This window comes from Triturus cristatus, chromosome 5_1, assembly GCF_964204655.1.
Source record: "Triturus cristatus chromosome 5_1, aTriCri1.1, whole genome shotgun sequence".
NCBI lineage: Eukaryota > Metazoa > Chordata > Amphibia > Caudata > Salamandridae > Triturus > Triturus cristatus.
In genome coordinates, this window is record NC_140587.1 from 944,647,146 (window position 1) to 944,791,324 (window position 144,179).

The window sequence follows — 144,179 nt, forward strand, 5'->3', positions numbered from 1 at the left end:
GTGCCGTCTTTGTGTATTTGATCCTGCAAGCAAGCTATTAGTAACAGAGCTGGGGGTCCAGATATTCAAATTAGGACTTGAAGTTGGGCAGCCTCATGCACTACCACGTTCACCATGTTCATCATCTCCTTTAACCACTCTGGACTCAAGAGTTATTCCAATAGTCACCTTTTGTATGATCTGCCCATCTGATGTAATTTGAGATTTTGTTAGTGATGTGCTCAATGATATCATTCGACATGTTATCAGTGATGCAGTATGTGAGGTCATATGCAGTGCACAACCAGGGTGCAAGATATAGTTAGTTCACTAAAATATAACAGGTGAATGTCAGTGTTTTTAGTTTTTTTTGTAGCCATAACTGCACTTTAACATTATGGTGCCGATTCCGATCTAGTAAAAAGGCACTATGAATCGTCGTACGGAGTGTTTTCTCCATACGACTCGTACCCGGTAAACTGTCCGTACAACCTAGGAAGTACGATTCGTAGAGAAAGCCTATTTCTGTACGAATCGTACAAAAGACCGTACGGGTAAAAAAACCCTACGAATCAGATCCGGAACAGCCTGTACGCACCGTCCGTACGGATGTAGGCAGCATTTTACGGCCCAACAAGTACGATCGTCTCTACGGCACTCCGTACGGCTCTTTTTTTACGGGAGCCAAAAACAGCCGTAAAAGCTGATTCCCCAGGGGTACGAGTCGTACAGGCCCCTCCAACCCCCGCATGTACGCACCGTACCCCCACCCCCCTTATGTACACACCATACCCCCACCACCCCCCGTATGTATGCACCGTACCCCCACTCCCCGTATGTATGCACCGTACCACCACCACCCCCGTATGTACGCACCGTACCCCCACCACCCCCGTATGTACGCACTGTACCCCCACCCCCCGTATGTACGCACCGTACACCCAACACCCCCCGTATGTACGCACCGTACCCCCACCCCGTATGTATGCACCGTATCCCCACCACCCCCCATATGTACGCACCGTACCCCCAGTGCTACGCGCTGGGGGTACGGTGCATACATACGGGGGGGTGGTGGGGGTACGGTGCGTACATACAGGGGTGGTGGGGGTACGGTGCGTACATACGGGGAGTGGTGGGGGTACGGTGCGTACATACGGGGGTGGTGGGGGTACGGTGCGTACATATGGGGGGTGGTGGGGGTACGGTGCATGCATACAGGGGGTGGTGGGGGTACGGTGCATACATACGGGAGGGTGGTGGGGGAACGGTGCGTACATACGGGGGGTAGTGGGGGTACGGTGCATACATACGGGGGTGGTGGGGGTACGGTGCATACATACAGGGGGTGGTGGGGGTACGGTGCGTACATGCAGGGGGGTGGGGGGCCTGTAGCGGGTGGAGTCATTCCCCGTGTACAGACCGTTTTCCGTACGATTCTTAAATCGGATAGCCGGTCCGGATCGTACTTGCACGCTCGGACTGTCATTTTACGAATCGTACGGAAAAGTGTCCGGGTACGTCTCGTACAACTTTTCCAGCTACGATTCGTACGGAGCGGGCCGATCCGTACGAACCTTTTCCCATACGAATCGTACTTCACGGGTCGGACGTGACTTGTACGATTCGTACAGAAAAAAATACGGATTCGAGTCGTACGGAAATAATTTTTAACGGATCGGAATCGGCACCTATTTGTTCAGTGAATTTCTGAGGTTTTTAAATGTATGTTATTATGAAATTACCACACCTAACTATAGCGTCAGTATAATCTTTGTGTTTTTTCAGGGAATTTCTATTTTTTAATCTATGTTAAGATGGTATTACCACACCTAATTATAACTTCACTTTAACCTATGCATGTATATATATCTATGTATATATGTATGCGTATAACTTTTGTTTCGATTGACGAATCTTCACGAAATGTAACTTGTGCCCCCACCATATACAAATGATGTTATCAATAATGTCATTTCAGATTTTGCAGTGATGCTAGCAATGATGTCAGAGGACATGTTATGAGTGATATAAAAAGTGAGGCAATAAGCAGTACATTGTGAGAATGCAAGTTACAATTACTTTAGAGCACGAGTTATGGTTATTTGACATAACTGTTAGTGGTGAATTTTAGTGGTTTTCATAGTTTAAAACAGTATGTTTCAAAATACATTTTCAGTTAACTTTAACGTCCCTTTATCTTTTGTTTTTCCCAGTGAATTTGCAAGATTGTTTTAATATAGGGTAAGAAATTAATACAAGGCCTGGGTGGAGTTCTGCTATGTGGAATTCCGCAGAGTGACCCAAAAATGTTGTGAGATTCTGAGGAATTCCACGGATGGGTGGAGCTGCTCAGTGCCCCCGTTTGCTCGTTTTTTTAACATTCAGTATCGCGAAACATATTCTCTCACTGGAAATTGCATGCAAACAGTACCATGCGGTTCGCATGGGCGTGACCATTTTGTTTTCTGTTTTGTGCATGGGGCTAGGGTCTGTTTTTCAATCCACCCTTAATCTTTTCAATTCTCCCCCTATCTGACTTATCCACACCTCATTTTCCTTTATTGTATCAGGGTGTTTTTGTCTGTGTATTTTGCGTTTTTGTCATTTTCTTGTGTTTTTCGTGACTGTTTGTACTTTTTTTGGTTTTCCCTTTAAGTAATTAGATTTTCTTTTCTTCCTTCTCCTATTTCTTCTTTTTTGTAACCACCAAGCACCATGGCAAAACAGGGCGAAAGAGCTGTGCCAGTGCAGCTGCTAGCTGCATAGCTTACGGTCATTGGGCCGCCAGGGGGTGGATCCCGCTCCATTTTCTTAGAGATGGAGGTGGCTGCACTAGATTTTCATATGTGGTGCCACCTCCCTTCCAAGCTGGCAGCAGGGGGCAGGCATGGCAGATGGTATGGCCTGCGGGAGCATTGGCTGCTGTGGGGGAGGATGCACCAGTGTGTATACCGGACCTTTGAAGTCCAGCCCACCCAGCAGCAGCTTATGCACCGCTGAGCTGATATCCTACACAGGGAGCAGGACCTGCTTGAACTGATCGGTATCAAGTTTGTTGGGCTTTGTGCGAACTATTTATATATTGTGTTCTTTCCATGCTCATATTCTTTTCCAAATAGCATGTTGCCTACAGTCAAAGGTAAGTTAAGTTTACGTTCCTAATAATATTTGATCCAGCCAGGTGGTTGACGTTATTTAATCATCTTCGTTGGCACTCACTTGGGCTGATTATTTAAGAATTCAAGCAGATTTCTCTGTCCTGTCACTAAGATAGTGGTAGTAGCAATAATATTATTGAGTTTGCATGCTCTGTGCATTTCTTTAATTAGTTTGTAGAGGCACAAGAAATCTCCCAGTATATATATTATGGATTGGAGCATTGAAAAAAGGGAGACTAAGTTGGCCTATGAAAGGGGGTTGAGATTGAGAATGAGTTGAGAAGCAAAGATCATGTGTTGCAAATGCATTTGTAGTTCCAAAATTTACTTTAGGATTAGGAAATTTTGAAAAGGGCTTAGGTTTAGGAAATTTGGAATAGATCAACTCCATACTAATAGCATAGGTGATCTGATATAGAAAAATACAATGTTATTGTGTTTGCCTTTGCCTGTTAAGATATTTTGGGGAGATAATTAACTGTACCACTAATCTTTTTTATTTTATCTTCCTTATTTCTTACATTAGCATCTAGGAGCAAGAGGAGAGCCAGCAGCAAGAGGCGGGTCAGGGGGTCGGGTGTGCCACCACCAGTGCCACAGTAGGTGGAAGTTGCACCACTACCACCAGCTCCGTGACCGATGCTCACGGATCTGCTTGCCCCAGTAAGTTCTCCTGTTAATATTATTATCATTTCCCTAGCTTCTACCACTCCACATTTAGAATAATTTTTTCTTTTTCTTTTTTTACTCTTCCTGTATCCTAATTTTTTCCAACTCCTCTGCGTTCTATCTAATGTTTGTTACATTTCTGTTATCCTTGCATTATCCTAGTTATTCTCTATGTCTGTAGTTGACTTACTTCTGTTTGTACTAGTCTGTCTGTAGCTTACTTTCTTCTGCTTTGCCAGTAAGCTTTCCCTCTCCTTTTATGTATCTTGAGGACTGGTACAGTAATACTGAAAGAACCGATTTTAGAACAGGTACTCTACAGTGAAGATTGCTTGCCCAAGTAAGCTATTCTTATTCTACGCATGTTTATTGAGAAGGCTTTCTTTTTCTTGCTCATGCTCAAACAGTGAAACTAGAGAGTGGCCATGATCATGGGTGCCCCCCAATGCTGTGCATGTATTATCATTCATGTATACAGTAGTAGTATACCAGCAGTTTCCATGACAGTGCAGCATGGCTGGAAACTAGTATGAGGATGGTCCCATTGCATTTGCCAACCAAGACCATATGTTCTTCAAATATTTCTCCCTTTCATTGCGCTTTAATGACTCCGAGTCAGAGTCATCATGCCCCATCGAAAAGTTTTTGGTTGGCCTGACTTTTCAAACATTGCAAACCAACAAAATGCCCATTGTGATATTTTTTGATAGAAGATACTGCATCCGAGAATATCTGGCATCTGTAATGTGAAATGTTTTTCCTAGTCGCACAGACCACCAGTGTCGGGGATAGCACCAGCAGAACAGACATGATGGCGGTGAAATGGGGACTCCCAGCGGTGGCAGGTATGCTCACTGCAAGGGCATTGTGAACCCCCCGATTTAGCAATAGTGGAGGTTGAGTTAATAGCCTCTTCTATCTGCAACTCAGCAGACAAAAGCTCATAATGACTGCTAAAAAATATGGGTTGATTGAAAAGGGAAAAAAATAATGGTAGGAGAAAGAATGGGTGAAATTTCTTTATGAGTGAAAGGATGCGTGGGTGAGTGAAGGTAAAAGGATTCAATGGTGGGTGATAGGATGCATGGGTGAGTGAAGGATGGATGAAAGGATATACTGGTGAAAGGATGCCTGTCTAGGTGGGTGAAAGGAATTCTTGGGTGGTTTAAAGCAGAGTGGGCGAAAGGGTGAATGGGTGAAAGGATGTGTGGGTGGGTAAATAGATGTAATAATGAAAGAATGGTCGAGAGCCATGGATAGGTGAATGAATAGATGGATACATATATATATTCACTGAAAAAACCATAGGTTTCAGGGGCGTTATAGTTAGCTGGACATTTCCCGTCATACAAAACCCTAGAAATTTCCCCGTTATAGTTAATTCAGCTAACTATAACTCACGCCCCCGCAATGCACTGCTGATGACGTCACATATTACATCACTCATGACATGGTCAGTGACATCACTGATGACATCTGAAATGACATCACTGAAGACATCACTGATGACGTCATCCAGTGAGTGTGTGTTTCTGTAAATTTTAAATATGTTAATATATATATATAGGGAAAAACCTATAGAAGAATGAGTGGGTGTATAAGTGTGTGAATGGATGATTTAGTCGGTGCGTGACTGACTCTATAAGTGAGTCATTAAATGTATCTTACTGCAGACCAGTGACTAACCTGTGTGAATGTCTGTATCTGTCTGTCTGTTGGTTTATAAGCGGCTGCGTGGTTTTGTGAATAGCTATAGGAGTGTCTCTATGGGTTATTGATTGGTTGTCTGAGTATCTGTATGGGTGCCTGAGTGTTTGTGTGGGTGGGGTGTGTGTGACTCTGTGCATACATGTGTAAGTGGGTGAATCTATGGGTGCATGGTTTTAAGAGTGCATCTGTGATGGACTGTATGGTTGGGTGAGTGTATGTATGGGCGTGTTAGGGATTGAATGTATATCTCAGTGGTACATGTGTGAGTAACTACATATGTGAAAGGCAGTATATATGTGTGTAAGAGTATATAAGTGGGTATATGTGAGAGTGTGTGATTGTGAGAGTGGCTGTATGGATGAGTCTGTGCTTGTATCAGTGATTGTATAAGAGCGTAAAAATGTGGTACTATTTTTATGAGTAAGTGAACTTGTGTGTGTATAACTGCATAGGTGAGTAAATGGGAGTGTGATTAATTATTTGCATTTCTGACTAGGTGCGAGAGTACCTGTATGGATGATTGGTAGTGTGTGAGTGTCTATGTAGGTGTATAAATGCATATGATAGTCCTGTACTGAGTGACTGTAAGTATGAGGGACTGTACAGGTGAGTGAGTGGATGTGTGTGTAGATCTAAGAGTCAATGAGTAGGTATGTAGGTATTGGTATTGGAGTATCTATGGTTTTGAGAATGGACATTTGAAATTTTGATTGAGTATATCAAAGGGTGTGAGAAGATGCACTAATGTATCACATGGATGACGTCATCAGTGATGTCATCAGTGATGTCATTTCAGATGTCATCAGTGATGTCATCAGTGATGTCACTGACCATGTCATGAGTGATGTAATATGTGACGTCATCAGCAGTGCATTGCGGGGGCGCGAGTTATAGTTAGCTGAACTAACTATAACGGGGGAATTTCTAGGGTTTTGTACAAGAGAAATGTACAGCTAAGTATAATGCCCCTGAATCTTATGGTTTTTTTCAGTGAATTTCTAATGTTTTTTAAATGCCAATTCCTAACTATAACGTGCATGAAACCTATGGTTTTTTCAGTGAAATTCAAAGGTTTTTTAAATGCTAATTCCTATCTTTAACTTATCTCTGAAGATATCATGTTTAATGATTTTGATTGGATTTCTATATTTTTCAAATTCAGTGTGTCAATTTCATTATTTTATTTTTTTAAATACTTTTTTATCACCATTTTTTAAACGTATTTTTTCAATTAATTCTTTTAAAAATTAAAAAATATTATTTTAATTTAATGGGTTTTTCAAACATATTTTTTTATATTTTTGAAAATATTTTTTTAACTATATGTTCAAAACTTTATTTTATATATATTTTTTCCATGTTTTTGGATCCGCGCACCCTAAGCGCACCGTTCCCGATCCCTACGCGGTAGCATCTGCGCATGGTATGCGTTGGGTACGTGTTTAGTGCGCGATCGCAATGCGACAGGTACGCGACTCCCAGCCTATAAGCGACACGTTCGATGTATGTAACGCGACATTTACGCGCTTCCGTGATGCGTCATCTGTGTCTATGACGCAGTAGGTGCGCGGATCGCACGAAATATTTAACATTTAAAAAAACATATATATATGTATTTCATGTGAATATTAATTGAAGACAAACTCTAAACTAGTCTTAAAACTAATATATTTTTACATCTAATCTTATATTTTATTTTATTCAATTACGCGGATGCGCGCTTGGTGCATGCTGCATAAGCGCAGGGTGCGCGGATCCCATGTGACCTGCAAAAAAAGAGATTTGATTGGTTCATTACACTTCCTATTCTAACTATTGAAAGACTCCACCCATTTCAATCATTCTTTGAGCTTCTTTGGAGGAACATCTCACACCTTAGAACTAGAAGAAACTTTTTGGGGAAGATTTCCACAGCTGCAATTTTTCTGAAGACAATGCCTTGTGCACAGCAGCCACCATCAAAATCAGACCACTTGTCTGATGAGGAATTTGTTGTGGAACCTCCACACCCAGAAAGATACATCTCTGTGGTGTGGAAATTTTTTTCCTTCCCAGAAGGACAAAATCAAACTAATTCAACTAGAGTGACATGTAAAATATGTCAAAGAGTGCTTTCCAGAGGAGTTCCATCAAAAAAATACTCTTGTGGGACTGCAGGTATGTTAAAACACCTGAAGACTCTGCATCCCGTGAACCTGGCCAAGCAGGAATGCAGAAGACTCCGACAGCAGCCTCAGCCAGCAGTGGCAAGCACTTCTGCAGCATCACCATCAAGCACTCACCCGGACATACATCCAGAATTTGGAAAACTAAAAATTAGTTGCATTAAATGCAACAAACTACTATGTTACGGCGAGCAGTCAATTGAACTAATCTGCCGAGCGCAGCAAAACCACAAGTGCTAAACTTGTGTTTATTTTTTTTTTTTGCAGAAGTTGACTGTTTTGTTCCTCCAGTTGTCTTTTTTTTCTTTTGAAAAAAACAAAAAAATAACAAAATTGTTCCAAAAAGTACAAAAAAATAAAAAAAAAATAAAGAAGAAAAAAAAAGTTCTTCTAAGAACTAACTTTCCTGGTTTATAAAATAGAGCTAAATTTATTTGTTAGTGTGTGAAAGTTTAGATGAATGTATGTGTAGTACGTAATTGACTGAATGAATGCATTAGTAGCGTATGGTGAATGTATAAGTGCAGAACTATGAGGAAGTGCTGCAGCATCACACAGTAACCTCTTTAACTGCTGTGTGCTGTAGTACTTCCGAAGCACAGGGATGCAACATATGTACATAAATATATTACAAATCTATGCTTCTCTCTGCACATCTGCTTAAACTGCAGCCATGTGGTGACACAGGCACCCTTGCACCATAGTTCAAGGATATCTGTGTCATGTGCTGTTTGTTTTTCTACAGGAAGACAAACCTTCCTGCACAAAAACAATAAGAGAATGCATTTTTCTCCTTCAATGTATGCTGAACATTTCAGCATACATTAAAGATATAAAAATGTGGAGAAATTAAAACAATTCTCCTTGTTGTGCTTTCCTACACCAATGTTAGAATGGTGCAGCATTCACACACATATCGACATTTATGATTTCTGATAAATCTAGACATGTGTCTTGTTCTATGAGTATTAACTGCAATCATGCACAACAACACTTATAGAACACCCTTTCAACACTAAGTGGTGTGCATGCTGAGGTTGTATTTACATGGAGTATGAAAAGTGCACAGAGTGCCTTTTCCTTTCTTTGTAAATATGAAAGAGTATCTTGCACAATAACAATGTTACAAAAAGTGACATATTTCCGTTTTTAAAATTCCTTGCGAATGATAGAAGGTAAGCACAGAGTTTTGTCTGCAAAGATGTTCAAAGAAGAATGATTGAAATAATTGCGGTCCTTCAATAGCTAAAATGGGAAATATTATGAACCCCTCAAATCTCTTTTTTTGCAGATCACATGATATCTGATTATGGTCAGATTTCAAATCTACATAGGTATAAACAGAGTGTTTTTAGAAACGTGTTTCAACTTTGTAGCTTCTTGCAGACCTCCTCATTCTGCATGTTGAGACTTAGTTAAACTTACCTTCACAGTAATAGGAATAAAAAATGGTATACATTTTTTTCAGAATTTCAATCCAATCTAAATTAATATAAATTGCTTATTTAAAAATTTGGATCTGTGAAAGAAAAAGGAAAAAAAAATTATAACATGTAATAATAAATTTTTTACAACACAGCATAATTTCCGCAAAGTAATTTGTTTGCCTTTTTTGCTGTTCTCAGAATATATTAAATTTCACTAAAAATAGTGATTTCAATCATACTCATCACTTAACAGCGGTCAAAAAAAAAACAATCACAAAGATTGTTAAAAAAAAACAACATGCTATTCTCAACAAAATACCACAAGATACAAATCACAGATATATAAAATGCTTACAGCTAACAAAATTTTATAAGTTTAACTTACAAAAACTGTAAATGTTGTCGCTTTAAAATATTCACCGAATCTAAGGATGAATTTTTGGAGGACGCACAACGCCCACAACGTTTTCCTTCAGTGGTGTGGAAATTTTTTACTGTTCCCGAGGGATCCTAACAAGAAATACTCGTACGTCACGGCAAGTATGATGAAACACCGAAGGACCCTTCATCCAAACAATCTTGCACGAGAAGAGTGCCATCAGATGAGAAACACTCCTGTTCTGTATGTGTAAAAAAGAATCACATATTAATGTATATTAATAACTTTCAAATTTATACTATTCCATTACTGTGCCAACACATTTTATATAAAAACTGACTAAGAAACTATAGCCCTGAACCACAAGTGTGACGATCGCTAAAACACTACATGCATAGTGCGTACTACTTTGCAGCAGTTCATGCCCTAAAGCCTACCTCACTTAGGGCCATATGTAGGTACCTGAATACCGGTCGGTAACGGCCGAAAATCAGTAAATATCCCGTTACCGACCGGTATTTAGGCAATTGAGATGTAGGTGGCTGGATTTCAGGATTCGGTAATTTACCGAATCGGAATTTTAAGAAATCGGTAAAATACCGATTCGGTAAATTACCGAATCCTGAAATCCTATATAGGGGGCACTCAAGTGATTGCATGTTTGGTTTCTGGATTCGTTATTTACCACCAACTACAAGTTGATGGTAAATAACGAATACCTTTTAAAAAGCAATTTTGTGCTTCTTGAAAAGTGCCATGTGGCAGACATACATGCCCTTAGGGCATGTATGTGCGCCACATGTGCACACATGCAGGATTCAGGGGTGCAACAGGGTGTCAATGTGACACCCTGCCACCCATGAATATGCTCCCCCTATTACCGATTCGGTATTTACCGAATCGGTAATAGTGAATGGCTTCCCATTTATTCCTATGGCCTCCAGGACCATAGGAATGAATTGGAAGGGATGCATTATTACCGATTCGGTAAATACCGAATCAGTAATACCGAATATTACCGATTCGGTAATAATTACCGAATGTTTACCTACATTCTATTTACCGATTCATAAATACCGAATCGGTAAAATTCGGTATTTATGAATCGGTAAATAGAAATTATCTACATATGGCCCTAAAAGACTACATGCTAACTGACTAAATGATTAGGGGATTTGACAAAAATGTGACCAAACTATGCAAGAAACCCCCCTCACGGTTAATAAAACACACATACACCGCCGGATGTGTAATACTTTTTATTTTACTCTCTGGAAAGGAGATGAACCTCACTTGAGAGTCACAGCCTGCTCCTGGCTGAGCACAATGCTGTGTTACACCCACCAGTGCCCGCTGAGTGCCACACACCTCTGTGTTGTATTCCACCAGCTAGTGCGTATGCTATGACACTCTCTAACCCATGTGCACTGTAACACCACCCCGTGAATATGTCATGCCACACTTGCCTTCGCACGGGTTATATTGCCCCATCTAACATGCCTTCCTCGATGCCTATGTTCTAATGCACAGCGCTATGCCATACATATTACAATCTGGGATCCATATCTTTGTCACAGTGCATATGCAACGTTACACTCCCCAGCACATATTTTATATTACAACTTTAGAGACTAGTTAGGTTACACAACACTGCCCTGTGCATATTACACTCCAAGGCACATATCGCATAGCACGCACTAGTGCCTGTGCTATCTCGCGCTCTCCAATGAATCTGTCATTGTGCACAATGTATTGCATATTATATTTCACGCCCGGTTCATCTTATATCACACTTTTTGGTGCATAGTTTATACCATACACTATATCTAGTTTTCATTTTCAATCGTGCTCTCAGGACTATGTTCTATATAACACTGCGTCCACCTACCCTTTTCACGAGCATTACATTTTGCGATGGGGGTGGAGGGTCAGGGGGTGTTTCTGCCAATTGAGCCCGGAGTCACAGTCACAAACGTCCTCTTCTTCCTGAATAAAAGTGAGATTATGCTGCATACTTGTTCATATTTTAAGTAGTTCGCACAGACACACATTTTCAAAACAATAAAGTTGCTAATACCCACCTTCTCTGATCAGTTAGCTTGCTGCCCCATCCACCTCCTCCCTATCCTCTGTTGTCTGAATCCATGGACTAGCCTCCTCCCTCCTGCCATGCACGGTCTGATGTGCTGACACTGCCCTCCATTTAGCATGGTGTACCAGTCCACTCCTCCTGCCCTCCATTGCCCAATTCTATGGCCCATCATTGACCCCCTGCTTAGCCTCTGTGCTTAGCTTGCTGCCCCTATTCTCATTCCCCCTGCCCTCCGATGTCTTTGTGCATGCCCCTTCTCCATCCTTTTTGCCCACCATGTTCCATGGACCTGCCACTCCTATCTACTCTGAGTGTTCTGTTGAGCTGCCACTCCCCTCCCACCTGCCTAGCATTGTCAGATGACTGCAACCTGTCCCTGCCACCTCCACCCTGCCTGTCCACATGCCATGCACCTATCCCCTTCCTCCTTTCCTCCATGGTCCATTTTACTGCCACACCCTTCTGCCCTCCCTGGTCTGTTGTGCTGCAACTGCTCCTCCTGCCTGCCCCACGCGGTCTGTTGTGAGGCCCCTTCCCCTGAACTCTCTTGTCTGTGCCCAGGTCCTGACCCTCCCTTCTATCCTCCATGGTCCTTTGTGCATGCCCCTGTACCCTCCTTCTTGCCCATCATAGCCATTGTGCTGCCACTGACCCTCCTGCTTGCCATGTATGGTCTTCTGTGCTGCCATGGCCCCTCCCACCTTCCCTGTGTGGTCAGCTAGGTGCCCCTGACCCCCTCCCTCCTTCCCTCCATGGTCTGTGTGTATGCCATCATAGTCTCACTGTTGCTCTCCATGGTGTGTCTTGTTTCTAGTGCCCATCCTGCATGACCTCCATGGTCATCTTGTTGCTCCTGCCCTGCCCTCTTGCCCCCAGCTCTCTGTTTCTATGGGCAGACCCCTATTCCCTCCCTCCTGGCTTGTCTGTTCCATTGTAATGCCCCTAATCCATCCCTCCTGCCCTTTATGGTCTGTTATGCTGCAGCTTTCTCTCCTGTCTGTCCATTATGGTCAGCTAGCTACCATTGCCTATTTCCCCATTGTTCTCTGTTGTCCATTTGCATGGTCCTGTCCCCTCCCTATTGCTTTCTATGGATTGTTGTGCTGCACTCCAGTCCCGCATGCCCTGTGTGGTGTATTGTGCTGCTGCAAACCCCGATGCCTGCCCTGTAGGGTCAGTTTGGTGCACCTCTCCATGTCCCTCCTGTCCTCTGTTATCCGAGTCCATGTCCCTACCCCAATTCCTTCTGCCTACCATGATCCAATGTACCATACTTGCGCACATTTTGAACTTGGTAAGAGGGAGATTATTAAAAAAAACTGGGGTATTGATTTTCTCCTTTGACTTACATTGAAAAAGAGGAGATTGTAGACAGGAGACAGATCAAATAAAGCCCATTTGAGCTTAAAAACATTGGACGTTTCCTGGCTGAAACGGGTCTGTTGGCATGTATGGTTATACTACCACTGCCTCTTCCTTCTGCCCATAATGGTCTACTATATTGCCACAGCCTCTCTTGCCAGTTCTGAATTGTTGGTTTGTTGCCCCTGCCCCACTTTCCACTGCCCTCCATAGTCTGTTGTGCTGCCACTGACCTTCCTGCCTGCCCAGTGTGGTCAAATTGTTGCCTCTGCACTCTCCTACTTGCCTTCAATTTTCAGAGTCCGTGCCCCTGGCCTCTGCCTCTCAACAGTATTCCAATGAACAACTAGATTGCTAACATTTTATATTTATTACAAAAGTGTGGAACGCCTGATGTCATCTTGATGTAATCAAAACTGTAATACCTAGAGCATTTCCTTTAGAAATTACATATATGAGAGGGTCTTATTTGCATCACAATTATGGTTAGTGCTCTAAAAAACTAAAATGAGGACATATTCTCTAAGTTTTCAAATAGCGACAAAGAACTTTTAAATTATTTGTAATTTTTATGTTTTTTTATCCAGTTGACCACTTGATTAAATATTGCACTTAGGGGTGAGGATGTGGTGTTACTTCCAGAGCTGCAGACTTTGCAACTGGGGAACCAGATTGGAGTTTCTGCTTCAGCTCAACATTTTGTGATTCTGGTCAAATCACTTAATCTCCCCATGTCTACAACCAAAATGAATTTGATCTAGTGTGATGTAACCAATGCTCATGTAAAGCACTCCAATACCTGACAAGTCTGCACTATATAAAACTGCAAATACACAAAAAATAAGTGTTTTGCACTCATTGGGCTACATCTGGTGATATTTGTGCTGCATTTGGGCTCTTTTGTCTCTTGTGGCCATCTTTGGAGATTTCTTTGTCATGAAGTTTCCTAATTTCCTCATTTACTGCAGTCTCCTCAGTAGGAAATACTTTCAGTTTTTTTACTTTGATTCCATCAAGAAGGCATTCAGATGTGTCACACATTTGCCATAAATTCAGAATGTTAGCACTCTAGTTGCTTATTAGATCACTGTAGTAAAGCTACTGCTCACCAGGGAAGTCTGCTGCTGGTATTGAAAGTGCATGTTTCAGTCTGCATGTCAGAATTTTTTTATGAAATAGAAGAGGATTTGAGAAGTCACTCAAAATGTGCCCTAATTTTTCTTTCTGCAGCACTAATCATACTTTCTATGGCAAAATGAACCCCCTCATTTTGTTCCTTTCTAAATTAAATGTTTTAAGAGTAACCACTTTATTCCAATCAAGATGGCTTCAGGTGTGCAATACGTTTGTCATAAGTAGGACTGTTAGCGCTCTAGTTGTTCTTTAGAACACTCTGGGAAGCTGCAGTAGAACACATAGGAATCAACTGACAGTCTCTGCCCTTGTTGGATGTACATGTTTTACTGAGAATGTCAGACTTCATTCTCACATGACTGAGAAAGATAATGTGAATTTACAGAAAATATGCTCTCAGTTTAGCTTATAGATCACCTTCCAAACCTCTGTGGGAAAAGCATGAGAAAATTGTTTTCTCTCAAACATGATTTATGATATCAGAGCAGAAGGCTTTTTCACATGGTAAAATCACCTTAGAACACACCACAATTCCTAAAATGAGTATGGTACCATCAACAAATGATTTATAATGTTACTAAAGTCTTAAAACCTTCTATTAACTACAATGCTTTTTAATGAGGTGCTATCATGTATATTGGTCCCAAGATGGCTGCCAACATTTCTTGGATGAAGTACTGACAGCCAATCAGATCTCACGATGAGATGTGTGGTTAGGTTCCGCCCAGATATATATGTGATTTTGATTTTGATTTTCTCAGGAACTACTGAACAGATTGACACCATTTAAGCAAAAGGCACGAGTCTGAACTGAGGACTACATCTTTGCCAAATTTGGTGTAATTCCATTCAGCAGTTCGGGCTGTAGCTGCGTCAACAGGTCCTATGGGAAAATGCATGGGGAAAATGCGTTTTGGGACCCCCCTTTTTTCTCGGCCCCCGCTTAACGAATCACCGTGAAATTTTCAGGATAGGAGCGGACCGGAGCTGGCCAAAAGTTTTGGAAAATTTCGCGAAGATTCGTCAATCGGCGCCAACGTTATTCTAAATAGAATGTTGCGGAAAATAGGTCCTAACTATAACTACCTACTGGCGACTGCCAGTAGGTAATTTATATATATATATATATATATATATATATATATTACCTACTGGCGGTCGCCAGTAGGTAGTTATAGTTAGGACCACGTTTCCATAGGAAAACCTCAACATTCTATTTTGAATAACTTTGGCGCCGGTCGACGAATCCTCGCGAATTTCTCAAAATAGGTGGGGCGCTACGCTCCGCTCCTACCCTGAAAGTCTCGGGGGGATTCGTCAAGCGGGGGCTGAGATAAAAGGGGGGTCCCAAAACGCGTTTTTCCCATGCATTTTTCCATAGGACCTTTAGAACGAGCTACAGCCCGAACGGCTGAACAGAATTACTAGAAATTTGGCAGAGAGGTAGTCCCTAGGTCAAGGAAGTGCCTTTTGTAAGTTTGGTGTAAATCTGTTCAGTAGATTCTGAGAAAATAGCCTTTAAATCAATATATATATCTGAGCCCGCTTACGGTACGCTTACCGTACGCTTACGGTAAGCGTACGGTGGCGTGCGCGAGCGCAATTCTGATTGGCTCTTAGATCTTAGTAAACATTCGAATCGGCAGAAACCAGGAAGCGGCGTCCGCCATTTTGTCTACCGCACTGAGTGTTATGTATCAAACATGATGGCCAAAAACATGTTACGGGGATGTTTTGACAACTCCCTCTCACATAGTCATGTTGAGGGAGTCCCCAAACATCCCCCAAGAGCAAAAACGGCATTATTTTTTTTTCGGCAATTTCGCGGGGTACGCTTACCGTACGCTTACCGTAAGCGTACGGTAAAAAAATAAAAATAAAATAAACACTATCCACACTTTCTCCACCCCTTGTGCAAATGGTGGCCGAAGGCCACCATTTGTGCATGGTTTATCAGAGCACAGAAATTTCCCAAAAAATTTCAACAGATTACCTATCACAAGGAAGCGCATAATATGTCCTCCATGTGCGCACGGTGCGCGAAGCGCATCGTGCGTACATGGCCCATCTAGCGTAACGTGGGCACGGCACTAACTGCGTAAAGTGGGTGCGCGGTGCGCGAAGCGCACCGCGTGCTCACTGTGCGCGCACGGTGCGCGAAGCGCACCGTGCGCGCACGGAACGAACTGCGTTAAGTGGGCGCGCACGCCACGAATGGCGTAAAGTCACTTAGCATTTAAAAAACCGTACAAATTCACTGAAAAAACCATAGGTTTCACACACGTTATAGTTAGGAATTAGCATTTAAAAAACCTTGCAAATTCACTGAAAAAACCATAGGTTTCACACATGTTATAGTTAGCGGAAATTTTACTGATAAAAAACCAATGAAATTGCCCCGTTATAGTTAGTGCTGGCAACTATAACTCACGCGACCGCAATCTTCTGCTGATGACATGTGTCTTTATGAAAAAAAAATATTTGTAATATATGTATAGCTAAAAATGTATGGAAGAAGACATGGGCAAATAAGTGTCTAAATACAGTATTAGCATCAGCAGAGGATTGCGGTCGCGTGAGTTATAGTTGCCAGCACTAACTATAACGGGGCAATTTCATTGGTTTTTTATCAGTAAAATTTCCGCTAACTATAACATGTGTGAAACCTATGGTTTTTTCAGTGAATATATATATATATATATATATATATATATATATATATGCATACATGGTTTTCAATGGTGAAAATCTAGATGAGAGAATAGAAAGCTTAAATGATGGGTATCAAAGGGTGAAGAATACTAGAACGAGGAAATGATGAATGGATAATTGCTTGGATGAAGTTCTTATGGAGAGGGGTGTGTTCACCTACTTCATTTGCTTGGAATGGTTTTATCAAATCTGTGGGTTAAAGTGGGGGAGTTTTGTCTACTCAGTTGACTCGCTGTATTTGTTAAGCAAGGCAGGTATGTATCCCATGCTTTTCATCTCTGCGGCTCATCCGTAAATTCTCTCGCTTTTTCTCCTCTGACACCCTTAAAATCATCATCATGGCCCTGATCACTTCTAGCCTTGATTGCGGGAACAGCCTGTATGTGGTCATTCCAGCTTATGAAACACGTCGCCTACAAGCTATTCAGAATCAGGCTGCCCGTCTCATTCTTCATCTTCCCAAAACTCATCACATCACCCCAGTACTCAAGTCCCTTTACTGGCTTCCTGTCCATCAGAGATCTCTTTTTAAATTGGGTTGTCTTGTATTTCTGGCTCAAGCCCGCTCTGCCTCGGCTTTATCTGTTCTCTTATCTCCTCTCATATTCCTACCCGCACTCTACGCTCTCCCACTTTGGCCCTTCTCAATGTTCCCCGTTTCTGTAAGTCCAGAACGGGAGGCACCCGTTTCTCTGTTCTGGCCCCCCGCTTCTGGAATAGTCTTCCCCTCTCCATGCGGTCTATCCCTATCTACTCCCATTTCCGCAAAGTGCTGAAAACCCTTCTGTTCTCTCAGGCGTACTCCTGTTAATTCCCTTGGGCTGTCTCCTGTGACCGATGGTCAAAGCTCTCAGCGCCAGGAAGCCGCTTGGCCACAGTGCGCTTTATCAAATACTTTTTTCATTTCATTTCATTCATTCCCCCCCATCACCTCCCTTTCCATGGCATTTCGCCAGTGCCAGCCATGACCTAACTGCTGCATGATTCATTTTGGCACTGAAGTGTTGCTTGTGCAATGTGGGTCTGCTGCAGTTAATGTGGCATTTACAAAATGTTCAATGCATGACAAAGTTAAAACAGAGTGGGGAATATTAGCAAGGGCCTTATCGCTGCTTTAACTGTGCTTTTTCCGATAAAGCGGCGATATTATTATCGCCCTATTAGCAAGCCTGCGCTAACATGCGTTAGCGCCATCTTTCTGGCGTTAGCTGATGTTTTTCCTATCGCCTTGCATGCCAGCGAGAATTATCGCTAATGACATGCAAGGTAGGCGTTCCTTACAAAAATTACATGGTAAAAGTCGCTATCACCACTTCGCTCTATTACCAAAGATGTCTCACGATAACAAAAGTCGCGCTAAACCCTGAGTAACGCATGAATTTAACACCTGATAAAAACCTTACTAAAAATGGTGCTACATAGAGGTACATAAGGGAGACTCGCCCTGATCTCCTTCTGAGGGGCCACAAATACCTAAGAGGTGCAGGTCATGCTTCATTATTAGCCCCTTAGCTTGTATGAAGGTACATTCTAGCCAGCTACAGCCATTGCTTCTACTCATGTCCAGAAGGTGCATCACATCACAGGCCCTCACTATGTTGTCCTGATCCGGCTTTTCACAGCATTACATACATGTTAACATTCACTGTTGTTCCTGCTGCATAATTCATCCATTGATTGGGTCATACAGGGGGTTTTCAGGCACTCCATCACGTTAGCTGAAATATTATTGACACTAACGCACCGCTAACGCGCTGATACCGTGCTATTGTATTGTATGAATGCCTAGCGTGTGTTAGCAGGAGTTATTGCTTCCTTTCCCGGACACCATCGCATCTTACCGATGTGTTCATAATGCGTCAACAAAAATGCGAATAGTGTCCAGGAAAAGAAGCAATAAAATAAATGCTGATTGATACCTTGTGCTGACGATCATTATCACCTTTTGTAGATAAGATGCCCCAGTGTGTTTCCCTTCCCTCTCAGTGCCCAGTCAGTCACTTCTTAGTTCTTAACTCCTTTATTCTTTCCTATGTTCTGTCCCAGCCTTTCCCCCAAAAATTTAAAAATCTATCCTTGGAATGAGGCACATTTTTCTAGCCAAGTGATTTGTATATTTCATGGCTTCCATGACGAATTTACACCTTTTCAAATGTTGACCTTTTTCATCATTTGTCAACCACAGTGACTGATTAAGCCAATGCTCAGGCATATGATGATGATCAGTGACACCCCACTATTCTGTAGGAAAACGTCTGCTTACCAGGCCTAATCCTTCTATCTTACCCTGCAGTTGAGTAAGTTAAGTTTTCTACTGTCAAGCAAATGTATTTGTTGGACGTAAATATGAATTGTGATGAGGGAGAGGCCATGAAGAAAAGTGAGATTACGTGCCTTGAGTTTTACCGATGTGATAGTTTGTGACGAAGGTGCCAAATAGAATCTATATATCTATCCTTAATCCTTTTGCTGTACTACAGTGCATTGTTTTTCCCACCGTCTACTTACAGCAGACAGGATATCCGCATTTTATACTTGATGTATGTGATATTGTATCCTTATTATTAATTTGCCTTGGAGTCAGGGTAAAATTGAAAGGCATTTTTGAGAAGAGTAGAGTCATTGTAATAAGATAATTGTATATTACAGCTGCCCCAGTTGCAGACTGCAGACAGTAGCAACCTACCCACTACCAAAGCACTAGCTACCACACCCCAATTAATTTAGCACAAAAAGAATACTTGTACTCCGTAGTGCCTAATGCCTTACTCATTAATGAGAGGTAATGCATTTTTTTCCACACAAAGTGTCTGTTTATTTGTTTACTAGGAAATCCTTTAAAAGACAAAACATATATTTTTTTAAATCAGTTGTGCTGTTATTCTGCATTTATTCCTTTAAGCCAGTTAGGACATTTGGCTTTTATGTGAAGCATGTGTGTGTAACAAATGTCTGTGACTCTAATCACATCAAATTCAAATGGCTCAAGGGGACCAGAAATGTACTGCTACTATGCTACTATATAATTGTAAACAAGAGCTTTGCACAGAGCATTGTTTACAATTTGTCTTTTCTCTTTCTTGATATAGCTACTCCTGCTGGTCGACCACCTAGGAGGCAGGAGATAGCAGCCTGGATATAGCAGCAGAGGCTGGAGGCCATGCAGGCTCAATTTCAGTAGCTGGTGGTCCTTGAGGAGGAGGGGGAGGCAGCTGCTGCTACCCAAGGCCTCAGCTGCCTGTCACATCACCACTGCTGCCGCGTTTATGTCCAGACTGCATCTTGCAGGCCCACGTCCTGCTGAGGCTGGAGTGTCTTGAAAGCAGAATGGCACACATTGTGGTGCACCTCAAAAAGCTTCTCACCTGTGTGTAGTGTCCTCTTCTTTAGCCCCTTTTTTCATATTTGTTGTTGGGTGAGAGGTTGGGAAAGATGGGAGTTGGGACCGGGACTATTTCTTGAACTTTTCGTTGGACATTTTAGACATTGGTTGGGGACGGGGAGATTCGTTTAGGGAGAGGGGTGGGCCTGTTGTGGTTGGAAAGGGTGGGTTTAATTGTTCAGAAATGATAATAAATAATTATTTTACTTTATTTATGTCTCAAGTTCTTTTGGGGTGTTTTATTTTGCATTGCTGCCGTTTAGCACAGCTTGTTTTAAAAAAAAATCTGTCTCAAAAAGTGTATACCGGTTAGTTATATGGTACCCTTGTCATACTACCATCTGGAACTATGACCAATAGGGGGAACTGTCAGTTCCCATATTGCCTACAACAGTGCTCCAGAGTTCTTATACCTCAATAGATTAAGTGAAAGCTGCTACCTCTTTCAGTATTCTTACTGCAGGGTTTTCCAAGGTGCCATGGTGGTGGAAGTAGTAACAAGCTATCATGCTAAAAGGGAAGGAATCACAAACAAGATCCCATTACCACCTAGGTGAACTCCAACTGTAGGAGTAATCAAAGTATTATCTATCACAGGCAACTATATTTACCGAAGACATAGAGTTAGTGGGTTATATTAATATATCATAACTTTAGAAAGACTGAGACCAGACTACCACCATTACACAACAAAAAAGACTTGATATGATAACAAAAATTAGCAAGAGTAACTTCCAAACAATGGGGAGCTAGTACTTAAAATTAAACTTATGAAATCTTTGAGTAAGGAGGAGTAGAGTCAGAGTCAGGAGTGGACACGGCCTGAATGATGATGTTGGCGAATGATGATCTTCTATATCAAAAATATTCATCACTTTTATGCTTGAATTGGTAAAATGGGGCCAGCACAGGCTATTGAAAAAAAGGATAGGCAAGGGATGGAGGCAGGCATTGTCTCTCCATTATTTTTCAGGGGAATGGGGGGAAGGTTTCTTCACTGCACACTGATCCAAATCCATTCCAGCCATAAATGTTTCTAAAACAGTGGGGCTACATAAGTCAGTCAGACACAAACAAGCAAAATATTTAATGCTCCCTTAGCTATATCAATTTTCTTTTTGGCAAAGCAGTTCAACGATAAAAATTTCTATGGTGGCCTACTCAGTCAGAGAAGTAGAGTTTGTTCTCAAACTTAGGTGGTTTGGCCAGCAGTTTGCCATCTAACACACTATTATCTGAGTCCGACCAATCACCCTCATCCTCCTCCTCTGGTATTCCAGGAACTGTGTAATTCGGTGGTATAAAGTGTTCATTTTTACCATGGTCAATCTGTCCACGTTTTGAGGTGAGAACTAGTCCTTCTCACTGTGAACATTGCACTAGCTGCACTGAACACATGCTTAGCAGACACACTGGCTACCAGACAGGCCAGATACTTTATTGCCAGCCTCCTGAGTTGTGGCCATTGGTGCATCTTTCCATACCATACACCAATGGGTTTTGATCCACATAGACCTCTCTTGGGTCATCCAGATACTCCTAGAACATCCTCTCAATGGTCCTTGGTACTACCACTTGTGCAACCTCTTTTGCCTTTGCCTCTGCACTGGACTTATGCACTGCCCTTTGATACCAGGTAAATGCAAAGGTTGTGAAGGATTCTTGTGGTCCTATTGTTGTTGCCACCAGTATTCTTGTTGCTAGCTTTGGCTGCTGTGAGACAACAGTACTGCCTCCTCTGGAAGTTGTAGGCGGCACCCCAGAACTTCTTTCCATGAGTAGGACTCTACGTTCCAGGCATTCTTCTTCTAGGATTCTGTCTCGCTCAACAATCCATTTCTTTCATTCTGAAATAGCCCCTTTTGAAAAAGGAATGAAAGTGGTCAGTACTTTTTGTAACATGGATCAAATATTGTGGCACAGATGTACTCTTTGGATGACACATTGTCTCTTTCCAACCTGGTATTGTCAGCCAAACGTAGGATTAAGCTCTAAACCAAGATACTTATCTTTATTTTCATCACCCACAGCTCTGAACTTGTCAGACAAGCTTTTTAATTGGTCATTTAGTAGATATAACAACAGGATAGCTTGGCAAATTGTAGTATCCTCCTTCTTGAATTCCTGTGTGAAAACCTTAAACAAAAGTAACATCTCTGTAAGGCATTTGACTAGTTTCCATTTGTCCATCTCAATGCTCATGCTTTTAGTTAGATCCCCTCCTCTTTGCATGCCATACTCATTGATCAGTTTGTACTGCTCACACAGACTTTGCAACATGTAATATGTTGAGTTCCAATGTGTTAGCACACACTGGTAACTGGTACTCTATTAGCAAGCTGAATGATACTCAATTGCTTCCGGGCATTAAAAGAATGGCTGAAATGAGTAGAGATGTTTTTGGCTGATGATCAGTAAGTTGCTGACTAGGTCTTCTTTTTGTTTAGAAAGTCCAGCACAATGATGTTGATGCATTGTGCCAAACACAGGACCCTGAAATAGACACCATCTGCCATGGCCTTGAATATATTACTACCATTGTCCGTGGCAACAAAGCCAATTCTGAGACCTCTGGCAACAGCCATTCAAACATCTTGCTGTTAAAGTCTTCCAAGATGTTTCCAGCTTTATGGGATTTTTCCAGGGTTAACATGGCTACTGTTGCATGCCGCCGAATGCCCTGAAAAGTAACTTCAGCACTGAGATCAGCAGCTATCTGTTGCTTATTCCCCAGGAAAGAGTTCCAGAGTGCAGTGCTACATATGTAATCAGGGGCTTGACAACTGATCCACATGTCTGTTATAAGGTGGATAGTCTGGACAGCAATCAGCTGCAAAGTTTTTCCAATTAATTCCAGCACATTGTGAGGGAGCGCTGGAGCAGCCACTCTGTCAAAGTAAGTACTGCTGGGAACCTTCCATTTTGGGAGATGGTCACCACAAACTCTAAAGAACCCACTCCTTCCACAAAAGAAAAAAGAAGAAGGTCCAGCGTTAACATTTTAGCAAGCTTCCCACTCTACAACCATGCCATTGGGTAGTTGCGTCCCTCCTGCCTAAACATACTCGTAATAGTAGTCTTGATTTTTTTTCTGTTTGTGGTACCATGATGCAGGCGACTTCCCAGTGAGGACCAGAAAGTGATCAAGTCAATGTGTTTCTTGAAACAGTCACTATATGCTGTTGCATCTCCATCAGACTCAAGTGCCATTGCGAGGTTGCTGAGATGGGTGATGCAGGTGCACTGCTAGGGACAGGGCTGCTTTGCATAAAGTTGTCACCCAGTACTTCCTCATCACCTACCCACCCTGATTGGACGTTCTGGAGCAGATTCCCCTCTCACACAACCTTGACCACCACCACATACAGAAAGTTGATTAAGTTGTGCCTCCCAGCAGAGTGTGTGATTTTTTTTTTCAAATGGGTCACTTGGACTCCAGTACCATAGTGTGTACCAAGCTTACATCAACAAACACTAGCTTTGCAAATGCAGCATATATCAATGTTGCCCTCCTGCTTGCTAAATGTAAAGAAGTCAAAAATTGGGGAGCTGTACCTTTTCAGTGGGCCATGGGTGCCAATGCCAGAAGAACTGGAGGTAGGCTGATGTGTCGACAATTGGCTCTCTGTAGTGTTTACTTATACTGAGCTATTGGTTGATGCAGGTCTCAGCGTGGACCTTCTAAATATGGGAGCTGGCGCTGGTGTTGGTGCCACATCCCTTGGAGCACGTTGAACAGGACGTGTAATGTTGGTCTCCTCTGTACCAGCTTCCACAATTACTGGCTCATCATCCTCATCCCCTTCCATAATTGTAAAGTTTTCAGGAACTTTCCTGTTGCTGAGCCTCTCCTGGCATGTCTCGGACTCAGTTGAAGTCCCGTCTGTGTCCAGATCATCAGAAGGGAGGCTTGGAGAAAATGGTGGAGTACCCCTCCTTTTTCTTGCTGGTGATCTGGAAGCCAATGGTTGTAAAAGAGGAGGTTCTTGCTCAGCAGGAAGCTCAACCTCCTGTTCTGCTTGTACTTCAGTAGGAGCCATTGCTTGCTGTAGCTATTGTCCACTTTTCTGCAATGATTGGATACTACTTTGCAAAAGAGACTAATCCAATTCAAAGTCACTGCTCATCAGTGTTGACATGATTGCAGTGGCTGCTTGCTGAGAGACATGGGCTTGGGCTTAGGTTAGGGTGTTGTCATTGTTGTGGACGTGCGCTTCCCAGCTTGCTCCCCAGAGGCTTATTCTGCAGACACTGGTTTGCCGGAAAAGGTTCCTGCTTAGACGCCAGGGGAAATCTGCTTCTTCTTCTCCTCCCCACTGTCCACTTTCTTGGCAGCGGTCTCTTTGGGCCATCTTGAAGCTTTCAGTTGGCAGTGGCACTTAGCTGCACAAGGAGAAGAGATTGGAGGACTCACTTAACTGTCTGACAGTACTGTGAGTGATGTCTTTTGTGCACCTGAGAGCAAACAAGCAAGAAAAACATTTAGGGCCTGATTAAAAGTTTGGTGGCACTGGGTTCACCCCGCCACCCTCCACCAAACCAGTGGTTGAGCCACCCTCCAAATTACGAGTGTAACTTGTGTCTGGCAGGATTTTTATTGACATTCCCACGGCGGTGCCCTGAAAATTTGCACCACAATGGTAACACCGAAAACAGTTTCTGCATGGCATGGACTGAAAAGTGCATGCCGTGTGAGAACTGGGGTGCATACACACAGGTGACACATGTTGTGGCTCCAAGCAGGTACCCCAGGGTGCAGCGGCACAAGGAGGCCCTTGTTCTCTCTCTGCCATAGTTTCCATGGAGGAGAAACCAACATGAAAACCATGGCAGAGAGGAAACTTCTAATGTGTTTGACAGGACTGTGGTGGTTCTGCCAAGCATATTGATGCCTCCAGACCACCTCAACACCATCAGGGAATGGCCGTTCCCTGGTTGCTGCGGGGGTACAATGGCGGTCCAACCACCCTCATCATAATAGGTCGTAGGCGATACCGCAGCGCTGTGCCACCACAGGTGTTTTGGTCTGTGGACTGCCAGACTTGTAATGCAGCCCTTAGTGAAACGTGGTATTATTGCAGTTTTAATTAGTACAGACAATATAATTTAGTGTGGTTACTTAACTTATCATAATTATCCTAAAATATTAACAACAACAGTGCATTTGAAAGTCTAATCACACCCCCAGATCATAATATTTAATTTCCAATTACATACATATGTGAGTGTCTGGTTTGTGGGAACCTGTCGCAGTAAGGGAGGTGCAGGGGGAAAATTTATAAAGCTTAAAAATGAATACTGGTGTGCAGGAACATTGGAATAATCCTTAAAAAATGGATACTGATGTTTGTTGTGCACATATGGCAGGGAGGGGATCCAAGGGGGGTGGAATAATCCATGAAAAATGAATGCTGGTGTGTGTTGTGCATCTATGGCAGGCAGAGGGTCCGGGGGAAATGGAATAATACTTAAAAAATGACTGCTTATATGTGGCTGTGGACATATGGCAGGCAGCCGGTGGATGGGTGGCAGAAAATGTAAAAAATAATGTTTAAAAAAAGTAATTAACTACAATTAAAAATATAATTAAAATGTATAAAAAAATAAAGTAAAAATAGCAACAATAATTATTTGCTGGTGTACTAGTGGATACTAGGGGACTATAAGAACCCCTTCAGGAGGCTAGAGGGTGCAGGTGAAAAATGCAAAAAGCATATCAAACTGTTAAATATACAAATATAAAAATAATCCACAAGCGTAATGAAGTGTCCAAATTAATTATTCCAAGGGCCACACTTACCATTGGCCCGAAATGCTAGGTAGGAAGGAGCAGTTGGCAACGTGGAAGGTTCAAACGTTTATTTGCAATCACAGAACTCTATATAGAGGAGCCTCGTCGATCCTCACCCATCAGGTGCGCCGAGGAAGACTGCTGGCTCCTTGACAGTAACACACTTTTATACATTATCAGTACAGCATACAAAACCATATATGTGGAAAAGTACCAGTTAGTCCTGGCGCCCCTAATGAGCTCATGCCCATTTCTAGTTTCGGTTACACATACAAAGGGTTACTATCTTTACAGAGAAGGTCGAAAGGGTAACTCCCTTTTCGTCCCAGGCCTAGAGGAATTTGCCTGAAACTCCCTTTTAGCAGATGTGACCTTGCTTCTCAGCAACTCAGCCTGTCTCCTAATTAAATACAAGGAAAGGGGGAAGCAGAGGGTGTGCGGAAAAGACCACGTGACTCTTAAGCGGGAGAGAGAGCCGTAATCCAAGATGGAGACAGTTCGGTTTCTCTGCCCTTTTTGTCGTACTAAACATAATCGGGGATCTCGAGCCGTTTAACTCACCATAACGCGGTAAACTATCATTAGGTATACTGCACTAATCATATCGTAATATCTTGAATACCTCAGAACGGCCCTTTTAGCGCAGCATAGCTAATAACGGGGTTAGTCTTCAAAAATACCCTCATCAATCTGCATTAAGTCATGCGTCTCCTTCTGAGCCCGCTGGGTATCTACTCTAGTTTGGACGGGCTCAGGCCTAGGGATGGATCGGCGAACCTGAGCGGCACAGTATGCACAGCAAGCAGGCCCGCACTGTAGACAAAGACAGCATGTGAAAATGAGCCCCACTATTCCTAAAAGAATCATAAATAACTTCCATCCCCAGGTTGTCACCAAATCCCAAAACCACCCAGACAAGGACCAAGTACCAGTTTCGGTGTGAATTTCTGAAGCTAGCCGATGTAATTTCTGAATGGCTAAATGGACAGAAGGGGCGGAGTCAGGTATATATACACAACAGGAGCTGCCGATGACTTTACAAGCTCCTCCGCGATCAGCTAGGATAACATCTAAAACAAGACGATTTTGGAGGGTCACAAGCCGGGTCGCCTGGAGCTCCACTGTAATATTAGTTAATATTCCTGCAGTAGTATTTACCACCCCTTCCACTACTCTAGATAGCCTCCTAACCTCTTTACTGTTGAGGATGGGTCCCCATATGGGCAACGCCCCTTTTATGATATCAACAAAGTGTTGGGCTGGAGTGTCAGTCTGGTCAGTGGCATCATTACTGGCGACATCAGCTTTTAGGCTCCGTCGATTTAAGGAATGAGATTTGTGATAGTCGGAAGGAGCTATGTAGACCGGTGGGTAAAGAAAAGATAAGTAACATCGGCCCGCCCACCCCCTGGGTAGCCAGGTGTATGCATTTTCACCGCACACGAAATAAACATTGGGAGGGGTGAGTGTTGGGGGACTACTGAAAGTCTGTAGTTTATAAGTGTAATTACATCTACTATAACCTACGGATAGATGTCCGGTACCCTGCACACAGAAGGAGGAGGATGTATTCAATACCGGGACCGGAATTATCTTCTCATCTGAGACATTTCGCTCCTAGAAATACTTGAAATACTCAGTAAAATTAAAGGTCATGAAATCCAACACTTCATCCCTCAACCAGGTATCATTCTCATGATCAGTGTATACGTTCATACAGGCGGTAGGATCAAGGGTACCATCCGTCCCCTCAGCATTAGGAGTAAAACCCTGGTGTGTCTCTATATAGGCTAAAATCAAAGCGTAATCCTTCTCTGAGAATCGACGTTCATCGATAGCGTAATGTTCATATAACATGGATAACATTTTAAACCAGGCTTCGCAACTACCTAAATAAGACAGGGGCATTGATATGAACAAATCCTGCTTATGCATCACTGACGGAAGAAGGCCACAGACCCAACAATCAGTAACATTTGTGGAACTATGAGTCTGGTGTAGCATCTCAATAAAAGCATTATGTACATATGTCTGTCGGTGTCTCTCCTTATGGGGGGCAAAAGTCTGGAAATGATGTTCCTTAGGGGCAGGGGTAGACACTATCAAGGTGTGCACAGGATGGCGAAACTCTAGATATATAAACAGACCTGAGCATAGCACAAAGGATACAATCAATATAGAAATGAAAACAATTTGAACACGCAAACTCCATGAGGAGAACAATGGCAAATGTGGGGGAATGGCACGGGGTACTATGGGCCGCCCTTCTTCAGGGACAAAACGAGCAAAAGGGTACATTTTCCTCACTAAAAGTCCAATATAATCTCGGGATAAAAAAGCTACGAGCAGTCCGACCTGCCAGAGGGTGCTTCTTTCCTGTGTCCGTATAGAGCCTCACAGGCAGACTCCTATTGTTCAGAAAAAGAAAAACAGAAAAACTTCTCGCGTTGGGGTCGCACTTAACACAACCCTTGTTGAAAAGAAACTCCACCTGGGCCCCCACCAATCCAATCAATGTCTCTACTTTCGTTCTGAACAGAGCTTTACTGAAAGTTCCACGCTCTCAACGAGTTCAGTCCAGTGTTCTATCAATCCTTAGGTCTTTGCCGAGGCTTCCAACTTCACTTGTCAAGGCTAGACCTAGGATTCCCTATTTCCGGGGCCGCAGGTGATATCGATCCCGACCAGGGGTGCCAGGATTCACAAACAAAGCAGGCACACTGGGATCAGAAGGGGAGCTGGGCTCCTGACCAGGCGCCTCACTCGAGCAATTGGGTGGTCGCAAAAAGGGTCTTGCAGGCTCACTGCACTCTCCTCTCGCCCGTCAACTTCTCTGCGGGTGTCCAGGGAAGGTCGTTTCCTAGTGCTGGGCTCGCCCTGGTTTGGCAGGCCTTCCTCCTGGTCAAGCTGCTCCCTTGGCAATGGGAGAGGAACTCGCTTAAGATGGGAGATATGGATCCAGCGCTGCTTACCCTCAACTTTCACCGCTGTTCGCGTTGCCAGGAGCACCTGGTATGGTCGGGACCAGCGCGGATCCAGGCTCGATTTTCGTTGATAGTTCCGAACCAAGACCCACTGTCCAGGTTCCACGTTGTGTCCGGGTCCCTCCGGCAGGGGCTGCAGTACGGCAGATATCTGTTGATGAATGGAATGGAGATCTTTAGTCAAAGCATACAAATAATCAGTCAGCATAGGATGGTCTATGTCCCTGAAGGATTTGGGCCGAGGTACTCCCCACACGTTGGCAGGTCTGCCAAAGATTACCTCATAAGGGGAGACACCGCTCCGGGAATGTGGAGTGGTTCTTACGGACAACAGGGCCAGGGGTAGAAGATCAGGCCATTTTAATCCTGTCGTGTCCTGAAGTTTAGCCAGTTTCAATTTCAGAATCCCATTATATTTCTCAACTAGGCCTGCTGATTGAGGATGTCGGGCTGCGTGGAACTTCTGCTGAATGGACAGACCCTTGCATACATGCCTAACTAAGTCAGCATTGAAATGCGTCCCGTTGTCACTCCAAATCACCCGTGGCAACCCATATCGAGGGAAAAACTCCTTTTCCAGAGCTTTCGCGGTTGCCAGGGCAGTATTCTCCTTTGTGGGATACGCCTCCACCCATTTACTAAAAGTACAGATTACCACCAGCACGTATTTCAAATTGTTAACTCGTTCTAGCTGTATGTAATCCATTTGGAGTACTTCAAAAGGCAGGGTGGGCGGCGCAAAACTACCCGCCAAGACGGGAATGCTAACCCCAGGATTATGCTGGAGACAGATCATGCAATGCTGAACCAGGTTCCTAGCTGTCTTATGAATATTAACATTGTACCAGACAGGATCCAATGTGGCACAGATGCCCTGGACCCCTACATGTGAAGGTCCGTGTGCCATAGCTACTACTGCATTTACAAATGCGTTTGGCAGTAACCATCTACACCTCTCTGACAAATCAGTCCAACATCCATTCTCATCAAGCCTCCCCACCTGTTCTTGCCAATATGTCAATTCTTCCGGGGTCACCTCCTTTTGTAGCTCTTTCACGCTGTCTATGGTGTTGTTAAAAACCCCTGCCTCTATCATTTTTGTCACTACAAACATGGAAGTGGTGTCAGACTGGGCTGTTTCCTTGGCGATCCTATCCGCAAAGGAATTTCCCCTCCCCACATCATCTACTACAATCTTGTGTGCGCTACATTTCACTATGGCCAGGGTTTTAGGCAACGTTAATGCAGCCAGCAATCGGTCAACTAATGGCCCATTCTTTATCTTTTCGCCATGAGATGTCAAGAATCCGCTTTCCGCCCATAACCTCCCGAAGCTATGTGCTACGCCGAACGCATATTGGCTATCGGTGTAGACATTTAGCTTCAAGCCTTTTCCCAACTCGCAGGCCCTGAATAATGCAACCAATTCGTCCGCCTGGGCCGACCGGTACGGTATCTTGGCTGCCTCGACTACCGTTTGCAGGGTAGTGATCGCATAAGCCGCAGCTGTCGTACCATCCGGTAATCTAAAGCAGGACCCATCAACATACAATTCTCCTTGGGCGTCAGAAAGTGGGGTGTCAATTAAGTCTATCCGGCCCTTTGTCTCTTCTTCAGTTCGAAAAATGCAATCATGTATGTCTTGTCCACCATCCCCTGAAGGGAGGGGCAACAGTGTGGCAGGGTTTAAGTTAACACATCGTTTGATCGTTATATAAGGTGCAAACAGGGTCAATTCGTACCCTGTAAGACGCGCACTCGTTAAGTGCTGCGTCTGTGTCCTGTTTAATAATACGTCCACAGCATGAGGCACCGTCACTGTCAGATCCGTATTCAGGACTAGCCCTTCCGATTGTCTGATTGCTTTGGCCAGTGCCGCTGCAGCCCTCAGACAACTGGGAAGTGCTCTGGCGACATTATCCAAAACCGCCGAGAAATATGCACAAGGCCTTTGCTTACCACCAAAGTCCTGTGTCAACACTGAAAGAGAGCAACCGTCCACCTCATGCACATAGAGCACAAAAGGCTTCCGGTAGTCAGGGGTGCCAAGCACAGGAGCAGAGCAAAGAGCAGTTTTCAGAGCAGAAAAAGCAGTCTGGCATTCATCAGTCCAAGGTAAGGGTTCATGCACATCCTTCGTAGTTAGATACAAGAAAGGTTTAGTCAAGAGAGAATAGTTAGCAATCCATTGGCGACAGTAGGAGGTTATACCAAGCAAAGCGTGGACATCACGTTGCGTGCGAGGAACAGGCATGTTAGTTATGGTTGCGATGCGCTCAGAAGTCAACCGTCTTCCCTCCTTCGACAGGAGATGACCGAGATAGGTCACCTCCGGTCGACAATATTGAAATTTAGAGAGCGATACCTTGTTACCATGAGTGGCCAAGTGCCGTAGCAGGGTAACCGTAGCATCGCGGCAACCCTGTTCTGTATCAGAGGCCACAAGGAGGTTGTCAACATACTGCAATAGGACATTTACCTGGCGGCAATTGTAAAGAATCCAATACTCTTTTTAGGGCTTGGCTGTAGATACTAGGGCTTTCGGTATACCCCTGGGGGGCGCGACAGAATCTAAAACTGCGGCCCCCCAATGAGAAACCGAACAAATGTCTGCTATCTGGATGTATGGGAATGCTAAAGAAAGCATTCTTCAAATCAATCACCGAGAAAAATGCGGCAGTGGGAGGAATCATAGTCAAAATGGAATTAATGTCAGGTACCACCGGATATTGGGGTACCACAATCTTGTTAATTTCTCGTAAATCAATCACAAATCGGTAAGTATCAGCATAATCAGGAGATTGGGGTATGGGGGCACGTTTAAGAATCGGAAGAATGGGACTGTTACAAACATTAGAGGCCGTTTCCTCCACCACCCCTGTTCTAATCAAGTCAGAAATAATGGCCAGTAAAGCGCGTTCCCCTGCGGGGGCTATTTTATACTGTGGGACCCTTGGCAATTTGGCATTCTGTTTCAGGGTGATGGACACCGGGGGAATTTGTAGGAATCCTACGTCAGTGTCCCCCAGGGCCCAAAGATCCTTCGGGAGTTGTGCAAGCTCAGGAGGTAGTGAGTCCGTTTTCGAAAAACATTGAACGGAGGGGATAGAGGTATTCCGAATGGTCAGATAAACTCCATCAGGGGAGCAATAGATGTGGGCATGCAATCGTTTCAATATATCCATACCCAGGAGATTTTCCCCACACTGGGAGGTGAGGAGGAAAGGTGATTCTATCGTAACCGGTCCCACAGTAAGGGAAAGCGGTTTCGAAATGGGGCTCACCACCGGAGTTCCAGAGAACCCTACGGACACATTAGTCTGGCCAGACAGAGCGGCCCCCGGGACCAGGGCACGTGAAACAGAACTGTTCATAGCCCCTGTGTCAACCAAAAATTTACCTGATGCATCCAACAATCGTGCATGGACATAAGGTCCAGCTTGATCTATCGGGATTGACACATGCCCCTTACTCTGCCCTTGGCTGTCCTATGCTGGAGTATACCCGGCGTCTTCGTCCGTTACACGTCCATTATTGTAGTACTGTTTACCCTGGTTTTGGTCGAAATAATTCTGACTGTTCTCACCTCGGGCTGCCTGTTCTTGTCTCGTGTATCCACCACGGTGCCCACTCATCCTTCCCCGTCCGCGACCCCTTGAAGCCGTATTCTGTTCATATAGTAACGGACACTGCGCTCTCCAATGCCCCTCCTCTTTACAGAAAGCACATTGATTTATGCCCAAATCGGTTCGCCCAGCCGTTTGCGTCTGTCCCGCCCCTCTTGGAGCGAAATTCTGCAACCCTCGTCCTCTTCCTCTACCTCTCTCCACTTGCTGTAGTAACACTCGCATTTTCAATTCTTTTGACTTTCTTTCTGTCTTATCCTTGCTCTCATTTTCCCGATGCTCATAATACTGAGCCATGCTCAGTATCGTAGAGGGCGTGGTGGTCGTCCAGGTACTCTCGGCTGCCTGTAACCGAGCCGATACCTCGGGTAGCAAATTTGTTACAAATCTATTAACAAATAAACGTACACCCCCTTCCGTTGCCAAGTCCTGTCCGCTGAAGTCAATGAACACTCCCTCAAACCTCGTGAAAAAGTCAGAGACACTCTCGTCCTTCTTTTGCTTACAGGCCGTCAGCTTGTCCCAATCTACCTTCCTGGGTGGGATCAATGAGTGCATATAAGTTATTATTCTCTCAGGCAAGGCCAGTATCTCAGGTCGGGGCTTGTTCTCTGGTTTACGATCTCTGTCCCAGTTTCTCAATTGATCCCATGTCCCACCAAATTCCGTAACATGGTCCTGGTCATGTACCTGGCGCCAAATGTCCACCGGTACTAATAAAGCAAAGAATAATTCAATATCTGCCAACGTCATTACCGCTGACGAGGCGGCCTCGGTCAGTTCCTTGTAATATGCGGTGGGGTTCTTTCTAGGATCTGGCAACTGGCTCTTTAGGGATAGTACCTCACTCCGCTTCCAGGGGGTATAGACCCATTGTTCCTGGAACCGGGCGTCTACCCCGGGACGGGTAATGACGCCGTGGGCATCTACTACTGCGGCAACTTCTGGATGAAAGATAGGGTGCACTTCCCGCATGGGGAACTGGGAGAGTCCGGCGGGAGTGGTAGACTGCAAACGAGTCCTATAAGAGACCAAGGTCTGTACCTTCCCATACACCTCTTCCGGTGCCAGCTGAGATTTATGGACCTGATCAAGAATATCATATAGTATGGCCGGAGCCTTCCCTTCCTGATGTACCTGTTCCCACACAGAAATAAGACGGTTGGCCATATGCTCCAGAGCATGCTGTTGCATCACCGGTTCATAGTCTCTCATAGTACTCCAAATATCGGCAAGAGTATAAATGGGATGTCGCATCCACTGGGATGCTTGTGTAGCTATAGTTTCCCTTTCTTCCGTTCCCAAGGCCGAACGAGTGAACAACTTCCTACCCTCAGTGAGACTGGCCGGACGTAGCGGAGTAGTTGCAGCTGTTACCGGCGTGGTGCTGGCGGAGGAGGAGGGCAGAACAGAAGGGGAAGGTGTGGAAATGTGGATTTTCCTGATCAGTTATGTCCCCTATCTTGGACCCCAACGGTTCTATAGGCATGTTACAAGTACATGTATGTTCCCTCCAGTTCCAGTTTCTAAGACGCAAACATATGTGTGTCTACCGTCAACATGTTCTCTGTCAGATCCGCCATCAATGGGCTGGATATTCGATTCCTAAGTATGAAAGGCCACCGACTTTATATGGCTAAGTTACTCCATTTTTACAGTTCAGGCGAGTAGGCCCGATTCTGTCCTCAAAGCCTTTCCCTGCTCTCTGTCTCTGACAGCTTCAGCTTGAGCTCGCATCTGTATCCATGAACTTTGTCCTACTCCCTGTGCAGCTAACGGTGCCTGCCTCGGCCAGTTTTCGCCTGTCTGCCAAGAAGTTGTATTTCACCTTCGAATTATCTATTTTGCTCTCCAGCCGATGCATTCCTGTCCAGTGATTTAGGTAAACATTTCCTTTAGCTCACAAGCAGAGGACTCAGCCTTTCCGTCCTCCTGCAAGTGATTCATAGCCCTGTTGCCATGGAAAGTTTTCTGCCCCTCGCATCTCATATAGACACTTAGACGCTTGTACACGCACACACAGTCAGTATAGAATAGATTCTGTCCGAGAGTCTCTTCCTTGTGGATAACATAGTTCTTTAAACATAGGATGTTAGATATGATTTGGGATTAGGTTGACTTGACCCCAGACTTCTCGTCTCCACATGTAGAGCTAAATGTCAAGTCCCCTTCACCCCCTAGTTGCACGTCAATTACACGTCATACTGCTGCGCGCGCATCTATGCCAAGTATTATCTTATAGATCCACCTATGTCTGATAATTCTAACCAATCATGTTTCTTTTATTCCTTATTACGCCTAGTTTCGATTATGTCACTGTTTTGTCACTTTTCTTATCAAATGTTACGCCTTCTACATTCGTTTCATTGTAAAGTACTTATTATAAAAATACATGTCTGTTAATAAATTATTGTACTTCACTTCCTGAACCCTCGTGGTGACGGAACCTGAAGGCCGCGACTCGAGTCGGCCATTTTGAATGGAATAAAGCCCATTAGAAAACCTCTTATACCACGGATTCTGCCTCTTGTTATTTTGAGCTATTTTACTTTATTTTAAGATTCCGTATGAAATTCAGTCCGGTAATATTTATTTTATTTACCACATAATGGCGCCCGAACAGGGACACTTTCTCATCTCACGCGCCGGCGGTGCGTTGCAGGCCCGGTCTCCTGCCACAGCTGGACGGACCATAAACGCGTACCAGCAGGATTTCCTGTAAGCTCCCTCCGGTCAAGCGGGGGCGACTGAGGCTGCGATCAACCCAGACGAGGCGGTGAGAAGTGCGAAGTATCCCGACCAGAGCCTAGCTGAGAGAGCAAGATCCGAGGTATACAGAGGCCCACCAGGTTTTCCGAAATCCCGACGTCCAGAAGGTCCGATGTCCGCAGTTATCGAGTCCTGTCCATTCTCTGAGGCCTTCCGTTTCAAGGAGCTACTCGGTGAGTACCATCGCCGGGGAGGCGTGTTGACGCGCACATAGGTTGTGCCGGTCAAGACGGATTTGGGTACACAAATCCGGTCTGCACTGTTTAGCAGTGTATATGTACTGTTTAGCAGTATATCAAGTATTCCGAAGTATTCAGTTATTGTCAAGAATTCAGCGTGGTGATTAGTTAGGCAGACTGTCATCATTGTCGATCATTGTTATAATGTTTAATGTTTAATGTTTAAAGTATTCAGAAATGTCTTGCATATTGTGGTATGAATGATTGTTCATTGTTCACTGTTCATTATTGTGTTTCTCGTATTAAGTAAGTTCAAGAGTAAGTATCAGATCAGTTGTCAATATGCCGCTCTTCTCGAAGTTAAGACAGATTACTACCAGAAAAGGGGTGCTTGAAGAAGCAGTTCCTATTCCTCCTAGAGACACTCCAGGACATTTCATGTACCATAAGCATGGCTTAGATGCCATATTGTTTCTTGATCTATGGGTAGATTATACCAAAGGATTACCGGAAAGTCAAAGGTGGCCCATAGCGGGAACCTGGGATGCAGAGTGCATCATGAAAGTGGAGGAAGAGTTATGGAAAAGAAAGGTCAGACAGTCACAGAAAGACGCTGTTGAGTTATGGCGTAAAGAATCTCATAGACGAACAGAAAAAGCACGTAGACAAGAAGAGAGGAGTAAAGAAAGTTCAAATAAAGTTCAAGAAAATCTATTAATTGAGGAAGGTATCCGAGTGAAATCAGAACAAGTGAATAGACAAAGAAATGCTCTTATGAATGGTATGTATCCCCTTCTAGCCGAAGGATTACCTAAGGCTGCTCCAGAGATACCAAAGGACTTGCCACCCCCATTATTTCCAATTAAGGTACATCCAAAGGGGCTTCCCAGAACCGCAGAAGATGTTTTTCTTTCCTCATATCTAGACGATGCAGCTCCCGAGTATGCTAACGCCACACCACATAGACCGTCTGGCGGAGGGGTTCAACGTCAGGATCAGGTATCTGTCCCCGTGCAACAGCAAGTTCCGACACAAGCGTCGGCAAGCACATCTGTTTCCGCATCTGTCTCCGCAGTCGACTCTACAGGGGTATCGACACCCATAGTTGCTGTGTCACGTTCGACGAACCCATTCACACCCGACGCCCCAGATAGGGCCACGGGAGGTGCTAGCAGTACCTTCACACCACCTAGAATAAATAAACTTGTTTTTCAAGAGTCAGCACATTCACGTACACCTAAGTTCGTAAATGAACGTACGCTTAAGGAACTCCTTGTAAATTGTAGATATGACCCCGTGGTTGGTAAAGAGGACGAAATGGTCCTGGCATCATTACGTATCAGACGAGCCGCAGAGTATTTAGCAAGGTTACCAGGGATGACTACGCATCTAGATAACATATATCATTTTGTTCAAACAGGACGAGATCCAGGATGTATTAACAGAGCTATGGAATTCCAGAAAGTAGAAATACAAGGGGAACTGTTACGTTTCCTCATAAACTGTGTGATCAGAAATCAAGATCGTCCGGGGGTAGACCCGAATGCAATGCTTATTCTTACAAGATGGAGTCAGAATATATCAGAAGGGAGACACGATAAGCAAAATTGTATAATAGCCATGTGCCGAAAAATCCGTAAAGAAATAGAGCGTATTCATGAAGAGAGATTGGGAACAGACGAGTTTGAGCAAGATGAAGTGTCCGAATCAGGGAATTCCGCAAGACAGTCAGAGACCATAGCCTATGTAGGCAGAGGAAGATCTTGTGAAAATACTAGATGTTTTTCTGATCCAATACACTCTGTATGTCCAAATAATAGCAGAACGTATCCGACGCCTGTAATAAATCTGAAGTCTCCTGAACATTTGTTTCAAGCCGCAGATAAAATACTACGAGAACGAAGGGGTTATCACCTCCTCGATTCCATAGATGAGCAAGAATTAGCCAGATCAGCCGTTCACTGGATTGTTAGTCCTGAAAAATACGGTGATGAGACCGTAGCACACACGTTTCTCAACCTCAGTACAGATGAACAACGTTTAGCTGGAATCTATATGATTCAGCAACTCCTCATATTATATAAGAGCCAACATGCTGACCCTGGTCCTTTACCTGATATATTAACGGAACTACTTACGTACAGATGGAGAGGTTCTAGTAACAAGCTAATTAAAGAGATATTAGTGTCACGTAAGCAGTACGTCCTTTTTGTAAGTCCGGATTCTCTCTCGTTGCCCCCCAGAGAAAGAGCACCGTACTACATGGATAGACAAAATCCTTTACGGGAAGTGCACCCAATAAAAGGCGAAGACAATGAGTTTCACCGTGTATTTGTTTACACACCCATATCAAAAATGGAATTATTAGAAATGAAGAAAGTAGTACCTAGTCATGACAAAGACCCAGCGGGTTTCCACCGAGAAATTAAAGACATGTTACTGATGGGAGAGTACACCTTTCCTGATATTATGACGATATTAAAGGTGCTTTTGCCTGCTGGCATTTATGAAAAACTGAAAGAAAAAGAGTGGGAAGTGGGAGACCAAAAGATAGACTGGACAGCATTAGCAGAGGAAGAAAGGGGCCGAGCTGCAGGTTCAGGGCTCGGGGATAAAGTTAAATTATTACCAGGTTTACTAGTACAGGTACTGCCACGTTTATTAACTACAAAAAAGGAAGATTGGGGTGCAATCACAGCCTGTAAACAAAAGCAAGATGAAGACACAAGCGATTATTATGCTCGATTTGAAAAATGTTTTGGTATAAATAGTGGTATAAAAGCAAGTAGTGACTCATATCCACATTTATTTGTGACAAAATTAGTGGAAAATGCATTGCCCCCAGTGAAGAATAGAATATTGAAATTCGAGAGTACCTGGCAAAGTAACACTCCGTCGCAAATGCTACAAATGTTACAGTATCATCACAATAGAATTAGGGATGAACAAGAACACGAGCATAAACGCATGAAGGATACAAAAATGAAAATGCTAGTTTCTCAGACAGTACCAGCAGATGGTCACAAAAAGGGTGTGACACATTCTGGTGATTCTGCAGTTCCTGTAAAAGGAACCTGCAATTACTGTAAACAACTAGGCCATTATGTACATGATTGTCAAGTCCTGAAACGAAATATAGCTACAGGTATTGCAAAAGAGAGACCACGATTAGTTAGACAAGATCAGAATGAACAAGGAGCTATGCAGCATGGACAGTCCGTGCCAGTTCAGCAACAGTCTATGCCAGCCTCACAGCAACCCATACAGTTTGTGCCAGCTGCACCACCGTTGCCTGCTACTGCCACACAAACCACAACACAACAAATGTATCAGACTGCACAGTATGAATACCCTGAGTATCAGCGTTACGCATGAACCAGCCTAGAGAGGGAAGTTGACTTACCGCTTATCGAGATTCCGGTAGATCAAGAAGGACCTTATGTACATAGTGAATTATTAGGTCAAGATAGAAAATTCTTACTCGATACAGGGGCAAGTCGAACAACCATAAAACGTAGTGAAGTTCCAGGGGCACCCCTCTCAGGCTCTCAAAATGTTTCCCTTGGTTTTTCAGGAAAACCTATTGTTAATGAAGTATCACAGCCTCTACCACTTACGATAGGACCTTTGACACGAACTACAGATTTATTGCTTACTAAATCATGCCCAGAAAATTTGTTAGGAATTAAAACTCTGAAAGCACTAGGAGCCATAATATGTTGTTCTCCGGAAGGAGTAAGGTTGTTTTTGCGTGATTTTAAAGGTCACTATGTGTCTAGAGACATGGATCCCCGACTACAGATTTTACCAGTACATCTATGGGCACAAGGCCCTACGGATGTTGGCTGCATGAACATTACACCCTATCGAGTTACATTGAAAGCAGGAGTGGTACTACCACGAATGCGACAATACAAGTTACCGCATGATGCTGTAGTGGCTTTGCTGAAAATCATTGATGAGCTAATTGCCCAGGGAGTAGTTGTAGAAACAGACTCCAATGTATGTAATTCACCGATAATTCCGATTCTTAAACGAACTGATCCTACTGCTCCACCAGTGTACCGATTGGTTATTGATTTGCGTGAACTAAACAAGTGTATTGTACCACAATTCCCTGTGGTCCCTGATATATCATCATTGTTGACAGCAATTGATTCCGAAGCAACATTTTTTACTGTAATTGATCTCAAGAATGCCTTTTTCAGCGTCCCAATAGATCCGGAAAGCCAATACTTGTTCGGATTCAGTTTAAATGGGCGCAGCTTTAAATTCTCACGCGCTCCTCAAGGATTTACAGAAAGCCCCAGCATCTACAGCCAAGCACTGAAACGAGAACTTGACAGTATCCACATGCCAGTCAACACTGCACTGCTTCAATATGTCGATGATCTGCTGATCACCGCGAGAAGCGAGCCAGAATGTGAAAAAGCTTCTCTGACAGTTTTACATTTCCTAGCCGACAAGGGGCACAAGGTGTCCCCTTCTAAGCTGCAATTCTGTGTTCAGCGAGTTATTTATCTTGGTCACTCGCTGTCCAAGGAGGGAAGGCAGCTTACACCAGATCGCATCCAGTTAATTGCTAACATGTCAATACCCCAGACACAAAAGGAGGTGCGGGCTTTCATAGGCCTTACTTCATATTGTAGGCAGTGGATCCCTCAGTACGCATTTCTAGCAAAACCACTCATTCAGTTAACCACACAGGAGGCAGCCACATCGACTGTTCTCCCTTGGACTCAGGAACATACACAAGCTTTTGAAAGCCTAAAGGAAGCTTTATGTCAAGCACCTGTTTTAGCAACACCATGTTATAGCAAACCTTTTACACTCTTTGTTACAGAACGCGAAGGTACTGCCTTGTCAGTACTCACTCAGGATCAAGCAGGATCACGCAAGCCATGTGCTTATTTTTCCAGTACATTAGATCCCGTAGCTCAGGCTTTGCCTGCATGCCTGAAATCAGTGGCAGCGACAGCTTTAGCAATCAGACAAAGCGATGCCATAGTATTAGGACACCCATTGACAGTACAAGTACCACATGCAGTAGAGGTTCTTGTGAACCGAACACAAACACAACACTTGACCATAGCAAGACTTACCGGTTATGAACTGACATTGTTTCAACCACACATAGAGATCCGACGGTGTAATACATTGAATCCTGCTACACTATTACCTGTAATTGGAACAGACCCACTAGCTCATGATTGTGTTGAAATCATTGAAATAAAGACGAAACCTAGACAAGACTTGACAGACGTTCCATTGTTAGATCCAGACCTGACGTTGTATGTAGACGGATCGTGCATGAGAACAAGTACAGGAGATTTAGTGGCCGCGTATGCAGTCACAACAGACACTGAAGTTATTGAGACACATTGTATAGATACTCTGTCAGCCCAAGCAGCAGAACTTATTGCTCTAACGCAAGCCTGTATTCAAGCCACAAATAAGAAAGTTAATGTATACACTGACTCACGTTATGCATTCGGAGTTGTACACGACTTCGGCGTGCTGTGGCGAGAGAGAGGTTATCTAACGTCCCATGGTGCCCACATTCAGCACGGACCCCTCATTCATGCCTTGTTAGACGCAATACATCTACCCACTGCTATATCGATTATGAAATGTAAAGCACACACGAAGGTTACTGATACCATTTCTCAAGGCAATGATTTAGCTGACAGAACAGCTAAACAGACTGCTCAGAATCGCACATTAGACATGACAAAGCCAATAGTTCAGACACCAACACAGTGTATGACAATTAAGGATCCCGCACTTGACGTAATTGACATACAGACACATGCCACAGCAGAAGAAATAAAGAAGTGGACTGAACTAGGAGGGATCCAGACAGATCAAGGATGGATGACGAAGGAGAAATCTGTATGGTTTCTCCCTGATTCCATGGTTCAAGCCATTATAGCTACAGTTCACAGTCCAGCACATTTAGGAGAGAAGGCTATGCTAGACAGTATTCAGCACATTTGGTTCAACAAACATTTACGAGCAGCAGCTAAACAAAAAGTTCGTACCTGTATGATATGTTGTCAGTTTAATCCAGGAAAGAGTGTTCCCGTAGAGCAGGGTGGATTTCAGCCTCCTGACCATCCTTTTGAAGTCCTCCAGATGGATTATATTCAGATGGAACGTTGTCGAGGATTCAAATATGTCCTCGTAGTTGTCTGCGCTCTCTCCCGTTGGACAGAGGCGTATCCCGTATCAGATTACACTGCCCCGACTACTGCCAAGCAGCTAGTTCGAGAATTCTTCCCACGGTACGGTTTACCACGTGTTGTATATTCAGATAACGGTCAGCCTTTCTCATCCGAATTAATGAAACATGTCTCACTCTTGTTGGGATATCAGTGGAAATTCCACTGTGTCCGACATCCCGAGGCAGCAGGTCTCGTAGAAAGACATAACCAGACACTGAAAATCAGACTGTCCAAAATATGTAGAGAGAAAGGTGTCGACTGGATAGTAGCATTACCAGTTGCACTCTTTTACATGAGAATGGTAGCACACTCTAGAACAGGGCTATCCCCGTATGAGGTGATCTTTGGTAGACCACCGAATATGTGGGGGACGCCTATACCACGTAAAATAACTGATGTTGACTGTAATATGCTGACAGATTACCTGGCTTCCTTGATGTCTGCACTACAATCTTCTCGTTCACAGGTAGCTGCAGCCTTTCCCGACAACACTGAGGCGAAACCCCATGACGTTGTTCCGGGTAATCTTGTCTTTGTGAGAAATTTCGACAGGAAAAGTCAATTGGAGCCCAGGTGGAAAGCACCCAAGTTGGTCCTGTTGACCACAAGAACAGCCGTGAAGATCGAGGGACGCAAAGGGTGGATTCATTCAAGTCACGTCAAAAAATTTCATGGACTTCCTCCTGACACAGACAGTACTGCCCGTGTGTCTTCCCCCATTGACTCAAAGCTACCTTTGGCTGAGGCCAGTAGCACCGAACTCTATAAACAGAAACTCAGGTCCAGATCTAAACTGTCGGACGATTTGATTGTTTAAGTCCTCTCCAAGGTGAAGCGGTTGAATCTGTCCCGACATGTACCCCTTAGGTCTGAATCACGTAGAGTCCAGAATCATAATGAAACGACATGCTTATTGTAAATTACTGCGTAACCACTGTATTGTGACTTTATTAATTTTGTCTTCCTTGAGTTTTTTAATAGTTACTGCAAGTATATTGTTGCATATGTATTATCCTGTTTCTAAACGTGTTTTCAATATAACTGATGAACATTCTTTTAGTGACCTACCGCCACATGAATTATCTTATAGACTTGCGCTGCGCAATAACACATTCATTAGTATGTTACATCATTCCCATCAGACTAGTAATGCGACCAATTGTTGGGTGTGTGGCCGACTTCCTCCCTATCAGAATAACAAAGGAGTTCTGCCTTTCTTTCCACATCCATTCACACACAATGGCTCCTGTGGAGCATGGTTTAGTTTATTAAATTCCATAGACCCAGACACAGCAGTTTATCAACAACATTGGATATGGGGAAATCTGAATCTAGTTTTATTCAAAGTCTGTCACCCTAATAAGGAGGGTCACCCCAGTAGAACAGGAACTGATTTAGAAAATGAAGTGTATAAATTAGGTAATTTTACGCCTAATCTTATGATTTTGAATGTCAAATCCGAAGTTGAACTAATTCTGCCCACTATGTCAGTATTTCCAGTTAAGGGTGAATTATGTGTAAGAAAAGTTGGTTCCATACACATGGGCCATAGCCAATGCGTTACTACAGTAGAATATAGTGATCAAGGTAAATCTTCATTTAGAGCTTCTCGCCATTCTTACTTCATATGTGGTCAGACGGCATATATGCGTCTGCCTCTAGATTGGGATGGTACCTGTTACATCGCATTCCTTTTGCCACCTGTTTTCCTAGCTCCCCCTGATTATTATCGAAATGTTCATATAGTACACAATAGAGAGCAAAGAGATCTCCCAGTTGTCGATTATACTGAGACAGCATGGGACAAGTATGTAGATTTCAATAAAGGTATCTTTCCCTATATAGGTACAATATCAAATAGTAAGCTGATACGCAGACTCACCAAGACTCTTGAAGCTGTAGTAAACGAGACTATAGCCGCCCTAGGCAATCTGACAGAGGAACAATCAGTGATGAGAATTGTTGTCCTCCAGAATCGTCTTGTCCTTGACGTCATCCTGGCCGATAGGGGCGGAGCTTGCAGGGTCATCGGATCCAGCTGCTGCATATTCATACCAGAAAATTCGCCATCTGTATATAAAGCTATAACACACCTTCATAAGATTGTAAGCCAGATACACGAGAATCCAGGCACTTGGACGTGGTCCGGGTGGTTTTGGAGTGTGATATCAGCCTGGGGATGGAGAGTTCTATCCTTCCTAGGTATTGGCCTTCTTATGCTCTTCAGTTGTTGTTTATGCCTGCAAGGTGGACCAGCGATTTGTGGTCTGTGTGCCACATCATGCATTCCACATCACAGGTCCCGTTCAGAATGCCGGAAGGAAGAAGAAATGATGCTCCATGAGCAAATCAATGGAATGATGAAGATTGATGTCTCGTGAAGGGCAAGAAGGGGACAAGGAGGGAATGTGGAAATGTGGATTTTCCTGATCAGTTATGTCCCCTATCTTGGACCCCAACGGTTCTATAGGCATGTTACAAGTACATGTATGTTCCCTCCAGTTCCAGTTTCTAAGACGCAAACATATGTGTGTCTACCGTCAACATGTTCTCTGTCAGATCCGCCATCAATGGGCTGGATATTCGATTCCTAAGTATGAAAGGCCACCGACTTTATATGGCTAAGTTACTCCATTTTTACAGTTCAGGCGAGTAGGCCCGATTCTGTCCTCAAAGCCTTTCCCTGCTCTCTGTCTCTGACAGCTTCAGCTTGAGCTCGCATCTGTATCCATGAACTTTGTCCTACTCCCTGTGCAGCTAACGGTGCCTGCCTCGGCCAGTTTTCGCCTGTCTGCCAAGAAGTTGTATTTCACCTTCGAATTATCTATTTTGCTCTCCAGCCGATGCATTCCTGTCCAGTGATTTAGGTAAACATTTCCTTTAGCTCACAAGCAGAGGACTCAGCCTTTCCGTCCTCCTGCAAGTGATTCATAGCCCTGTTGCCATGGAAAGTTTTCTGCCCCTCGCATCTCATATAGACACTTAGACGCTTGTACACGCACACACAGTCAGTATAGAATAGATTCTGTCCGAGAGTCTCTTCCTTGTGGATAACATAGTTCTTTAAACATAGGATGTTAGATATGATTTGGGATTAGGTTGACTTGACCCCAGACTTCTCGTCTCCACATGTAGAGCTAAATGTCAAGTCCCCTTCACCCCCTAGTTGCACGTCAATTACACGTCATACTGCTGCGCGCGCATCTATGCCAAGTATTATCTTATAGATCCACCTATGTCTGATAATTCTAACCAATCATGTTTCTTTTATTCCTTATTACGCCTAGTTTCGATTATGTCACTGTTTTGTCACTTTTCTTATCAAATGTTACGCCTTCTACATTCGTTTCATTGTAAAGTACTTATTATAAAAATACATGTCTGTTAATAAATTATTGTACTTCACTTCCTGAACCCTCGTGGTGACGGAACCTGAAGGCCGCGACTCGAGTCGGCCATTTTGAATGGAATAAAGCCCATTAGAAAACCTCTTATACCACGGATTCTGCCTCTTGTTATTTTGAGCTATTTTACTTTATTTTAAGATTCCGTATGAAATTCAGTCCGGTAATATTTATTTTATTTACCACAAAGGCATTGACCCCAGCGACAGCTGAGGGGTCCCGGCTGCAGCTGCCGTCAATAAATTAGGCAGTATGGCCATAACTTCAGACACAGATGTCGGCAACCGAGAGAGGTTCGGCTGGGAGGGAGGGGTAGTGGTGGCCGGGGGGGCCGAAGCTGAGGCCCCCTGGGACATATCCGGAGCCGGGGCCGAGGCCCCTGATACCTCCGGATATATCCTCTGTGGCACATAAGGGGGTGGTGGTCTGGTGTCCAGTAAATCCTCTATCTCATCTTCTGCATTCGGGCGGGTCACATAGCTCTTATCCACCTTCAGTCGGAACTCACGATTCATGCAATCCAATCCCTTTTCTACTCTGTCTCGGTCATAGGCCATAGCTTTCTGAGTAACATTCTGTCCTGCCTTACCTCTGGCTACTTTCTCTTCCCTTATTCGCCGTTGTTTGGCCTCCTTCTGCCATGCAACGAGGGCGTCAAACATGGCCTGCCTACTTCGCCTAGAAAACAGCTGTTCCTGTAGGAACGCAATTTTCTTTTCATCAAATGAGCCTGTTTTGGGCCAGCGTAACTCCTCATTGCCCTTGGTATACTTATGCCACAGAGTGCAAAACAACAACGGAGAGATCCCATGTTTGACATACATAAAATGGCTAGGACTGCCCTCCGGCGGGGCGGGTTGGCTCTCCGCTAGTCTAGAGTCACTTGTTCGACAGCAGCAGCCAAAACAATTCAATTTACTAAAACAGGACATTTTGGTTAGTTTTCAGACATGTATACACGAACAACAATCAACATGAATCATGCACAACGTACAATCAGTATCAGAGAACCAAGCCCGTCGACTCTGGTTCACAGTCCAAAACACCAAACTACACGCGGGATTCCGGACACCCTCCTGGCTCACCACTAAGACCAGCCCCCAACGAGGACTTGCCCCGTCAGGAGTATGCCCTGTGGCTACCCAGTCTAGGTCACGGGTCTGTCCACGTGCAATCCGTTTGTAATCCTTCGGCGCGCCGTTTTTACTCAAATCAAATGCAACCTGTACGTACTTCAAGTCAAACCACGGTAATGCTAACCTTAATCAAACAAGACACCACCCTCCGGTGCGTGTCCTCAAATCAATGCACCGCTGTCCAGCGCGAGCTTCAAACAAATGCAATCCGTGTTCAAAATCAAAAACGCATCGTTCTCAACGAATGCTCTCAAATCAATCAAATTGCACACCGTCTTCAACGCGTGCCTTAACCAATAATGCACCGTTTACAACGCGTGCGTCAAAATCAAATCAATACTCACCGGGTGCACCCAGATACGAATGTTCGTTCTCCGCTGCCAACTCCTCTAGACCAAAATCGATCCAGTTCCTGGGTTAAGCCCGTAGGACCCCGGTGAAGGGTAACTAGCAGCAGGGGACGTACCGAAAAGTCGTGCAGGGTGGGAGAAATCCTCAGGCTCCTCTCCCGCCAACCGGTCAGGACGCCCCCAACCCCACCACCCGAATACGGGGGGGGGGGGAAAGACCCTTTCACGGGGTCCCTTCGTGGTCGCCAACTGAAGTGTCCAAATTAATTATTCCAAGGGCCACACTTACCATTGGCCCGAAATGCTAGGTAGGAAGGAGCAGTTGGCAACGTGGAAGGTTCAAACGTTTATTTGCAATCACAGAACTCTATATAGAGGAGCCTCGTCGATCCTCACCCATCAGGTGCGCCGAGGAAGACTGCTGGCTCCTTGACAGTAACACACTTTTATACATTATCAGTACAGCATACAAAACCATATATGTGGAAAAGTACCAGTTAGTCCTGGCGCCCCTAATGAGCTCATGCCCATTTCTAGTTTCGGTTACACATACAAAGGGTTACTATCTTTACAGAGAAGGTCGAAAGGGTAACTCCCTTTTCGTCCCAGGCCTAGAGGAATTTGCCTGATACTCCCTTTTAGCAGATGTGACCTTGCTTCTCAGCAACTCAGCCTGTCTCCTAATTAAATACAAGGAAAGGGGGAAGCAGAGGGTGTGCGGAAAAGACCACGTGACTCTTAAGCGGGAGAGAGAGCCGTAATTCAAGATGGAGACAGTTTGGTTTCTCGGCCCTTTTTGTCGTACTAAACATAATCGGGGATCTCGAGCCGTTTAACTCACCATAACGCGGTAAACTATCATTAGGTATACTGCGCTAATCATATCGTAATATCTTGAATACCTCAGTAATATTAACTTGATATCATGGAAAAGTACAAAAATTAACAAATACATAAAGGCATAGTCCTCTCCTATCAATCTCCCTTTGAAAGCTGGAAAAAAGTGCGGCTACATAAAATGGCCTCCGGCCACATGGTCAACAAACAACAGCAAGCAAAGAGGCATGGCCATAAAAACGAATACATGCAGGCCTATGGCTTGAGCACACTGGCTTGCTACACAAAATGGTCACTGACTACATGGTCAAGCAGCAAGCAGGGAGGCATGGCAACAACAAAGAACTCATTTAGACTATGGCAAAAGCACACTGGCTGGCTACACAAAATGGTCACTGACTACATGGTCAAGCAGCAAGCAGGGAGGCATGGCAACAACAAAGAACTCATTTAGACTATGGCAAAAGCACACTGGCTGGCTACACAAAACGGCCACTTACCACATGGTGAAACAACAACAGCAAACGAGGAAGCATTGCCACCACAAAGAACACATGCAGGCCTATGCAAAAGCACACTGGCTGGCTACATCAAATGGCCACCGACCGCATGGTCAAAAAGCAACAGCAAACAAGTAAGCATGGCTGAAATGAAGAACACATGCAGGCCTATGGCAAAAGCACACTGGCTGGCTACACCAAATGGCCACAACCACATCGTCAAACAACAACAACAAGCAAGGAAGCATGGCCACAACAAAGAACACATGCAGGCCTATGGCAAAAGCACACTAGCTAGCTACACAAAATGTCCACTTACCACATGGTGAAACAGCAAACGAGGAAGCATGGCCACTACTAAGAACACATGCTGGCCTATACAGAAAAAAAAACATTGGCTGGCTACACCAAATGGCCACCGACCACATGGTCAAAAAGCAACAGCAAACTAGAAAGCATGGCCACAGCAAAGAACACATGCAGGCCTATGGAAAAAGCACACTGTCGGGCTACACAACATGGCCACCGACCACATGGTCAAGCAGCAAGCAAGGAGGCATGGCAACAACCAAGAACACATTTAGGCTTATAGCAAAAGCCACAACTAAGAACACTTGCAGGTCTATGGTGGACACTGACTACACAAAATGGCCTCAGGTCACGACCAATGGAGAACAAAGTCAAATGGTGGCCTAGGGAAGCACATACAGACTGGCCAGACAAAGGAAGCATTGGTAACACTGAAGAAAACACTGCCATTAATTCAGCAATGCCAAAAATCAAAATTGAGATATAAAAATGTACAAGTAACCACATACCCTCCTAAGACATCATATATTACCCCACATGTATACTTTTTGTACATACAAAAAGCGCAAAATACAAAAAAAACATTTTTTATTTAATCCAATGCCATTTCAGCACTAAATGATGTTTTAAAACAACATTTACAACAGATACAGTTGTTTCGGGCACCTGTGACTAGTACTGGTCTGGGGCTAAAGACTTGATGGCCCGTCGACAGACTAGGCCACATAGTAAAATAACTAAGTATTGCAAACGTAATAAACATGGAGAAAATGTACTGAACTGTGCAACATTGTTTATTTACAAAAGATGAAAAAAAATCCAAAAATATAACCAGGCCTCTACTGAAACTGCAGGCCACCCATCGCAATAAATTTTAAAAATCCAATAAAAGTAAAATAAATACTGGGGCATGCCTTCTATCAAACAAGCAATACCCTTATACAGGAGTTTTTTTAACTTACTTGTGAAAGCTCAATAACAAAGTCCTTACATCCAATGGTATATATGCAGCAGACAAAGTGAGTGATCGTTCCAGCTTCAGATCCAAATGTAAAGTGATCAGAAATGGACAAAGCATTTGGTAAGCCTGCTGGACAGGAACAGGAAGTTGGAGTCTAAGGGGCACTTCTTGTTGGAAAAAAAATACAATAATCTTGTACTAAAAAACAACCTGAATGGTCAGTTGGAGGAGAATAATAACTTAAAAATGCCTTTTTTAGTAGATTTAGCTGCTTCTCGAGTAGAGAGTCTGTTCAAGGTGCAGTACCCACACTCGCCAACATCATGATAAAGAGCTAAAAGTCACGCTAGCAGCTGCTAAGTCTCGCACTTACTTGCTAGCAGCCAGCAAAACTAATCATGCTTACCAGTGCGCGCCAGAACACGTCTCAGGCGTGCCAACAGAAAAAAATCTCCACTACATGCCGGAAAGCAGAATTTATCAGGAACTCCATGTTCCAAGTGGAATGCAGAGTTCTTGAATTCCACAAAATCCACGAGCGGCGTGAATTTCTCCACTTATGCCTGATTACTACGATTCCTGTCTATAACATCTCTTTAACGTTTATTCTTTTCAGTGAAATTCTCTGTTTTTTAATGTAATGTAAGATGTCCATAGCAGTGTGTGGTGTGGGGCTGGGTGCCAGGCCCAACCTCACACCACACACAGCTGACTGTGTCATATAACAATGTAAAGGGTGTCATTTTAGGTAAGATAGACCCACTGCACTTGTCCAAGGGTTAACATTCTGAAAAATAAAAAGCGGCGGACCTATCAGCTTTATCAAGTGGTCAGCACATCAAAAATATTATAAGCTTTTCTGGGTCATTGATTAAATGACCAACAAGATATACTGTGTTTTTCTTTTAATGTTGTAGGGGCCTACCACACTTCCTGCAGCCCTCCACAACACTAAACAAATAGTTGGTGGTGCCCCTTCCAGAGGCGCCACCAGGAAGAAAAAATGTAATTGATAAAAGCCCCCAAAAGGCATTAATTTGGATCTCTTGCCACAGAGCGGTGAAAACTAAAGGATTGGCTCCTGCTGCTCATTTCTTCTTTTTTTCACAATTTATTTTGGGTTGCCCTGGTTCCCACCAGGTAATCTACATAATTTATTTTAAGCTGAGGGCTGGTCAGGATTCCTGAGGCCCCCGTGGCCACTTATGGCTTCCTAGCCAGCACCCAGAGTGGGTGCCAGCTGGAGATGGCCATTATGTGTAAGTGACTGCCCCGATGCCTACTAAGGGCACCCTCAAAAGCTCTATCACTGGGGGCCACAAGGGAAGGCCCAATGTCCCCATGGTCTACTGCTTTGCTCCCACCCACTTGGGAGGGAGGAATTTCTATCACTGCTCAAACCATCTGGTTACAAAGTTGTGTTTCCTGCCCAGGAAAGTACAGGCAGGGAATAAAGTTTACATTCCCTTCTTGCACTCTCCCTGGCAGGGACCACAGCAATGTCCCAGAGGATGGAGTCCCCGGGACACTGCAGCGATTGGGCCCAGAAGATGGGATCCCCGGAGATAATCTACAGCTCGAGAAGAGGATCTTGATGCTCCATCCCCACATAAAAACACTGGTCCCATAGGATCAGGACCGTGGGGCTTCTCTAACGCTCGATGAGGGGGCCCCATTCCCCCTCCCAAAAAAACCTGGCCTCAGGGGATGATGTCCCAGAGCCCTAATGAGGCTCTGGGAGGGGAGATGCATGTCCTTTCGCAGAGAATGGGGTCCCTGGTACCTCTAGAGGCTCAGGGAAGGGGTCCTCACCCACCCTCCCAATTAATAAGTATTCCAGCCCCAGTAGGATTGGGTCTCTGAGGTTTCTTGATGCTGGGAAAAGAGGGTGGCACAACCCTCCACAATAAAAAAAATGTAATCAAACCCCCTGAGCCCTGTACCACCCAGGGGTCTTACTCTTGGAAAGGGCAGGAGACCATCAAATTCTTTTAACGACACCTCAGGTCTTCTGTGAATCTGCATTACTGGGGGGAAAAAACATACTTTTGGCCCTAGACAGGGTTCCTCTAGGACGCCTCTCAACAGGTCTAAGGGGGGGTGGGCTTGGTATTCCTACCCTGCCCCTGTAAATTGTTTTTAATTCTCTTTCTAGGATAGAGGACTGTGTCCAAAAATGGCTGCTGCCACATCTTTGTTGGTGCGATAGCAACCAATCAGATCCTACTTTTATATCCGTCAGCTCCAAAGAGCCTCCTTGGTGTAATATATACATACAATTGGAACCTTAATCTCTCAAAATCTCAAAAACTACTGAAGAAATTGACATCAAATCACAACAAGCATACTTTCTGGACCAATATCCAGCTTTCTGCCAAATCTGGTATGATTCTGTTGAGCCATTTTTGTGGGATTACTATTCAATTTTACAATGGAAACTTGCATGAGGGACCTTGCATTTTGAGAACTGCCTTTTTGTACATCCGTTCAATAGTTTTTGAGAAGTTGAGGTTCACAAACCTTGTATAGCCAAATGGTTGGGTTCACGGGAGGCTCTCATGTGTCCTGCGATCATGCAACTTCATATAATTGAGCAATATATTTAGCTGAGGGGACTTTTTTCCCCATCAGCCACCTCACTCCCATGGGAGTGAAAGGCTCCCACAAACTCCTGCAGAAGCTTGCGCTCTGATTGGCTGGCCACTTCTTCAGGACAACAGGTCTCAGTCCTTGCGTCCAGAAAATGTATATAATGGGGTATAAGGAGCAGGGTAGGGATGCCATGACCACCTGAACCTTGTGTGGAAGTCCCAAAGGGATCCCACAGGCCAAACATAAAAAATATATATCTGTTTTGGGGTTTTTGCAATCCCACAGGAGCTCCATGATCCCACAGAAGTTCCACAGATGAGCGGTGGCCCACAATGGCTCCCATGTGAGTCTCATGTGGTGGAAATTATTATTAGAAAAAGGACAGGACCTAGGTGTCTGCAGTGGGTTGCCACAAAAAGGGGAAGGCTGTGTGTGGTGGGGGTGTTGGATGCCCGCTGGTGGTTAGATGCAGGGACTGGTTGCAGGTTAGTCTCTACAACAAACCCCAAGCCGGGCACACCCGGCCTTGCGTATGGAAATAAAATATTGCTTTCTATGTAAAAAAAAACTAGAAATTCGCTAAAAAAAATAAATGTGAAAACGTTTTCTGAAACTTCAGTGAAGATGTGAAAAACTGAATTCAATGTACTGCACAAACAGGTTGACGATCTCCACAAGAGGGTCAGGCTTTCGAAGAGAGAGCGTTTCTGAAAAGGGCAGAAGGATCAAGCAGTGAACCTCCTTCAGAATGTGTTTGTTGTGCATTTGGCTCTGATGGGCCTCCATCCCAGCCACTGGCAAAACCCCAAATAACCACTGACTGACTGCATCACATCCTTCAATGGACCTGACACATCAGATCCATCTTAGATTTTCCAATTGAACTTTGGTAGTGCTTAATAAACTAAACAACTTTTAGGAAGGAAATTACCAATATACACGTCTAAAGCTCCGACAAAGGCTGCTTTTCCTATTGTGTTATTGAGTTGGTTATATACTAGATTGAGGGATAAGAGAGCCTAGTGGAAAGCATGGCTGACCTTCAAACACAAACACTCAGTGTAAGCAATGACTAGGCCAGAGATCCAGGAAGCATTTGGCCACTCCGGTTTTGTGGAACAAGGCCAAAGCAATTGCTCACGTTGGAAATCTCTGAAAATGTTCCCCTGAAGCCTAAAGTGGGATACAGATACTTCAACGATTGGTGCAGAGTGATGACATCAGAGACATTGCTATTGAGAGAGACACTGCAACATTAATCATGGCAATGACAGCAGATGTTGTCATTGTCCTTGTCCTTCCCCTTGTTTTGTTGTGCTGTACTGTCAGTACGTTCCATTAGTGCCCCCCCCCCCCACCATGGAATTCAATGGGACCCACACCATCTGGCTGTCACTGAAATGAGCCACTTTATACTGTTGGAATCAAGGCCCTGGTGTATAGCTAGTCCCATGTCCCCAGTATACTTGTACAGCACCCAGCATTGGTTAAATCTGACCAGCCCCTTCTAGTGACTCAATAGTGCAAGCAAAAGTGATTGTTTGAGTGACGTGTTGTATATCTATTGGTCAATATTTGTTATGTAAGAAGAAACAAAGAGATCTTTGCAGACACTGATACACAATGACTGTTTACATTTGTGCTTGGACCCTTCAAGGGTGGTTTGCTAAATTAGTGACTGAAGAGTTGACCCTAGTTTGCTTCTACATCAGTCCTGCTGAGGTAAACAGGGTCTTACCAACAGTTGAAACACTGCACTATGTCAAACACCTCGGTTAATGCCATTGTGACACCACTGCGTTGAGCAATGAAAGACTTTCCTTTCATCTGTAAACCACAGAATCCTGCCATGGAAGATAATTTTGAATGTATACTCCTGGCCATTCAGAACTCTCAAACTGCAATGGAAAATAAGATCAACTCAATGGCCAGTGCCATTGCTCCCTTGAGGGCAGGTCACCACAAGTTGACTTACAGAGTACAGTTGTCTGAAAATACCCTGAAGTCCTTAGAACCTGAAGCTCAGGTACTGCAAAAAGAGGTAGACGATCGGAAAGAGTGCCACTGTTTTGAAATACTAGGCAGTATTCTGAGAAGGCAGACTGTCCAAGCATGGAACTGTTTCTTGACAACTGTCTTGTTGAACATGTGGCTCCCAAAGGCCTTTTGATTTTTTTCTGTGGAGCAGACATATAGGGCTCTTATGCCTCCCCCTCATCTAATTATTAATAGAATGCTGAATTATAGAGACCAGCATTATATTCTCCATATCCTTCAACATCAGACCCAGTCCATTTGATCTTGAATTTTCTGTAATATATCTTGGCAATGCACAGAAGCAAAACTCCTTTTAGGAAGTAAAGAAACAAAGGAGAGGGCTGGTGCTCCTATATACGCTGCTTTTCATGTGAAACAGTTGTTCTGACAGATGGCAAAGCCTATTGTCTCAGGGGCGCTGAGGTGGTCATAGACTAAATTGAGGGGCTTGGAGTTCCTAAAAGTGAAGGAGCCGGGCCTCAACATACAAACACAAAACTTGAATTGAAAGGTGGCACCAGAGATCCAGGAAGTTGCTGGCCACTCAAGTTACCTGGAGCAAAGATGAAGAAATTGCAAAGGTGGCAAACTCTGAAAATATTCCCCTCCAGGACTCCAGAAAGATATGGATACTTCAGCGCCTAGTGCAGTGTAGGCATCAAATTGATTTATCTTAAATGAGATGCTACACCATCAATTATGTCAATGACATCAGGCTACCTTTGCTTTGTGGAGCTATAATGTCGGTGGGATGGTCTGATACCCCACATAGAATGGACATTAGCCCAAATTAGCTGGCTGCTGATGGAATGGACCATTTCAACAGTTAGTATCTTGATCCCGGTTGTTAGTCAGTTCAATGACCACAATACATAATCTGATCTGACAGAGGGAATTGAGTGGTTATTTTAGTGATGTGTTGTATGCTTACTAGTCAATATTTGGTATGTAGGCTGAATGCCAACTTGTTGGAAAGGACCAGCTGAAGTGTGTTAATGTTTCATTTGACTTTGTTTTATGCGTCCAATTTCCCAAAGGGATAAAAGTGTTCTATTCTTTTTTGTTTTGGAAGGGATCTGTTCTTTTCTTGCTATTAGAGTTAGGGGGTTAGATGTCGGAGTCTTGTGTGTAGTGTGTATCTATGCTATATTTGGAGACATGACTATATTCTGAATTGGCTTGGTTACCTGCACAAGGGTTCATTGAAGTGACTCCTTGCTTGAAAATAATTTGTAATATGCATACTATAGGGATTACACTGCTGGGACAACTTCGGTGAGGAGCCTTGCAACTTTGCAGGGCTCTGTGGTGCTCTATGTCCGATCCGGTGAAACATTTTAGTTAGGTAAGAAGCTAATACAATTAAAATATAATGAAAAAAGGTTTTGTAGAATACACAGTTTTTGCAATTTTTCCCCCCACATATTCTTGGGGAGAAGGCTCCCCCAAACTCCATGCTCGCTATGCAGGATATGGGGGCTGGTCTGCCAAAATTTGACAGGGCTGCTTTGTGTTCCCAGTCAAGCCCTCTACTGCACAATACATAATCAGAGTTGTAAACTGTCACCAGTTAAGCTTTTAAATAGCAAACATTTTCAAACACAAACATTAGTTGCAACAACAATAACACATCTTGTGGGTTTTCATGAAAATATACATGCATCCTCTAGCTTGACTATGCTTGAGAGAAATAAATCCCCCACAGCTCTATTCATGGTAGTGGCATTGTCTGGCCTCTATCTTGGCTTGCTTGGATGGCACCCTTAGTGCTTTGTATGAGTGCAGTGTGTATAGGTAGATGGAAACAGGAGGTAGGCTTGTTATTTAGACAGTTCTAGGAAGTTCTTCCAGTGCACAGGGTCTTTGTCACTGATCTGTGGGATACCAGAGATAGTCAGACCCTGGTGGTGGTATCCCCACAGCAGTGGCTTCAGGGAGAGATCTGTAGGGTAAGGAATATCCATGGGGGGCTGTGATGGTTCTATGCCTATTGTTTCCCTAGAGAAGAGGGTGATTGCTCAGAGAAATGAATCTGTATTTCCTTGCTTACCTACAGATTGCATTCTTAGCAGGATGGGAACCTGTGGGTAAAAAAATCCATGAACCAGTGGTTGAGAAAATCTAGTTTGTCTCCTCAAGGAAGGTCTCTGGGAGTATTGACCCTAAGGTGCGGTTATATTTCAAGCATCCAATAGAAAAGTAAGGAGTAGGAAGCATGTGCCACCCACAGTTGTAGTACCAGTGGGCAAGGGTTGCCTGCTCTGACATGAGCAGACTGTATGATTGCACTGCTAAGGCTGCTTCTATCCTGGGAGTGCACCTGCATATTCCAAAAGATAGAGACAGGAAACCTGGATCTGGCAGATCCCTGCATTGCATATACAGAATATGCCACACTTCATGTCAGCTATGTGTCAGCGCTTGAAGTCCTGCACTGTCAGGCAAAAATTCAGCCGCAGGGTACATACTCTGAGGGGCCAGTCTCACAGTAATGCTCCAGGGATAGTAAGAGTGTGAGTGAAAGGAGTGAGTCCTAGTTTGAGGCTGTAGCCCTAACAATATGAAGGCTGTAGACTAAGGGGCAACAGGAAAGTTACTTAGCCAATGCCATGAGAACAAAAGAGTTTACCCAAGCAAAGGGATGCCAGGAGTCCCCTGCCTTGTCCTCACAGGGAACTGTCAGAAACTCTTATTGGGACCTGGCCTGGAATGCTTGGCAACAATATGTATGATTTCCTCAGACCTAAGTGTACTAAAAGGGCTTGGGCCATTTCAAGATAGGCCCCAGGAAACCATAGATGACTCCATGTCAGCCCATAGGCTGGAAATAAGGCCTAAACAAGGCAAGAACTGGATTTAAGCCTGTGAGTAGGTGGCCATTAGCCAGGTGCAGTAAACTGACAGCTGTTAGATGACTTTGCCTGTTGGCTGCATCGTGGAAAGAAGAGATTCTTGGTTGGGGACAGAGATCTAGCGGAGTCGAGGCAAAGTGGGTCACATAATCTGGTTCACTATTGTGGTACTGTTCTCATACTGGGAACCATATGTGAGTAGGCTAGAGTATTCCTCACACAGGTAGGCTCTAGAGATGAGGGCTGAGGTTTCCTATCAGCGTGATTAGTGGCTAGGTCAGATGGAGGAGTACTGTTGGAATCATTAAGGTAACATGGCACTGATCTACCATCTGAGCAGGGAAGCCAATCATGGGATTTATTAATCTTCCGTAGCTCTCAACTGTGAGGGAATTATGTTGCAAGTCAGCTATTTTGTGTGGTTATTTCAGATTTTTTAACCTTTTTAGTACCCTAATTATGCTGTTATTACGTTTTTGTGTGCTGCAACATTGCCATTCAGTGCCACAGATCATGTACTCTGCCAAATAGTGTATTTAATTTCCCAGTATGTTTATTGTAACAGAATTTGCACCAGTGAGTGGAAGTTAAATGTCATATGTGGTCTGCAGTGAAAATTTACATAATCCATGCATTGTTTGTGACACACAGAAAAACTAAATTAAATGATGGTTTCAAGGCTAAAGATCTTGCATAACCTTTCATGAATCCTAAACATATGTATGGGAAGTAGAGAGTTGTGGGCAACGCCATAGGGGCACAGTATCGAATCGGCTCTCACGCACCTTATGGATGACATTTTAAAAATGCTTGACCAAAATGATTCCTGCCTCCTAATCCTCCTTGACCTTTCATCCGCATTCGACACGGTTAATCACGACAACCTCCTATCCGTTTTGAAGAACAGAATGGGTTTCTCGGGTCGGGTGCAACAATGGTTCTCGTCCTTCCTTCACCACAGATCACAAAGAATAAAGGCAAACCACTCCCTCTCCCAGCCCTCTCCAGTGTCCCCCAAGTGTCCGCCCTATCTCCTATCCTCTTCAACCTTTTCTTGAAACCACTAGCAGATTCTCTAAATTCCACGAACATTCTCTTCCATATGTACCCGGACAACATCATCTCACTCAACACTACCCTAAATGCTACGCACAATTGGTTAAAGGAGAACCATCTCCTGCTCAACACCACCAAAACTGAATTCCTTTTCATCTCTCCCCCAAACCACATCCCCAAGCTAGACCTTTGGCTGAATTACCTCACTGCCTTCAACTGCACCCCTCTCATCATAGACTCAGCCAAATCTCTCGGAATCACCCTGGACAAGCACCTGAATATGAATAATCATATCAGCAATGTGTGTAAGGGAGCTAACCACTTGATGAGGACACTTTAAATATCAAGCCATTCCTTCCACAAAAGGACTTCAAGCAGGTGGTACAAGCACTGGTCCTGCCGAGGCTAGACTACAGCAGCGCTACGCTCTGTGGACTTCCCAAATACATCCTGGCTCCTCTAAGGGCTTCACTGAAAGCTGCAGCCAGACTGGTCACAGGTACCAAACGAAATAAGCACAGATCTCCAATCCTTAAATCTCTTAAATGGTTGCCCTACGAAGCTCGAATTCAGTTGAAGATTGCCGTTCTGACGCACAAAGCCCTACATTTCAAAACTGCCAGGTACTTAGCGCAAAAGCTTGAATTATCTTGTGGGTCAGAGCCTCCAGAAGCGCTATCACTCCCCTCTTGAAACCACCCATCCATAGGAAAAAGAGAACCTGTTTTCGAGCCTTCTCTGGTACTGCCCCAAGGATATGGAACTCTCTCCCACCGGAAGTACGTAGAATCTCTTCAACGACTGCTTTCAAACTGGAAGCCAAAAGATTCCTAATGAACACAATTTTACCTAAATTTGGACCAGTATCAACTGCTCTAAATCATTGATCCTACATCCATTTTACCTTCTTGTGATGCTGCTGTTCTGTACAGCATTGTGTGCCCCCCTCGTAGCCTGCTATTTTCCTGCTTATTGTATCTCTCTCATTGATTCATTTGTCTAGGAATCAAGCGATCATTCATGTTGTGTATTCCTACTTGATGTCAATATTGAATCTATGCTCTTCTTTCCCGCATGGTTTGCCCCCCTTCAGAGCAGGCTACATACCTGTTTATTGCACTACTCTCCCTGATTCATTTGTCTGGGAATTATGCGATTATCCCTGCTTTGCATTCTTACTTGATGTTCGATATTGGATTTATGTCCTTCCTTCCATTCTTTGTAAAGATCTCTGATATTCTTCGGGATCTTGTTCGCCCTATATAAAACTTTATAACGAAAATAAATAAACAATACAGCAGAGAAAGATCCATGTACAGTCATTGTTCAAGTGCAATGTGTAGAGGTGGCCAGCCACACACTTGATAATATTGGTGGCCAACGTGGAAGTGACTGAGTGTAAAGTTGGAGAAAAATGAACAGGTTACCTTAACACTGAAGGGCAGATCTGCACTGCAGATGCTACTTTATATAAAGAACTTGCAATTGTCAATACACAGTTTAAATCATGTTTCCACATATGCTTACATACGTTTCATGAAAGACCTGGCACAGGAGAGTTAGAATACTGGATGACAACCCAGATTTGAGATGGAGAAAAATCTTACACCAACTAGCTCAGTATCTACTCTTTCTCAGTGTGTGTGTGTGTGTGTGTGTGTGTGTGTGTGTTTGTGTGTGTTACTATCCTTGTGGGGACTTGGGTGTGATAACACACTCACGCTGTGGGGACTCAATTGCACTGTAGGGACCTGAACCCAGGTGCCCACAAGGCAATGTCTTCTAAATGATAAAAAAAATGACTCCAGGAACATCTATGTCGATTTTTGCAACTTTTAAAATAATTGCCTTGTGGGGACCTGTGTTTCATGAAGTGTGTTTATATTTTTGCTCAGCTCTGCCCCTGTGGATAGGAGGCGGGACTGCAGTCTTAAACACACTTTGCATTTAAACACACTTTCCTCACCAGAAACAGAAACTAGCAGCAGAAAGGACAGACATACCAAAGTAAAAGCTGCATAACCCTGTGTTTTTCCAAATATTTTCCATTCAAAATACCCTTTTCTCTATTGATTTTAAACTTTTTGGGTCTATAAATTATTAGTGGCCTTCTATGGATTGCTAAAAGCAATTTGGGTCACTAATGCCATTTGATACCTATCTGCAAATAAACAATGATGGTGCAATAATATGCAATACAATTTAAAATGAATAGATCGTTTTTGGCAAGTAGCCTTAAGGCATCAATGCCTATTGTGGTACACCCCCTTTTGTAACGCTTTGTTCGCCAAAAAGTTGGCAGGGTATGCTCAGACGTGAGTCCCTTGCTCACTTTGCCACTGGATTCAAGCAAGCCTGGCTGAAGACGGCTGAAATGCCAGAAACCGGTCCTAGGAAGCTTGTTTCCGGTCCAGGGAAGTCATGGCTTGGCAGTTCGGGCTGGACTGTTCCCATGAGGCACAGGGTCAGACTGATTTGCATATGGCCATGTCTGAACTGGGGTGGCAGAGTGGGCTAAAGAACGGTGATGGATCAAACCCAGATCTGTTGACTGGGTGTGAGTGTTTGATTGGTTCTGATGCTCTGTCCATCACCACCCCCTTTTGTAACGCTTTGTTCACCAAAAAGTTGGCAGGGTATGCTCAGATGTGAGTCCCTTGCTCACTTTGCCACTGATTCAAGCAAGCCTGGCTGAAGACGGCTGGAATGCCAGAAACCGGTCCTAGGAAGCTTGTTTCCGGTCCAGGGAAGTCATGGCTTGGCAGTTCGGGCTGGACTGTTCCCATGAGGCACAGGGTCAGACTGATTTGCATATGGCCATGTCTGAACTGGGGTGGCAGAGTGGGCTAAAGAATGGTGATGGATCAAACCCAGATCTGTTGACTGGGTGTGAGTGTTTGATTGGTTCTGATGCTCCGTCCATCACCACCCCCTTTTGTAACGCTTTGTTCGCCAAAAAGTTGGCAGGGTATGCTCAGACGTGAGTCCCTTGCTCACTTTGCCACTGGATTCAAGCAAGCCTGGCTGAAGACGGCTGAAATGCCAGAAACCGGTCCTAGGAAGCTTGTTTCCGGTCCAGGGAAGTCATGGCTTGGCAGTTCGGGCTGGACTGTTCCCATGAGGCACAGGGTCAGACTGATTTGCATATGGCCATTTCTGAACTGGGGTGGCAGAGTGGGCTAAAGAACGGTGATGGATCAAACCCAGATCTGTTGACTGGGTGTGAGTGTTTGATTGGTTCTGATGCTCCGTCCATCACCACCCCCTTTTGTAACGCTTTGTTCGCCAAAAAGTTGGCAGGGTATGCTCAGACGTGAGTCCCTTGCTCACTTTGCCACTGGATTCAATCAAGCCTGGCTGAAGACGGCTGAAATGCCAGAATCCGGTCCTAGGAAGCTTGTTTCCGGTCCAGGGAAGTCATGGCTTGGCAGTTCGGGCTGGACTGTTCCCATGAGGCACAGGGTCAGACTGATTTGCATATGGCCATGTCTGAACTGGGGTGGCAGAGTGGGCTAAAGAACGGTGATGGATCAAACCCAGATCTGTTGACTGGGTGTGAGTGTTTGATTGGTTCTGATGCTCCGTCCATCACCACCCCCTTTTGTAACGCTTTGTTCGCCAAAATGTTGGCAGGGTATGCTCAGACGTAAGTCCCTTGCTCACTTTGCCACTGGATTCAAGCAAGCCTGGCTGAAGACGGCTGAAATGCCAGAAACCGGTCCTAGGAAGCTTGTTTCCCGTCCAGGGAAGTCATGGCTTGGCAGTTCGGGCTGGACTGTTGCCATGAGGCACAGGGTCAGACTGATTTGCATATGGCCATGTCTGAACTGGGGTGGCAGAGTGGGCTAAAGAACGGTGATGGATCAAACCAAGATCTGTTGACTGGGTGTGAGTGTTTGATTGGTTCTGATGCTCCGTCCATCACCACCCCCTTTTGTAACGCTTTGTTTGCCAAAATGTTGGCAGGGTATGCTCAGACGTGAGTCCCTTGCTCACTTTGCCACTGGATTCAAGCAAGCCTGGCTGAAGACGGCTGAAATGCCAGAAACCGGTCCTAGGAAGCATGTTTCCGGTCCAGGGAAGTCATGGCTTGGCAGTTCGGGCTGGACTGTTCCCATGAGGCACAGGGTCAGACTGATTTGCATATGGCCATGTCTGAACTGGGGTGGCAGAGTGGGCTAAAGAACGGTGATGGATCAAACCCAGATCTGTTGACTGGGTGTGAGTGTTTGATTGGTTCTGATGCTCCGTCCATCACCACCCCCTTTTGTAACGCTTTGTTCGCCAAAAAGTTGGCAGGGTATGCTCAGACGTGAGTCCCTTGCTCACTTTGCCACTGGATTCAAGCAAGCCTGGCTGAAGACGGCTGAAAAGCCAGAAACCGGTCCTAGGAAGCTTGTTTCCGGTCCAGGGAAGTCATGGCTTTGCAGTTCGGGCTGGACTGTTCCCATGAGGCACAGGGTCAGACTGATTTGCATATGGCCATGTCTGAACTGGGGTGGCAGAGTGGGCTAAAGAACAGTGATGGATCAAACCCAGATCTGTTGACTGGGTGTGAGTGTTTGATTGGTTCTGACGCTCCGTCCATCACCACCCCCTTTTGTAATGCTTTGTTCGCCAAAAAGTTGGCAGGGTATGCACAGACGTGAGTCCCTTGCTCACTTTGCCACTGGATTCAAGCAAGCCTGGCTGAAGACGGCTGAAATGCCAGAAACCGGTCCTAGGAAGCTTGTTTCCAGTCCAGGGAAGTCTTGGATTGGCAGTTCGGGCTGGACTGTTCCCATGAGGCACAGGGTCAGACTGATTTGCATATGGCCATGTCTGAACTGGGGTGGAAGAGTGGGCTAAAGAACGGTGATGGATCAAACCCAGATCTGTTGACTGGGTGTGAGTGTTTGATTGGTTCTGATGCTCCGTCCATCACCACCCCCTTTTGTAACGCTTTGTTCGCCAAAAAGTTGGCAGGGTATGCTCAGACGTGAGTCCCTTGCTCACTTTGCCACTGGATTCAAGCAAGCCTGGCTGAAGACGGCTGAAATGCCAGAAACCAGTCCTAGGAAGCTTGTTTCCGGTCCAGGGAAGTCATGGCTTGGCAGTTCGGGCTGGACTGTTCCCATGAGGCACAGGGTCAGACTGATTTGCATATGGCCATGTCTGAACTGGGGTGGCAGAGTGGGCTGAAGAACGGTGATGGATCAAATGCAGATCTGTTGACTGGGTGTGAGTGTTTGATTGGTTCTGATGCTCCGTCCATCACCACCCCCTTTTGTAACGCTTTGTTCGCCAAAAAGTTGGCAGGGTATGCTCAGACGTGAGTCCCTTACTCACTTTGCCACTGGATTCAAGCAAGCCTGGCTGAAGACGGCTGAAATGCCAGAAACCGGTCCTAGGAAGTTGTTTCCGGTCCAGGGAAGTCATGGCTTGGCAGTTCGGGCTGGACTGTTCCCATGAGGCACAGGGTCAGACTGATTTGCATATGGCCATGTCTAAACTGGGGTGGCAGAGTGGGCTAAAGAACGGTGATGGATCAAACCCAGATCTGTTGACTGGGTGTGAGTGTTTGATTGGTTCTGATGCTCCGTCCATCACCAGCCCCTTTTGTAACGTTTTGTTCGCCAAAAAGTTGGCAGGGTATGCTCAGACGTGAGTCCCTTGCTCACTTTGCCACTGGATTCAAGCAAGCCTGGCTGAAGACGGCTGAAATGCCAGAATCCGGTCCTAGGAAGCTTGTTTCCGGTCCAGGGAAGTCATGGCTTGGCAGTTCGGGCTGGACTGTTCCCATGAGGCACAGGGTCAGACTGATTTGCATATGGCCATGTCTGAACTGGGGTGGCAGAGTGGGCTAAAGAACGGTGATGGATCAAACCCAGATCTGTTGACTGGCTGTGAGTGTTTGATTGGTTCTGATGCTCCGTCCATCACCACCCCCTTTTGTAATGCTTTGTTCGCCAAAAAGTTGGCAGGGTATGCTCAGACGTGAGTCCCTTGCTCACTTTGCCACTGGATTCCAGCAAGCCTGGCTGAAGACGGCTGAAATGCCAGAAACCGGTCCTAGGAAGCTTGTTTCCGGTCCAGGGAAGTCATGGCTTGGCAGTTCGGGCTGGACTGTTCCCATGAGGCACAGGGTCAGACTGATTTGCATATGGCCATGTCTGAACTGGGGTGGCAGAGTGGGCTAAAGAACGGTGATGGATCAAACCCAGATCTGTTGACTGGGTGTGAGTGTTTGATTGGTTCTGATGCTCCGTCCATCACCACCCCCTTTTGTAACGCTTTGTTCGCCAAAAAGTTGGCAGGGTATGCTCAGACGTGAGTCCCTTGCTCACTTTGCCACTGGATTCAAGCAAGCCTGGCTGAAGACGGCTGAAATGCCAGAAACCGGTCCTAGGAAGCTTGTTTCCGGTCCAGGGAAGTCATGGCTTGGCAGTTCGGGCTGGACTGTTCCCATGAGGCACAGGGTCAGACTGATTTGCATATGGCCATGTCTGAACTGGGGTGGCAGAGTGGGCTAAAGAACGGTGATGGATCAAACCCAGATCTGTTGACTGGGTGTGAGTGTTTGATTGGTTCTGATGCTCCGTCCATCACCACCCCCTTTTGTAACGCTTTGTTCGCCTAAAAGTTGGCAGGGTATGCTCAGACGTGAGTCCCTTGCTCACTTTGCCACTGGATTCAAGCAAGCCTGGCCGAAGATGGCTGAAATGCCAGAAACCGGTCCTAGGAAGCTTGTTTCCGGTCCAGGGAAGTCATGGCTTGGCAGTTCGGGCTGGACTGTTCCCATGAGGCACAGGGTCAGACTGATTTACATATGGCCATGTCTGAACTGGGGTGGAAGAGTGGGCTAAAGAACGGTGATGGATCAAACCCAGATCTGTTGACTGGGTGTGAGTGTTTGATTGGTTCTGATCCTCTGTCCATCACCACCCCCTTTTGTAACGCTTTGTTCGCCAAAAAGTTGGCAGGGTATGCTCAGACGTGAGTCCCTTGCTCACTTTGCCACTGGATTCAAGCAAGCCTGGCTGAAGACGGCTGAAATGCCAGAAACCGGTCCTAGGAAGCTTGTTTCCGGTCCAGGGAAGTCATGGCTTGGCAGTTCGGGCCGGACTGTTCCCATGAGGCACAGGGTCAGACTGATTTGCATATGGCCATGTCTGAACTGGGGTGGCAGAGTGGGCTAAAGAATGGTGATGGATCAAACCCAGATCTGTTGACTGGGTGTGAGTGTTTGATTGGTTCTGATGCTCCGTCCATCACCACCCCCTTTTGTAACACTTTGGTCGCCAAAAAGTTGGCAGGGTATGCTCAGACGTGAGTCCCTTGCTCACTTTGCCACTGGATTCAAGCAAGCCTGGCTGAAGACGGCTGAAATGCCAGAATCCGGTCCTAGGAAGCTTGTTTCCGGTCCAGGGAAGTCATGGCTTGGCAGTTCGGGCTGGACTGTTCCCATGAGGCACAGGGTCAGACTGATTTGCATATGGCCATGTCTGAACTGGGGTGGCAGAGTGGGCTAAAGAACGGTGATGGATCAAACCCAGATCTGTTGACTGGGTGTGAGTGTTTGATTGGTTCTGATGCTCCGTCCATCACCACCCCCTTTTGTAACGCTTTGTTCGCCAAAAAGTTGGCAGGGTATGCTCAGACGTAAGTCCCTTGCTCACTTTGCCACTGGATTCAAGCAAGCCTGGCTGAAGACGGCTGAAATGCCAGAAACCGGTCCTAGGAAGCTTGTTTCCGGACCAGGGAAGTCATGGCTTGGCAGTTCGGGCTGGACTGTTCCCATGAGGCACAGGGTCATACTGATTTGCATATGGCCATGTCTGAACTGGGGTGGCAGAGTGGGCTAAAGAAAGGTGATGGATCAAACCCAGATCTGTTGACTGGGTGTGAGTGTTTGATTGGTTCTGATGCTCCGTCCATCACCACCCCCTTTTGTAACGCTTTGTTCACCAAAAAGTTGGCAGGGTATGCTCAGACGTGAATCCCTTGCTCACTTTGCCACTGGATTCAAGCAAGCCTGGCTGAAGACGGCTGAAAGGCCAGAAACCGGTCCTAGGAAGCTTGTTTCCGGTCCAGGGAAGTCATGGCTTGGCAGTTCGGGCTGGACTGTTCCCATGAGGCACAGGGTCAGACTGATTTGCATATGGCCATGTCTGAACTGGGGTGGCAGAGTGGGCTAAAGAACGGTGATGGATCAAACCCAGATCTGTTGACTGGGTGTGAGTGTTTGATTGGTTCTGATGCTCTGTCCATCCCCACCCCCTTTTGTAACGCATTGTTCGCCAAAAAGTTGGCAGGGTATGCTCAGATGTGAGTCCCTTGCTCACTTTGCCACTGATTCAAGCAAGCCTGGCTGAAGACGGCTGAAATGCCAGAAACCGGTCCTAGGAAGCTTGTTTCCGGTCCAGGGAAGTCATGGCTTGGCAGTTCGGGCTGGACTGTTCCCATGAGGCACAGGGTCAGACTGATTTGCATATGGCCATGTCTGAACTGGGGTGGCAGAGTGGGCTAAAGAATGGTGATGGATCAAACCCAGATCTGTTGACTGGGTGTGAGTGTTTGATTGGTTCTGATGCTCCGTCCATCACCACCCCCTTTTGTAACGCTTTGTTCGCCAAAAAGTTGGCAGGGTATGCTCAGACGTGAGTCCCTTGCTCACTTTGCCACTGGATTCAAGCAAGCCTGGCTGAAGACGGCTGAAATGCCAGAAACCGGTCCTAGGAAGCTTGTTTCCGGTCCAGGGAAGTCATGGCTTGGCAGTTCGGGCTGGACTGTTCTCATGAGGCACAGGGTCAGACTGATTTGCATATGGCCATGTCTGAACTGGGGTGGCAGAGAGGGCTAAAGAACGGTGATGGATCAAACCCAGATCTGTTGACTGGGTGTGAGTGTTTGATTGGTTCTGATGCTCCGTCCATCACCACCCCCTTTTGTAACGCTTTGTTCACCAAAAAGTTGGCAGGGTATGCTCAGACGTGAGTCCCTTGCTCACTTTGCCACTGGATTCAAGCAAGCCTGGCTGAAGACGGCTGAAATGCCAGAATCCGGTCCTAGGAAGCTTGTTTCCGGTCCAGGGAAGTCATGGCTTGGCAGTTCGGGCTGGACTGTTCCCATGAGGCACAGGGTCAGACTGATTTGCATATGGCCATGTCTGAACTGGGGTGGCAGAGTGGGCTAAAGAACGGTGATGGATCAAACCCAGATCTGTTGACTGGGTGTGAGTGTTTGATTGGTTCTGATGCTCCGTCCATCACCACCCCCTTTTGTAACACTTTGTTCGCCAAAAAGTTGGCAGGGTATGCTCAGACGTGAGTCCCTTGCTCACTTTGCCACTGGATTCAAGCAAGCCTGGCTGAAGACGGCTGAAATGCCAGAAACCGGTCCTAGGAAGCTTGTTTCCGGTCCAGGGAAGTCATGGCTTGGCAGTTCGGGCTGGACTGTTCCCATGAGGCACAGGGTCAGACTGATTTGCATATGGCCATGTCTGAACTGGGGTGGCAGAGTGGGCTAAAGAACGGTGATGGATCAAACCCAGATCTGTTGACTGGGTGTGAGTGTTTGATTGGTTCTGATGCTCCGTCCATCACCACCCCCTTTTGTAACGCTTTGTTCGCCAAAAAGTTGGCAGGGTATGCTCAGACGTGAGTCCCTTGCTCACTTTGCCACTGGATTCAAGCAAGCCTGGCTGAAGACGGCTGAAATGCCAGAATCCGGTCCTAGGAAGCTTGTTTCCGGTCCAGGGAAGTCATGGCTTGGCAGTTCGGGCTGGACTGTTCCCATGAGGCACAGGGTCAGACTGATTTGCATATGGCCATGTCTGAACTGGGGTGGCAGAGTGGGCTAAAGAACGGTGATGGATCAAACCCAGATCTGTTGACTGGGTGTGAGTGTTTGATTGGTTCTGATGCTCCGTCCATCACCACCCCCTTTTGTAACGCTTTGTTCGCAAAAAAGTTGGCAGGGTATGCTCAGACGTAAGTCCCTTGCTCACTTTGCCACTGGATTCAAGCAAGCCTGGCTGAAGACGGCTGAAATGCCAGAAACCGGTCCTAGGAAGCTTGTTTCCGGACCAGGGAAGTCATGGCTTGGCAGTTCGGGCTGGACTGTTCCCATGAGGCACAGGGTCAGACTGATTTGCATATGGCCATGTCTGAACTGGGGTGGCAGAGTGGGCTAAAGAACGGTGATGGATCAAACCCAGATCTGTTGACTGGGTGTGAGTGTTTGATTGGTTCTGATGCTCAGTCCATCACCACCCCCTTTTGTAACGCTTTGTTCGCCAAAAAGTTGGCAGGGTATGCTCAGACGTGAGTCCCTTGCTCACTTTGCCACTGGATTCAAGCAAGCCTGGCTGAAGACGGCTGAAATGCCAGAAACCGGTCCTAGGAAGCTTGTTTCCGGTCCAGGGAAGTCATGGCTTGGCAGTTCGGGCTGGACTGTTCCCATGAGGCACAGGGTCAGACTGATTTGCATATGGCCATGTCTGAACTGGGGTGGCAGAGTGGGCTAAAGAACGGTGATGGATCAAACCCAGATCTGTTGACTGGGTGTGAGTGTTTGATTGGTTCTGATGCTCTGTCCATCACCACCCCCTTTTGTAACGCTTTGTTCACCAAAAAGTTGGCAGGGTATGCTCAGATGTGAGTCCCTTGCTCACTTTGCCACTGATTCAAGCAAGCCTGGCTGAAGACGGCTGGAATGCCTGAAACCGGTCCTAGGAAGCTTGTTTCCGGTCCAGGGAAGTCATGGCTTGGCAGTTCGGGCTGGACTGTTCCCATGAGGCACAGGGTCAGACTGATTTGCATATGGCCATGTCTGAACTGGGGTGGCAGAGTGGGCTAAAGAATGGTGATAGATCAAACCCAGATCTGTTGACTGGGTGTGAGTGTTTGATTGGTTCTGATGCTCCGTCCATCACCACCCCCTTTTGTAACGCTTTGTTCGCCAAAAAGTTGGCAGGGTATGCTCAGACGTGAGTCCCTTGCTCACTTTGCCACTGGATTCAAGCAAGCCTGGCTGAAGACGGCTGAAATGCCAGAAACCGGTCCTAGGAAGCTTGTTTCCGGTCCAGGGAAGTCATGGCTTGGCAGTTCGGGCTGGACTGTTCCCATGAGGCACAGGGTCAGACTGATTTGCATATGGCCATGTCTGAACTGGGGTGGCAGAGTGGGCTAAAGAACGGTGATGGATCAAACCCAGATCTGTTGACTGGGTGTGAGTGTTTGATTGGTTCTGATGCTCCGTCCATCACCACCCCCTTTTGTAACGCTTTGTTCGCCAAAAAGTTGGCAGGGTATGCTCAGACGTGAGTCCCTTGCTCACTTTGCCACTGGATTCAATCAAGCCTGGCTGAAGACGGCTGAAATGCCAGAATCCGGTCCTAGGAAGCTTGTTTCCGGTCCAGGGAAGTCATGGCTTGGCAGTTCGGGCTGGACTGTTCCCATGAGGCACAGGGTCAGACTGATTTGCATATGGCCATGTCTGAACTGGGGTGGCAGAGTGGGCTAAAGAACGGTGATGGATCAAACCCAGATCTGTTGACTGGGTGTGAGTGTTTGATTGGTTCTGATGCTCCGTCCATCACCACCCCCTTTTGTAACGCTTTGTTCGCCAAAATGTTGGCAGGGTATGCTCAGACGTAAGTCCCTTGCTCACTTTGCCACTGGATTCAAGCAAGCCTGGCTGAAGACGGCTGAAATGCCAGAAACCGGTCCTAGGAAGCTTGTTTCCCGTCCAGGGAAGTCATGGCTTGGCAGTTCGGGCTGGACTGTTGCCATGAGGCACAGGGTCAGACTGATTTGCATATGGCCATGTCTGAACTGGGGTGGCAGAGTGGGCTAAAGAACGGTGATGGATCAAACCCAGATCTGTTGACTGGGTGTGAGTGTTTGATTGGTTCTGATGCTCCGTCCATCACCACCCCCTTTTGTAACGCTTTGTTCGCCAAAAAGTTGGCAGGGTATGCTCAGACGTGAGTCCCTTGCTCACTTTGCCACTGGATTCAATCAAGCCTGGCTGAAGACGGCTGAAATGCCAGAATCCGGTCCTAGGAAGCTTGTTTCCGGTCCAGGGAAGTCATGGCTTGGCAGTTCGGGCTGGACTGTTCCCATGAGGCACAGGGTCAGACTGATTTGCATATGGCCATGTCTGAACTGGGGTGGCAGAGTGGGCTAAAGAACGGTGATGGATCAAACCCAGATCTGTTGACTGGGTGTGAGTGTTTGATTGGTTCTGATGCTCCGTCCATCACCACCCCCTTTTGTAACGCTTTGTTCGCCAAAATGTTGGCAGGGTATGCTCAGACGTAAGTCCCTTGCTCACTTTGCCACTGGATTCAAGCAAGCCTGGCTGAAGACGGCTGAAATGCCAGAAACCGGTCCTAGGAAGCTTGTTTCCCGTCCAGGGAAGTCATGGCTTGGCAGTTCGGGCTGGACTGTTGCCATGAGGCACAGGGTCAGACTGATTTGCATATGGCCATGTCTGAACTGGGGTGGCAGAGTGGGCTAAAGAACGGTGATGGATCAAACCAAGATCTGTTGACTGGGTGTGAGTGTTTGATTGGTTCTGATGCTCCGTCCATCACCACCCCCTTTTGTAACGCTTTGTTCGCCAAAAAGTTGGCAGGGTATGCTCAGACGTGAGTCCCTTGCTCACTTTGCCACTGGATTCAAGCAAGCCTGGCTGAAGACGGCTGAAATGCCAGAAACCGGTCCTAGGAAGCGTGTTTCCGGTCCAGGGAAGTCATGGCTTGGCAGTTCGGGCTGGACTGTTCCCATGAGGCACAGGGTCAGACTGATTTGCATATGGCCATGTCTGAACTGGGGTGGCAGAGTGGGCTAAAGAACGGTGATGGATCAAACCCAGATCTGTTGACTGGGTGTGAGTGTTTGATTGGTTCTGATGCTCCGTCCATCACCACCCCCTTTTGTAACGCTTTGTTCGCCAAAAAGTTGGCAGGGTATGCTCAGACGTGAGTCCCTTGCTCACTTTGCCACTGGATTCAAGCAAGCCTGGCTGAAGACGGCTGAAAAGCCAGAAACCGGTCCTAGGAAGCTTGTTTCCGGTCCAGGGAAGTCATGGCTTTGCAGTTCGGGCTGGACTGTTCCCATGAGGCACAGGGTCAGACTGATTTGCATATGGCCATGTCTGAACTGGGGTGGCAGAGTGGGCTAAAGAACAGTGATGGATCAAACCCAGATCTGTTGACTGGGTGTGAGTGTTTGATTGGTTCTGACGCTCCGTCCATCACCACCCCCTTTTGTAATGCTTTGTTCGCCAAACAGTTGGCAGGGTATGCACAGACGTGAGTCCCTTGCTCACTTTGCCACTGGATTCAAGCAAGCCTGGCTGAAGACGGCTGAAATGCCAGAAACCGGTCCTAGGAAGCTTGTTTCCAGTCCAGGGAAGTCTTGGCTTGGCAGTTCGGGCTGGACTGTTCCCATGAGGCACAGGGTCAGACTGATTTGCATATGGCCATGTCTGAACTGGGGTGGAAGAGTGGGCTAAAGAACGGTGATGGATCAAACCCAGATCTGTTGACTGGGTGTGAGTGTTTGATTGGTTCTGATGCTCCGTCCATCACCACCCCCTTTTGTAACGCTTTGTTCGCCAAAAAGTTGGCAGGGTATGCTCAGACGTGAGTCCCTTGCTCACTTTGCCACTGGATTCAAGCAAGCCTGGCTGAAGACGGCTGAAATGCCAGAAACCAGTCCTAGGAAGCTTGTTTCCGGTCCAGGGAAGTCATGGCTTGGCAGTTCGGGCTGGACTGTTCCCATGAGGCACAGGGTCAGACTGATTTGCATATGGCCATGTCTGAACTGGGGTGGCAGAGTGGGCTGAAGAACGGTGATGGATCAAATGCAGATCTGTTGACTGGGTGTGAGTGTTTGATTGGTTCTGATGCTCCGTCCATCACCACCCCCTTTTGTAACGCTTTGTTCGCCAAAAAGTTGGCAGGGTATGCTCAGACGTGAGTCCCTTACTCACTTTGCCACTGGATTCAAGCAAGCCTGGCTGAAGACGGCTGAAATGCCAGAATCCGGTCCTAGGAAGTTGTTTCCGGTCCAGGGAAGTCATGGCTTGGCAGTTCGGGCTGGACTGTTCCCATGAGGCACAGGGTCAGACTGATTTGCATATGGCCATGTCTAAACTGGGGTGGCAGAGTGGGCTAAAGAACGGTGATGGATCAAACCCAGATCTGTTGACTGGGTGTGAGTGTTTGATTGGTTCTGATGCTCCGTCCATCACCACCCCCTTTTGTAACGTTTTGTTCGCCAAAAAGTTGGCAGGGTATGCTCAGACGTGAGTCCCTTGCTCACTTTGCCACTGGATTCAAGCAAGCCTGGCTGAAGACGGCTGAAATGCCAGAATCCGGTCCTAGGAAGCTTGTTTCTGGTCCAGGGAAGTCATGGCTTGGCAGTTCGGGCTGGACTGTTCCCATGAGGCACAGGGTCAGACTGATTTGCATATGGCCATGTCTGAACTGGGGTGGCAGAGTGGGCTAAAGAACGGTGATGGATCAAACCCAGATCTGTTGACTGGGTGTGAGTGTTTGATTGGTTCGGATGCTCCGTCCATCACCACCCCCTTTTGTAACGCTTTGTTTGCCAAAAAGTTGGCAGGGTATGCTCAGACATAAGTCCCTTGCTCACTTTGCCACTGGATTCACGCAAGCCTGGCTGAAGACGGCTGAAATGCCAGAAACCGGACCTAGGAAGCTTGTTTCCGGTCCAGGGAAGTCATGGCTTGGCAGTTCGGGCTGGACTGTTCCCATGAGGCACAGGGTCAGACTGATTTGCATATGGCCATGTCTGAACTGGGGTGGCAGAGTGGGCTAAAGAACGGTGATGGATCAAACCCAGATCTGTTGACTGGCTGTGAGTGTTTGATTGGTTCTGATGCTCCGTCCATCACCACCCCCTTTTGTAATGCTTTGTTCGCCAAAAAGTTGGCAGGGTATGCTCAGACGTGAGTCCCTTGCTCACTTTGCCACTGGATTCAAGCAAGCCTGGCTGAAGACGGCTGAAATGCCAGAAACCGGTCCTAGGAAGCTTGTTTCCGGTCCAGGGAAGTCATGGCTTGGCAGTTCGGGCTGGACTGTTCCCATGAGGCACAGGGTCAGACTGATTTGCATATGGCCATGTGTGAACTGGGGTGGCAGAGTGGGCTAAAGAACGGTGATGGATCAAACCCAGATCTGTTGACTGGGTGTGAGTGTTTGATTGGTTCTGATGCTCCGTCCATCACCACCCCCTTTTGTAACGCTTTGTTCGCCAAAAAGTTGGCAGGGTATGCTCAGACGTGAGTCCCTTGCTCACTTTGCCACTGGATTCAAGCAAGCCTGGCTGAAGACGGCTGAAATGCCAGAAACGGTCCTAGGAAGCTTGTTTCCGGTCCAGGGAAGTCATGGCTTGGCAGTTCGGGCTGGACTGTTCCCATGAGGCACAGGGTCAGACTGATTTGCATATGGCCATGTCTGAACTGGGGTGGCAGAGTGGGCTAAAGAACGGTGATGGATCAAACCCAGATCTGTTGACTGGGCGTGAGTGTTTGATTGGTTCTGATGCTCCGTCCATCACCACCCCCTTTTGTAACGCTTTGTTCGCCTAAAAGTTGGCAGGGTATGCTCAGACGTGAGTCCCTTGCTCACTTTGCCACTGGATTCAAGCAAGCCTGGCCGAAGATGGCTGAAATGCCAGAAACCGGTCCTAGGAAGCTTGTTTCCGGTCCAGGGAAGTCATGGCTTGGCAGTTCGGGCTGGACTGTTCCCATGAGGCACAGGGTCAGACTGATTTACATATGGCCATGTCTGAACTGGGGTGGAAGAGTGGGCTAAAGAACGGTGATGGATCAAACCCAGATCTGTTGACTGGGTGTGAGTGTTTGATTGGTTCTGATCCTCTGTCCATCACCACCCCCTTTTGTAACGCTTTGTTCGCCAAAAAGTTGGCAGGGTATGCTCAGACGTGAGTCCCTTGCTCACTTTGCCACTGGATTCAAGCAAGCCTGGCTGAAGACGGCTGAAATGCCAGAAACCGGTCCTAGGAAGCTTGTTTCCGGTCCAGGGAAATCATGGCTTGGCAGTTCGGGCCGGACTGTTCCCATGAGGCACAGGGTCAGACTGATTTGCATATGGCCATGTCTGAACTGGGGTGGCAGAGTGGGCTAAAGAATGGTGATGGATCAAACCCAGATCTGTTGACTGGGTGTGAGTGTTTGATTGGTTCTGATGCTCCGTCCATCACCACCCCCTTTTGTAACACTTTGTTCGCCAAAAAGTTGGCAGGGTATGCTCAGACGTGAGTCCCTTGCTCACTTTGCCACTGGATTCAAGCAAGCCTGGCTGAAGACGGCTGAAATGCCAGAATCCGGTCCTAGGAAGCTTGTTTCCGGTCCAGGGAAGTCATGGCTTGGCAGTTCGGGCTGGACTGTTCCCATGAGGCACAGGGTCAGACTGATTTGCATATGGCCATGTCTGAACTGGGGTGGCAGAGTGGGCTAAAGAACGGTGATGGATCAAACCCAGATCTGTTGACTGGGTGTGAGTGTTTGATTGGTTCTGATGCTCCGTCCATCACCACCCCCTTTTGTAACGCTTTGTTCGCCAAAAAGTTGGCAGGGTATGCTCAGACGTAAGTCCCTTGCTCACTTTGCCACTGGATTCAAGCAAGCCTGGCTGAAGACGGCTGAAATGCCAGAAACCGGTCCTAGGAAGCTTGTTTCCGGACCAGGGAAGTCATGGCTTGGCAGTTCGGGCTGGACTGTTCCCATGAGGCACAGGGTCATACTGATTTGCATATGGCCATGTCTGAACTGGGGTGGCAGAGTGGGCTAAAGAAAGGTGATGGATCAAACCCAGATCTGTTGACTGGGTGTGAGTGTTTGATTGGTTCTGATGCTCCGTCCATCACCACCCCCTTTTGTAACGCTTTGTTCGCCAAAAAGTTGGCAGGGTATGCTCAGACGTGAATCCCTTGCTCACTTTGCCACTGGATTCAAGCAAGCCTGGCTGAAGACGGCTGAAAGGCCAGAAACCGGTCCTAGGAAGCTTGTTTCCGGTCCAGGGAAGTCATGGCTTGGCAGTTCGGGCTGGACTGTTCCCATGAGGCACAGGGTCAGACTGATTTGCATATGGCCATGTCTGAACTGGGGTGGCAGAGTGGGCTAAAGAACGGTGATGGATCAAACCCAGATCTGTTGACTGGGTGTGAGTGTTTGATTGGTTCTGATGCTCTGTCCATCCCCACCCCCTTTTGTAACGCATTGTTCGCCAAAAAGTTGGCAGGGTATGCTCAGATGTGAGTCCCTTGCTCACTTTGCCACTGATTCAAGCAAGCCTGGCTGAAGACGGCTGAAATGCCAGAAACCGGTCCTAGGAAGCTTGTTTCCGGTCCAGGGAAGTCATGGCTTGGCAGTTCGGGCTGGACTGTTCCCATGAGGCACAGGGTCAGACTGATTTGCATATGGCCATGTCTGAACTGGGGTGGCAGAGTGGGCTAAAGAATGGTGATGGATCAAACCCAGATCTGTTGACTGGGTGTGAGTGTTTGATTGGTTCTGATGCTCCGTCCATCACCACCCCCTTTTGTAACGCTTTGTTCACCAAAAAGTTGGCAGGGTATGCTCAGACGTGAGTCCCTTGCTCACTTTGCCACTGGATTCAAGCAAGCCTGGCTGAAGACGGCTGAAATGCCAGAAACCGGTCCTAGGAAGCTTGTTTCCGGTCCAGGGAAGTCATGGCTTGGCAGTTCGGGCTGGACTGTTCCCATGAGGCACAGGGTCAGACTGATTTGCATATGGCCATGTCTGAACTGGGGTGGCAGAGTGGGCTAAAGAACGGTGATGGATCAAACCCAGATCTGTTGACTGGGTGTGAGTGTTTGATTGGTTCTGATGCTCCGTCCATCACCACCCCCTTTTGTAACGCTTTGTTCGCCAAAAAGTTGGCAGGGTATGCTCAGACGTGAGTCCCTTGCTCACTTTGCCACTGGATTCAATCAAGCCTGGCTGAAGACGGCTGAAATGCCAGAATCCGGTCCTAGGAAGCTTGTTTCCGGTCCAGGGAAGTCATGGCTTGGCAGTTCGGGCTGGACTGTTCCCATGAGGCACAGGGTCAGACTGATTTGCATATGGCCATGTCTGAACTGGGGTGGCAGAGTGGGCTAAAGAACGGTGATGGATCAAACCCAGATCTGTTGACTGGGTGTGAGTGTTTGATTGGTTCTGATGCTCCGTCCATCACCACCCCCTTTTGTAACGCTTTGTTCGCCAAAATGTTGGCAGGGTATGCTCAGACGTAAGTCCCTTGCTCACTTTGCCACTGGATTCAAGCAAGCCTGGCTGAAGACGGCTGAAATGCCAGAAACCGGTCCTAGGAAGCGTGTTTCCGGTCCAGGGAAGTCATGGCTTGGCAGTTCGGGCTGGACTGTTCCCATGAGGCACAGGGTCAGACTGATTTGCATATGGCCATGTCTGAACTGGGGTGGCAGAGTGGGCTAAAGAACGGTGATGGATCAAACCCAGATCTGTTGACTGGGTGTGAGTGTTTGATTGGTTCTGATGCTCCGTCCATCACCACCCCCTTTTGTAACGCTTTGTTCGCCAAAAAGTTGGCAGGGTATGCTCAGACGTGAGTCCCTTGCTCACTTTGCCACTGGATTCAAGCAAGCCTGGCTGAAGACGGCTGAAAAGCCAGAAACCGGTCCTAGGAAGCTTGTTTCCGGTCCAGGGAAGTCATGGCTTTGCAGTTCGGGCTGGACTGTTCCCATGAGGCACAGGGTCAGACTGATTTGCATATGGCCATGTCTGAACTGGGGTGGCAGAGTGGGCTAAAGAACAGTGATGGATCAAACCCAGATCTGTTGACTGGGTGTGAGTGTTTGATTGGTTCTGACGCTCCGTCCATCACCACCCCCTTTTGTAATGCTTTGTTCGCCAAAAAGTTGGCAGGGTATGCACAGACGTGAGTCCCTTGCTCACTTTGCCACTGGATTCAAGCAAGCCTGGCTGAAGACGGCTGAAATGCCAGAAACCGGTCCTAGGAAGCTTGTTTCCAGTCCAGGGAAGTCTTGGCTTGGCAGTTCGGGCTGGACTGTTCCCATGAGGCACAGGGTCAGACTGATTTGCATATGGCCATGTCTGAACTGGGGTGGAAGAGTGGGCTAAAGAACGGTGATGGATCAAACCCAGATCTGTTGACTGGGTGTGAGTGTTTGATTGGTTCTGATGCTCCGTCCATCACCACCCCCTTTTGTAACGCTTTGTTCGCCAAAAAGTTGGCAGGGTATGCTCAGACGTGAGTCCCTTGCTCACTTTGCCACTGGATTCAAGCAAGCCTGGCTGAAGACGGCTGAAATGCCAGAAACCAGTCCTAGGAAGCTTGTTTCCGGTCCAGGGAAGTCATGGCTTGGCAGTTCGGGCTGGACTGTTCCCATGAGGCACAGGGTCAGACTGATTTGCATATGGCCATGTCTGAACTGGGGTGGCAGAGTGGGCTGAAGAACGGTGATCGATCAAATGCAGATCTGTTGACTGGGTGTGAGTGTTTGATTGGTTCTGATGCTCCGTCCATCACCACCCCCTTTTGTAACGCTTTGTTCGCCAAAAAGTTGGCAGGGTATGCTCAGACGTGAGTCCCTTACTCACTTTGCCACTGGATTCAAGCAAGCCTGGCTGAAGACGGCTGAAATGCCAGAAACCGGTCCTAGGAAGTTGTTTCCGGTCCAGGGAAGTCATGGCTTGGCAGTTCGGGCTGGACTGTTCCCATGAGGCACAGGGTCAGACTGATTTGCATATGGCCATGTCTAAACTGGGGTGGCAGAGTGGGCTAAAGAACGGTGATGGATCAAACCCAGATCTGTTGACTGGGTGTGAGTGTTTGATTGGTTCTGATGCTCCGTCCATCACCACCCCCTTTTGTAACGTTTTGTTCGCCAAAAAGTTGGCAGGGTATGCTCAGACGTGAGTCCCTTGCTCACTTTGCCACTGGATTCAAGCAAGCCTGGCTGAAGACGGCTGAAATGCCAGAATCCGGTCCTAGGAAGCTTGTTTCCGGTCCAGGGAAGTCATGGCTTGGCAGTTCGGGCTGGACTGTTCCCATGAGGCACAGGGTCAGACTGATTTGCATATGGCCATGTCTGAACTGGGGTGGCAGAGTGGGCTAAAGAACGGTGATGGATCAAACCCAGATCTGTTGACTGGGTGTGAGTGTTTGATTGGTTCGGATGCTCCGTCCATCACCACCCCCTTTTGTAACGCTTTGTTTGCCAAAAAGTTGGCAGGGTATGCTCAGACATAAGTCCCTTGCTCACTTTGCCACTGGATTCACGCAAGCCTGGCTGAAGACGGCTGAAATGCCAGAAACCGGACCTAGGAAGCTTGTTTCCGGTCCAGGGAAGTCATGGCTTGGCAGTTCGGGCTGGACTGTTCCCATGAGGCACAGGGTCAGACTGATTTGCATATGGCCATGTCTGAACTGGGGTGGCAGAGTGGGCTAAAGAACGGTGATGGATCAAACCCAGATCTGTTGACTGGCTGTGAGTGTTTGATTGGTTCTGATGCTCCGTCCATCACCACCCCCTTTTGTAATGCTTTGTTCGCCAAAAAGTTGGCAGGGTATGCTCAGACGTGAGTCCCTTGCTCACTTTGCCACTGGATTCAAGCAAGCCTGGCTGAAGACGGCTGAAATGCCAGAAACCGGTCCTAGGAAGCTTGTTTCCGGTCCAGGGAAGTCATGGCTTGGCAGTTCGGGCTGGACTGTTCCCATGAGGCACAGGGTCAGACTGATTTGCATATGGCCATGTGTGAACTGGGGTGGCAGAGTGGGCTAAAGAACGGTGATGGATCAAACCCAGATCTGTTGACTGGGTGTGAGTGTTTGATTGGTTCTGATGCTCCGTCCATCACCACCCCCTTTTGTAACGCTTTGTTCGCCAAAAAGTTGGCAGGGTATGCTCAGACGTGAGTCCCTTGCTCACTTTGCCACTGGATTCAAGCAAGCCTGGCTGAAGACGGCTGAAATGCCAGAAACCGGTCCTAGGAAGCTTGTTTCCGGTCCAGGGAAGTCATGGCTTGGCAGTTCGGGCTGGACTGTTCCCATTAGGCACAGGGTCAGACTGATTTGCATATGGCCATGTCTGAACTGGGGTGGCAGAGTGGGCTAAAGAACGGTGATGGATCAAACCCAGATCTGTTGACTGGGCGTGAGTGTTTGATTGGTTCTGATGCTCCGTCCATCACCACCCCCTTTTGTAACGCTTTGTTCGCCTAAAAGTTGGCAGGGTATGCTCAGACGTGAGTCCCTTGCTCACTTTGCCACTGGATTCAAGCAAGCCTGGCCGAAGATGGCTGAAATGCCAGAAACCGGTCCTAGGAAGCTTGTTTCCGGTCCAGGGAAGTCATGGCTTGGCAGTTCGGGCTGGACTGTTCCCATGAGGCACAGGGTCAGACTGATTTACATATGGCCATGTCTGAACTGGGGTGGAAGAGTGGGCTAAAGAACGGTGATGGATCAAACCCAGATCTGTTGACTGGGTGTGAGTGTTTGATTGGTTCTGATCCTCTGTCCATCACCACCCCCTTTTGTAACGCTTTGTTCGCCAAAAAGTTGGCAGGGTATGCTCAGACGTGAGTCCCTTGCTCACTTTGCCACTGGATTCAAGCAAGCCTGGCTGAAGACGGCTGAAATGCCAGAAACCGGTCCTAGGAAGCTTGTTTCCGGTCCAGGGAAGTCATGGCTTGGCAGTTCGGGCCGGACTGTTCCCATGAGGCACAGGGTCAGACTGATTTGCATATGGCCATGTCTGAACTGGGGTGGCAGAGTGGGCTAAAGAATGGTGATGGATCAAACCCAGATCTGTTGACTGGGTGTGAGTGTTTGATTGGTTCTGATGCTCCGTCCATCACCACCCCCTTTTGTAACACTTTGTTCGCCAAAAAGTTGGCAGGGTATGCTCAGACGTGAGTCCCTTGCTCACTTTGCCACTGGATTCAAGCAAGCCTGGCTGAAGACGGCTGAAATGCCAGAATCCGGTCCTAGGAAGCTTGTTTCCGGTCCAGGGAAGTCATGGCTTGGCAGTTCGGGTTGGACTGTTCCCATGAGGCACAGGGTCAGACTGATTTGCATATGGCCATGTCTGAACTGGGGTGGCAGAGTGGGCTAAAGAACGGTGATGGATCAAACCCAGATCTGTTGACTGGGTGTGAGTGTTTGATTGGTTCTGATGCTCCGTCCATCACCACCCCCTTTTGTAACGCTTTGTTCGCCAAAAAGTTGGCAGGGTATGCTCAGACGTAAGTCCCTTGCTCACTTTGCCACTGGATTCAAGCAAGCCTGCCTGAAGACGGCTGAAATGCCAGAAACCGGTCCTAGGAAGCTTGTTTCCGGACCAGGGAAGTCATGGCTTGGCAGTTCGGGCTGGACTGTTCCCATGAGGCACAGGGTCATACTGATTTGCATATGGCCATGTCTGAACTGGGGTGGCAGAGTGGGCTAAAGAAAGGTGATGGATCAAACCCAGATCTGTTGACTGGGTGTGAGTGTTTGATTGGTTCTGATGCTCCGTCCATCACCACCCCCTTTTGTAACGCTTTGTTCGCCAAAAAGTTTGCAGGGTATGCTCAGACGTGAATCCCTTGCTCACTTTGCCACTGGATTCAAGCAAGCCTGGCTGAAGACGGCTGAAAGGCCAGAAACCGGTCCTAGGAAGCTTGTTTCCGGTCCAGGGAAGTCATGGCTTGGCAGTTCGGGCTGGACTGTTCCCATGAGGCACAGGGTCAGACTGATTTGCATATGGCCATGTCTGAACTGGGGTGGCAGAGTGGGCTAAAGAACGGTGATGGATCAAACCCAGATCTGTTGACTGGGTGTGAGTGTTTGATTGGTTCTGATGCTCTGTCCATCCCCACCCCCTTTTGTAACGCATTGTTCGCCAAAAAGTTGGCAGGGTATGCTCAGATGTGAGTCCCTTGCTCACTTTGCCACTGATTCAAGCAAGCCTGGCTGAAGACGGCTGAAATGCCAGAAACCGGTCCTAGGAAGCTTGTTTCCGGTCCAGGGAAGTCATGGCTTGGCAGTTCGGGCTGGACTGTTCCCATGAGGCACAGGGTCAGACTGATTTGCATATGGCCATGTCTGAACTGGGGTGGCAGAGTGGGCTAAAGAATGGTGATGGATCAAACCCAGATCTGTTGACTGGGTGTGAGTGTTTGATTGGTTCTGATGCTCCGTCCATCACCACCCCCTCTTGTAACGCTTTGTTCGCCAAAAAGTTGGCAGGGTATGCTCAGACGTGAGTCCCTTGCTCACTTTGCCACTGGATTCAAGCAAGCCTGGCTGAAGACGGCTGAAATGCCAGAAACCGGTCCTAGGAAGCTTGTTTCCGGTCCAGGGAAGTCATGGCTTGGCAGTTCGGGCTGGACTGTTCTCATGAGGCACAGGGTCAGACTGATTTGCATATGGCCATGTCTGAACTGGGGTGGCAGAGAGGGCTAAAGAACGGTGATGCATCAAACCCAGATCTGTTGACTGGGTGTGAGTGTTTGATTGGTTCTGATGCTCCGTCCATCACCACCCCCTTTTGTAACGCTTTGTTCACCAAAAAGTTGGCAGGGTATGCTCAGACGTGAGTCCCTTGCTCACTTTGCCACTGGATTCAAGCAAGCCTGGCTGAAGACGGCTGAAATGCCAGAATCCGGTCCTAGGAAGCTTGTTTCCGGTCCTGGGAAGTCATGGCTTGGCAGTTCGGGCTGGACTGTTCCCATGAGGCACAGGGTCAGACTGATTTGCATATGGCCATGTCTGAACTGGGGTGGCAGAGTGGGCTAAAGAACGGTGATGGATCAAACCCAGATCTGTTGACTGGGTGTGAGTGTTTGATTGGTTCTGATGCTCCGTCCATCACCACCCCCTTTTGTAACACTTTGTTCGCCAAAAAGTTGGCAGGGTATACTCAGACGTGAGTCCCTTGCTCACTTTGCCACTGGATTCAAGCAAGCCTGGCTGAAGACGGCTGAAATGCCAGAAACCGGTCCTAGGAAGCTTGTTTCCGGTCCAGGGAAGTCATGGCTTGGCAGTTCGGGCTGGACTGTTCCCATGAGGCACAGGGTCAGACTGATTTGCATATGTCCATGTCTGAACTGGGGTGGCAGAGTGGGCTAAAGAACGGTGATGGATCAAACCCAGATCTGTTGACTGGGTGTGAGTGTTTGATTGGTTCTGATGCTCCGTCCATCACCACCCCCTTTTGTAACGCTTTGTTCGCCAAAAAGTTGGCAGGGTATGCTCAGACGTGAGTCCCTTGCTCACTTTGCCACTGGATTCAAGCAAGCCTGGCTGAAGACGGCTAAAATGCCAGAATCCGGTCCTAGGAAGCTTGTTTCCGGTCCAGGGAAGTCATGGCTTGGCAGTTCGGGCTGGACTGTTCCCATGAGGCACAGGGTCAGACTGATTTGCATATGGCCATGTCTGAACTGGGGTGGCAGAGTGGGCTAAAGAACGGTGATGGATCAAACCCAGATCTGTTGACTGGGTGTGAGTGTTTGATTGGTTCTGATGCTCCGTCCATCACCACCCCCTTTTGTAACGCTTTGTTCGCAAAAAAGTTGGCAGGGTATGCTCAGACGTAAGTCCCTTGCTCACTTTGCCACTGGATTCAAGCAAGCCTGGCTGAAGACGGCTGAAATGCCAGAAACCGGTCCTAGGAAGCTTGTTTCCGGACCAGGGAAGTCATGGCTTGGCAGTTCGGGCTGGACTGTTCCCATGAGGCACAGGGTCAGACTGATTTGCATATGGCCATGTCTGAACTGGGGTGGCAGAGTGGGCTAAAGAACGGTGATGGATCAAACCCAGATCTGTTGACTGGGTGTGAGTGTTTGATTGGTTCTGATGCTCAGTCCATCACCACCCCCTTTTGTAACGCTTTGTTCGCCAAAAAGTTGGCAGGGTATGCTCAGACGTGAGTCCCTTGCTCACTTTGCCACTGGATTCAAGCAAGCGTGGCTGAAGACGGCTGAAATGCCAGAAACCGGTCCTAGGAAGCTTGTTTCCGGTCCAGGGAAGTCATGGCTTGGCAGTTCGGGCTGGACTGTTCCCATGAGGCACAGGGTCAGACTGATTTGCATATGGCCATGTCTGAACTGGGGTGGCAGAGTGGGCTAAAGAACGGTGATGGATCAAACCCAGATCTGTTGACTGGGTGTGAGTGTTTGATTGGTTCTGATGCTCTGTCCATCACCACCCCCTTTTGTAACGCTTTGTTCGCCAAAAAGTTGGCAGGGTATGCTCAGACGTGAGTCCCTTGCTCACTTTGCCACTGGATTCAAGCAAGCGTGGCTGAAGACGGCTGAAATGCCAGAAACCGGTCCTAGGAAGCTTGTTTCCGGTCCAGGGAAGTCATGGCTTGGCAGTTCGGGCTGGACTGTTCCCATGAGGCACAGGGTCAGACTGATTTGCATATGGCCATGTCTGAACTGGGGTGGCAGAGTGGGCTAAAGAACGGTGATGGATCAAACCCAGATCTGTTGACTGGGTGTGAGTGTTTGATTGGTTCTGATGCTCTGTCCATCACCACCCCCTTTTGTAACGCTTTGTTCACCAAAAAGTTGGCAGGGTATGCTCAGATGTGAGTCCCTTGCTCACTTTGCCACTGATTCAAGCAAGCCTGGCTGAAGACGGCTGGAATGCCAGAAACCGGTCCTAGGAAGCTTGTTTCCGGTCCAGGGAAGTCATGGCTTGGCAGTTCGGGCTGGACTGTTCCCATGAGGCACAGGGTCAGACTGATTTGCATATGGCCCTGTCTGAACTGGGGTGGCAGAGTGGGCTAAAGAATGGTGATGGATCAAACCCAGATCTGTTGACTGGGTGTGAGTGTTTGATTGGTTCTGATGCTCCGTCCATCACCACCCCCTTTTGTAACGCTTTGTTCGCCAAAAAGTTGGCAGGGTATGCTCAGACGTGAGTCCCTTGCTCACTTTGCCACTGGATTCAAGCAAGCCTGGCTGAAGACGGCTGAAATGCCAGAAACCGGTCCTAGGAAGCTTGTTTCCGGTCCAGGGAAGTCATGGCTTGGCAGTTCGGGCTGGACTGTTCCCATGAGGCACAGGGTCAGACTGATTTGCATATGGCCATGTCTGAACTGGGGTGGCAGAGTGGGCTAAAGAACGGTGATGGATCAAACCGAGATCTGTTGACTGGGTGTGAGTGTTTGATTGGTTCTGATGCTCCGTCCATCACCACCCCCTTTTGTAACGCTTTGTTCGCCAAAAAGTTGGCAGGGTATGCTCAGACGTGAGTCCCTTGCTCACTTTGCCACTGGATTCAATCAAGCCTGGCTGAAGACGGCTGAAATGCCAGAATCTGGTCCTAGGAAGCTTGTTTCCGGTCCAGGGAAGTCATGGCTTGGCAGTTCGGGCTGGACTGTTCCCATGAGGCACAGGGTCAGACTGATTTGCATATGGCCATGTCTGAACTGGGGTGGCAGAGTGGGCTAAAGAACGGTGATGGATCAAACCCAGATCTGTTGACTGGGTGTGAGTGTTTGATTGGTTCTGATGCTCCGTCCATCACCACCCCCTTTTGTAACGCTTTGTTCGCCAAAATGTTGGCAGGGTATGCTCAGACGTAAGTCCCTTGCTCACTTTGCCACTGGATTCAAGCAAGCCTGGCTGAAGACGGCTGAAATGCCAGAAACCGGTCCTAGGAAGCTTGTTTCCGGTCCAGGGAAGTCATGGCTTGGCAGTTCGGGCTGGACTGTTCCCATGAGGCACAGGGTCAGACTGATTTGCATATGGCCATGTCTGAACTGGGGTGGCAGAGTGGGCTAAAGAACGGTGATGGATCAAACCCAGATCTGTTGACTGGGTGTGAGTGTTTGATTGGTTCTGATGCTCCGTCCATCACCACCCCCTTTTGTAACGCTTTGTTCGCCAAAAAGTTGGCAGGGTATGCTCAGACGTGAGTCCCTTGCTCACTTTGCCACTGGATTCAAGCAAGCCTGGCTGAAGACGGCTGAAATGCCAGAAACCGGTCCTAGGAAGCGTGTTTCCGGTCCAGGGAAGTCATGGCTTGGCAGTTCGGGCTGGACTGTTCCCATGAGGCACAGGGTCAGACTGATTTGCATATGGCCATGTCTGAACTGGGGTGGCAGAGTGGGCTAAAGAACGGTGATGGATCAAACCCAGATCTGTTGACTGGGTGTGAGTGTTTGATTGGTTCTGATGCTCCGTCCATCACCACCCCCTTTTGTAACGCTTTGTTCGCCAAAAAGTTGGCAGGGTATGCTCAGACGTGAGTCCCTTGCTCACTTTGCCACTGGATTCAAGCAAGCCTGGCTGAAGACGGCTGAAAAGCCAGAAACCGGTCCTAGGAAGCTTGTTTCCGGTCCAGGGAAGTCATGGCTTTGCAGTTCGGGCTGGACTGTTCCCATGAGGCACAGGGTCAGACTGATTTGCATATGGCCATGTCTGAACTGGGGTGGCAGAGTGGGCTAAAGAACAGTGATGGATCAAACCCAGATCTGTTGACTGGGTGTGAGTGTTTGATTGGTTCTGACGCTCCGTCCATCACCACCCCCTTTTGTAATGCTTTGTTCGCCAAAAAGTTGGCAGGGTATGCACAGACGTGAGTCCCTTGCTCACTTTGCCACTGGATTCAAGCAAGCCTGGCTGAAGACGGCTGAAATGCCAGAAACCGGTCCTAGGAAGCTTGTTTCCGGTCCAGGGAAGTCTTGGCTTGGCAGTTCGGGCTGGACTGTTCCCATGAGGCACAGGGTCAGACTGATTTGCAGATGGCCATGTCTGAACTGGGGTGGAAGAGTGGGCTAAAGAACGGTGATGGATCAAACCCAGATCTGTTGACTGGGTGTGAGTGTTTGATTGGTTCTGATGCTCCGTCCATCACCACCCCCTTTTGTAACGCTTTGTTCGCCAAAAAGTTGGCAGGGTATGCTCAGACGTGAGTCCCTTGCTCACTTTGCCACTGGATTCAAGCAAGCCTGGCTGAAGACGGCTGAAATGCCAGAAACCAGTCCAAGGAAGCTTGTTTCCGGTCCAGGGAAGTCATGGCTTGGCAGTTCGGGCTGGACTGTTCCCATGAGGCACAGGGTCAGACTGATTTGCATATGGCCATGTCTGAACTGGGGTGGCAGAGTGGGCTAAAGAACGGTGATGGATCAAATGCAGATCTGTTGACTGGGTGTGAGTGTTTGATTGGTTCTGATGCTCCGTCCATCACCACCCCCTTTTGTAACGCTTTGTTCGCCAAAAAGTTGGCAGGGTATGCTCAGACGTGAGTCCCTTGCTCACTTTGCCACTGGATTCAAGCAAGCCTGGCTGAAGACGGCTGAAATGCCAGAAACCGGTCCTAGGAAGTTGTTTCCGGTCCAGGGAAGTCATGGCTTGGCAGTTCGGGCTGGACTGTTCCCATGAGGCACAGGGTCAGACTGATTTGCATATGGCCATGTCTGAACTGGGGTGGCAGAGTGGGCTAAAGAACGGTGATGGATCAAACCCAGATCTGTTGACTGGGTGTGAGTGTTTGATTGGTTCTGATGCTCCGTCCATCACCACCCCCTTTTGTAACGCATCAATGCCTATTGTTGCATTTTAATGCTTATATCAGAAATTCAGGATCTGTATATTACTTTGCCTTTGTTTAAATATCAATTTGCACCATGAATATGTTCTTTTAGATGATGTCTAGATGAATGAGTTACTAGCATTGTATTGCAATAAGGGTAACATTCTCACAAGCAGTGAACTGAAGCAATGGGGATGTTTATTTTTAACAGAAAAGGCATGTTCTTATAATTACAGTAAACTTCTTAAAATATATATGCAAATATTCCCATAATATGTTAGTGCATTTAAAACATTTGAACTGCTTAATTTAAAATTGGTTCCTAAAGCTTACCAAATTAAAACAGTATCAGTAACCATGTAGGAATTTTTAAAAATGCATTATTCAAAGTGCCATGCTGCGCACAAATGCCCTTAGAGCATGTGTGTGCTTTACATATGCACAATTTGAATTTTGAGGGTGTTTCAGGGGGGGCTCATGCCCCTGGGCACCCTTGGATTTGCATTCACTAATTTGCGATTACGAATTAAGTAATCGCAAATTAGCAAATGCAAAGCCACCCGCAACTATGGACCTTTTGGCCCATAGCAATAAATGGAGTCATATTACCAAATAGCGATTCAGTATTTACCTGATCACTATTCGATAATATTAAGGAATCGCTAAATATTTAGCGATTCCTACCTACATAGCATTTTGCAATTACCAAATCGCGATTCGGTACAAATCTGGCGTAGGGTGAAGTAAAGTGGTGTGGTAAAAAGTGAAGTGGAGTGAAGTGTCTTAGAGTGTCGTTTCTTGGAGTGTCGTGGAGTATCGTGGAGTGGAATGGAATGGAATGGAGTATCGTGGAATGGTATGGAGTGTCGTGTCGTGGAATGGAATGGAGTGTTGTGTCGTGGAATGGAATGGAATGGAATGGAATAGAATGTCGTGGAATGGAATGTCGTGTCATGGAATGGAATGGAGTGTTGTGTCATGGAATGGAATGGAGTGTTGTGTCGTGGAATGGAATGTAATGGAATGTCATGTCATGAATGTAATAGAATGTCATGTCATGAATGTCATGGATGTCATGGATGTCATGGAATGGAATGTCATGGAATGAAATGTCATGTCATGAATGTCATGGATGTCATGGACAGGAATGTCATGTCATGACTGACATAGAATGTCATATCATGGAATGTCATGTCATGGATGTCAGGAATGTCATGTCATTAATGTCAAGAATGTCAGGAATGTCAGGAATGTCATGTCATGGAATGGAATGCCAGGAATGTCATGTCAAGGAATGGAATGTCAGGAATGTCATGTCTTAGAATGCAATGTCAGGAATGCCATGTCATGGAATAGAATGTCATGACTGGAATGTCATGTCATGAATGTCAGGAATGTCATAATGAATGTCAGGAATGTGATCAGGAATGTCATGTCATGGAATGTAATGTCATGAATGTCATGGAATGGAATGTCAGGAATGTCATGTCATGGAATCAGGAGTGTCATGTCATGGAATGTCATGAATGTCATGGAATGTTATGGAATGTCATGAATGTCATAAATGTCATGTCATGAATGTCAGGAATGTCATCAGGAATCTCATGTCATGGAATGGAATGTCAGGAATATCATGGAATGTCATGAATGTCATGTCATGAATGTCATGAATGTCATGTCATGGAATTGAATGTCATGAATGTCATGGAATTTCAGGAATGTGAGGAATGTCATGTCATGGAATGTGAGGAATGTCATGTCATGGAATATCAAGAATGTCATGTCATGAATGTCATGGAATATCAGGAATGTCAGGAATGTCATGAAATGTCATATCATGAATGTCAGGAATAACAAAAACAGGAGTAGACCCATTATCCCAATTGAGTCCGGGCAAGTATAGTAACAAAAAGACAATGTCTCAACTGGTTAATCATGTGGAGGGACCGCTAGGATTTTGGAATTAATCATAATGAGAATAATGATTGTAATGCTCTACTTTCTGTAAATACTTTGTTTGACCCTTATTCTTTATTTATCTTGTGCCGCCTCACGTTGCTACCTCACCCTGTGCCACTGCGCCGTTTCACTCATCACTACACCCCCAGTGCTACATGGTTGTTATGGTTACTGTAATTTAGTTGTGCTATGTACTTCTATCTATAAATAACAACCCTTACCATTTCCTTGGTCTTGTTGTTTTTTCCTGTTCGCTATGATTAATTCCAAAATCCTAACGGTTGAGACATTGTCTTTTTGTTACTATGAATGTCAGGAATTTCATGGAATGGAATGTCAGGAATGTCATGAATGTCATGAAATGGAATGTCAGGAATGTCATGGAATGTCAGGAATATCGTGTCAAGAAGTGGAATGTCAGGAATGTCATGTCTTGGAATGCAATGTCAGGAATGTCATGTCATGGAATGGAATGTCATGAATGGAATGTCATGTCATGAATGTCAGGAATGTCATCAGGAATATCAGGAATGTCATGGAAAGGCATGTCATTAATGGAATGTCATGTCATGAATGTCAGGAATGTCATCAGGAATGTCAAGAATGTCATGGAGTGGAATGTCATGAATGTTATGGAAGGGAATGTCATGGAATGGAATGTCAGGAATTTCAGGAATGTCATGTCATGGAATGGAATGTCATGAATGTCATGGAATAGAATGTCATGAATGTCATGGAATGGAATGTCAGAAATGTCATATCAAGGAATGGAATGTCTGGAATGTCATGTCTTGGAATGCAATGTCAGGAACGTCATGTCATGGAATGGATTGTCATGAATGGAATGTCATATCATGAATGTTAGGAAAAGGCATTAGGAATGTCTGGAATGTCATATCATGGAATTTAATGTCAGGAATGTCATGTCATGAATATCATGGAATGGAATGTCATGGAATGGAATGTCAGGAATGTCATGTCATGGAAAGTCAGGAATGTCATGGAATAGAATGTCATGAATGTCATGGAATGTCATGGAATGGAATATCAGGAATGTCATGTCATGGAAAGTCAGGAATGGAATGTAAGGAGTGTCATGTCATGGAATGGAATGTCATTATTGGAATGTCATGTCATGAATATCAGGAATGTCATCAGGAATGTCAGGAATGTCATGCCATGGAATGGAATGTCATGAATGTCATGTTATGGTATGGAATGTCATGAATGGAATGGAATGTTAGGAATGTCAGGAATATCATATCATAGAATGGAATGTCATGTCAAGGAATGGAATGTCAGGAATGTCATTTCTTGGAATGCAATGTCAGAAATGTCATGGAATGGAATGGTATGTCATGAATTGAATGCCATGTCATGAATGTCAGGAATGTCGTCAGGAATGTCATGTCATGAATGTCATCGAATGCAATGTCATGAATGTCATGGAATGGAATGTCAGGAATGTCATGTCATGGAAAGTCAGGAATGTCATGGAATGGAATGTCAGGAATGTCATGGAATGGAATGTCATGAATGTCATTGAATGTAATGTCAGGAATGGCATGGAATGTAATGTCATGAATGTCATAGAATGGAATGTCGGGAATGTCATGTCAAGGAATGGAATGTCAGGAATGTCATGTCTTGGAATGCAATGTCAGGAAGGTCGTCATGGAATGTCAAGAATGGAATGTCATGAATGTCAGGAATGGCATGGAATGGAATGGATTGTCATGAATGGAATGACATGTCATGAATGTCAGGAATTGTGCAAGATCTTCAAACACAACATTGAATTTCTGGATGTCACAATCAAATCTGAAGGGCAGAAGTTGTCTGTGGATTTGTTCACGAAACCCACAGCCCGTAACACATTGTTACACTTTTCTAGTTACAAGCCCCACTAGTCCAACATTTTATTGAGTGCAGGCACACTACTGAAGATATTCGATGGTTGATCCTAGAGAAAATCAATGTCAGTGGATCACAAGGAACTGAAATCCGTAAAAGGAGAGAAGTCTATTGGATATTCTCTCTGGATACTTATAAGAGAGGATTAAATAATGAAATTCCGTGGAGTCAAGCTATTCGTTATAATAGTTAGTGTCCCATTTCAAAGGGAGCAGTCAGGGAAATGAGCCATAAATATAGCTAGGTGTAAAGTAAGGGACAATATATGTTAACATCTGTATGGTCGGATTTTGCAGTATTAATGTCCCGCAAGGAAATTGGTTGTATGAGTCTACCGGTAGCCTGCCACATTTTTCTATGATAATGGATCCCCCTCATCATTTTTTGGGACCTTTTTTGGAATTTTTTTATCGCGCTAATGGAATAACTAGCACCTCTTGAGGCTGAGCATCCATGCTCACAGGATTTGACCAATCATTGAAGAGTCCCGGATATAAATAGAGCGTCCTGAGGTCTAGTCCCGTTTCTACCTCGGTGACTTGTGGCGAAAGGGAGAGAGGACTTATACTACTAGGTGAGTTCAATGGAGTCGCACCGGTAAAATAGCTCCATGATTCTATAACGAATCGTAGTACTGACCCTGTTTAGACACGCTTGATTTCCAAGCAGCATTATCTAATGAGCTATATGCGCTTGTGTTTAGATTATACGGCTGTATATCTAAAATATACCAAAACACGCCTTAAAAGCGGTTGGAAAAAATCGAGACGACGGATACTCGGAACACACAAACGTGACCGGGTGAGTGTGACGAAATCAGGTTGCTTTAAAGAGCCCCTTAATTATAAAATGAAATGTATTATCATTATTTTTAGGCTCGCCCTAGTACTATAGCAGGACCGATTAACTTCAGACATTTCTATTTAGAGTACGTGGTGGAACATTAAAGGAATAAGCACGGCCCCTTCAAAATACGGTCCTTTCCAGACACTTGAGAAGAGCGAGAAGACAAGCACTGGAATACCGCTCTTTTAGTAAGTGCAATTAGCACTATAAGAGTTAGGAGTAACGTAAGGAGTTCGCATCATGATTGAAATTTTAATGCATTGTTCTGCTTCATTTGGTGTTATTTTAGTATATCCATGGCCGCTAACATGGTGACGGCCTGACAGATACGCTGGTGCTCGTTTCATCAACAGAAATACCACTATCAGACATGATAACGGGATAAAATATCTATCGAATAGAGGGAAACGTGCACTTCCTCTCTCTGAAGTCGGGGACGTGAAAATAGACAAGGTAACATTAGTCGTTTTTTACTGCAACTGCGAATGTAGCAAGGAGAACCAAATAAGTTCAACCTACATTGCTGACTAAGTTACTTTGTTTCCAAAAGATGGTGGGTTGGTCGTCTTTGTTCTATAGAGATATTGGGACACTCCCTGACCCATTAGTAAGCATAAGATGTTAGTCTTACCGACTTTACCGATTAAGTTACTTTGTTAGTAAATGACGATGGGTTGGTCGTCCTATTATACAGAGATATCGGTACATTATTTGACCCATTAATGAGCATAAGCGATCGACATTGTAATTTTCTATTTCCAATTTTACACTGTATGCTCCACGAACCCACAGCATTAACATAGGATTAATAGAGTAACTAGTCTCTATATCCCCTTTTGAGACACATATAGGAAACCAGGTGAAACAAAATGAGAAACAGCATAGTGATGTGAAGTATCAAATGTGTTAGTTATTACAATGGAAAATGTCTTTTGAGTCCTGTGATTGTAATTACAGATGGCTTTTGTTTATTTATAATTTATGTTGTGTAAATAAATTGTATATAAATGTATATATGTATAGGGTCAATATAGGGCCTTTTTAATGAAATGTGCACTTGAACTAGTAGGTATGTACAAATTGTTATAGATTATTCTTTTTCTTTATTATGTTCTAGGAGTTTTGAATATCATGGCCGCCTGAGGAAGGCTGAACGCCGAAATGCGCGTAGACTGAATTAAGCCATGTTTAATATTCATTTTTTTGATATAAATTGTATTGTAATTGTTTGATCGAATATGCAACAATATAGTGTTCTGCAAACCATATGTTGATAGAGGAAGGTTTAGAAAAAATATGTTAGGACATTATAAGAGTCTTTTTGTATAAATAATGTTTTGAAAGGAAAAGAAAGAAAAAAAGTTTAAAAAAACGATATAATTTTCCAATACAAAAACTCACAATAATAAATATTAAAGAAAGAATTCTCAATTAGTTCATTCTTTAGTAGTCATGTTTGATCAAGGATGTTGAATGATTTGTACATTACCACATGTTTTTAATAATTGTTTCCTATATATCCTTTCACGAATGTCAGGAATGTCATGTCATGGAATGGAATATCAAGAATGTCATGTCATGGAATGGAATATCAGGAATGACATGGAATGGAATGTCAGGAATGGAATGTCATGAATGTCATGGAATTTCTGGAATGTGAGAAATGTCATGTCATGGAATGTCAGGAACATCATGGAAAGGAATGTCAGGAATGTCATGGAATGGAATATCAGGAATTTCATGAATGTCATGGAATGGAATATCAGGAATGTCTTGGAATGGAATGTTAGGAATGTCATGAATGTCATGGAATGGGATGTCATGAATGTCATGGAATGGAATGTCAGGAATGTCATGTCATGGAATGGAATGTCAGGAATGTCATGTCAAGGAATGGAATGTCAGGAATGTCATGTCTTGGAATGCAATGTCAGGAATGTCATGTCATGGAATAGAAAGTCATGAATGGAATGTCATGTCATGAATGTCATGAATGTCATCAGGAATGGGATGTCATGAATGTCATGGAATGGAATGTCAGGAATGTCATGTCATGGTATGGAATCTCAAGAATGTCATGTCAAGGGATGGAATGTCAGGAATGTCATGTCATGGGATAGAATGTCAGGAATGTCATGAATGGAATGTCAGGCATGGAATGTCATGAATGTCATGGAATTTCAAGAATGTGAGGAATGTCATGTCATGGAATGGAATGTCAGGAATGTCATGTCATGAATGTCAGGAATGTCATGGAATGGAATGGAATGCCATGAATGGAATGTCATGTCATGAATGTCAGGAATGTCATCAGGAATGTCATGTCATGAATGTCAGGAATGTCATCAGGAATGTCATGTCATGAAATGGAATGTCATGGAATGGAATGTCATGAATGGAATGTCATGTCATGAATGTCAGGAATGTCGTTAGGAATGTCATGTCATGGAACGGAATGTCAGGAATGTCATGTCAGGAATGTCAGGAATGTCATGGAATAGAATGGAATGTCATGAATGTCATGGAATGGAATATCATGAATGTCATGGAATGGAATCCCAGGAAGGTCATGTCATGGAATGGAATGTCATGTCAAGGAATGGAATGTCAGGAATGTCATGTCTTGGAATGCAATGTTAGGAATGTCATTTCATGGAATGGAATGTCATGAATGGAATGTCATGAATGTCATGGAATGGAATGTCATGGATGTCATGGATGGAATGTCTGGAATGCCATGTCATGTAATGGAATATCAGGAATGTCATGTCAAGGAATGGAATGTCAAGAATATCATGTCTTGGAATGCAATCTCAGGAATGTCATGTCATGGAATAGAATGTCATGAATGGAATGTCATGTTATGAATATCAGGAATGTCATGTCATGGAATGGAATGTCATGTCATGAATGTCAGGGAATGGAATGGAATGTCATAAATGTCATGGAGTGGAATATCCTGAATGTCATGGAATGGAATATCAGGAATGTCATGTCATGGAATGGAATGTCAGGAATGTCATGTCAAGGAATGGAATGTCAGGAATGTCATGTCTTGGAATGCAATGTCAGGAATGTCATGTCATGGAATGGAATGTCAGGAATATCATGTCATGAATGGCAGAAATGCCATGGAATGGAATGTCATGAATGTCATAGAATGGAATGTCAGGAATGTCATGGAAGGGAATGTCAGGAATGTCATGAATATCATGGAATGTAATGTCATGAATGTCATAGAATGGAATATCAGGAATGTCCTGTCATGGAATGGAATGACATGAATGGCATATCAGGCATGGAATGTCATGAATGTCATAGAATTTCAAGAATGTGAAGAATGTCATATCATGGAATGGAATGTCAGGAATGTCGTGTCTTGGAATGCAATGGAATTTCATGAATGGAATGTCATGTCATGAATGTCAGGAATGTCATCAGGAATGTCAAGAATGTCATGTCATGGAATGGAATGTCAGGAATGTCATGTCAGGACTGTCAGGAATATCATGGAATGTAATGTCAGGAATGTCATGGAATGTCAGGAATGTCAGGAATGTCATGTCATGGAATGGAATATCAGGAATGTAATGTCAAGGAATGGAATGTCAAGAATGTCATGTCTTGGAATTCAATGTCAGGAATGGCATGTCATGGAATGGAATGTCATGAATGGAATGTCATGTCATGAATGTCAGGAATGTCATTAAGAATGTCAGGAATGTCATGTCATGGAATAGATTGGCAGAAATGTCATGTCATTAATGTCAGGAATGTCATAGAATGGAATGGAATGTCATGAATGTCATGAAATGGAATGTCGTGAATGGCATGAATGTCATGGAATGGAATGTCAAGAATGTCATGGGATGGAATGTCAGGAATATCAGGAATGTTATGTCATGGAATGGAATGTCAGGAATGTCATGTCAAGGAATGGAATATCAGTAATGTCCTGGAATGGAATGTCAGGAATGTCATGCCATGGAATGGAATGTCAGTAATGTTATGGAATGGAATGTCAGGAATGTCATGCCATGGAATGGAATGTCAGGAATGCCATGTCAAGGATTAGAATGTCAGGAATGTCATGTCTTGGAATACAATGGAAGGAATGTCATGTCAAGGGATGGAATGTCAGGAATGTCATGTCATGGAATAGAATGTCAGGAATGTCATGAATGGAATGTCAGGCATGGAATGTCATGACTGTCATGGAATTTAAAGAATGTGAGGAATGTCATGACATGGAATGGAATATCAGGAATGTCATGTGTTGATATGCAATGTCAGGAATATCTTGTCATAGAATGGAATGTCATGAATGGAATAACATGTCATGAATATCAGGAATGTCATCAGGAATGTCATGTCATAAATTGGAATGTCAGGAATGTCATGTCATGAATGTCAGGAATGTCATGGAATGGAATGGAATGTCATGAATGGAATGTCATGTTATGAATGTCAGGAATGTCATCTGGAATGTCATGTCATGGAATGGAATGTCAGGAATGTCATGTCGGGAATTTCAGGAATGTCATAGAATGGAATGGAATGTCATGAATAGAATATCATGTCATGAATGTCAGGAATATCATCAGGAATGTCATGTCATGGAACGGAATGTCAGGAATGTCATGTCAGGAATGTCAGCAATGTCATGGAATGGAATGGAATGTCATGAATGTCATGGAATGGAATGTCATGAATGTCGTGAAATGAAATGCCAGGAAGGTCATGTCATGGAATGGAATGTCATGTCAAGGAATGGAATGTCAGGAATGTCATATCTTGGAATGCAATGTTAGGAATGTCATTTCATGGAATGAAATCTCATGAATGGAATGTCATGAATGTCATGGAATGGAATGTCATGGATGTCATGGATGGAATGTCTGGAATGCCATGTCATGTAATGGAATATCAGGAATGTCATGTCAAGGAATTGAATGTCAAGAATATCATGTCTTGGAATGCAATCTCAGGAATGTCATGTCTTGGAATAGAATGTCATGAATGGAATGTCATGTTATGAATATCAGGAATGTCATCAGGAATGTCAGGAATGTCATGTCATGGAATGGAATGTCATGTCATGAATGTCAGGAATGTCAGGGAATGGAATAGAATGTCATGAATGTCATGGAATGGAATGTCCTGAATGTCATGGAATGGAATATCAGGAATGTCATGTCATGGAATGGAATGTCAGGAATGTCATGTCAAGGAATGGAATGTCAGGAATGTCATGTCTTGGAAAGCAATGTCAGGAATGTCATATCATGGAATGGAATGTCAGGAATATCATGTCATGAATGGCAGAAATGCCATGGAATGGAATGTCAGGAATGTCATGAATGTCATGGAATGGAATATCAGGAATGTCATGGAATGGAATGTCAGGAATGTCATGAATATCATGGAATGTGATGTCATGAATGTCATAGAATGGAATCTCAGGAATATCAGGAATGTCCTGGCATGGAATGGAATGTCATGAATGACATGTCAGGCATGGAATGTCATGAATGTCATAGAATTTCAAGAATGTGAAGAATGTCATATCATGGAATGGAATGTCAGGAATGTCATGTCTTGGAATGCAATGGAATTTCATGAATGGAATGTCATGTCATGAATGTCAGGAATGTCATCAGGAATGTCAAGAATGTCATGTCATGGAATGGAATGTCAGGAATGTCATGTCAGGAATGTCAGGAATATCATGGAATGGAATGTCAGGAATGTCATGGAATGTCAGGAATTTCAGGAATGTCATGTCATGGAATGGAATGTCAGGAATGTCATGTCAAGGAATGGAATGTCATGAATGGAATAACATGTCATGAATATCAGGAATGTCATCAGGAATGTCATGTCATAAATTGGAATGTCAGGAATGTCATGTCATGAATGTCAGGAATGTCATGGAATGGAATGGAATGTCATGTTATGAATGTCAGGAATGTCATCTGGAATGTCATGTCATGGAATGGAATGTCAGGAATGTCATGTCGGGAATTTCAGGAATGTCATAGAATGGAATGGAATGTCATGAATAGAATATCATGTCATGAATGTCAGGAATATCATCAGGAATGTCATGTCATGGAACGGAATGTCAGGAATGTCATGTCAGGAATGTCAGCAATGTCATGGAATGGAATGGAATGTCATGAATGTCATGGAATGGAATGTCATGAATGTCGTGAAATGAAATGCCAGGAAGGTCATGTCATGGAATGGAATGTCATGTCAAGGAATGGAATGTCAGGAATGTCATATCTTGGAATGCAATGTTAGGAATGTCATTTCATGGAATGAAATCTCATGAATGGAATGTCATGAATGTCATGGAATGGAATGTCATGGATGTCATGGATGGAATGTCTGGAATGCCATGTCATGTAATGGAATATCAGGAATGTCATGTCAAGGAATTGAATGTCAAGAATATCATGTCTTGGAATGCAATCTCAGGAATGTCATGTCTTGGAATAGAATGTCATGAATGGAATGTCATGTTATGAATATCAGGAATGTCATCAGGAATGTCAGGAATGTCATGTCATGGAATGGAATGTCATGTCATGAATGTCAGGAATGTCAGGGAATGGAATAGAATGTCATGAATGTCATGGAATGGAATGTCCTGAATGTCATGGAATGGAATATCAGGAATGTCATGTCATGGAATGGAATGTCAGGAATGTCATGTCAAGGAATGGAATGTCAGGAATGTCATGTCTTGGAAAGCAATGTCAGGAATGTCATATCATGGAATGGAATGTCAGGAATATCATGTCATGAATGGCAGAAATGCCATGGAATGGAATGTCAGGAATGTCATGAATGTCATGGAATGGAATATCAGGAATGTCATGGAATGGAATGTCAGGAATGTCATGAATATCATGGAATGTAATGTCATGAATGTCATAGAATGGAATCTCAGGAATATCAGGAATGTCCTGGCATGGAATGGAATGTCATGAATGACATGTCAGGCATGGAATGTCATGAATGTCATAGAATTTCAAGAATGTGAAGAATGTCATATCATGGAATGGAATGTCAGGAATGTCATGTCTTGGAATGCAATGGAATTTCATGAATGGAATGTCATGTCATGAATGTCAGGAATGTCATCAGGAATGTCAAGAATGTCATGTCATGGAATGGAATGTCAGGAATGTCATGTCAGGAATGTCAGGAATATCATGGAATGGAATGTCAGGAATGTCATGGAATGTCAGGAATTTCAGGAATGTCATGTCATGGAATGGAATGTCAGGAATGTCATGTCAAGGAATGGAATGTCAAGAATGTCATGTCTTGGAATTCAATGTCAGGAAGGCCATGTCATGGAATGGAATGTCATGAATGGAATGTCATGTCATGAATGTCAGGAATGTCATCAAGAATGTCAGGAATGTCATGTCATGGAATAGATTGGCAGGAATGTCATGTCATTAATGTCAGGAATGTCATGGAATGGAATGTCATGAATGTCATGGAATGGAATGTCAAGAATGTCATGGGATGGAATATCAGGAATATCAGGAATGTTATGTCATGGAAAAGAATGTCAGGAATGTCATGTCAAGGAATGGAATATCAGTAATGTCATGGAATGGAATGTCAGGAATGTCATGCCATGGAATGGAATGTCTGTAATGTCATGGAATGGAATGTCAGGAATGTCATGCCATGGAATGGAATGTCAGGAATGCCATGTCAAGGACTAGAATGTCAGGAATGTCATGTCTTGGAATACAATGGAAGGAATGTCATGTCAAGGAATGCAATGTCACGAAACGAAAGGTATTGTCATGAATATCAGGAATGTCATCAGGAATGTCATGTCATGGAATGGAATGTCAGGAATGTCATGTCATGAATGTCAGGAATGTCATGGAATGGAATGTCATGAACGTCATGGAATGGAATGTCATGAATGTCATGGAATGGAATGTCAGGAATGTCATGAATGTCATGTCATGGAATGTCAGGAATTTCATGGAATGGAATGTCAGGAATGTCATGAATATCATGGAATGTAATGTCATGAATGTCATAGAATGGAATATCATTAATGTCCTGTCATGGAATGGAATGACATGAATGGCATATCAGGCATGGAATGTCATGAATGTCATAACATTTCAAGAATGTGAAGAATGTCATATCATGGAATGGAATGTCAGGAATGTCATGTTTTGGAATGCAATGGAATTTCATGAATGGAATGTCATGTCATGAATGTCATGAATGTCATCAGGAATGTCAAGAATGTCATGTCATGGAATGGAATGTCAGGAATGTCATGTTTTGGACTGCAATGGAATTTCATGAATGGAATGTCATGTCATGAATGTCATGAATGTCATCAGGAATGTCAGGAATGTCAAGAATGTCATGTCATGGAATGGAATGTCAGGAATGTCATGTCAGGAATGTCAGGAATATCATGGAATGTAATGTCAGGAATGTCATGGAATGTCAGGAATGTCAGGAATGTCATGTCATGGAATGGAATGTCAGGAATGTCATGTCAAGGAATGGAATGTCAAGAATGTCATGTCTTGGAATTCAATGTCAGGAATGGCATGTCATGGAATGGAATGTCATGAATGGAATGTCATGTCATGAATGTCAGGAATGTCATTAAGAATGTCAGGAATGTCATGTCATGGAATAGATTGGCAGGAATGTCATTAATGTCAGGAATGTCATAGAATGGAATGGAATGTCATGAATGTCATGGAACGAAATGTCATGAATGTCATGAATGTCATGGAATGGAATGTCAAGAATGTCATGGGATGGAATGTCAGGAATATCAGGAATGTTATGTCATGGAATGGAATGTCAGGAATGTCATGTCAAGGAATGGAATATCAGTAATGTCCTGGAATGGAATGTCAGGAATGTCATGCCATGGAATGGAATGTCAGTAATGTTATGGAATGAAATGTCAGGAATGTCATGCCATAGAATGGAATGTCAAGAATGCCATGTCAAGGATTAGAATGTCAGGAATGTCATGTCTTGGAATACAATGGAAGGAATGTCATGTCAAGGGATGGAATGTCAGGAATGTCATGTCATGGAATAGAATGTCAGGAATGTCATGAATGGAATGTCAGGCATGGAATGTCATGACTGTCATGGAATTTAAAGAATGTGAGGAATGTCATGTCATGGAATGGATTGTCAGGAATGTCATGTCTTGATATGCAATGTCAGGAATATCATGTCATAGAATGGAATGTCATGAATGGAATGTCATGTCATGAATGTCAGGAATGTCGTCAGGAATGTCATGTCATAAATTGGAATGTCAGCAATGTCATGTCATGAATGTCAGGAATGTCATGGAATGGAATGGAATGTCATGAATGGAATGTCATGTCATGAATGTCAGGAATGTCATCTGGAATGTCATGTCATGGAATGGAATGTCAGGAATGTCATGTTAGGAATTTCAGGAATGTCATGGAATGGAATGGAATGTCATGAATGGAATATCATGTCATGAATGTCAGGAATGTCATCAGGAATGTCATGTCATGGAACGGAATGTCAGGAATGTCATGTCAGGAATGTCAGGAATGGAATGGAATGTCATGAATGTCATGGAATAGAATGTCATGAATGTGGTGGAATGGAATGCCAGGAAGGTCATGTCATGGAATGGAATGTCATGTCAAGGAATGGAATATCAGGAATGTCATGTCTTGGAATGCAATGTTAGGAATGTCATTTCATGGAATGGAATGTCATGAATGGAATGTCATGAATGTCATGGAATGGAATGTCATGGATGTCATGGATGGAATGTCTGGAATGCCATGTCATGTAATGGAATATCAGGAATGTCATGTCAAGGAATGGAATGTCAAGAATATCATGTCTTGGAATGCAATCTCAGGAATGTCATGTCTTGGAATAGAATGTCATGAATGGAATGTCATGTTATGAATATCAGGAATGTCATCAGGAATGTCAGGAATGTCATGTCATGGAATGAAATGTCATGTCATGAATGTCAGGAATGTCAGGGAATGGAATGGAATGTCATGAATGTCATGGAATGAAATATCAGGAATGTCATGTCATGGAATGGAATGTCAGGAATGTCATGTCAAGGAATGGAATGTCAGGAATGTCATGTCTTGGAAAGCAATGTCAGGAATGTCATATCATGGAATGGAATGTCAGGAATATCATGTCATGAATGGCAGAAATGCCATGGAATGGAATGTCGGGAATGTCATGAATGTCATGTTATGGAATGTCAGGAATGTCATGGAATGGAATGTCATGGAATGGAATGTCAGGAATGTCATGGAACGGAATGTCATGAAAGTCATGGAATGGAATGTCAGGAATGTCATATCATGGAATGGAATGTCAGGAATGTCATGTCTTGGAATGGAATGTCATGAATGTCATGGAATGGAATGTTAGGAATGTCATATCAAGGAATGGAATGTCAGGAATGTCATGTCTTAGAATGCAGTTTCAGGAATGTCATGTCATGGAATGGAATGTCATGAATGGAATGTCTTGTCATGAATGTCAGGAACGTCATCAGGAATGTCATGAACGTCATGTCATGGAATGGAATATCACGAATGTCATGTCAGGAATGTCAGGAATATCATAGAATGGAATGTCATGAATGTCATGGAATAGAATGTCATGAATGTCATGGAAAAGAATATCAGGAATGTCATGTCATGGAATGGAATGTCAGGAATGTCATGTCTTGGAATGCAATGTCAGGAATGTTATGTCATGGAATGGAATGTCATGAATGGAATGTCATGTCATGAATGTCAGGAATGTCATCAGGAATGTCAGGAATGTAATGTAATAGAATGGAATGTCAGGAATGCCATGTCATGATTGTCAGGAATGTCATGGAATGGAATGAAATGTCATGAATGTCATGAAATGGAATGTCATGAAATGGAATGTCATGAATGTCATGGAATGGAATGTCAGGAATGTCAGGAATGTCATGTCATGGAATGTCAGGAATGTCATATCATGATATGGAATGTCAGGAATGTCATATCATGATATGGAATGTCAGGAATGTCATGTCATGGAATGGAATGTCAAGAATGTCATGTCTTGGAATTCAATGTCAGGAATGCCATGTCATGGAATGGAATGTCATGAATGGAATGTCATGTCATGAATGTCAGGAATGTCATCAAGAATGTCAGGAATGTCATGTCATGGAATAGATTGGCAGGAATGTCATGTCATTAATGTCAGGAATGTTATAGAATGGAATGGAATGTCATGAATGTCATGGAATGGAATGTCATGAATGTCATGAATGTCATGGAATGGAATGTCAAGAATGTCATGGGATGGAATGTCAGGAATATCAGGAATGTTATATCATGGAAAAGAATGTCAGGAATGTCATGTCAAGGAATGGAATGTCAGTAATGTCATGGAATGGAATGTCAGGAATGTCATGCCATGGAATGGAATGTCAATAATGTCATGGAATGGAATGTCAGGAATGTCATGCCATGGAATGGAATGTCAGGAATGCCATGTCAAGGACTAGAATGTCAGGAATGTCATGTCTTGGAATATAATGGAAGGAATGTCATGTCAAGGAATGCAATGTCACGAAAGGAAAGGTATTGTCATGAATATCAGGAATGTCATCAGGAATGTCATGTCATGGAATGGAATGTCAGGAATGTCATGTCATGAATGTCAGGAATGTCATGAAATGGAATGTCATGAACGTCATGGAATGGAATGTCATGAATGTCATGGAATGGAATGTCAGGAATGTCATGAATGTCATGTCATGGAATGTCAGGAATGTCATGGAATGGAATGTCATGGAATGGAATGTCAGGAATGTCATGGAACGGAATGTCATGAAAGTCATGGAATGGAATGTCAGGAATGTCATATCATGTAATGGAATGTCAGGAATGTCATGTCTTGGAATGGAATGTCATGAATGTCATGGAATGGAATGTTAGGAATGTCATATCAAGGAATGGAATGTCAGGAATGTCATGTCTTAGAATGCAGTTTCAGGAATGTCATGTCATGGAATGGAATGTCATGAATGGAATGTCTTGTCATGAATGTCAGGAACGTCATCAGGAATGTCATGAATGTCATGTCATGGAATGGAATATCACGAATGTCATGTCAGGAATGTCAGGAATATCATAGAATGGAATGTCATGAATGTCATGGAATAGAATGTCATGAATGTCATGGAAAAGAATATCAGGAATGTCATGTCATGGAATGGAATGTCAGGAATGTCATGTCTTGGAATGCAATGTCAGGAATGTTATGTCATGGAATGGAATGTCATGAATGGAATGTCATGTCATGAATGTCAGGAATGTCATCAGGAATGTCAGGAATGTAATGTAATAGAATGGAATGTCAGGAATGCCATGTCATGATTGTCAGGAATGTCATGGAATGGAATGAAATGTCATGAATGTCATGAAATGGAATGTCATGAAATGGAATGTCATGAATGTCATGGAATGGAATGTCAGGAATGTCAGGAATGTCATGTCATGGAATGTCAGGAATGTCATATCATGATATGGAATGTCAGGAATGTCATATCATGATATGGAATGTCAGGAATGTCATGTCATGGAATGGAATGTCAAGAATGTCATGTCTTGGAATTCAATGTCAGGAATGCCATGTCATGGAATGGAATGTCATGAATGGAATGTCATGTCATGAATGTCAGGAATGTCATCAAGAATGTCAGGAATGTCATGTCATGGAATAGATTGGCAGGAATGTCATGTCATTAATGTCAGGAATGTTATAGAATGGAATGGAATGTCATGAATGTCATGGAATGGAATGTCATGAATGTCATGAATGTCATGGAATGGAATGTCAAGAATGTCATGGGATGGAATGTCAGGAATATCAGGAATGTTATATCATGGAAAAGAATGTCAGGAATGTCATGTCAAGGAATGGAATGTCAGTAATGTCATGGAATGGAATGTCAGGAATGTCATGCCATGGAATGGAATGTCAATAATGTCATGGAATGGAATGTCAGGAATGTCATGCCATGGAATGGAATGTCAGGAATGCCATGTCAAGGACTAGAATGTCAGGAATGTCATGTCTTGGAATATAATGGAAGGAATGTCATGTCAAGGAATGCAATGTCACGAAAGGAAAGGTATTGTCATGAATATCAGGAATGTCATCAGGAATGTCATGTCATGGAATGGAATGTCAGGAATGTCATGTCATGAATGTCAGGAATGTCATGAAATGGAATGTCATGAACGTCATGGAATGGAATGTCATGAATGTCATGGAATGGAATGTCAGGAATGTCATGAATGTCATGTCATGGAATGTCAGGAATGTCATGGAATGGAATGTCATGGAATGGAATGTCAGGAATGTCATGGAACGGAATGTCATGAAAGTCATGGAATGGAATGTCAGGAATGTCATATCATGTAATGGAATGTCAGGAATGTCATGTCTTGGAATGGAATGTCATGAATGTCATGGAATGGAATGTTAGGAATGTCATATCAAGGAATGGAATGTCAGGAATGTCATGTCTTAGAATGCAGTTTCAGGAATGTCATGTCATGGAATGGAATGTCATGAATGGAATGTCTTGTCATGAATGTCAGGAACGTCATCAGGAATGTCATGAATGTCATGTCATGGAATGGAATATCACGAATGTCATGTCAGGAATGTCAGGAATATCATAGAATGGAATGTCAGGAATGTCATGGAATAGAATGTCATGAATGTCATGGAAAAGAATATCAGGAATGTCATGTCATGGAATGGAATGTCAGGAATGTCATGTCTTGGAATGCAATGTCAGGAATGTTATGTCATGGAATGGAATGTCATGAATGGAATGTCATGTCATGAATGTCAGGAATGTCATCAGGAATGTCAGGAATGTAATGTAATAGAATGGAATGTCAGGAATGCCATGTCATGATTGTCAGGAATGTCATGGAATGGAATGAAATGTCATGAATGTCATGAAATGGAATGTCATGAAAAGGAATGTCATGAATGTCATGGAATGGAATGTCAGGAATGTCAGGAATGTCATGGAATGTCAGGAATGTCAGGAATGTCATATCATGATATGGAATGTCAGGAATGTCATATCATGATATGGAATGTCAGGAATGTCATGTCATGGAATGGAATATCATGTCATGAATGTCAGGAATGTCATCAGGAATGTCTGGAATGTCAAGGAATGTAATGTCATGAATGTCATGGAATGAAATGTCATGAATGTCAGGAATGTCATGTCATGAATATCAGTAGTGTCATGTGTTGGAATGGCAGGAATGTCACGTCATGGAATGGAATGTCATGAATGTCATAAATGTCATGTCATGAATGTCAGGAATGTCATGTCATGGAATGGAATGTCAGGAATGTCATGTCATGAATGTCAGGAATGTCATGGAATGGAATGTCAGGAATGTTATGGAATATAATGTCAGGAATGTCAGGAATGTAATGGAATGGAATGTCATGAATTTCATGGAATGGAATGTCATGAATGTCATGAAATTTCTAGAATTTCATAAATGTCATGTCATGAATGTCAGGAATGTCATATCATGGAATGTCAGGAATGTCATGTCATGGAATGGAATGTCAGGAATGTCATGTCATGAATGTCAGGAATGTCATGGAATGGAATGTCAGGAATGTCACGGAATGGAATGTCAGGAATGTCATGAATGTCATGAAATGGAATGTCAGGAATGTCATGGAATGGAGTGGAGTGGAGTGGAATGTTGTGGAATGTCGGGGAATGGAATGGAATATCATAGAATAGAGTGGAGTGGAGTGGAATATCAGAGTAGAGGGGAGTGGAATGTCATGGAATGTTATGGAGTGGAATGTCGTGGAGTGGAATATCTTGGAGTAGAATGTGATAGAATGGAATGTCATGGAATTGAATGGAATGTAGTGGAGTGGAATGGAATAGAGTGGAATGAAATGTCATGGAGTGGAATGGAGTGGAGTAGAATGGAGTGGAATATGAAATGGAATCTCATTGATTGGAATGTCATGGAGTGGAATGTTGTGGAGTGAAATGGAATGGAATGACATGGCGTGTCATGGAGTGGAATGTGGAGTGAAATATTATGGAATGGAATGTCGTGGAGTGCCGTGGAATGTCATGGCGTGGAATGTTGTGGAGTGGAATCTCATGTTATAGAGTGGGATGGAATGGAGTGGAGTGTCATGGAGTGGAGTAGAATGTCATAGAGTGGAATGTGGAGTGGAATGTCGTGGAGTGGAGTGGAATATCGTTGTTTGGAATGTCATGGAGTGGAATGTCATGGAATGGAGTGGAGTGGAATGTTGTGGAGTTGAATAGAATGGAATATCGTGGAGTGGAATGGAATGTCGTGGGAATGGAATGGAGTGGAGTGGAATGTCATGGAGTAGAATGGAATAGAATGTCATGGAGTGGAGTGGAATGTTGTGGAGCAGAATGTCGTGGAATAGAATAGAATGGAGTGGAATATCGTGGAATGGAGTGGAATGGAGTGGAGTGGAGCAGAATGTTGTGGAGTGGATTGTCGAGTGGAATGGAATGGAGTGGAATGGAGTGGAGTAGAGTGTCATGGAGTGGAATGTCGTGGCATGGCGTGTCGTGGAGTGGAATGTCGTGTCGTGGAGTGGAGTGGAGTGGAATGAATGTCGTGGAGTGGAGTGGAGCAGAGTGGAGTGGCATGTCATGGAATGTCATGGAATGTCGTGGAGTGGAATGTCGTAGAGTAGAATGTGGAGTGGAGTAGAGTGGAACGTCTTGAAATGGAATGGAATGTCATGGAGTAGAATGGATTGGAATGTCGTGGAGTGGAATGTGGAGTGGAGTGGAATAGAGTAGAATATCGTGGAGTGGAGTGGAATGTCGTGGAGTGGAATGTTGTGGCATGGAATGGAGTGGAGTGGTGTGTCGTGGAGTGGAATGTCGTGGAGTGGAGTGGAGTGTCGTGGAATGGCATGGCGTGGAATGTCATGGCATGAAATGTCATGGCGTGGAGTGGAATGTCATGGAGTGGAATGTCCTGGAGTGGAGTGGAATGTCGTGGAGTGGAGTGCAATGGCATGGAGTGGAATGGAATGGAGTGGAATGGAGTGGAATGGCGTGGAATGGGGTAAAATGGAATGGCGTGGAATGGAATGGCATGGAATAGCGTGGAATGGAATGTCATGTTGTGGCATGGAATGGCGTGGAATGGAATGTCATGTTGTGGAATGGAATGTTGTGGCATGGAATGTCGTGGTGTGGAATGGAATGGCGTGGTGTGGAATGGAATGTCATGGCATGGAGTGAAATGGAATGGAGTAGAATGGAATGGAATGTTGTAGCGTGGAATGGAATGGCGTGGAGTGGAGTGGCATGGAATGGAATGGAATGTCGTGGCGTGGAATGGAATGGAATGTCATGGTGTGGAATGGAATGGCGTGGAGTGACGGGCATGGAATGGCATGGAATGGTGTGGAGTGGCGTGGAATGGAATGGCGTGGAATGGAATGGAATGTCATGGCGTGGAATGGCATGGAATAGAATGGAGTGGCGTGGAGTGGCTTGGAATGAAATGGCGTGGAGTGGAATGGAATGGCATGGAATGGAATGGCGTGGAGTGGCGTGGAATGGAATGTCGTGGAGTGGCATGGAATGGCTTGGAGTGGCATGGAATGGAATGTCGTGGCGTGGCATGGAATGGAATGTCGTGGCGTGGAATGCAGTGGAGTGACGTGGAATGCAGTGGAGTGGCATGGAATGCAATGGCATTGAATGGCGTGGCACGGGGTGGAGTGGCATGGAATGTAGTGGCATTGAATGGCATGGCCTGGCGTGGCGTGGGGTGGAGTGGCGTGGCATGGCGCAGAGTGGTGCGGCATAGAGTAGGGTGGAGTAGAGTGGAGTGGAGTGGCATTGTGTGGTGGTATAGCGTTAAGTGGATTACATTTTCGGAGAGTGTAGTAAAGCTTTTTCCATGCTTGAATTTTGCCAGGTAGTGCCTGCCAAGATTTTAATTTTGGAAACTGGTCATGAAGAGGAAAAATGTGTGGAAATCTAATGTTATAACCCAGATTCCACACATTCTTTCTTATTCTTATTCTGAGAAGAAAAATTCATATTTGCCCCCTGGATAAAAATCACTAAGAACCTCATTTAGGGCCTCATGTAGGTACCTAAATACCGGTCGGTAACGGCCGAAATTCGGTAAATATCCCGTTACCGACCGGTATTTAGGCATTTGCGATGTAGGAGGCATGATTTCAGGATTCTGTAATTTACCGAATCGGTAATGGATCGGTAAAATACCGATTCGGTAAAATACAGATTCGGTAAATTACCAAATCCTGAAATCATATGTAGGGAGCAATCAAAAGAGTGAATATTAGTATTAAGAATTCGGTATTTACCACCAAATACAGGTTGGTGATAAATAACGAATACCTTGCAAACAGCTATAGCATGCTGATTTAAAAGTGCCATGTGGCAGACATACATGCCCTTAGGGCATGTATGTGCGCCACATGTGCACACATGCACGAATCAGGGGTGCAACAGGGTGTCAATGTGACACCCTGCCACCCATGATAATGCCTCCCCTATTACCGATTCGGTATTTACCGAATCGGTAATAGTAACTGGCTTCCCATTCATTCCTATGGGCCTCCAGGCCCATAGGAATGAATGGGAAGGGATGCATTATTACCGATTCGTTAAATACCGATTCATGAATACCGATATTTACAGAATCGGTAATAATTACCTATTATTTACCTACATACTATTTACCGATTCATAAATACCGAATCGGTAAAATTCGGTATTTATGAATCGGTAAATAGTATGTTACCTACATGAGGCCCTTAGAGCTATCTGAAGTGGTATACATGGCGGAATATTGCTCTGGGCAACAACAGGTTTTTTTGAGTTTCTGGGCCCCGAGATATCGGGTCCTCAAACTTCTGAACTGATTTTTCTAAGCCAAGAGACACAGGATGTGAAGACTTCCTAGGAGCATCGGGGCTGCGGGAGCCTGCTGTGCTCAGACACTGCCCACACTCATACTTCAGCATAGAAAGGAAAATGCTTTTCCCAGATGAAGTTAAGGAAACTGTGCCTTCCAGCCACTCCTGACCCCTTCTACCGAATATGACAATATGACAATATGGTGTAATGATATGCGTTGTAACGCAGTCATTGTAAAGGATGCTTACCCTTCTACCCCCGGCGACCAAGAAAATAAAAACCCTCATAAAATCTACCACCTGTTGTGTGGTAAATGTATGTGAATTTAGGCCCATTTATACCCCAGAAAGAAGAAAACATACAGAACTGGCGCTGCAAATATATGATCTGCATGTTATTTACCATTCTGGAGGGGGGTGTGGATTTGTAATCATTATTAGATCAAGGGAGACACCCGTTAGTATACCCTCACAGACATAACAGGGAAGTGAGAATGAGGCCAGATGTGTGATTTTGAATGGTTCCTAAAGGGAAATTAGCGCACAGTAATTCTTCTAGGATCAGAATGTGGACCTAAAAAAAAGGAAGAGGACTGATAAATTACTGATAACTAATCCAGACATTAGTATGACCTGAGAAGCTTTCACATCCAGAGCTAAATCACAATTGCACTACGCATGTTGACAGTGAGAGAATTTGGAACGTTTTATCTAGCACTAACATCTCATTCTAAGCAGCGGGTGCAAAAACACTCTGGCACAAAAACATATAAATTGGGTGCGTGGTGTGCTTTTACACCAGATTTACAAGTTAGTGTGCGCGCAATCAGTTTTTGTACTTTACCAGCCATGTTCCAATCTGCAAAAACAGGTCGTATAATTATGCACAAAATGCCAGTGGGCCCAGTTTACACCTGAAAGGTAATCGGTGGAGGGCAATGGCGAGTATAAATTCTTTTTATACCAGTTTTGTAATTCAGGTAAAATTAATGCTGCATAGCTAATTCGTGCCTTTTGCCCAAAAATGACAGTGAAAGAAGCACCATAATAGTAACTACTCTTTCTGCAAAATAACGGCTGTTACTATTACCCACCTTAATCGTGGTAGGTTTAAAAACTGTAGAAGAGCGGAAGGTTGAGTAGGTTTTATTGGGATTCCAACACATGACCTACAGATTGGCACACTTTTCAGCATCTAGCGCTTAACTCACTGAGCCATTTTGACAAAGGGAATAGAGGTATTTTGGCAAAAGGAGCGGTTTAATAATTGTTTTCCTAACATTTCTAACAATGCAATCTGTAATGTAATCAATTACGCTCACTTCAGAAATACTTAATGCCAAGGCCTTCGTTATTATTTGTGTGGGAAAAACATGTTGGTAGTTAGTTACCAGTAGCATATGCTAAAGTAATTTTAGGTGCATAGCTCCTCAGTGTTATGCACTATAACATGAGGAAGAGAGAACCGAATACAGCTTACTGCTTTAAAAACAAATCAAAAACACTGCACTATTTCAGTTAGATTATCAGCTTCTACATTCGACAGAATTAGATGTCGATATTCAGTTTCAGAATACAAGTCAAATTAAATCAAATGTTCTCGTGAGCAGTTCAGTGGGTTTCCATAAACCTATAAGCCTGCAACAGGGTCCAGTCCACACTATTTTTAACTGGTAGAAATGGGCTGACTGTTTTAATGATAAGTCATTTTTTTAATGAAATGCTATAGAATTATGCTACCTCACTTCCTCGGGGTATTCCCCACTTTACAATGCAGTATTTGTTGCATGTGGGAAACTAGAATATAAAGTCCTACAAGTATAATGGAATTCCTTCTTGAGGAGCCGTTAATTATTCTGTAAATCAATTCTACACATTTTTTGTAAATAAACCGGAATTATTTTTCAAGTTCAAAAAAGCTTTATTTCGACAGTTAGTCATAAAAGCACAACAATACAACACATAACGCACAATAAATAAGACATAGTACAATACAGTTGCAAGATAAAATAATTATTAAATTCCATATACTGTCGGATATCTAAAAATTATTAAAAAAAGATATTACTGTAACAGCTGTTTCCTAGCAGTTCTTATCCTCCAAGCCCAACCCAAAAATTTAGCTAAACAGCAGGCAAAGAAGGGACAAGCGTCAGAGTGCAATATGCGTAAAGCTTCCAAGTGTGATCTTGTACCTAGGCTCCTACATAAAGGCTTCAGCCATCTCGACCTAGGCACAGAATAAGCATGGCACTCGAACAACAGATGAGCTATGGACTCGACCCTTAAATTACAAAAGGGACAGTAAGGGACAGTTTGGTATGGAGGTTTCCAGGTAGACGTAAAAAATCCTAGGGGAAGAACACCCACCCTGAATTTAAAGTATAATGCTCTATCGCCTGGGTTGGAGATTGCATCCAAATAAGGTTCTCTAAAAGGGATCTCCTTAACTAACAAAAACTGGGCGACAGATTTACAATGATTGGGGTTACACAACCTCTCATTATCCACCCAGAGCCAATAGATCTTCTTGAGCATTTGTTTTGAAGGTGCTGTTCTATTGACCCAAGCATCTCCTAAACCCAGGTCATAGAGAAGTCGCTTAACCTCCCTGAGCCAGATTACCTTATGCCAGCCGAATGAGGATAAGGTTTCGCTGAGGGCATCTGCATAACTACTCAATTCAGGGACGTTCCATATCCTGGCCCATAATAAAAGGGGACGTAGCCTAGCTTGCTGATTGAGCGTGTGCCTGCATCTAACAGGAGAGGAATTGAAGGGGTACTGTGGGGTAACTTCATAAGGTCTTTATGAAAATTATTTTCGAGGTGTGTCAAAATGTCAACTCTTTGTATACCCCATAATTCCGCACCATACAGAGCTGCACTCACCACCCTTGCCCTATAAATATCAAGAAGTGCCCCAATAGGTTTTAAAGCTGAGGCACGTTGTTCCTTGAGCAGGGCCCCTGTGACCCTCTTGTGGGTCAATAACACCTTTTGGTGGTGCGCCTTCCAGCTCATATTGGCACACAGACGGATACCTAGATAGTCAAATTCGTTGACTCTATCAAGGGGAACAGAGTCCAGGGAAGGAGGAACAGCCACTTTCCTGGGAGGGTTAAGAACAAGGAATTTGGTCTTGCTTATGTTTATGGACAGGCCCTTGGTATCACAAAAGGCCTTAAAACTAGAAAGCAACTTTTGGATACCTGCTGGTGACTTTGAAATTAGGAGGGTATCATCCGCGAAAAGGAGCGTAGGTACTTTTCTGCCAGCCAAGGATGGTGCGTCTGACGGCTGTTGGAGCAGATGCTCCACCACTCCGTTAACATAAAGAGAAAACAGAGTGGGGGCAAGCACACATCCCTGGCGGACGCCCCTATCTACGGAGATACGAGGTGTTTTCTCCCCCTGGGCACCCCACCTAATCTGGGCAAAGTTGCTTTCGTGAAACTTTATAAGCAAGGCCAACAAATAGGGAGGTAAACCCAACCTACCTAAGACATTCCACAATTGGACTCGTGGGACCAGGTCGAAGGAAGTTCGCAAGTCTATAAAGACTAAATACAAGCTGCCCCCACCCAGCACAACCACTTTCCAATATATCATTAGAAGGCGAAACGTCTGCTCGATGGTACCCATCCCTGATCTAAAACCTGCCTGGAAGTCTGACAGGACCTGGTTTTCTTCAACCCACTGCAGGATCCTACCTAGTACCACTTTGCCCGCAACCTTTTGTGTAGAATCAAGCAAGCTAATAGGACGATAATTAGCTGGGTCGTCCCGACAACCTTTTTTAAAAATAGGGACGACCTCAGCACCCCTCCATGAGTCGGGGAGAGAACCTCCCGACACAACCTCATTCAAAAGTGATGCAATTAACCTACTCCAGGGTAATGGATATTTCTTCAGCAAGTCACCCGGGATTCCGTCCGGTCCGGCAGCCTTGTTAGAAACAATACAGCTAATTGCCCTTGCAACTTCCTCGGTGCTGAAGGGGCAGGCGTTAGTGGAGATCTCAGCTGTTAAACTGGCGAGGAGGCCCATGTTAGGATGGGGTACCCCACTTTGGACAGAGTAGAGTTTGGAGAAGTGGGCAAACCAAAGATCGCCAGGAATATTGCAGGTAAGCAGGGAATCAAAAGGTTTGTCCCTAGCTCTCAGCAGCTCCCAGAACCCCTTGGAGTCTTTCCTGGAGCTTGCCTCCACTAAATCCCACCAAAAACTATAATCATGGGCCTCTTTTGCCTCTGCCACAACTTTTTTATAGAGTTTCCTCGCCCATCTAATGTTGCCTGCATCCTTACTTTTCACTGCAGAAATAAGTTCCCCCTTTGCAACCCGACATTTAGAGGAATACCACTTGTTTCTTGCCCTAGGAGCACTTTTCGCAGAAACATTCACGCTGGGTTGGGGTATAATAAACAAATCACTTAACAGCGCAATGGTTTCTGTGAATAATGATGAAACAGATTGGCTAGTGGTACCCAGGGCTTCAAGGCGCGTGCCCGATGCTGCCATAGTGGTCCCTGCCTGTGCCATCCTTTCCTCATCCGCTGCTACTTTAGCCCACTTTAGGCGCCTGCCACAGCGCGAAGGAGCAAGCTCATGGGAGGTTTTCCACTTGTAGGGGATCTCAGCTGCGTTCCCAGCCTGCCAGGGGGAAAACAATGTTAAAGAGAGAGGGTTGTGGTCGCTATCGCAAGACGCAATAACCTCCATATCATAATGGAGTGACCACAAATTATAGTTCAACACAACATAATCTATTCTAGAAGTGTGTCCCATCCTGTTATAGGTGTGCGCACCCAAAGGATCCGATTTAGATCGACCATTGGTTGGTCTTAGATCATATTCCATACAGAGTGCATTGATGTCTACCGCACTCTGGGACCATTTAGGGATCGGGTCTAGGGTCAGGGTGGGAATGCCTCTCCTTATATCCTCATCCCAGGTATCCAAAATATCCTCCCTGGCCAATGGCTCGAAACAGCAATTAAAGTCGCCTGCAAGAAGAATATAGGAATCAATACAGCAGGCGGATAAATCATTGCTTAATCCTGTAGAGGATAGAGTAGAATACCCGCCCCTAACCCCCCTTAAGTAGAGGTTAAAGACCTCCAGCTTCCTGCCCCCTGGGCATAGGATGGATATCCTCTGGAGATCAGGAGAATGTGTAGGCTTTTGGGTTACACTTAAACCTAAAGCAATATTAACCCATATAAGAAGGCCACCCGACGGGCGGCCTTTATGGCCATATTGATGGGAAGCTGGAACAAAGTAGGTTGTAAAACCCACTCGGTGCTTAGGTTCAAGGCACCACGTTTCCTGCAAAAGGCAGATGTTATAAGGGTCCATAAAGGCATTCCATTCAGGGATTTCAAAATTACGGGCGAGCCCTGCTACATTCCAACTTATAATCTTTAGCAAAGGGACGTCAGGGGTAATCTTCCTTGGAGGGTTATCTACTGTGGCCAGAATAGACGCAGGTCCTACCCCCTCCGCAATAGATCTATTTAGCTTAGGCAGTGGCTCAAACTGATGGTGATAGGGAGCTATTGCTACATCAGTCAACCTCCTGATTGATGAAACATTTTGGATTGGCGAAACATTCTGAATTGGAGGCAAGGGGATCGTACAAGATGGATTCAATTGATCCCTTACTACTTGGGAGTCGGAAATACATGGCGAATACAAACACTCCTCTAAAGGTAAAACAGAAAACGTTCCCTCTAGACTTGGGGGGCTAACAACCGAAGGAACAGAAACTACAAGAAAAGAGTCGTTATGCCCCAAAACCTGTGATAAGGGGACCTGGGGAACCGGTTGGCATACGAGTCAATCAACCTCCTCAAGCCCAGCAAACCGATTCGAGGTGGAGAAACCATACCAATTTATACATGGATCTTGAAATTTTTTGGGATGGCTCCTCCAGTTATGGTGGTGTACTACAGACCAGTCCTCTTCCCGTGTGTATCTAGGACACGGTGGGTAAAAAAAGGGCAATGGCCTTGGTATAACAAGAGGACCTTCACCGGTAGGCCAGGAGCAGATGTGATGTGCCGTGTGGGGGTCCTCAAAGGTCACCACTATACAGTCCCCGGGACTAGATGTCTTTGAGGGGCCCACCCAGGGGGTTCTGCGTACCATCAAGATTCTACTTCTCTGTCCAATTGGGATTGGTCTGTTCACGTTAAGCCAATGGATTGTCTTGTTCTTCAGAGACTCATAGTTCTCATGAAGGCCAATTCCTAACTCGGGGACACCCGTCAGCACAACCACATGATCATTGGCCTCTGGGGGGAGATCAATGTAACCCCCTCTAAAGTTGTTCTTAGCGGGAGGGCTCTTAGATGAATGTAATGCCACTTCGCTAGAAGGGGGACTACGCGGTGCACCAACATTGGATTTAGCTAATGGTTGAGGGATAGGACGCTTTAGAGCCTTAGGTATGGAGGCAGTGTTACTAGGATCCACACCCACAGTCCCTGATGTAGGAATCAAACGTGCAGTGGCAGGGACAGGAAGGGAGGTTTGCGGGACTTGAGGGGTTAAACCGTGAGGAGGTGGCTCAACAGCAGGGAAACCCTGGTTTTCTAGACTTCTCAGGCCGAGAGTGGCCAGAGCAATAATGCTCTTTTCCATCTCGAGCAGATTATTCTCAATGCGTGAGAGTCTAAGATCGAGAGGGGTAAGAAGTTTTTTGAGGGTTTCCCAAACTAGACCTATGAATTCTCCTTCATTACTTTCCCCCTTCTCTACATGTAGGCCCTTAACCTCTAACTCCGTGACCGTAGGGGCAGTCAAAGGAGCAGAGACTGGACCCTCTTTAGCTCCCACATGATGTGGTTGTTCCCTGGGCACACATCCTTCTATAGAATTTAGAACCGGAGCACTAGTCAAATTCGGGTATTGTGCAACCACAATTTTGGCCTTCTTGCGACCGTAAGCAGACCGAGAGGTGCATCTTTTTTTGGGATGATAATTTTTACTAATAGGGCGCCTGGGAGGAAACATAGCAGGGGTAGCATTGTTAGAACTAACATCCTGATTAAAAGGCGTATTAAGAGAATTCATTGCACTATCCTGAGTCAATGGCTCCAAAGTGGGGGGTAGTGTGGGGAGAACCGGGGAGTGATGAACGTCAACCTGTGTAACTACACAATGGGGGATAGCTGGGCGCACCGGGGTAACCGCAGTGGCTATATGGCCCAGGGAAGATTTTTTTGACAAATCAATTACGTGGGACAGTCTCCTAGCAGATGCCAGTTCCAGGGAAACTCGAGTCTGGAGTTTAGAAATCTCGTAGTCTATAGCTGTGTTAGTACGGGTAATAAAATCGTCCATAGGACCAATGATTGAGGGACCGCTATTTGCGGCCTTGCTCCGTGTTTGCCTTGTAGACATAGCTTAGCAACCTCAACAACGGCAACCCCCTGACTAAACTGTGGGTATAAGAAAATAACTAATTAACAAATAAGGAACGACAGAACTGTTAAAATGATATTAAAGAGAGGGTAGCCCCGACCTGACCTCGCTGACCTCGAACGGCCTCAAACGGCCCGCTCTTTGCCCGGTCTTCGCCCCGGGCTGCGTCCCGCGCGCGTCCCGCTAACGCGTATGAGCGGGAAGCTTATAACAGATGGGAGGTCTGAAAGGGGGCGGGGCCGGGGCCGGGAAGAGGAGGCAGGTGTGCTGGGTGAAGCGAGTGACAAGCACCCTGGTCCTCGCAGTCCCGGCTGTTAGAACCCCTCTGGCAGCCTCAGCAAGATCAGCACAGCGTCCCAGGCAAACAGGTAGGTCGGGTGGGGAGAGAGAGCAAACTCCAAGGCGTCCCACAGTCAAAGGCAGCGAGTTGCTCCCGCGAAGCGGGGGCCGCGAGCAGTAATAAAGGAGATGGAGGCGGGGCCGGGAAGAGGAGGCAGGTGTGCTGGGTGAAGCGAGTGACAAGCACCCTGGTCCTCGCAGTCCCGGCTGTTAGAACCCCTCTGGCGGCCTCAGCAAGATCAGTACAGCGTCCCAGGCAAACAGGTAGGTCGGGTGGGGAGAGAGAGCAAACTCCAAGGCGTCCCACAGTCAAAGGCAGCGAGTGGCTCCCGCGAAGCGGGGGCCGCGAGCAGTAATAAAGGAGATGGAGGCGGGGCCGGGAAGAGGAGGCAGGTGTGCTGGTTGAAGCGAGTGACAAGCACCCTGGTCCTCGCAGTCCCGGCTGTTAGAACCCCTCTGGCGGCCTCAGCAAGATCAGCACAGCGTCCCAGGCAAACAGGTAGGTCGGGTGGGGAGAGAGAGCAAACTCCAAGGCGTCCCACAGTCAAAGGCAGCGAGTTGCTCCCGCGAAGCGGGGGCCGCGAGCAGTAATAAAGGAGATGGAGGCGGGGCCGGGAAGAGGAGGCAGGTGTGCTGGGTGAAGCGAGTGACAAGCACCCTGGTCCTCGCAGTCCCGGCTGTTAGAACCCCTCTGGCGGCCTCAGCAAGATCAGTACAGCGTCCCAGGCAAACAGGTAGGTCGGGTGGGGAGAGAGAGCAAACTCCAAGGCGTCCCACAGTCAAAGGCAGCGAGTGGCTCCCGCGAAGCGGGGGCCGCGAGCAGTAATAAAGGAGATGGAGGCGGGGCCGGGAAGAGGAGGCAGGTGTGCTGGTTGAAGCGAGTGACAAGCACCCTGGTCCTCGCAGTCCCGGCTGTTAGAACCCCTCTGGCGGCCTCAGCAAGATCAGCACAGCGTCCCAGGCAAACAGGTAGGTCGGGTGGGGAGAGAGAGCAAACTCCAAGGCGTCCCACAGTCAAAGGCAGCGAGTGGCAGAATTATTTTTATCATTTGCTGTTCAGATGTTCTAATCCCTTAAGGGAAATATACTGCAGAAATTAATATGGTTGATTTAATTTACACATCCCAGATATGTTTCTGCAAGGGACAGAGCTTTCTTGGAGTTTGGGACTTTTAAAATGCTTGGTCTTCTTGAAAGTGCAGTTGGTTTGAAAGTGACTCCAGGATGACAGCTCGCCCCAGTCACAGCATGAGGCAGCTACACTTAACAATGCGGTAATTAGCACATCTCTTCACCTGGGCTAGGCTGCGCGGCACACCCTTCCTTCAACAGTAGCACAAAACACGAGTTGAAGGATTTCATTAACATATCTATAGTTGCCGAGCAACTGCTCCCATCCCCCATGCCCACCGGAATCTCCACGCATTAGCAGGACTTTAAGATGCAATGTGCCTTTGGCCTCTCCAGAGCAGCAGCGTAAAGTGAATTTCAGAGTGAAGACTGGCAAGGTATACATCCTGTAGGAAATGCTGGCTGTAGTTAAATCATTTACAGGTATACGGCCTTACAATTTGATTTATTATTAAATATACATTTTGCTACTGTGTGTAATAAAAATATAGTTTTAAAACATAGTGACTTCTTCAGTTTGTAATAACTACAGATAAGATGCTTTAACTCATATTACTGCTCCAAAAAAAGTCGCAATTAATTTGTATTGTAGAGAAATATTTGTTTAATCGATGGTATCATTAAAATGTCTGTCAAGCAGTTGTATTGCAGTCCACAGCATTTGAAATTATTGTAATGCACAGAAGCCACTCTAGTTAAAATCTATCTGTGGTTCCATAAACTGTTTAAATAACGAAAATATTTTTTTTTTTTATAATCATGCACATTTTCTTTCAATGAAAATGCCAGCTACATTGAGAGGAAAAAGAAAGAAAATGCGCACAACCTTTAAAAGCATAGGTCATAAGCAATCCCCAGTTTTACTTTCTCAGCTTTGGTTTAGCATTCAACCTATTGCAACCTAACATACAGAGATAATGTGGAATGGCCTACACAAACTAGCCATTAGTACAATTCAACATTACACTAGCGCTAATATAATTTGCGCACACAAGCAGTCTGGCAATGCTGCGTACTAGAAATACATAGCACCAAAAATGATTTTCCTATAGCGGAGCGCAAGAAGTGAGTCATTTGAACATGCAAACCTTTTGCACATGTTTACTATATAGAGCACCAGAAATTTAAAATGCAAAATGTTCCATGATAAGATAGGTAATGCAAAGGGGTACGTTGGTCCTGGTATTTAGGTTTTGCGATAGATCGAAGGTTGGTAAGAACAGAAAATATGGTATGGTATGGTATGGTATGGATAGTGTGTAGGGCTAATACCCAAAGTGCTGAAGTGACTTGTAGACAGATAGTATGCTAATCTATGTGAAGAGTTGCAGGTTATCATGCACAACATTTACAGACTATCATGCTTTTATTACATGGTTGATATGCATTTGTTTTTGTGTTACTGATTAAATGTATGAATATTACAGACTGTTGTTCAAACTTCACAAAAGGCATGTTTTCTATATTGGAAATGTTGTGTTTAGTAAATTACAATTGTTGCACTGTGTATCACACAGTTGTCAAGAAGTCTCCAAAACCTTAAATTAGAAACTAGTTTCCAGATGTACAAATCTCTATTGCTGTCAAACACACCTTCCGATTGGCAAAGCGCCAGACTAACTGACCTATTTTGTGATGTCAAAATCGCAAATTAGCTGGATTTGCAAAGGCAAACTAGGTTTTCCCTATCTATTAATCAGGTTTTAGGAGTCTGTAAACTTATACCAACTCCTAAATTTGGATTTAGAAGTGCTACCAACTGGGCTGAGTCACAATTTGTAACCTATGTCATTAATACTAATGAGGTAGGTTGGATTTTGAGCCACTTTATACAGGAATCTTGCAAAATCGCCGATTAATGCATAGATCAGTTTGCAAAATCTAACTGGATTCACAGTGCGACTAGTTCTGGTGAATTCAATCTTAGTACATTTGGCCCATAATCAGAGGATCTGCAAACTCAAAAGGGCATTTGCTATTCTTTCTGCAATGCAGATAGGTAGGATCATGAAAGAGGTGTGATGAATTACCAAACCCTGAGTTGGGGTAGTATCTGATTCGCAAAGGGTACACTCTCCCCTTTTTAAATCGTGCCAGAGCCATCGGAGCAGTAGAAATTGGTCCAGAGGAAATCTATTTTTTTTTTTAAAACACAGGACTTGTGCTTTAAATGGATATCAACTTGCTGCTTCTTAAAAAAAATGTTGAAGGATGAAGGTCTGATATGATTTAAGCAAGTCATTTCGCCAAGTGGATTCTCCTTCAGCACATCCCTTGTTAGTGAACGGAAATGATACATATGACTAAAGGAAATGTAAATTGTCATGATGTTCCTGCAAAGGGGTTACTGACTGTCAAGCTCTTTATCCCGTGATTGTAATGCTGGGTGTGACAATCGGCATGCAGTTTTTTGTCTCATTTGTTTTATATATATGTACACAGATTGCTCTGCACATTTATATAAAATCATCCTCACAATATTACTAACTTTGCCATGCATAAGGAAATTGGTTTGCAATGCTGTTGTCACAAACAATGCCATTTAGTTCGGTATTTATGGTTTTTGTAAGCAGCTATGCATTATGTACTGCCTTACAGAAGAAGGTAAAAAACGGTCATTCATACAGCACCTACAGTAGTAGAAATACTATCCAGTTACTGAACACTAGCTACTATCCTAGCAATATTTGTAGACACCTACAGAGCCTACAGTAGTAGGTTTGAGAGGCCCACTTGGTAAGGAGTAGCTACCCTAGTGATAGCTATAAAAGCCCATAGAGAATGAAGTCTTAGGTTGATAAGACCCATTCAGGACTGGAAAATTTGCTATCTTATGACGACCATGATGTAACCCAAGCCCACAGGTGTAACACAGAAACCTTTTGAACCAAGGATGTCATGGAACTGTGAATTGGGTTTCCTTCCAATTGAACAAAGATTTGTTAGGAAGCAGCAGTAGCGGCTGCTACTGAGCGGGGGTGGTGGATGGGAAGGAAGAGGAGAGGAATAAAAAATAAAATAAAATGACTTACCTGGGTGCCACTGGCTGCCGCCTCTCCTCCGTCGTCTTCTCCGAGCCGCAGCAGGAAGCACACAGCCTCCCAGAGTCCCCTGGCCAAACGCAACGCTGCAGTGCAGCGTTGGTATTGGTCTGAGCATCGTGGTCCAGCACTCAGACGGAAACAATTAGGCTATGCATGTTCCCTACCAGGCTGTGTAATGCATCCTGGTGGGGAACATGCAAAGTGCGCAGGACTGATTGGTCGGCCCAAGAGGGCCGGCCTAACCATCCTGCACACTTTAGAGTGTGCTTAACTCTCCTCCCCCTGGCCCCTGCTCTAGCCAGCCCAGCCCAGCCCAGCCCCACCCGCCACCCTCCCCTGCACCTAAGCAGGAAGGAAAACGAAAATAATAATATTAGTTATTATCATTTTCGTTTTTCTTTTTAAACTGCTCCCAGAGCAGATGGGAGACGATCCTCCACCTTAGTGGAGGAGCCGCGGCTGGGAAGCAGGGACTCCAAAATTGATTACTCAGAAGTGGTGTGCCTGTATCAGAAAGAGATAACCATTGAAGGTTTGTGGCCTGCGGCTCTATCGCGTCCTAAAGAGCTCAAGAATAGATGATGTCACAGGAAGAAGCAATTCATTCAGGGATTGCACTGGGATGTTACATAGCCCCTAAAACCCACCTGTTCCAGGAAACATACATCAGTCTTTCCAGGTTGTTTTCCCACAGGTTAATCTAAAACCTATCATTGTTATAATTTATGATTTTTCAGAATTGCCAGTCAACCTGGGGCCGCAATACGAATATGGTGCATTTTCTTTGTTTGCGCCAGGGTGCACCTTTCAAAAGGGGTGCCCTGCGCAAACAAGGAAAGTGTGCCATATTAGGATGAAGGCTCTGCCTCCAGGGCAGCTGCCCCTAGAGCAGCGCATTCAAGTGAAATTCAGAGCACCTTTAAAGCAGCTGCTCCATGTTTCACTGTGCAGGTGGCAAGCCACCTGCACTTTTACGAGGGGATAGAGAGCTGTATGCAGGTGGGTATAGTGAGTGACTGCACCCGCCTGTAAGGTGATGTTTGGGAGGTCTGTAGAGCCCCCTTTACCCCCTCCAGAGGTCTGCCATTAAGGAGTGTTCTGACTGTGTGCTACCTTTTTGTGGAGCACTCTCAGTGCACCTCCTGAGTGCTTCTTTTTCTTTGCGCCCTCATCTGTAGTATGGCATAGAGGCAAAGAGACTCCCTCCTTTGGATGGGGCCATGCCCCATGCAAATGAGGGAACAACCTCTGATGATCGTGCTATAAATGCACCAATGCTATCTGTAGTACAGAAGGGGCGGCACAAGCATTTGCAGCCTCTTCTGTAATACCAAAGTGACTCGGACGTGCAAAGCGGGTGCAAACGCCTGTTCTGCCCCCGGGGCACTTTGTGTAATAAGGCCCCAGGTGTGCTCTTGCCACCTTGTATGTTTTTGTCCTACTATTACCTGTAACACACCATGCGATGTTGCACGCATGCAAGACATGATAACCCCTATTGCAGTGTAGTGTGCAGTACTAATCCCTTGTACTAACTAGCTCTTAGGGTATGACTTATATGAGTAATGATGTATATTTCGGTTGAGTGTATTTTGCTACATATTATAGTGTATCTAACAGAAATTATTTAATCAGCCTGTGTTGTGCCTATAATCACATAATCTATACAATCTCTATCTGTCATACTGGCTGCCATGCCATTCTGCCCACAAATGGCTTATTAAATGATTTACTCAGCAATAGGTGCTACCAATCCTTACGCAGGAAATGCTAACCAAGACCTTCATCTTGTAGTAGGTTGCCATCGAGACTAGGCGCCATGGCATCTTGGAAAAAATCTATATTACCATGTTTTTAGCTAGTGAGAGGGGAGGAGGACTCTTTCTACACACCTGCAAGCTGTGCCGGTCCAAATATATTTTGCACTAATATACCAGAACCCTAATTAGACAACAGAAGGGGTCTGAGATACCTGGCTTTTTCTCTTTTTCCGTAGAAAAAATGGCTATTCCCACCTCTCTGGGAGCTGTGGATGTTTAACTGGGTGCACTTCCATACAAAGAGTGGACATGCTGAACAGCTAGCTGGAAAAAACACCATTGGTACCTCTGGAAGGTCCACTTCAGACTCAATTGTATTTGACAAAGGATGGTAAAGAAAGGGATGCTTACTTTTTGTGAGATGTGCTTCTTCTCACAACATTTGCCATGATGTCTGGTCAGCAAAGGATACAGGCTCCACTTTACTTCAAAAAGTGGATTTGTGCACGGCTGGTGTTTCTTTAATTTACACTACCTTCAGATCCCAACTCATTGGCTTTATAGTTGACTATCCCCCTACTGCCTTGTGATTACATAGTTGTATTCTACCTCATGGGTGTCATAATATTTGTGAAACCTGATATGTTGCAAGCAGCGTTATACACTTAATTAAAATATGGTTTTTAATGTGTCTTCCAGTCTGCTACTGACATGAGTATTTGGCTCAGATACTTGTAATTATTAGGGATGTGGTGAATTTGCACAACTTATTTTTCCCCAAAGTTACGCAAAATTTCAGAAAAATAGCTGCTCAATTACACAATGTGCACCTCACATGACTTTTCTAGGTGATAGGTGATGGCTGTGGGCATACACAGAACAGAAAAGTTACAAAATGTGTACACAGACAAAGATTGGCTTAAGCAGAAATTGACTAGTTCATGGATAAAAGGCCTCCCTGCTAGACAACTTCTATTCAAACCAGCATCTAACAGGCGAATATAAGTATAAACTTGACATCATGTGAAATGGTGAGCACATTTTACATAATGTAACATTTATAAATTACTTAGGATTTCACCCAACTAATGAAGATTATGCACAGGCCTAAATGTTACCTGACACTTCGATAGCTCACAGTTTACTAGGCAAAGTAGCACTTGATCTGAACCATTGTACTGACCTATGATGAGTCATACCTTTTGGAATGGGAAATAGCTATGTAGATGCCAAATTACAGTGTGGAATTCTGCACATTATTTTCAGCTAGTTTTAGCAGATTGTAAGTAGAAGCGGTGGCTTCCGAGTGGGCGGAGGAGTTCGGAAGGTTGGGGAGACAAAGGGAAGAACAGTTCTGGCGGGGGGTCAAGTGAATGCTTCCCTGTAACCAGACAAAATGCTTGTCCAGGATTGGGGATGAGGATTGGATGCTGTTGCAGCCAAAGCTTCATTCAATTTTTCCAGCTGGAAATTTCAACCAGGAAAATAAGATCTGGTGTTCTTGTACCCAGGAAAACTACGTGTGCGAAACCTGTCCCAGTCGTGATAGGGTAGATCTGATTTCCAAATGAGAAGTCTGCTCTGTCAGACACATAATCAGTACCTTACAGGTTATCTTCATTACCCACTGTCATACTCTTTCTCATCACAGGCCGTACTAATGTGGTGGATTACACCTCAGAGAAAATACCTTGCATTTATAAACACTACAAATCTGTAGAAGATAGTTTTCTTGCCCACCAAATAAATTTGCTAAAAGAGAAACTGGCCAATTATAGAAGCATTCCAGGCAAAGCAAAGCTCTAGGTGGAAAGATGTTTGGTAGGATGTAAAGACTATGACAAAGAAGCTTGAACTAGAAGAATTGGAGATTACCATTAAGCAATCTAGGCTTTACATAAATACTGCTATTCCCTGTCACATTCTTACTAATCAGGTATGTTAAATTAGAGTTGTTCTGGCCTCAGACTATCCTGTACATGAGCTAAGAGGTTTGAACCTGCTTTGGAACTGGGCCAAAGTAAGCAGCTATGCTGCAACGCCACATCCTCTCTCCTGTAGCACTCTGAAAACCCATTGTGGTTCAAGTTTTCTGACTTGACTTCAGTCTAAGTAGTCAGTCAGCATTGTATTTGTGGAACAACATGGCCAGTGAATGTTACATTTTAAGACCGCAATTGATAAAGTATGCAGCAATCTGAAGATTAGATCTCCCTCTTTCTTCAAATGCCAAAATTTTCATATACCATCCATAGTAAAGTAAGTGTTGCTGCTAACAAACAAATACCATAAATGAATTATAGTGGCCTGACAAAGCAAGAAGTAAGTCAATATAACGAGGACACTGAGTTAGGGGTGACACTTAGACTTTTCCTTGCTTCCAAAATTATGTGAATTTGAAGGGCAGTGGCAGATCGCCTCCAACTCCTTACTTACCAGCTGCTTCGTGGGTCAGGCTGAAGTATTCATCCACGTAGGTGTATGGAGTTATCCTCCAAGTAGCAGGAAGGCTACTACCTCAAACTGGAACTCCATGTAAACCTGTAGGACCACATACTACTAATGACAACCAAGAGTAGCAAACAACATGGATCCCTTATGCTGAAATATTTTTAACACAGCCAAGAATCAACTGAGCAGTTATACTGTCAGATTTCTCTTTTATCGTTCTGGGGATCATGATGGATCATATCAGAGTGTCTAGTTCAGCCACCAATCTTCAACATACTGAGACTTTGTATCTAGCAGGTCAGTAGAAATGTTTTACTTTTATGGTGTATTGGTATCGGAAGTCAAGACAAGTTCTACACTGAGCCTAGGAAGCTCTTCAAGAAGCTTACTTTGATTTAAGGTTACGGAGATTCAGTCACTCCTAATTCCATGGTTTGGTAGAAAAAAAGTGAACATAATTAATCTCCAAGACTCACACATCTGCAGGAGGTTTATGCTTTATGTGCTTGGCCAGATCATCAAGGAATTACTAACAACTCTAACATCAGTCTCAAACTATTGTTGCTATCCTTAATTAGTTCCCAGGTTGTACCTTCTGTACAGTTTCACAGTGCCTGCTTGCTGTTGCTGGAAAGGATGAAAAACATACATACCAGATTACAAAGATGAATTCAGTTAAAGTCTCAAACTAGAGGAGTATTCCATGTGAGGATTCATCTCCTCTAACTTCTGAGCAAATCATTTTGATTGCAGGAGAGCCCTTTTCAGACCTGCAAAGGTCTATCCAGATACCAGATTCCAATAAGGAGGTGTTGCTATTACGATTTCTGTGAACAATGTAATACGTTCTGAGTGGGTTAAGGGCAAACTTGTACAGATTAATGATCTGCTATCTGTTTAACTCTAAACATGTACCCCTGGGTAGTGTGCTACTGGACTCAAAATGCATCAACGCCTCATCAAGGGTAGTAAGCGTTATATCAAAACAATTTACAATTACATGACAAAATATGCGCCATATTTCGAAATATACAGATGTACAAAGTAAATTATGCTATTTTATGTCATACCTAAGGGAGGGGCGTCCTGACACATGAGAACCCAAAGACAACGTTGACAGGTTTGTACCCTGTCCAAGTAGGGAACTTTCCTTCTAGTCAGGGTAAGGGAGCTTACACTTGTAAAATAACCTTTGCTCACCCCCTTGGTACCTTGACATGAGCAGACAGGCTTATATCAGAAGCAATGTGTAAAGCATTTGTACATAAAACACATAGTAACACAGTGAAAACACTACAAATGGACACCACACCAATTTAGAAAATTAAAATGCCTTTATCCAAACCAAACAATGACAAGAATCCAGCACACATATATCAAGATATCACTTTTAGAATGAGTATTGCAAAAATAACGCTTGTAACAACATATAGGTCCAACTGGGGCTATTACGACATCGTGATAGGCACAAATCCCAAGTACATCCGCTGACTGCAAGGTGTACAGGCCGGCCACCTATTCACATTGATCCCTAAGTAACAGTACCTTGGAAATCAGAGTCAGTGGATGGTGCACAGCATCACGGAGATGAAGCATCAATGGGCCAAGGCGAGGGCTGGCTCCTTACTGCCACAGGGAGGCGAGACATTGAGTCCATGAGGCATCGATTCCATTCAGCAGTCAGTGTGGATGAGTTTGGGAAGTCACCCACATCGGTTATTGGCTTCGCGATGATGAGATGCAGTCGCTGGCGACGTCAGGTGTCAGTGCGAGCGCTGGTGTCAGGAAGAACGATAACTTGCAGGTATCGGCGGTTGTCAGAGCTGCGGTGCAGTCAGGGCAGTGTGCCGTATACTTCACGAACAGGTGCCCGCGGCCTCGGTGTATGTTGCAGCATTGCTGGCAGCATCGCTCCCCCAGGATCTGGAATTGGCACCCTTTGGCAACCAGGAGTCCAGTAGAGTAAGCCAGGTGTTGTTTAGCAAGTTGCAGGTAAAGTCTTTGTGTCCTTGAATCAAGCTCTACTTCAAGCCCTTAGAAAATCTTCTTAAATAGGATACCACAGCAAGGCAAAAGTCCCTCCTTTCCACTGCCCACAGACAGAAGCAGCAACTGCAGGCCAACCCATCAAAGCAACACTTGTTTCCATCGCTCTGTGTGCTGCACAGAGTCCACACATTCGATCAGCATGTAATATGCACACATTTATGACCCAATTCCATGCGATGTGAGAAACTCTCACTGCCCTCATCTTCAACTACAAAGCCCTCAACTGAGCCCCAATAGGGATTGCTATTCCCAACCCAAATTCACCCAGACACCTATGGGCGACTCAGTTCACAGTATGCACTAGACAAGGATTCTATGTTGCATGAAAAAGCCTACAGAAAAATAACATCCGGCAAAACTAAATTACACTTGGGGAATGCAGCATGAAAAAAATTTGAAATGTAAACAGGGACTGCATTGCTAACATGGATTACTGTTGGTCTAGTGCCAAGGCTTAAAACTGGTTACCCAGTTGCACAGTCTACAGCGCTGGCCATAACACCACATCATGGGAAGAGGGAGTAAAGCAGGCAAAAGCCACATGAAAGATCAACTTGTTTTTGGATCAAGGTTCTAACAGAACTTCAAGCTGATTCAGAGCCAGGATTCAGGCTCAAGCCTGACTCCAAAATTTCAGTATCCTGAGCCATCTCTAGTTTGTTTGATTGGAGAATCAGGTCTTCAGCTTCTTGCACAATTCAAGAAGGGAAGAAAGAAGGAGGCTCCGACGTGGAGTGGGAGGTCGTTCCGCGCTTTAGGAGTAATGTAATAGAACGCACATCATCCTAGTTCTGCGTATGCGTGAAATGTATGCAGATTGGAGTCATGTGGAACAGTGGTGTCTAGTCTGTCTGGTGGAAGGAGATGCAACTATTCAGATATGTGGTGTCTAAGTTGGTTAGTGCCTTTGGTGAGTGTGTGATGTGTTTAAAATGCGTGTGTTTGTGTATCAGGAGTCAGTGGAGCTCCTTGAGGTATGGTGTGATGTGAGCACTATGTGGGATGCTGTGGATGAGTAAGACTGCTGAGTTCTGAATGGATTGTAGTCCTCTAGTGGGTTGCTTGGTGATCTCAGAGTAGAGGCTGTTCCGGTAGTCTAACTTGCTAGTGACCATTTTTCTAGTGTTGCTTAGAAGCCATTTTGAAAATACCTCTCAGCATTTCCAGAGTGTGGTGATGGTGCTGACTTGTGCATTTATGTCCAGTATGCATGCTGATGATTTTGAGGTTCCTGGTATAGGTGCTGGATGTGGTTGTGGGTCCGCACTTGGCTGGTTACCAGTTGGAGTCCTATGGCGAGGTGTTCTTTACGGAAATCACTAGTTCTATCTTATCAGTGTTAAGCTTGAGGCAGTTGACTCTCATCCATTTAGCAACTTTGGTCATGCATGCAGTGAACTTGACTCTTCTTTTGGGTCTCTTGTCGGAGAGGGAGAGAATGAGTTGTGTGTATTCGGCCAGTGGCAGTTGGTGACATTTAAAAGTAATATTTTGTAAACTTTGGTTATGGTTTTTATGTAGGGAGCAAAGAGAGCAAGCTTAATGGACAAACATGAAGTTTGGGTGAACCACCTCCCAAGAATAAAAAAAAACAATTTGCAAATGGTGCAAACGAATTTAGTGAGAATGCAAGGTTTCTAAAGCAGTGGAAACATATAGTCTTAAAATATTAAACAAATTGAAAATGTCCCCGTATCTTACTGCATTAACATGCTCAACAGTGCCTGTAATGTGAAAATTGTACAGTGCTACAACTTCAGGCCAAGCGACTTGCACTACATGCAGCATCGACTTGGAAGAAAATGATGCTCTAACCAGGTTTCAGGAAGCACCCACACCTGCTGGCTGCAATCAGTCATATGGAAATATGTGCAGACAGGTTTGAAAGTGGGATGAAAAAAGTGGGGGCTCGCTAAAAAGGGAAAAGTAAAATACATTTTTGTTTCCCATAGTTTGTCACTCGACCAGCATTTTGGTTTCTTTCTGAGATGTTTCTGTATCTTTGTATATGCTAATCCCTAAAACAATCCCTTGTCATCCAAAAACCCATACAAATGCAAAACCCTAATAAAATCATTATCACCCAAAAACCATACCCAACCTAAACCCTAATAATTCCTTATCACACAAAAACCCCTACCCACCCTAAACCATATAATTTCCCTTGCCCCACAAAAACCCACACCCACCCAAAACCTTAAAAATTCCATTGCCACCCAAAAACCCATACCCACCGTTAATCATACAAAATCCCTTGCCACCAAAAATCCCACACCCACCTTAAATGATAGAAATCCCTTGCTACCCATAAAAACCCATATCCACCCTAAACCCTAAAAAAAAGCTTACCACCCAAAAACCTACTCCCACCCTAAACCCTAAAAATTCGCTTGCCACCCAAAAATCATACCCACCCTAAACCCTAAAAAAGCTCTTACAGCCCAAAAACCTATACCCACCCTAAACCTTAAAAAATCCCTTTCCACCCAAATACATATACCCACCCTAAATCTAAAAAAATGCAGTTGTCACCCAAAAACCCATAAACACCCTAAACCCTAAAAAATACCTTGCCACTCAAAAATCCATACCCACCCTGAACCCTAAAAATTCCCTTGCCACCCATAAACCCATACCCACCGAAACCCTAAAAATTTCCTTGCCACCCAAAAACCCATAGCCACCCTAAACCCTATAAAATACCCTTCCACCCAAAAACCTATACCCACCCTAAACCCTAGAAATTCCCTTGCCACCCAAAAACCCGTACACACCCTAAACCAAAAAAAAGCCCATATCGCTTAAAAAAACATACCCACACTAAAACCTAAAAAATCCCTTACCAACCAATAACCCATACCCACCATGAATCCTGAAAATTCCCTTGCCACCCAAAAATCCATACCCACCGTAAACCCTAAAAAACTCCTATCACCTGCAAACCTATATTCACACTAAACCTGAAAAAATACCTTAGCACCAAACACCCATACCCACCCTAAACTCTAGAAATTCCCTTGCCACCCTAAAATTTCCCTTGCCACACAAAAACCATACCCACCTTAAACCCTAGAATTTCCCTTGCCACCCAAAAACCCATACACACCCTAAACCCTAAAAAGCCCATATCACCTAAAACCCATACCCATCCTAAAACCTACAAAATCCCTTACTGCCCAAAAAGCCATATCCACCCTAAACCATATAAAAGCCCATATCGCTTAAAAAAAAACATACCCACCCTAATACTTAAATAATCCTTAACCAACCAATATCCCGTAGCCACCTTAAATCCTGAAAATTCCCTTGCCACCCAAAAATCCATACCCACCGTAAACCCTAAAAATTCCTGTGCCACCCAAAAACCCATACCCACCCTAAACCCTAAAAAACTTCTATCACCTACAAACCTATATTCACACTAAACCCAAAAAACTACCTCAACACCAAACACCCATACCCACCGTAAACTCTAGAAATTCCCTTGCCACCCAAAAAGCCTTGCCCACCCAAAACCCTAACACAAACCTCACAACCCAAAAACTCATAACCACCTTAAATCCTATAAATTCCTTATCACCGGAAAACCCATACCCAACCTACACCATAAACTGTACCTTGCCCCCAAAAACCCACACCCACTCTAAACCTTAAAAATTCTCTTGCCACCCAAAAACCCATGCCCGCCCTAAACCCTAAAATTTCCTTTGCCACCCAAAAACCCATACACACCCTAAACCCTAAAAAGCCTATATCACCTAAAAATCCATACCCACCCTAAAACCTAAAAAATCCCTTACTGCCCAAAAACTCATATCCACCCTAAACCATAAAAATCCAATTGCCGCCCCAAAAAATCATACCCACCCTAAAATATCACTTACCATTCAAAAATCCGTATTCACCTTAAGCCCTAAAAAATCCCTTGCCGCTCAAAAACCCATACCGACCCCAAAAAAATCCTTGCCACCCAAAAACCCACACAAACACTAAACCCTAAAGATTCATCGCCACCCAAAAACCCATACCCACTCTAAACCCTGAAAGTTCCCCTGCCACCCAAAACCATTGCCCACCCTAAACCTTAAAAAATCCCTTACCAGGCAAATACCCATGCACAACTTCTTTTTCTTATAACATGCCGTACTCTTTATAAGATCATCGCATGAGCAGTACTTCTTTTAGTTAAAAATCGTTTAGAGCATCAGTCTTTTCACATCATGGTGTCCTTCCCCAAATCAACGACATATAATCGTACAGTACTAGGCAGTGTCCCTTCCTTTTAAAAAAGGTGTAGTGCTACTTCTCATATCACCAACTCACATTATTACGGTATACCATTATTTTTAGACCACAAGAAAATTAAACAAAGCAGCGAGAGTCACAGAATTTTTTGATCATTGCTCTACACTTGCTGAGCAAAATTTCTAAAATTGCACCACTTCACATACTATTGTGTCATTTGCAGCAACATTTTACTGCAAGTACATGAGTATAATGCGAATGGTAGCAGGGTTTTGGGTGGTGAAGCTGTAATAGATCTGCCTGATCTGGTGGTGGAAGAAGGCGCCAAGTTTGTTGCAGAGGTCTTGGGAGGGTGGGATGTATGTTGACTTCTCATTCTCAAGTCGTCCAGAGTCATGGAGGGCGCAAGTGAACCAACTGGCTTTCTTCGAGTGTAGCTTGCCTGGTGTCTTCTGGAGGGGGCCAGAGTGTTGGCGCAGTTGGAGATCCATTGGTGAGGGTTTTGCGCTGCGGTGTTGGCGTCAGTTGGTGTTGGCGGAGTGGTTGTGCTGAGGAAGTTGACGGAAAGATCTTCTGTGTCCTTGTTCCAGCTACGACGGGGGATGATGAGGGTGATAGTGTACGGTGGCATGGCAAAGGCGAGATGCACGCAGTGGTGGTCAGTCCAGCCAAATTCGGTGGTGTGGCTGTAGGAGATGTTTCTACTGGCAGAGAAAATGGGTTCGAGCATGTATCAAGCTGAGTAAGTCGGTGTGGTAACTATCTGCTTGAGTCCGATTTTGGCAAGGTTCACCAGTAGGGAGGCAGTGTTCTGGTCACTGGGGTTGTCCAGGTGGAAGTTGAAGTTTATGAGTAGGATATAATCGGTGGATGCTAGAGCCTGGGGTACGATGAGGTCTATGTTGGTGTCAGTGAAGCGCTGGCGGGGGCCTTGGGGGCCTGTAGATGAGGGTGCTGCAAAGGGTGCTGTTGGTCTGGATCTGGAAGTGGAGGTGTTCCATGATTGTCATTTGGTCGTTTGAGTGCATGGTCAGTCGGAGCGTGTTCTTGTGGATTATGGCGATGCCTCCTCCTGGTCGGTCGGTGCAGTCCTTGCAGGTGATTTTGTAGCCGTCGGGGATAGTGATGGCGATGTCCAGTCCGGATCAGGGGTTGATCAAGGTTTCCATGAAGAAGGTGATGTCGGGAGAGGCCACGTTGAGGAGGTCCCAGATTTCTGTGGCGTGTTTGTGGAGGGATTGCACATTGAGGAGTATGCAGTTGAGTCTGTCGAGTGTGCTGTTGGTCGGTTAGGCAGCAAAAGGATATGGCATGCTTGCATGGGTGAGGATGGGGCTGCAGTTCTGGCAGAAGAAGGGTCCTTGGGTCTTCAGTGACGCAAGGTTGCAGGCGGTATGGCGTCCTGAGTTGTGGGTGAGGAGGGTGCTGGCATCATAGCGGTGGAAGGTCCGAGAACCAGAGTCCCTGGCGCTGGGCATGGTCCAGGCACGGACAGGTGCAGAAAGGCCTGCCTTTGGCACCCCAGTGGTGCAGCCGCGCAGCAGCTGCCATTAAGTTGTACTGGGGGCTGGACAGCTAAGAGGCAGGAAATGCAGGAGAGGAAGGGTCACTGGAGGGGTCAGGCCATGGGGATCGCAGCAACAGGAACAAGGGTAGCAAACAAAGGAAATAAAAAGGTAAAAAAGTAAAAAGCTGAATAAAGGCAGAAATATGAAAAGAGAGGCAGAGGGACAGCCCAGCAGCAGAGCAGTGACGCTCTACCACTAAACCACCAGATATGAGGCGCAGGCAGGGGTCTGCGGGTGGAGGTGGGCCGAGCTCCTGACCAAGGGTTAGCAGCAGGAACAGGGGCAGCAGCAGCTACCAGGCAGAGCTTTGCTATGAAGGGATCAAGTCCACTAGAAGGTCAGTGTTTGCTACTTCCACTCCAATCTAAGTAACAGTAGGGAAAGAGTTGGACTTCAGAGGGGTTCAAATGGCCCTTTCCACTCCAGTCTAAACAACAGTAGGGATAGTGTTGAACCTCTGAAGGGGTCAAATTTACTATTCCCATTCCACCCTAAGCAAAAGCAGGGAAAATGCTGAATTCGGAGAGGTTAGATTTACTATTCCCACTGCAATGTAAGCAACAGCTGGGAAAGTGTTGGACTTCAGAAGGATTAGATTTGCTATTCCCACCCCAATATATATAAAACAGAAGGAAAAGTATTGGACTTCAAAGGGGTTATATTTACAATTTTCCATCCATCCAAAGCAACAGTAGGGAAAGTGTTGGACTTTGTAAGGATTATATTAACTAGCCCCACCCCAATTAAGCAATAATAAGGAAAGCATAGGAATTGGATGGATTAGATTTACTGTTCCCACCCCAATTTAAGCAACAGTAGGGAAAGTGTTGGACTTCAGAAAGGTTACATATACCATTCCAATACAGTCATTAAAAAAAATATTTAAATACCTAAAAACATAAAATGACTAACCATAGATAAATTAGAAAACATATATTGTACACATTTAAATAAAATGCACAATTTATTATAAATATACAAAATACACGCATTATTAAATGAAATATTAAAAAAACATACGTAGAATTCACTTCTCTCACTACTATTGAAAACACCCCCAAACACCAAGAAGATAAATTAAAATATAATAAAACAATAATAAAATTAAAATAAATTAAACATAAAAATTATAAATATAATATACACTTGCTGATATGTATTACTAATTATAGTCTAAATAAAACTATTCTTTCATTTTAAAGATTCCATGTAAAATTATATAATGATTTATACATTAAATATTTAAATAACAAAAATTTAATAATAAAGAAAACTATTTTCATTGAAATAATTTCTCACTCTATTCCCCTACAAACTGAACATGCTGCTAAATTATCTATAACTAATTATACCATAAAAAATATAAATTACAAATCTGAAATTAAACCGAAATAAATGAAAGAACAATTAAAACATTACATACTGACCATTTATATATTGATTTTACCATATATTACTTAACATTAAAAAAAATGTTAAAATGTAATTAACCTCCCACCATATTCCCCTAAAAACCCAATATGCCCCTACTAAATTATAAACTACTTAACATAGGTATTTGTAGATCGCACATTAACTCTTAGGTATCTTGGCGCTAACAGGTGTTTATTGTTACCCAATAGTACAGAGCCACGAGACCCATCTAATTACCTATTGAAAATTCAATTACACATTTAAAATTGCAAACTATATTTAAAAAAGACAATTTTACTAATATGATAAGTATATATATATATTTAATTAAAAACAATGTTTATTGCAAGTATACTAAAGTACTCAATATTAATTACAACAATTGTCTTCATTACCATATTGTAGACAATAAAACCTGCATTCTTAGGGGTCGATTCCGATCTGGGTCGGAAAGCACTCCGACCGAGCCGGATCCGGAGTGTTTTCCGACCGAGCCAGAATCCTGCAGTCCGACCGAGCGAGTACGATGCGGCCGTATGCTGTCGGACTCGGTTCGGTCGGACTCCCATAGAAGTCAACGGGAGCCGGTCGTACGACGCGTACATGGGCTCCCATTGACTGAATGGGTGCGTCGCGGACAAGTGCACCACCTACATTGAGTACGCGACGGTGCCATTTGCACCGTACATGCCTGTGTTGGGGAGACCCATGGGTCTCCCCCTGTGTCCGAGTCGTAGGGCTGCGGGTGACAGGGGTTCCGACGGGGACCCCCAAAGGCAACCACCCGGACAATTTGCGAGCCAGACACTCCGGCTCGCACAGGCTGTCCGACGCGTGCATCGTACTGGCTCGGTCGTGAATCGCATCCATTGCACGCCACGGTTAGCTTCTGACCGAGATGTACGGAGCGGTTCGGACCCGGAAACAAGTCGGTCGGTGAATTTCATGCAGCTCGCATCGTACTTGCTCGCTCGTACAGCTGTACGAGTCGGGTGGAAAACACGCGTACAGCGCGTAGTCTTTCCGGCCGGATCGCGTTCGGTGCCCTTCTGACCCGGATCGGAATCGGCCCCAATATTTTGATATTCTGTTCCACTTTATTTTTGCAGTGGTGATATTTTTGACAACATATTTATGTCACATGATATTTTGGAAGGTTTCTTTTCTCACAAAAACAGCTAGTGCATGACTATCAAATTGTCCCTCTCTATGCCTGAACAAATGATTCACCAGTGTTTTATACACCACACACACCGAAGCACAACATTTGGGCGGACTCCTCAAAAAGTTTTGTTAACATTGTGAAAGATTCCTATAGTTAAAGTAGGCACATTCTGAGGTTTTTATTCCCCTGAAAAAGACAGCTGCATGTCAGCCAAAGTGAATTTCTCTACTCTTACATTATGAGCATACAAGCTCAGTTCAGGAATAAAATTTGTAAGACTCTTGTATAAGATTTGCCCTTCAAATAACAAGACCATCAACACTGAGAATGTCTCTTGTAGCTGACATGGACACTTTTGAGAATGATTGAGCCTTGTTTAAAGATTTCTATTTTACACTCCAGATATAAAAGACTAAACAAATAGAGGTTTCAACTTTGTGAAAGTTTCCCATGTTTCACCTTGTTTGGAAGGAATAAAGGCTGAGTGGTAGCACCAGGATTCAAACATGTGAGAGAGTGGTCAAACACATCCATCAAGTGGATTCATTTATTTAAGCCACAAGACTAATACGATCTGTATGTGTTCTCCAACAAACCTAGCAATACACACATCACTGTGGAGACTTGACTTGAATATGACTGTAATCACACATTATCACTGTGAGGACTTAAACCTCACTGTAATCGCACAATCTCTATGTGAGGACATGTACATGACTTTAATCATGCACTATCACTGGTTGCTATCCGTGTGCATCCCATTAATCCTCCCTGTAGGGACCTGGGCATGTCTATAATTAAACCCTATATCTGTGAGGACCTGGGCATGTCTTTAATCATACTCTATCTCTGTGGGGACCCGGGCATGTCTATAATCACACACATTCTCTTTGGCAACCGTGGTAATACTACAGTCACACACCATCTCTGTGGGAACCTCAACATCTCTATAATCACACACTATCTCTGTGGGGACCTCAACATCTCTATAATCACACACTATTTCTGTGGGGACCTGGGCATGTCTACAATCACACACTATCTCTGTGGGGACCTGGGCATCTCTATAATCACACACTATCTCTGTGGGGTCCTGGGCATATCTATAATCACACACATGCTTCTTGGCGACCGTGGTAATACTATAGTTATACACCATCTCTTTGGGGATTTGAGCATTCCTGTAATTACATGCAAGCTCGGTTTTGGCTTGAGGATCATCAGCTTCACATTTTCTGTATGGGACTATGTGAATACAGAAAAGTAGTAAAGTTAGACTTTTGGTCTAAGTTTACATTTGTGAAACTGAAAAGTAGAAAAGTTAGATTTTTTAACTAAGTTCACCTTTGTGAATAGGGCCCTATTTTAATGAGGACTTAAACACAATCATCTTCATGCACTATCTCTGTGGGGACTTAAACATCGCTACAATAACACAATATCTTTGTAGGGACTTGAAAAAACTATAATAAAACACTATCTTTGTGGGGATTTGAACATCACTATAAAAACATACCATCTCTGTGGGGACTTGAGCATTCCTGTAATTAAACACAAGCTCTGTTTCGACTTGAAGCTCCAGGGGGTGCCACGAGGCACAGGGTCCAGACTGATTTGCATATAACTGGGTCTGAACTGGGGTGGCGATGTGAGCTAAAGAACGATGATGGATTCAACCCAGATATGTGACTGGGGGTGAGTGATTTAAAAGTTCCAGCACTCCGTCCATCATCTCCTGGTGTTTGCTTTGACTTGAATATCATCAGCTTCACTCTCTGTATGGGGATTTGTGAATATTGAAAAGTAGTAAAGTTAGACTTTTGGTCTAAATTTACCTTTGAAATACTGAAAAGTAGTGCAGTTAGACTTTTTGTCTAAGTTTACCTTGGTGAATCGGGCCTTATTTTAATGAGGACTTAAACACAATCACCTTCATGCACTATCTCTGTGGGGACTTAAACATCGCTATAATAACACACTATCTTTGTGGGGACTTGAACAAAACTGTAATAACACACCATCTCTGTGGGGACTTGAACATCTCTCTGATAACACACCATCTTGGTGGGGACTTGAACATCTCTATAACAACACACTATCTCTGTGGGGACTTGAACATCTCTATGATTGGACACTATCTTTTTGGGGACTTAAACATCGCTATAATAACATACCATCTCTTTGGGGACTTGAGCGTTCCTATAATTATAAACAACCTCTGTGTGGACTTGAACATCATTACCTTCACACTCTTTATAATGGGATTTAAGCTTTGAATGTACACACTATTTCTATGGAGACTTAAGCACAATGATATTCACCCACTATTTCTGTGGGGTCTTGAACATCCATTTTGGCAAAAATGTAATCAGCTAATCAAGCTCTGGACTCCACTTGACCATTTTCCTTGGTTCCATATGTTAATTTCTTTATGTATTAGTTCCATTATCTCCTAACATTTTAAGCACTAATAAATAGGTTAAATACAGCTTTAAGTGTCTTTCTTTAAGCATGATATGATATTTTCTGGCACATTAACATAATATGTCTTTAATGTATACCTCTAGTATATATGCATCAATTTATATATGAATAGATTATAATGTTGTTTGTGTATATTGTTGATAAAATAAACATTTAGCCATGTGCCTTTGACTGTATTCAATCACAAATAGTGTTACAGACTTGGTCCCCACAAGGATGGTAGCACGTGTTCAAGTCCCCACAAGGATGGTGCTGTGCGCACGATAAAAGAACAATATATTTGCAAATTTGAAACAGGATCCTGTATCATGAATTTTTTCTTAACATTTTTCTGTTATTAGTGTAGTTTAAAACCATTGGGAAAGGTTAGTCCCCACAAGGCAGGTATTCACACATAGTCCCCACAAGACTGGTAACACGTGTATGTGTGTGTGTGTGTGAGTGTGCACTTGCGTACATATGTTCAGTATTTGAGAAGGAGAAGCTGGCAACAAAACCAAAATAAGCTCCAACTTCTATCAATAAGATCAATATTTGAACATAATGGAAAAGCCTCAGCAGTGGTCACCTCACAGTTCAAGGACCAAACATGAGTGTGACCATAAAAGTATTGATAGCTTTCTTGAAATTGAAGGTATGGGTGTGATCACATGCAAAATTGTTTAAAAAAGAAACCAAATACCTTCATACTGAGCGCATACTAAAGAGAATGCAATGAAAGAACAGGCTTTTAAACATGTCACCTCATCTGTTATATTTTAGAAATACAATTAAATCTTTCCATAGTGCGATAAGAGGTGAAGAAAATGTGTTGCTATAATTGATATGTGCAGCGTAAGCGCAAGGAGCGGGTACAAAATACAAATATTTACAGTGGGAAGCTATAACACACATTTTAGTGACAATAATGGTACTTTGAAGTGGGGTACAGGAGGATGATATAAATCAAGCACTGGCAATGCCAGTAGGTATGGCCTTTGAATAGTAGTGCCTCCTCAGTCAGTGATAGGTTTAGACATACAATAAGTCATCATGCATGCACTCTGTCACTCATTTCAGCACACATGTGCCCATTCATTCACCCACTGACTCATTCATGCATTTATTCACCTACACAACCACAATAAACTCACACACAAACTTGACACCATATGCAAGATAAATTAGCAAATTTTAAGTAGGAAATAACACATGCTGCCACCTAAAGGTGGCTGCATATGTTCGCAATTACAAATAAGATTAAACATAGCAGCAGGTGATTGTCTTCCAATGATATTGAACATGCTGTTTCATTATTTTATAGTTCTTGCACGGCCATCACATTTAGTACCAATGTGTTGACCATTTTGGAATGGCAAAACAGTGAAACGATAGACAATGCCATTCTATGACAGTGGCCTGGTGCAGAGACTGTGACCTCCTTGGATGTGGCGCACTGCCGGTTAGCTGAATAGTAAGCAGGCATGCAGTTAGCATTATAATTAACAAAATAGACCTGACTGGTTAGGACATATTGATAATTTCTATTTGCTTCAGAAAAGGGGGTAGGATACCACTCTCTCCACCCAACTGCTGGCTTAAAACAATTTGCTAGTCATATCCAATCCTAAATGTCCCACAGAAATTTTTCTTAAAAAAAGGTTTATCAGTCCACCCGTGGATATGTACCCCTCTTGAAAGGTTTGCACAAAAAATGTTATGAAGGAAAGAAAGCACCTCACGTAAGCCTCACCGGAGGAGCTGCTGGTAGGTACTCACCAGTTTGCCCATGTTTCTCATCATCGGTAGCTTTCTTACCAGTGAAAAGAAAAAGGAAACAATATCCAGTGTAAAAACACAAGAGGTGAAGAGACAGTTTAGAGAAGAGTGTGCACAAACAACATATTTGTGTCAAAGCAAGACCCCGTAATGTGTAAGCAAGAAAATCATTTTTCTAAAACTAAAATTGAGTTAAGACTCCCATGTGTAAGATTCTAATTGTATTCTATGTGGTGAGCTTGCTCAAGATTAAAAGCAAACTGCATGTTTCATACCACTTTAGGATGGGCCAACATGTTTCATTGCCAGGCTATCGTTGTGGCAATTTCGGCAGGGCTCGGGCCAGACTTCGCCTCACTGGATTCCAAGTTTAAACCAAGGGTGACGGGTGGTAGCTCTCAGTAGTCATAGCGGCTCCCCACCACTTTTGGGGTTATCCTTCAGTTGTAAGTCCTCCAGTGGCACCATTTGTGACCGTTCATATATCGCGTGCACGCGTGTACACAGCTGTTTCTCGTTTAGAAAAATGATTTCCCGGGCATGAGCTTCGCTCTGATTGGCTACCAACACTTCGAACCAGGAAGTGTTGGCAGCCATCTTGTGACTTGGTAACCGAGTCACAAGAAATAGGGTGAAAAAAAGATGAAAATCAAGAAAAGGGGGCAGGGTAGAAACACCCTGACCCCGCCCAAAAAATGCCTTTCTTTTAAAATAATTTTGGCCGAATTCACGCTAGGTTCGCAAATCTGGCCGAGATGTCATCAGTGATGTCACTGACCATGTCATGAATGATGTAATATGTGACGTCATCAGCAGTGCATTGCGGGGGCGCGAGTTATAGTTAACTTAACTAACTATAACAGCCGAATATCTCTGGTTTCGTATGAGTGAAATGTCCAACTAACTCTAACGTCCCTGAAACCTGTGGTTTTTTCAGTGAATTTCTACGGTTTTTTAAATGCTAATTTCTAACTATAACGTCTCTGAAACCTGTGGTTTAAGTAAGTCAGGCCTATAGGTTTTCAAATATCATTTCACATTAAGCAGATCAAAACTATGAAATCTGGCATAACTTTTCCCAGTGAACTAATAAGGCTTATAGCGTTTGCCATTAGCTTGATATTGAAGTTAAATATGCTAGAAACAATCAAGAATACATTAAAAAAATTACAAATATGTACAAAACTACAGTTGGCAAAACAAAAACAATGATTATCACAATAAAAATCTTCTACCCAGGGGTTTGTCACAGGACATGGCAAACACCAAAACCACTACCTATTGTGGTAATCTGTGAGATTTCAAGTAACAAAATATCTTTAACACAGCAAATTGCCTTTAACATGCATGATAAAAATCCACCAATTAAGGCATTTTGGCTTAAACAAATGCTTTTCGCAATAAAATAGCCAAGACTACTGTCTTTGTCTTTGTCATAACGTTTTATAATAAAGAGATCAGATTTTTGGCTTCAAGCATAACCTTTACCACGAAACCAATCTGGCATGTACCGTTTATCATTGTCTTGTCACCATCACCAACTCAGGTGTGCTGTTTTGAATTTAAGCTTTCCAACAAGGCAAACATCAGGCATAGTCACACAATTAGAAATGTACACAGCATTACAGCTGGCAAAGCAAAATATTAGGTCTCCTAAGAGGGCGAAACATGGATTATAGCAGTGCAAATATTCTATCCCCATGGGATTTAAGAGGGGTTAGCCAACACTAAGTCCTTGCCTACTATGGTAATCTGTGTGATTCCATGTAACAAAATATCTATCTACGGATTTTAATAGAGTAATAACAAACCACCCTCACCCTATGACTTTGACGTATCATTTCCACAATAAATGTCAGGCCACCAACTTTATTGCCATAATTATCTAGAATTGATTATTGCCAGGCAACAATTATTAGCCTAATTAGCCTCCTTGAACCAGACTGTTCACCACAATAAGAGGGGGTGGAGGCTAATAAAATCTATGCCCAACTCTTCATGTATCGTCTCTGAGGGAGTACCCTGCTTGACACATAAACTACCCCTCATAAACTTGTTTTTTACCACCTAATTGGAACGATAGAGGCATATCCCTATAGCTCACATCCAAAGGTAGCAATAGGGATGCATTTTACTTTGACTATGTCTATCAAGTTCTGAATTGAATTATGTCCTGAACAACAGGAAAAATTATTTAGGCTAGAAATGGCCTTTTAAAACTCCCTGTGCTTTTCTTTATCAGCTGTTGCCATCTAAGTCTAGAAACTATTAGAATCCCTAGGTAGGGAACCTTTTTCACCTTACTTAAATTCTGTCCATGAACCGAGAAACTTTGCGGTTAAAGTATTCATGGGGCCCACCACTATAAAATGAGATTTTTTAAAAATTGGTGGATGTTAGACCTGGTACCATTGGTGTGATATGTTTTGCTGGTTTAGATGCATAGGGCACTGTGCCACTGCTATTCAGTGCCACAGTGCAAGTCCTCCCTATTTAAAATTGACGTACTGATTAGTGACTCTATGATTGGGTTATTTGATTTACTTGTCAGACCCTAGTACAGTGCACCATGTGTGCCCAGGGCTTGTAAATCAAATGATGCTGGTGGGCTAGCACCACTGGTTGTGCCACCCACAGAAGCAGCTTGTAAAGTGGGTCTCAGGCCTCGCATTGCAGAGCCTATGTGCAGTCTGGTTCTGCCGTGCTGACTGACCAAGTGCACCCACTTGCCAGTCCTTAAAACTTCCCTTATCTTCATATCAGACACTCCTAAGGTAGGCCCAAGGGCAGGGTGCATTGTAAGTATAAGGTAGGACATGCCCTGGTGTGTGTGGCATATCCTAATAGTGAATTACAGCCATTTTCGTTTTTCACTATTGCAAGGCTACCTGTTCTCCATAGGCCAGAATGGGCAGTTTGATTATTACATCTTATAATCCTAACTGACTCAGGGAACATAAAATACATATTTTAGTAAAATTGGTTTTAACATTCTGTGTTTGAAAATACCACTTTTAGAAAGTAGGTATTTTCTTGCTTAACTGTCCAAACCTGCCTCTGCTAGGTTGTGTATTGTGTGTCTGGTTCTGTGAGGGACAGGGCTGGGGGATTCCAGGAGAGAGGGTGAGTCAGCACAGGGCTGAATAGGAAGATCTGCATGTAGATGGGTGGGAGGAGTTGCACCTGGGACCTGAATAGGGCTGTGCCTTCCCTCCACAATGCTGGCCCCACCTCCTGTGGTGTGTCTGATGTCTCTGCCCTGCACTCTGAAAGGAAATAAGGAGTCAGGTAAACAAAGTGCTCCAGGACTGACCAGAACTGGTTTGGACTAGGCAAAGGCCTCTCTGCCTTCAGAGAACAAAGGGAAAAGTAGTATAAATATGGGGACCCAAACCCCAAGACTTTAGATCACTTCTGGAACAACAAGAAGACACCTCTGCCAAGGAGAAGAGCCAAAGGAAGCTGTAGGAGTGGACTGCCCCACTGCCAGTGTGCTGTGTTGGCCTACAGTGGTGTCTTCAGTGCCAAGGAGTGGAGAAGGAACTTTGTATATACTTCATCATCTTTCAGAAAATGTCTCCAAGGGCTTGAACTTGTGCTTGCCTCCTGCTGAAGTCTCAGGGACAATAGACTTCACCACCAGCTCCCCTCTGAATTTCCTTGCTGGGAATTCTATCTGCAGAAGCCTGCGTGTTGCTTGGAGCTGGAAGCGCAACGCACTGAGAAGAAGCGTGTCGCCGCCGCAGCTGTAGTCATCGCATCACCGGAGAAGCGTGCCGCTGCCGCATCTCCCAGAAGCGTGCCTTTGTCGCAGCTGTCTGCTGTCGCATCACCGGAGAAGCGCATCGCAACAGTGAGGGTCGCCGTCGCATCATCGGAAAAGCGTGTTGCAGGGCCTGTTGCGGCTCCAATGTACGAGAGTCGCCGCAATGCTGCCAGGGCGTGTCGCATCAACTCAATGTCGTCGCATTAAAGGCGCCATCTTATCGCATCGCACCGGCTTGTCGCATCACATCGAGGTGCAATCTTGCCGCATCGCAACCGGGCTGCAGCACGAGAATCTACGCATCACCTCCTCTCTGGTAAGGATCAGGACACATCCCCACTCTGCGCAAGCATTGAGGCGTGATGCATCGTCTCCCCCGAAGCAAGGAACCGACGCATCTCCAACGCTGCAAGCCTTTTGTTTATTTTGCGTTACGCATCCAGGT